This window comes from Lissotriton vulgaris, chromosome 5, assembly GCF_964263255.1.
Source record: "Lissotriton vulgaris chromosome 5, aLisVul1.2, whole genome shotgun sequence".
NCBI classification, from domain to species: domain Eukaryota; kingdom Metazoa; phylum Chordata; class Amphibia; order Caudata; family Salamandridae; genus Lissotriton; species Lissotriton vulgaris.
The window spans coordinates 219,725,671-219,869,849 of record NC_141693.1 but is presented as its reverse complement, the minus strand read 5'-3'; the positions used below and the strand labels follow the sequence as shown (position 1 = coordinate 219,869,849).

At 45.2% G+C, this 144,179-nt stretch overlaps 1 protein-coding gene across 1 annotated transcript; it reads left to right on the top strand.

Moving 5' to 3' along the window:
• The first annotated feature begins 30,310 nt into the window (after positions 1–30,310).
• RNF183 (ring finger protein 183) lies at positions 30,311–143,683 on the top strand. Its single transcript, XM_086920020.1, has 2 exons — positions 30,311–30,421; positions 142,869–143,683. The coding sequence occupies exon 2, from the start codon at positions 142,985–142,987 to the stop codon at positions 143,555–143,557; it is 573 nt and encodes a 190-aa protein (XP_086776146.1). The 5' UTR covers positions 30,311–30,421; positions 142,869–142,984; the 3' UTR covers positions 143,558–143,683.
• Positions 143,684–144,179: the final 496 nt, after the last annotated feature.

The following is a 144,179-nucleotide window of genomic DNA, read 5'->3' as shown; positions in this document are numbered from 1 at the left end:
GCCCTGAATTGAGATCGTGATTGGTCATTTTTTACACCTAATGTTATTCCTACTGTCCCCCATCTGAATGCAGATTTTGCATTTAGTAATCGCAAGATATCTCATTCTGCATGGGCAAGTGATCATATTAATAACATTTTCCAAATTACAGTTTACCTGTTTATTCAGTAAGAAGCTGTTTGTTGGCCCAAGTCTATAGATTTAATGATTTTTTAAAAGGACATACAACACATCTACCATATGAGTAGTGGCCCATGACAGGGGGATAGACCCTACAAATGGCCTCTAAGTCAGAATTATATCCATTAGGACTTGAGTGTACCAGTATGTCATGTAGGTTGGCACTCCTTTTAAAAGTAAACATAGGTTTCTTAGATTTAGTTTGTTGGTAACCAGTATCCACCAATGCTTGTAAATATTTTTTCAACCCTGCTGGATGCGTGTATATATATATATATATATATATATATATATATATATATATATATATATATATATATATATATATATTCTCGGCATAGAACGTCGGCAGCAGCATGCAGCAGCGGCAAAGTAGACGAAGCAAACCCAAATCTGTGAATGTGGTAAGTTTATTTCAGTAAATCGCTCATCACCACTCCGCCATGACGCGTTTCGGTGCCAACAGCACCTTGATCACATGACAGTCGCTACAAGGCGGGCGTGCTCATTTTAAATTACTTGGAGCCAATCAAAGTAACGTCATAGACATAAAAGACGTATATTGCACAAAATTACTGCATAAATGCAAAGCTGTATATGTACACATAAGTAGGGCAATGTTGATACTCATATATTTTTACACAATAGAAATAATAATAGGATTGGTAAAATTGATGATATATGTGCAAAATCATGCTGTGCAAATGAATTTAAAATTCAATAAATAAATGTATAAATACATATAAATATATACTCATAAAATGTTTTCAGAATTCATGTATATACATTCACACATAATTGATTAATTCTCATTAACAGTAGTAGGTTAAAAATAAATATAAATAACCAATTTGCTAAAAGCTTAAAACCCTTTGTTAAAAGAATTCTATACTGCCTGAGAAAGTGCATGATACGCGAGCGGTCGTTGCATAATGCATATGCTGCTCCTACTATGTACCCATTGTTACCTACTTACATATACAGTGCAAAAGAAATATTATATCACTTAACTACTCCAAGCTAATTGTGCAACCCCGTGAATATTAAAGAAAATGTGATATTAAAATGTGATATTTGGTCTGAGGCAGATACTATGTTCTTGAAATAAAGATATGCTAGAGTTAAATATAGAATATAGAATGATTGGAGTTACAAATAGGTGTAGCAGTCCTCCCCTGCATTGAGTCCATTTGGGCTCTTAGTGTCGAGTAAGATGATATGTCTTGTTTCCAATTTGCGCAGTAATAGATCACGGACCCCACCCCTTCTCTGGGGAGGGACTGTGTCTATCACGAAATGCATTAACTCAAAATGTCTTGCTACCGGATACGTTGTGTCTCCATTTGTGATGGCCCTAAGGTGTTGGAGTATCCGTTTATGTACTTGTGGCCTTGTACTTCCCACATAATGTAAGCCACAAGGGCACTCCAACACGTACACAGCATATTCGGTACGACACGTCAACTTATACCTGATGGTAGTCGGTATTTTGTTGAAAGGCGTAGTGTATTCCTTCTTACTCACTCCATTCTTGCATGCCTTGCAAGTTGGACAGCGTAAGAACCCTTTACTCTTGTCCATCCATGGAATCTCGACTCGGGTTTCAGGACTGCTAGAAACCAGACAACTGCCCAAAGATCTTGCCCGCTTATAGGCAATCAAGGGAGCCCCCTTAAAATGATTACCTATAACTGGACCACTAGAAATTAGTGACCAGTTGCGTTTAATAATATTTCTGATGGTACGGTGCTGGTTACAGTAAGTTAGAATCAATCTAGTTATATTCTCCTCCTGTGGTTTAGTTGTCTGTAAAGCAGTGGAACTTGTTGGAGTGGTTGTATTAGGGGCAGTGGCAGTGATGGCTAATAATGAGGCTCTTGGTTGTGAATTAGCATGATTCATAGCCCTCATTATTATCTTCTGACTATACCCTCTTTCTTTAAATCTAGCCGCACATTCATGCTGTGCTTACAAACAACCTTCTTCCGTACTACAAATCCGCCTGATGCGGAGCATCTCGCCGTAGGGTATACTGTTGATTAAGTGGACAGGGTGGTGGCTGCTGGAATGGAGGATACTATTACCAGCTGTTGCCTTTCTAAATAGCTTGGTTTCCAGTTTTCCTCCATTTACAATAATTTCCACGTCAAGAAAACTAATGGAAGTATCACTGATTTGGCTGGTAAAATGAAGATTCATATTGTTTACATTTAGACTATCAATGAACCCCTTAGCTTCCTGTAGACTTCCATCCCAAATTACAAAAAGGTCGTCTATATACCTTAACCAGGAAATAACTTTGGTAGCCATGATTTCCGAGTAGTTAACCGATAGGACCTGCTCCTCCCAGTACCCCATGTGCAAACAGGCATAACTGGGAGAGAAGCAGGCCCCCATCGCTACTCCTCTAGTCTGCTGGAAATATTGCTTCCCAAATAGAAAAAAGTTATTTTCCAAACACAAGGTGATCATATCCATGATCATACGTGTATGAGTTTTACAGTGATCTGGCCTGGCACTGAGATAGTGCTGCACAGCTCTAAGGCCATCCCTGTGGTGTATGCTGGTGTATAATGCAGACACATCTAATGCTATCAGCAGGTAGCTTGATTTCCATTGCACATCATACACTTTTCTAAGAAAGTCACTTGTGTCGAGTACATAAGATGGTAAAGATTTTACAAAGTTTTGGAGAAAATAGTCCACATATTTGCTTGTGTTTTCCAGTATACCATTGCACGCAGAAATGATTGGATGCCCTGGTGGCACAGTATTGTTTTTATGTATCTTAGGGATGAAATATATGACAGGAGTGATAGGGTTGTCATTTTTCATGAATTTAAATTCATCCGTCGTGATTACTCCAGCACTTCTCCATGCCATAAGTTTGGAATGTATTAGATTTTTTGACATCAATACCTCATTGTGATCTGCCCTTCGATAACATGTGCGATCATTCAATTGACCCATCGCCTCATCTAGATACATTTGTAAGGGCCACAAAACAACATTACCACCTTTGTCGGATTGTCCTATTACCACCTTTGTGTTGCTCTTCAATTTCTTGACACATTGGTGGTAGGCAAAGTCTTGATACTTGTGTTTATTAGTCAGCTCATTACGTTTGAGATAAAGTTCCCTTATTTCTTGTGCAACCTTATCATGAAATTGGTCCAGATTGTCCTTAATCATTAGTGGGCAAAATTTCGATTTTGGCTTAAAGTTAGTAGCCGTGAAAAATTGTTCATGACCCGGGCCCGGGTCTGACTGCAAATACATAGGAACCAATTGCATATCACTTATTGTAGTTAAAAGGCTCTCATCCAGCATGGGGATAGGTTGTGAAATCACAACGGCTGTAGTGGGCAATGTCACCGGTTTGCGTCTCATATTATATTTGCGTAACTTTAATTTGCGGACATATTTAAACAATTCTATTTTGGTGTACGCATAGTCAAAGTTTGCTCTTGCGCTGTATGATAAGCCCAAAGATAGCGTTTCTACTTCCTTTGTTGTCAGGGCTAAGTCTGTAAGGTTAACAACAGTTGGAGATTCAGTTATACTATTATTATTGCCAGCAGATGAGAAAGAAGAAGAAACCAGCGCCGATTCCATTGATTGCGCTTTGGCTGCTTTCTTTGCGGTTTCTTTTGCGCGCTTGCGTTTGTTGTGCTTTCTCCTTGCTGCGCGTTTGGTGTTTGTATTTTGCTTCTTACAGCATTTTGCGCACCAGATCGTAGGGTCTGCTTCCTGTCCTGTTGAACGACCTCCAGTTCTTGTGCTGGAGTATATTTGCGAAACCCCACCCGCTGGATTCTGCTTTGCTCATTGTCAGACCCACTTTCAATGCTTGATATCGCTTCAACGGATGATGGGCTCACAGATCTATCTGGCCTTGATGATGTAGTAGCTTGTGAGAGTATACTTGCATTGTTAGGCTGTGCTTTCTTGATGCTATCGTATTTTTTGGCGAAAGTAAATATTTGTCCGTTTTCATAATCTAGCCCATCTCTTTGAAATTTATAGGCTTTTCGACGTTTGATTATGTCCTCCTCTCGCCTTAGTCTCTCTAGCATATCCTCTCGGTATTTAGCAATTAATGGGGTATTTGGCAGTTTATCTATCTCCCCATTTATTCTTTCCATTTCAGCCACCAGCTTGACCCTATCACTTTCAGCATATTGTACTAAAATGATCATAAGTCTTTTGGATGAGTCAAGATTGCATTCAGCCCAGTCTGTGAGCATTTTAGGGTCAGGGTTATCGTAAGATGGTGCCAGAAAGATCCTTAGCCCACGCGGGACTCTCCCAACCTCCAGATATCCAGTAAGAGAAGTGTGTTCCCACCACTTCGACTGTTCAGCCTTCGATACCTTTTCTAAGGCTTTAAACAAGTCTCTCGCATCATTAGGGACCTCTTGCGGTACGCTTGATGTTGACACTGTTAATATTTCCCCAGCCGGAGAGTCCCAGAACATAGTTTTAGCCGCCTCAGACCGTCCTTGCAACGTGTCGGCGGACATGGTGTGAGCACTAATTGTTACAGTCCTCCCGATATGCGTATTACAATATTTGTTTTACCTGGAATTGACGCAATAAGCGGGATTCGTCACACTCCACTCGGGACTTCCTCAAGCTTCCCGTCCTCGTATTGAGTACTCGTCAGTGCACCTCCCGTCCAGTTCACAAACAGCGACCCGCCGGACGACTCCAGCAGGCGTCCGCTGCAAACCGGAACCACTTCTGACTACCTTCCTCGAGTTGACTCCGGAACTGCTTATTCTCCCGGGGCGTAGAGGTTACTCCTCACAGAGTGAATCCAAACGAAAACTCCTGAAACAGGAATCACAGCTTCAATCCTCTTGGCCCAAGCGTGGAGGGGTTTGCCAAATCCAGAGAAGCAATCCTGGAATATAGTTTCGGCATAGAACGTCGGCAGCAGCATGCAGCAGCGGCAAAGTAGACGAAGCAAACCCAAATCTGTGAATGTGGTAAGTTTATTTCAGTAAATCGCTCATCACCACTCCGCCATGACGCATTTCGGTGCCAACAGCACCTTGATCACATGACAGTCGCTACAAGGCGGGCGTGCTCATTTTAAATTACTTGGAGCCAATCAAAGTAACGTCATAGACATAAAAGACGTATATTGCACAAAATTACTATATATATATATATATATTATATATATATATATATATATATATATATATATATATATATATATATATATATATATATATATATATATGTGTGTGTAGTTACACAAATCAGTCTGTCTTCTGTTTTAAAGTGTGTGTCCAATAACATTTCACAATTGTTGTTCCTAGTCCATTTTCTGGCCATTTTAACAATGTTCAAATGATAGTGGTGATTCTGTAAATGCTCTGACAAGTTATCAGCCTGGTAGTTGTAATCCATTAATGAAGTACAAATTGGAGTAGCCTTACAAACAGGTTGAAAGGGAGATTCTCCTATAATGTTCGAGGATGAAAGCTGTCAATAAGTAAGGGATTATTTCTGTCTATAGGTTTATGGACAACCTGTGTGAAAGGAATCCCAACCCCCGCAATGATCTTTCGATACCAGAGAGCCAACTCGATGTTGGTGATAGTGTGTTTGATATTGAAAACTGATTTTGGATATTGATTTGGTCCATGATTTCCTATGCTTGCTCTCAATCGCCATGCTAAATAATGAAAGCATCCTCCATATCCTGGTGTCACAATTTTAAATGGGATGTGAAAGGATCAAAGTATCTGAAAAAAATATCCTACTGTAAATTGATGTGCATACAAACAAACCGAGCTAGGGCCAAAGGCACTGCCCATCGAGCTTCTGTGTGCTTTGATGGTAAAGAAAACACTTTAATTTTTAAATGCATTCTTGGTTAACACAATGGGCCAGATGTATCAGCCTATGCTTAAGCGAAATGGCATGATGCGCAGAGCCTGGCTGTTTGAGAATGCATAAAGGCGTTTTGGTATCTATTAATCCCAAATTACGATTTGGCAACACATTACTGAATTGCTATTTGAGACTGCAAATACATGCCGATTCTGCGTTTGTAAGGGGAGTGTTTAGGGGATCCTTCCAAATACCGAATCTGAATGGTATGTATTAATGTTTTGCAACCGAATTGCATTTGCAAAATATTGTAATTGTATTTATATTGAGCTTACTACCCCTGACAAGGCGAACAAAGCATTTTTCAGGGAGTAGCACACTACTCCGGAAACCAAAGGATTAGTGGTGGATTAATACAGGGAAATATAAGCTGTTGATTTGAGTGGGGGACATGGGAGTATGTTAGTTTGATTGAATAGGATACAGGAGGGATAGAGGAGGGAAGAGTCTAGATAGTGTTATTTTGGAGTTCAATTAGTCTGATGCCGTTCAGGATGAGTCAAAGGTGGGATAGAGGAGGGTAGAGTATATTTAAAGGATTTGGTACTTGGACTCAAGAAGTGTAAACAGTCAACAGAAATATCATTAGGCATTAAATAGAGGGTCACATTAAGCAAAAGCCAACAGTGCTTAAATAGTGGTTGAGCATCATCATAGAACTTGCGTGAACATCCTCCCTGCAGGCCTGTTTTAAGGGTTATCAAAAAGAAAGCAAGTTAATTCTACTTCAGCAGGACCACACTGAAACACATTATTACAGCACTACAAAGCCCCAACCTTTGTACTTTTACTCTTTAAAAACATTTGACTGTCATCATCAAATAAAAAAGCAAGCACTTAGAATTTTGACTTCCCGCTAAAGTACGAGGAAGCTTCTGTGTAGTCATCCATGGCCATTTTTCAAGGATTTGCGCAAGCCCAAACACAACCCTCGTTTACTTACATTTTAAGAAGACCTGAGTGCTACCTTAGAGGACAGCCTGACCAATAATTGTTCTCCTCCAAAGAATTTCGCTATGGAAAATGTCTGCGTGACATGCTGCCATGCAGGTGGAGAACAATAATGCATGTAGTCTGCAATTCCCACCTATGGTGTCAACAACAAGGTGACCTCTCTGTAAGGTGCCTTGCACATTAATACTTTACTGACTACAGAAGTGTAGTGGCAATGCATTCTCAAATGGGCAGAGATCCCCAAGGGACCCCTTATCCTTTGAAAATATATAGGAACATGTTTGTTTAACCTCTCCCATGCTCATGACGGAGCGGCTCCGTCATGAGCATCGGCTGAGCTGTGCTCATGACGGAGCGGTTCCGTGATGGCCCTGCCGCCGCGCCTGCGCGGCGCTGATTTCGCACCTGCGCTGCGCGTTCTATTGACAGGGCGGGGCCATGACGGAACCGCTCCGTAACGAGCACAGCTCAACTGCGGCTCGTGACGGAGCGGCTCCGTCACGAGCATGCGGCCGCCGCTCGCCCCCCTCCCCCCCTAGCGCTGCGGCGGAATTGCCGCCGCAGTGAAGGGGTTAAGAGGAGGCACTGCTTCTTAAACAAACAAAAGAAAAAGAACGACACTTTTCTTTTTAAACGTGGTCCTGTATCCTGTAAGGGAAAAGGGCTGCATAAAAAAAGTGTGCTTTATAAAAAAGCAATCACAGACATGGTGGTCTGCTGATGCCATCAGGCCACATCCCTGTGAAGGTTCAGATTCCGGGCGTGTCGCCAATTGCTGCGTACCTCATTATTATTCATGAGGTAGGTTGGTTTGTGACCCACTTGGAATCACTATTTTAAAAATACCTCCGACATTAGGAATTGCTTTTTACAAATTACAATTCAGTAAGAAGAATGGCAATTTAAAAATCGCAATTCCTAATGTTGATACATCTGGCCCAATATGAGCAATATCGATTATGAAATGTTTGGATGTGATATAGTCCCAATGATGTAAATGTTGTTCTATGACTCTGAGAAATGTGTCTTGTGGGGAAATCATATAAAGGGATTCTAGGTCCAAGCAATCAGAAGTTCATTATTACGGTCAATCCTTAGTGCCCGTCATATACCAGGGTGTCCTGACCTCTAAAGGACGGAGCAACTAGTCAGACTCCTGGGAGGAACCCAAGAACAGACATCCCGGCAATGGTCTGGTGGGCTTGTGCGTTTTGGGTTACATATAAAAATACTTTGGTTATGTACCTTTGCCCATAGTGATGACGTATGATTGCATCTTAACCCTTTCGATGCTGATGACGAGCTCAGCTCGTCATCAGCCACGGGTGGCGTGTGCTGATGACGAGCTGAGCTCGTCATGTAACGCGGCTTTTATAAAAAAAGCCGCACAGCGCAAAAATCGCCGCAGCAGCGATGCGGTTAATGGCCTAATGGTTCATTCCAGTGCAAAATGCCCACGTCCAAATAACATATTGGCATTTCCTATCACAATCCTGGACTATGGTTGAACATCAAACCGTTTCCTGGGCAGTTTGTAGGTTTAGGTGCGCATACCTCCTTTTCAATCTCAAAGGAAAACATGTTCTCACTGTCATGCTGACAATTGGCTGAGTTTCCCAGAGCTTGCTCTTGTAAGAAAAAGCAAACCATGCTATCAACACGCCAACAAGAGACAACAGAGTTCATGAAAAAGATGTAAGTAAACCAGCATTGTTTGTAGCATTTATTGTCTGATCAAGCTAATATGTGTGGGTAAGTGACTCTTTGACTTCATCAGAAATAAAAAATAAATAACATGATTGAATAGATTGATCAAAAGAGGTACAGTGCTGTATAAATGACTAATGATGTGTCAACATATAATCCTCGCTGCCAATTTTCCGAGGTCAATGCATGATGTGCTGCTTCAATCCAGGTTTTACCTTTATATTCTGGGACACGTAGTCCTGTTTTGTAATGTAATAAACAAGACTACAAGTCCCAAGAGTGGATGAAAAATCTTAGACTGGAGCAGCAGATCAGGCCTGGACCTGGCCAACTTGGCACCGCTGCGAAATATGGGCCGTTTAAGGTCTAAAACTGATGACAATTTTCAGGTCAAAGTGTAGTCAGTTGCCGGGCCCTGGCAGAGTGGTATCCCCATGTGTTGTTCGGTAGTGTAGTTCCTTCCTCGTGGAAGTGGAGTTCTTCTTCTCTCCAGGAGCACAAATACGAGATGTTGGAGCTCAGCTTGCAGCTCATTTTCTTTATAACAGGCGTGCAGTACTGACTCTGCCTTTCATCTATTCCTTCATTCAGTTGTTACTCTGCCCAGGTCCCAGACTGGTCTGATGAAGCTGGACCAAAAAATCAATAGATCAGTGCATACAGGGAACTGTTGATTTATTATTCTTAACTCCACACAGTGGCGTGGTGAGCCCCCCCCCCACCACCGCATTTGCAGCTTAAGCAGATGTGGTGTTGAAATTCACAGTTATTTATTAGCCTTTCTTGTCTGCAGTTCTTTAGACAAAAGCTCTTAAATATATAAAAATACAGGACATCCATAACAGAGATCAGGGAAGGAAATTTAATTTCAACAAAAAAAGAAAGAGGGCCGGAAGGAAGAGTTCAATGAAGGGCTTATGAAACAAGGAAGAAACTGTGACGGGAAGGAAAGATACCAAGCATTTGCAATGCAAGGGGGGCGTGGCTTGGATGCCGAGGAGATAGGCAGCGTGAGCCCGGAGCTCCGCGCCCGATCCCAGATATTATCCTGATAATCCACGCGAATTCCAACAAAAATTGGAAAACTCATTGGCTGCAGGTGCACGGAGGCAACAGCGTTCTAGGTTTGCAGACTACAGTCGCTTATCTTCCGGAAAACCGAACTTAGCAAGTGCTGCAGGAACGGTCAGCTTCGATCTAAGATGGCGTCCTGAGGTCTGAGCTGGTGACGCAGAGGGCGGAGGAGACTTGCGGTCCTGCACTTCTGGAGTTCCAGTACCAGTGGTGATTGCTAGATTGGAGGGTTTCCCCCAGCTTTGTGAGGTGGCACGGGAGACCTCCCTCGCACCTTGGTGGAGCTACGACGGTGGAACGGGGGAGCAGGAGAGCCCGCCGAGGAAGACCTAAAATGGCGGCAGCCCTGTGAGGCGACCAATCCACTCTCCACGTACAGACCGGGGTTTCGGGAACCCCGTCACCGGCGCCTTGAATCCGGGAGACAATTGACCTCGTAAGAGGGGCCTGGACGGTGTTCGGTGTACTACGTGTGTTCCGGATATCCAGCCCTATTTCTCCAGGGAACTCTCCGGGGACAAGGTCCTGAACTGCTGACGGACTGCACGGAGATTGGACGATAACCGAACATAGCGGCAGATCGGGCGGCCGAGGCCAACGATTGCTGTCGCCGAGATGGGGAAGCCGAAAGGGAAGGGGGACGGAGCGGCTGAACCAGAAACGATAGACGGAGCGGACCATGGCCACCCCGCTCTCCAGCGCATGCAGGACCGCATATTGGAGGCTATCGCAGCCACAAAGGATACTCTGCAGCAGGACATTGCCCAGGTAGTGACAGGCCTAGGTCTCCTGAAAGCGGAGCATGATAAACTTAACACCTTGGCTGCTAAGGCAATTCCCATCCTGTGCTGGAAATTGCTATTCTTCTTTATTCATGACGAGCTCAGCTCGTCATAAGCACAGCTCCAGTGTGCCTCATGACGAGCTGAGCTCGTCATGAGCAGGGAAGGGGTTAAAGACAGGGTCAAGAGCGTGGAGATATCCCTGCAAGAGTTGGCTCCAGAACCTAAAACACTGGGGGGCCAGATGGCAGATGCTCTGGACAGACTAAAAGTCTTGGAGAGGAGAGCGGAGGACACTGAAAATAGAAGTAGGCGCAATAACGTTCGTCTGGTAGGCCTTCCGGAAAAAACCGAGGGAGACGACATGGTAGGCTACCTCGACCATTGGCTACGCACTGAAGTGGCACCGGAGGGGCTCTCTGCCTTCTTCTCGCTGGAACGGGCCCACAGAGTCCCGACCCGACTGCCAGCTCCTGGTCTGCCCCCTTGTCCGGTAGTGCTTAAGCTGCTACATTATAAGGACCGGGACTGGTTACTGCAGTGGGCCAGGGAGGCGGGGCCCTTCCAGGTTGGCAACAACAGGGTCACCCTGTTCCCGGATTACACGTTTGAGACTCAGAGACTCAGGGCCAGTTTCCTGTCGCTTAGGCGTGAACTCTGTGTAGAGGGCATCAAATACTCCCTCCTCTTCCCAGCGAAGCTAAGGGTTGTGGTGGACGATAAATCGCTTTTCTTTACCACTTCGGCGGACGCTTGGGCATGGTGGGACACTTATAAGGCCGGGACAGACGGGGCCAGAATCAGGGCAGAAGAGGCACAGAGGAAACAACCGACCAGGAAATTGCAACGGATTCGTAAGAATCTGCACAGATCTGGGAAACCATCAGTGTCGCAGACCGAGGAGGAGCGAAAGGCGGCTTTGCAGGCGGTGGTGGATCTCTCAGGAACGGTGCGGAGCCAGTCCAAGAAGGGCACAGACTCAGAGGAGCAGGGCACGGGGTCGGAAACAGACATTTCAGAATTTGGTGGCGCCAAGGACCCTATTGTGACGCCACAAACATCGGGAGAGATCGTCGAGGCCTGAGAAACTTGCTTTGGAGAACGGTTTGATGGTCTGACACTGGGATGCCGTGCCCGTGGATGCAGATTAACATTGTTGTGGAACTTCGTGAGTGATCATGAGGGGATCACGGGGCGGGATATGCGGGACTAATCTGGTTTGACGAACTCCTTCGGTATCGGACCGCGCCCTACTGGCCCTTAAGGTCATCGCAGTGGAGACTGCGAATTGTAGTGTGTCTCTTTGGGGAAAATTTACCTAGTTGCAATAGTTTGGATGGGTTCTCTTCTGATCGAGGCGGGGCCTGTCCTGGGGGGGTGGGAACCGAGAGTAGTTGGGGAAGCTCAGGTTGGGGTTGGAAGGGTGTGGGGTTCAGTTGTTTGGAGAGGGTGGGGGGTTCAGTATTGTGTTGGCATAAGCGCATGGTTGGAAACTGTCATTGTTGTGTCCGGGGATGCAGGGGGGTATGGCTAATACGGGGGCGTTAAAATGTGTGACCTGGAATGTGCGGGGTCTACATACCATGGTGCGCAGTCACAAGGTCCACGCTTATCTGACACGAAGGGGAGTACATATAGCCTTTCTTCAGGAGACGCACCTCACGAGACAAGAAGGAGTGGCGCTGCAGAGGAGATGGAGGGGGCAGATGTTTAATACAACGTATTCGGCCTTTGCAAGGGGAGCCATGATTTGGATACGTGCTGGGGTTACCTTTCAGGTCACCAAACAAGTGGTAGATCCAGAAGGCAGGTTCGTGGCTGTAGAAGGGAGACTAAGGGGGCGAATAGTGTCATTGTGTAGTGTGTATGCTCCGAATGTGGATTTGCCTGCCTTCCTGACGACACTCTCGGGCAAGTTGGCGAGCTATTTGGCGGACCCAATGATCATGGGAGGGGATCTTAACTCAGTAGTGGACACCACATTGGATAGGTCCCACCCCCCATTACACTCATCACCAGTACATAGGTTAACGAAACGGAGATTGGATTGGCAGGAGAGTTGGGATCTGGGAGATGCTTGGAGGACGCTGCACCCCATGACGAGGGATTACTCATTTCATTCTAGTATACACGACCTACATGTCAGGCTGGATGTGTTTTTGTGCTCTTCTCCCGTGCTCGCAGCAGTAGGAAGTGCGGAATACCTGGCCCGCACATTGTCTGACCATAATCCTTTGTTGCTATCCCTGAATTGGATGGTGGATGTCTTTTGTGTCCCAACTTGGCGACTACAGCCTGATACCCTGGATGACTTGTTATTTAGGGAAGCCTTGGGGGAGCGAGTGACCCGTTACTTTGAGGAGAACAGTGGCACCACGTCCACCAGGGCTGCGGAGTGGGATGCTTTTAAGGTGGTGGTTCGAGGACACTGTATTGGGGCCACTGCGGGTGCCCGCAAGACGCTGTTGGATGACCTCGAACGTGCGGAGCGGGAGTTGCGGAAGCTGGAACGGGAGCGCTCGAACCATCCCGAGCTTCAGGAGGGGGTTAGTAAAGCCAGAGAAGCAGTGGCGGTGGAGTTGGAGCGACTGCGCAGTTTCGATCACAAGGTCTACCTGACTAGGGCGCATGCGGAGGGCGATAAGGTGGGGACTATGTTGGCCTGGCTTGCCAACCCGCTTCGGCGGGGTACTCCAATTGTGTCCATCGAGGTGGAGGGAGGCGGGCTTTGCCACACCCAGGCCAGGATCCTGGATAGGTTCAGGATGTATTATGAGGGCCTGTATGAGAGTGGGCCGGTGGGCGGGGAGGAGGAGCTTGACGCCTTTCTTGGGGGGCTGCAGTTGCCACAGCTAGAACAAACGGAGGCGGAGGAGCTGGGCCGCGATATAACGATTGGGGAAATAGGATGCGCAGTGAAGCAGATGGCTAGAAATAAAACCCCGGGGCTTGACGGCCTGCCGATTGAGTTCTACAGTAAATATATGGAGTACTTAGCCCCGCGATTGCAATCGGTTTACAATGAGGCGAAGTCGAGAGGGAGACTACCACACTCCATGTGTGAGGCTCTTATGGTTCCTCTGTTGAAGCCTGGTAGAGCGAGTGGCGACCTCTCCTCCTATCGCCCATTATCCATGCTCACGACGGACTATAAGATTCTGAGCAAAATCTTGGCTAATAGATTGCTAACCCACATGACAGGCCTGATTCATAAAGACCAGTCCGGTTTCATTCCTACGCGGAACACCACCCACAACATCCGTAGGCTGACTCGGCTGCTGGGAGCTCGGTTGTCGGAGGAGACCACTCCCCTAGTATTCTCCATAGATATCGAGAAAGCGTTCGACAGTCTTGAATGGGGTTATCTGTATGGAGTGATGAGGCGTTTTGGTCTAGGGGAGGGCTACATCGGCTGGACCAAAGTGCTATACACGGAAGCCACGGCGAGGGTTCGAGTGGGTTCGCTGATCTCGGGACAATATCCGGTGCGACGCGGCACTAGGCAGGGATGCTCACTTTCCCCCTTTTATTCGCGTTGGCGATAGAACCTTTTGCAGCGGAAGCCAGTTCGGGACGCTACTATAGGGGACTGGACTATAGGGCCAGGCCGCACGCTATCTCGCTGTACGCGGACGACCTGCTGATGTTTTTGGCTAATGCAGATGAGGAACTGGTGGGTGCGAGGCGCCTACTTGAATTGTTCGGGAGGTTATCGGGCCTGAAGGTCAATTGGACCAAGTCTTGCCTATTCCCGTTGCGACGGGGAGAGCCGTGCCCTCTCACCACTCAGGAACTTAGATGGGAGCCTCATTGCCTGCACTATTTGGGGGTTTATGTATATCATACACCTGCAGATATGCTGGAAGGTAATATCACCCGTTGCATTAACGCCTTGAAAGGGAATATGGACTTCTGGGCCACCCTACCACTCTCAATGACGGGTCGTGTCTCCTTGCTGAAGATGGTGGCGCTCCCTAGGCTATTATATTACTTCCGAACCCTGCCGGTCTGGATACCCGGCTCCGTCTTCCGTCGTTTGAGATCACTGATTATAGCGTTTATCTGGGGTACGGGTAGGCGACGAATAGCGCTAGATACCCTCTTGCGGCCCAAGGTGAGGGAGGTATTGCAGTTCCTGATTTTGAGTGCTATTACCTGGCGGCACAGCTGCAAACCTTTACCCAGGAGGTCGCGAGGGTTTACCGAGGCCCAGAACACGGCAGAGACGAGGGCACCCCGCGTCATGTGCTTGCGTATATTACCGTTCATCAGAGACTGCTCGTCAGGGACCTGACGGTGGAGGAACAGACGTTTCGGCTTTGCTGGAACCGGGCGCGTAAACGGGCGGGACTCCGTCGCATGTATGCACCGGAGATCCCGCTGAGCATGATCACGGCCCTACCTCATGGTGGGGATTGGTCGAGACTGCTGGGTTGGGAAGAGGCTGGGCTACAGATGTTGGGCGATCTCTATGAGGATGGAGCATTTCTTCCGTTCCAGGATCTACAGGAGCGATTTGACTTGCCCAGGGGAGATTATCTCTTGCACGCGGCAGTGACTGGCGCCATGCAGGAGCACTGGGGCGAAGGGCTGCAGGAACCTGCTACTTCTATGGCTTGCCAATACACGATGATGGCAGCGGGAACTTTTAAGGCAGTGACCTGTCTGTATTCCCGAATGTTACGGGAAACCCTGCAGCCGCTCACTGCCCTGAAAGCTAAATGGGAACTGGACCTCCAAACGGAGATCCCCGATGCCACCTGGGGTCAACTGCTGCGGAGGGCGCGAAAGAGCACGAGAAACGCCAGATTCCAACTTATACATTTCTACATTCTTCATAGGGCATATCTTACTCCAGGGAAACTGAAGCAGTATTTTGGGGTGGAACAGGCGGCCTGCCCTAGGTGCAACACACTGGAGGCAGACTTGGGTCATATGCTCTGGGACTGCCCCCAGTTGAGGGATTATTGGCAGGAGATTGGGAGAGCACTGAACATCGCCACGGATAGAGAGATACAATACACTAAAGCGATGGGAGTACTGCACTGGTTTCCTCACACGCCTAAAAATAAGACGACCAGCAGGTTTATAGATATAGGATTGATATTGGCGAAGAGGGAAATCACCAGGAATTGGAAATCAAAACAAGGGCCCACGTTTAAGCGTTGGCACAATGAATGTCTAAAGTGGGCGGCGTGCGAAAGTACTTTGAGATATCAGCTGGCTAGAAGGGCTGAGGATGAGAAAGCCTTGGAGAGGGCGTCAGCATGGGAGACTATAGTGCAGGCACTCCGGGATGGTACTGGGGAGGAGGAGGGAGAAGACACGGACTCTGATGTAGTTGACCCCACCAACACGCCAGGAGCACACCCTTAGCGAATGTTACATTCCTTCTTGCACAAACCGGAACTTACGTTTTCTAGGATTCCACTATAGCGCAGCCATGGGGGGGGGGGGGGGGGGGGGGGGGGGGGGTTTGGGGAGTTCGGGGGGGGGTTGTTGGGAGGGGGAGGGGCGAAAATTTAAAAGGGGTCCACGTCCTCCTGTGGTTTCAAGAAATGGGTATCGAGAGAAGATGCAGGAGATGGACATACTGTCGCCGCAGCCCGGCCCTCTGGATGGGGACACACGGGCTGTGTAATAATGGTCGTCGAACAACTGTGCACCATCACACTGTACTGATTTAATATTCATCTTTGTACTGTGTATGTAAAATTTTGGTACTGCAATAAAAATGATGTTACAAAAAAAAAAAAAGCATTTGCAATGCAATAGGTCTCGCATTAAGAAAGTGTGAGCTATTGGTATTGTAGATGACAATTTTTTTTATATGTGTTGGCTTTGAAAATATCTAAATTAATAGCATTGTTATTCACAAAGCCAATAGCTTACACTTCCCTAATGCGAGTCCTATTGGCTATGGCATTGCTTGTTGGTAGCAAGCAGGGACAGTGCTGTTGTGGTGCTGAGTGATGATGTGGTTGGGCTGAGTTATGTGGTGGTGCCCATGAGTGATGTGGTGGTGCCCCTGAGTGATGTGGTGGTGCCCCTGAGTGATGTGGTGGTGCCCCCGAGTGATGTGGTGGTGCCTCTGAGTGATGTGGTGGTGCCCCTGAGCGATGTGGTGGTGCCCCTGAGCGATGTGGTGGTGCCCCTGAGCGATGTGGTGGTGTCCCCCAGTGATATGGTGTTGTCCCCGAGTGATGTGGTGGTGTCCCCGAGTGATGTGGTGGTGTCCCCGAGTGATGTGGTGGTGCCCCCGAGTGATGTGGTGGTGTCCCTGAGTAATGTGGTGGTGTCCCCGAGTGATGTGGTGGTGTCCCCTAGTGATGTGGAGGTGTCCCGAAGTGATGTGGAGGTGTCCCCGAGTGATGTGATGGTGTCCCCGAGTGGTGTGAGGTTGTGAGAGTGAGGGTGAGTGAGGGTGAGGGTGAGGGGGTGTGAAGGTGACGGGGGTGAGGGTGTGTGAGGGTGTGTGAGGGTGTGTGAGGGTGAGCGGGTTGTGAGGGTGAGGGAGTGAGTGTGAGGGTGAGTGAGGGTGGGTGAGGGTGAGTGGGTGCGTGAGGGTGAGGAGGTGTGAGGGTGAGGGTCTGAAGTAAATGGTGGCAGGGCAGACATCATAAGACAGAGAGAAGAGACTGCGTGGTGACTGTCTTGGTCAGTTTCAGAATCAGGAGGGGCAGAGTCAGCACAGTCTGCGAGGGATCAACGTGTCTAGAGGCAAAGCATAGCGGATGTAGCACTGCAGCTAGCAAGTCGAGTGTTTTCAAGCTGAGTGCCCCTAGAGAGATGGCAACACAGCAACAGGATTTGGGGAGCAAGGCTACTGTAAACAAGCATTGTAGGTTTTCACTTTCGTCCAGAAACAAGCTCTCGGCATTGCTGTGGCGGGGGGCGGGGAGTGGCAGCCTTTGAATTCTGATGCCGAGGCAGAGACAAATGGTGGTGCGCGATGTGCACGCGGGGGAGCGGCAGCCTTTGAAGTCTGATGGCGAGGCACAGACAAATGGTGGTGTGTTATGTGGCTGGCGATGGTGTGCACGTGCATAGATCACATGAACTGTATGCGATCCGGAGCCTTTTTGGTAGACTTTTCTTTTCCACTTACTATAATCTCGCCGGAGCAATGCCCAAGCGCATTGGCTCAGGCGAGACCTAAAAGAAGGGATTAATGGGCGAATGGATTAATGGGTGATGGTTGTAAGGATAAAACAATATTTGCATGAATAAGAGAAATAAAGTGTCTGAAATGATAAAAGTATGGATGAATGGTCGCCTGGATGGAGGTCTGGATGGATGGATTGCTGGATTGATAAAAGGAGGGTGAATTGGTGGATGGATAAAGATGGATGGGTGAGTAAAAGAATGTATGAATGTTTAGAAGTGTGAGTGGAAGCATGGATGGATGGAAAACTAACAATGAAGGGGTGGATAGATCGAATGGTGAAAAGATGGATGAAAGATAGATAGATGTATGTATGTATGAAAGACTTAAAGATGAACAGAAGGCTTTAATAAGGGGACTCATCTAGAATGGGTAGGGCTTACTCTCTTCGCTCACCCAATGGCATTTATGGATCAAAGTGGGGGTATTATAATTTGCTGGCTACTCCCTTGACTCCACATCTATGTACCTTGAAGATATATCCTCAAGGAACATAGATGTGGCATTAGGTATAGAAAATCTATACATATACACCTTCTGATATTTTTGTCTAGTACCCGGTTTATGAGCAGCATGCCAAACTCATGTAGAAAATTCGCTAGGAGATTTGCAACACCAGCCTCCTGCACAAGAAACGATATCGCGAATGAAAGAATAATGCAATGAAGAAAAGCGTGTCATAAGAATGTACAGCACCAGGGACTTTCAATTCTACGTGTAATCTTTACTGTGACACACACATGTTTCGCTCAGAGGAATAATGTAACTTATTGTGCAGATTGCTTAAGGCTTTTTTTCATGCATGTATGTTTTCAGGTAATGGCTGTCATTTCATTTATGTTAAATTTATTTTTAAGAAAAGTTGGCAAGAGTGAATGTTTTTCCTCATCACCTCACTGCTAAAAGCTAATAACTAACATAAAAACCATGGAGTCTAATGTTACTTCTAACATCAATTTAATGTAAATGTATGCTCTCAATGTGTGGCACAAAGGTAGATGTCAAACAATTCAATGCATAGAAACTATTTTTTTTAACTTTTATTCGACGTGTTAAATACTCCTGCGTTTTCCATTTACATGGACCAAGACCTTTTCCCATCAAAGTCACTTGATGACTGACATCCAGCGGCATAGACACTAAGGAGTGGCCCTGGATGCCTTTCAGAGCTGCATAAAATATCAAAACCATAATGCAAATGTTTCAGCAAATTGTAAATGTACGATGTTTAGTTAGGCAATTGGCCTATAAGGGATGCGGTAAAGTACTAGTGAAGAATCATAGCCGCCTAAACCAGACTCCTCCACTCCATATAAAGGTATCCTGCCTTGCTGGTCAATGGGGAACCGAGATACTGGACCAACAACGCCAAAGCAGTATCTCATGTAATTATTACCTCGAAATCTGGGCACAACACACGTCCAAAAACTACAGAGCAATGACACTTCACAAGCATTACGCTGAACAACAAAAATAGTAATTACACAGAAATCACTTAAAATCTAAATAGGGCTCTAGGTCGAAAATATCATTGCTCTAATGGAATCATCTCTCTGAGGGTCTAATCGTCCTTTTACTATTTCAGTCAGGGAATGTCAAGCTTAGTCCTGTCTGTGGCATCCCCAAAAATTCAAGTCATTTCAATCAGTGGAAAGTTCAAAACTGTCCTTTCATGGGGCCCTAGATTCAACTTTGATAGATTGAATATAAATGCTGCAAAGTTTCTTGGTGCTTTCTTGGACAGAGAGCACACCACGTCATTGTTGGCCTAATTTAAATATAAGAAATAGTGTTTTAGGAATTTTCAGAAACCTATTCCACATTATATATTACACCTGCGTAAAGTCATCACTGGTGTGAACATTACCACTGGTGGTAGCAACGCAGACAAAGATTCTGTTTGGGATTTCCAACAGGGGCAAGAAGCCTGCAGCTATCAGTGCTTGTCTAATTATATTGGTGACAGAAGCAGAGAGCAAAAGGGATGTGGCTAAAAGTTATGCCCTGTGACATACATGCGCACTGCCTTGTATTTTAATTGATTGCTGAATAATTCTAATTGCTCATTGATATCAATTACGTTGTCTGAAAACCTATTTTGATTTTATTTCTCATGTATTCATTTGAAATGATGCTTTCCTTATTATTACTAAGAGCTGTGCTCAAATCTTATAACAAATGTAGAGCTGATCGTGCATTCTGTGTTTCAGCTGGGATGCAGGTGTAGATTCACTTGGATGCTAGAAGGCTGATCTACAGACCCCAGGCAAGAGAAGACCCTACCATGGACTCTCAGGAAAGCGAGGACCCTGATCTGGAGTGTGCCATCTGCTTCAGCCAGTTCAATAATGTCTTCCGGGCACCTAAGATGCTCCAGTGCCGTCACACCTTCTGCCTGGAGTGCCTTGCCCGCATCAATGTCAAGTCATCGCTACCTGAGACCATTCAGTGCCCAATGTGTCGCAACAAGACCAGCCTTCCGGCTGCGGGGTTGACCAAGCTCGATAACAACCCCACTATCCTCTCCTGCTTCCCAGAGAGCATGAAGAGAATGTACAGCATCCGCTTCAGCCGTGGAAAAGGTCAGCTCTGTGTGAAGCATCTGCCCAGGTCTCCGTCTAATGCCCTCATGCCTCAGCTCTGTGTTCGAACCATCAGCCAAAGCTTGGACGTTCGCCACCCGCCATCGAGCAGCGAATACGAGGAGCTGCCAGGCCTCTGGGGCTTTCAGAACCATCGGTGCTGCTACACCATCCTGGCAGTGGTGGGGGTGATCGCTGCTGCCCTCCTCATCAGTGCTGTCCTACTCTTTGTGGCACCACATCTGGGGGGCAGCCATGCTGCCTATCAGAACCTATCCACCGCCGCTGTGACTCCCAAAAGAACTGTGTCTGGAGGATGAAAAGGGTGGCTGGAATCAAAGCAAGTGATGGAAATAGAATGACTGCACCAAAGACCAGACATCTCAAAAGTGATGTGATATTTGTTTAAAAAAAAAACAATTTATATATAATGAATTACAAATGCATACATTACAATGAATACAATCAGGAAATTCTGGATCCCTTCATTTTAGTATATGATAAATGAGATTGGTTGTGTAGGTAAATCAAACATATCCACGCGTATCTGGAGCTCTGTGCTTCAACTGGTTACATTACTTGTCCGAATGATCTATATTCACGGATAGGAACGGCAGAACCATTTTTTGACCATGGAGATGAATCAATGGTTCTGTCAACTACCATCTCAATGTGGTGTGGTGATCCTGCATGAAGGTACAAATGAATTAGGCGAGGGTGTCTTCAAGGGCTGTAAAGCTTATAGTTAATGTGGATTGTAATCAGGGTTGTTCATTGGCAAATCTGTGATTCAGCAAGGATCAGGCATCTCTATACATCTCGTAGGCAGACATTAGTGACTCATTATCATACGCTGAATACTCAAGATGTCAATAAATTGTGTTCGATAACCCTCTGGGTCTAATCCTAGTGACTGGAAAGGGTTCTGCTGAAAAGCTGAAAGTTTAGAAAACTATGAGATTAGATAACTGAGAGATCTAGATCTCTTTAGAACAGATCGACCTTTCTATTACTAGATGTCTCAGATGTATTCATTACTAGAAGCCTGTGATTTATTCAACTCATTTACAAAGGACCAACCTATTTGAAAAAAGGCAATTTCATCACTTGATAACAATGTAAGGAAAAGAAAGTATACATACATTCTTCCTTGTTCAAAGACATCGGATTGGTTGGTATAGTTTTCATTGCCATTGGCTGGGACTCTGAGCTCTGCTCAAGATTCTGACAGACAGAAGGTGTCTGTCTATGTCAAGTTCTGGATCTAAAAGTAGCAAGCCAAAGGCGGATTCATTTGCAAACTGACTCTCTTGTCACAAGTCTGCTGGAAATCCTGATTTGGACTGAAAAGTAAATGTCTACCAAAACAGGGATAGTGAGTTATGCGGTGAAACCCATACCTTAATCTTTTTTCCATGGACATATTTCACAGGTCAAAACATGGCAGAATTTTTCTGGGAAAAAGTTCTGGAATTTTCTAAAAACCTGTGGAAATTATTGCATAGACACAGATTCATGCAGTTGTTACCCATGCTATGAAATGTGTAATGTTGAGGAATACCATCGATGGTAAGTACTGTACCATGCAATATTGATAATTCAGGGTGATATATTCTGTATTGATTTTCATCAATAACTCATAATGAGGGATACGCAGCCTAAGACAAGAATCGCGCTTTAAGCCAGTGCTATGCTAAGACCAACGTCTAAGGCTGAGCCAGAATTCCAGGCAGACATGGGAACACAGCAGAGATGCAGAAAGCAGAGGAAGGGTCTCAAGGAGTGGTTGGCATAGTATGGGGTAGTATCGGAGTAGTATCGCATATAGGAGCTTGTTCCGCAAAGAGATGGCTTGATTGTTAGCAATTAAGGTGTGATTCTTGAAGCTGATAGTGACCATCATATTATTTATTCATTAATGAATTTATTTATTCTTGTGTTTAGTGTATTTCCTACAAGTTTCCATTTTCTCTGGACCAGTCTGTATCACCTTATCTGTTTTGTGTAGCCCTCGTTTCCCTACTGTTATTAAAAAACAGGATGACAGAATGTGGCCATAGTGAACGATGGTTTGGTAAAATGTAACCTTTTGTAATACTTTGTCAAAAAAAAACAATCATGTTCCTCATAGAGATCCATTGTGGGCCTTATAAGCTGCCAGTTCTCTCCCTGTATTCTGTTCTTGTACTTATAACCCTCCTATTGTTTCAAACTCCAAGAGGTGAATGCCTGATTTTGTAGGGATACTAGATGCTGCAAAAGTGGAATGGTTCCTTCCCAGCACGGTTCTAGGAATTTGTTGTCCTGGTTGAGCTCTTAAATCCCTCCTGGTTGTCTGTCAAAATATACAGTACAAAAATAGTGACTACTACAATATTGTGATGGAAAGTATGTATGAAGAAATAGAGATTTCCTATTCCTCACTCCACTTCTACATTCTTAACTCAACATCAGTGTACATGGATGATAGATATGTATTTAACGTGCGTAGATGTGGAGTTAGGGATAGTGGATCTATGCTTATCTACATATACATACGTTGAGAATATTGCAGTAGTCTATAATCTGGCTACAACGTTTTTGCAGGATGACCTTCTAGTAGAATACCATCCCAGAGTATGTATTATTCTCTTACACCCAGGATTTATCATGCTCAGAGGGCACTGAATTGCTTGTATGTGTTTAGAACTAACAGTTTATGGCTTAGGGCACTGGGAATATTCAAAAACTGAACTAGAACACTTACCAGTGAAAACCCAATGATTTACTCTTGTGGAATCTGCCTGTGTACAATGTCTAGGGATACAGCAGCAGTGTCATGGCACTGACTCTTCATAATTCTATACTGCGGTGTAGTCTGTGGGTCATATTCTGATTTAGTTCCTAAGACACATTCTAAATGTCCAAGTGCCAGTAGCTCGGCCTCACAAAATGCAAAGACATTCATTACCTCCATGCAGTCTTTTTGCACTAGTGAAGCAAGGATCAGAATCACAATTATCACAATAAAATAACATTGATGAGTATAGCCCTGAGTGTAATAATGGAGCGGACTTTTTGATTTTCTGTAATAAGGCAGATGGTTGTATATGATTCTATGTTAATTGTTTAGTGTCTGTGTGATGTCATCAGCCAGCGATGGTTCTTTACTGGCTTAACCAGTTTATTATACACGGGAGCCAATGGAGGGCACTGCATAGACCAGTTTCAAGCCTGCAAGGCTGAGGAACCCGAGTTATCTCCAAACCACCTATTAGCATACCGGAACCTAGAGAAGCTCATTTCTCCCCGATTCCATTTCCAGAGGGGCCTTGGGTGATGAACTATTAACTGTGGCCGCACACACTGGCTTTCGGGACCCTCTGAATAGTTCTTCAAGTGTCAAGATACAGCCATGATGTTTAATGTTGCTGTTTGTTCTTGGCCATCCACCCCTATTGGTTGAACCTGTGTTTAGTGTGGGACTTGATCCTGTGTATGTTCCCATTGACCCTTAATCTTTTAGAACCCCTGTAACAGTTCTTGTTGTGGGTTTGGCAGATAATTGTTTTAGTAATAGTTTTTGGAAACTAAGGCACGTGGTCTCAAAAGTCACTGAATGTTGCATGTTTTCATCCAGGGCAGTATGGAAATTGAGCTGAGGACAGTGTTTAAACAAATCTGTATATGTGCCAATCAAAATGTGAAAGGGCGTATTAACAAATGAAAAACCAAGTATTTGAGAACCACAGATTTGGCTAACTTAAGGGTCCCTCAGAAACCATGAATTAAGGGAGTATCCCTATACAAAGGCAAGACACAAATATATAGGATTTCACATACAAGTTTCAATGGAAGTGCGATAATGTTGTAAAACAAAGGCAGCACGTAGGCACTGCTTTCAAATGTAACAAAAACACAAAATGTTTTAGCCGACCAAACTAATAAACACTTTCTTATCTCAGGACCAAAATGTGAAATGCAGGTTCAAAACGTCCTAGATGGACCCTTACTCTAGCATGGTTGGCAAAGGCAAGAAACTAAAAAATATAGCGGTTATGGTTACAATTATTATAACATGCATATATATTTTCTGTTTTATTTGCCGTCCATCCATCTTGCACTGCTTTATACACTCAGCCTAAGACGTCTCAATGTTCATCAATCTATTCATTTCCTGATCCATGTCATTACCATATACGATCAGGGAAGCATAATCATATTTGCGATCCTCCAGTGACTTGGGGCAGTATCTTTGCATCTAGTAAAGTTTGAGATGGATGCAAAATAAACTTAAACCAGGATATAAATCGGCAAAAGGTCAATACAAATTACAAAATAAACTCAAGAATCTCAATGTTTCAATTTCCAAAACAGTCTTTAACTGTGACCAAATACTTTCAGAGACTGTAGCTTCAGCAAAAGTAAGCAATCCCTTTATGCTTTATGTATGTGAGCAATCTGTTTCTGGATGTTTAAAGAGAAATTTGGGATAAACGTGCAACATTCTGTACCTATAATTGCACAAACTCCACCTTTGACAGCATGTACAAAATGAAGAGCTATCCTGTAACAGTTCGATTGGCCTTCGTTTAGCTGGGAATGAAGTCCAGGGCAAATACAATTCATTGAGTCTGCCACCTCCTCCAAGGTTCTAACAGCTTGTTGTATCTCAGAGGGACAGTGCCATTCATGACTTAGGAAACATGATATATATAACTTCATAGGCTTGTAAAAGGTCTCTATACTTATGTTGAGGAGTGAGCGGTTAATAGGACACAGACTATTGTCTGGGTAGCCAGGCTCAGATGAGTTTTCCACATATGAAGAAATCATTAGGACCATGGGTAGGCTTCAATCCATCCAGAAAGCATATACACAAGACCTAAAATGTAAACATAAGAACATCATGAAGGCGTTTGAATATAGTCAATTTGAATGTGGACTAAGTGGCTCTATGGAGGCCGGCGGGAAGTGTGGGTAGTTTAGTTTGACACCCTCCACAATGTTGTGGATTTGGCTGGTGTCACAGTAATGACAATACAGTTCGGCAAGGAATAGGAAGAAAGGGGCAAACAAGTGAATACTTGCAGCCTGGATCATGCCACCCCAGCTTACATGGATTACATCGCGATAAAGTCAGTGCAACCGAGCTTCCTTCCTTGTCCGTTCAGATTCCATTTATGTTCCCTTTTACAGTCCTGTTTCAGCATTGGAGCACATTCTTGTAATTCAGCATGGTCCTCTGAAGAGGGCATGAGGGATTCAGTACACATACATAGTGGTTTTAGAACTGCTAGACAAAGCAGTCCTTTTAGCGGCTTGATCAGCAAAGGCATTCCCTCTAGACTCTTCATCTTGTGCAGACTTATGAGAAGCGCATTTAACAATAACAGTTGTAGATGTCAGCTGAACCAAGTGAAGCAAGCCTTTTATTTATTTATTTATTTATTTATTGACATTTGTAGAGCGTGGCGAATACCCGTGGGCGTCTCGGCGCTAGTTAAGGGATGGATCAGCAACTGGGTAAAGAAGATATACAAGGCTATTGGTCAAATAACCACGTCTTTAGCTGTTTGCGGAATGTGAACAGGGAGGGACTTGCTCGGATATGTGCAGGAAGGGTGTTCCAGAGTCTAGGGGCGGCAACCAGGAAACGCCTGTCGCCCCAGGTGACTGTTCTAGTGCAAGGCACAGCCAAGAAGTTCTGAATAGAGGAACGAAGAGATCGGGTTGGGACATGATGGAGAAGATTCTGTTTGAGAAAGTGGGGACCTTGATTATTGAGTGACTTGTAAACAATACACAGCGATTTGAATTTGATACGGCTGCGTATCGGGAGCCAATGGAGATCCCTAATGATGTTTGTAACTGGTGCGAACTTGGGGATCCCAGCCAGCATTCGTGCGGCTGCATTTTGGATTGACTGCATCTTATTTGTCACTCGGACTTGGGCATTTAAGAATAGAGCATTACAATAGTCCAAGGAGGACAGGACTAGTGAGCTGACCAGTGTTTTCCCGGCCGTGTTCGGTAGGAAAGGTAGTATTTTCCTAATCATTCTCAATTTCATATGAGCTGAAGCCGCAGTTTTATTCGCATGTGCCATAAAATTGAGGCCAGCATCGAAGATGACGCCTAGATTTCTCACTTTGCTAGCTGGACTCGGCGGGGGACCGAAAGATGGTGGCCACCAGACAGGTGACCAGCCCGGGGAGAGGTGACCGAAGATGACCACTTCAGTTTTTTCTGAATTGAGTTTCAGACAATTCGTGGCCATCCAGTCACCTATTGCCATCATTCCTCTCGTGAATCGATTGGCCACTTCCTCCCCGTCCCCTTTGATAGCCAGTACCAATTGGGTGTCATCGGCGTAGGAGGTCAGGCTCATCCCAAATGCTTTGATGACATTTGCAAGGTCCGACACGTAGATATTAAATAGTGTCGGACTCAGGGATGAGCCTTGAGGGACCCCACACGGCAGAGACACCTTCGATGATTGGTAGGGTCCTAGAGATACTGCTTGTGATCTATTGGCCAGAAACGATACAAGCAGGTCCAGAGCAGTTTTCTGGACCCCCAGTCGTTCGACACGGTCGACTAAGATCTTGTGGTCGACCGTGTCGAAGGCCGCCGAAAGATCCAGCAGTACCAGGAGTGCTGTCCCCCCCTGGTCTCGTATGGCTCTGATGTCATCCGCAGCCTTTAGAAGGGCAGTTTCCGTGCCATGACATTTGCGGAATCCGAACTGGGTGTTATCGAGCAACTGGTGCTGCTCCACAAATTCCGACAGTTGCTGATTCATGGCTTTTTCTATTACCTTAGCCAGGAAAGGAATGAGGACCAGTTTTTCATCGGGCTTGAAACAGAGGTAAAGGCTCCTTCATGCATCCAGAGAAGCCCCAAAGAGCTATCTCAAAGGTATACTTGAAACCAGTGAATATTATTTTATAGATTTCCGGTAGCTAAAATGCACACGTGTGAGAGCAATTAATTCAGCCACTTGACCAGAGTGAATATTAGACAAAGAACAACTTTCAATAATGTCCTATATGGTGCATACAACATAACCTACACCTAATGTTCCTTTGTAATTTCTAAGACATCATCCATCACTCATGAGATCACTGTTTGTCAAAAGTGCATCTATGAGATTGATGTGTGGTTTTGATCTGTTGTGAGCTCACAATCATCATCATTGTTTTCCTTAAAGTAAATTATTGTGTTAAGATTTTTTTTTAACTTTTTTCTGTTTCTTTGAGAGTTAACCGGGGACCAGTGAACAACAGCCTGATGAATGAAAAACATTTTTTTAACATTCAAAAAGGTGAAGGAGTCCGAAGAGGCTAATAAATGGGTTTCCACCTTCTTTGAGGAGTCAGTAATTTTTCAATGTCATAGAACTGGGTTTTAGTAACAAACGTTGATATTCCACCATACCAATTCGGCGTTTGGAAGGGATGCCTACAATCATCCACTTCCAAATACCAATTAGGTATCCATTTCGAAAACAGATTTAGCGCGTCAGAAACAATTTTCCGAATTATTAAATGTGTTTAGTACATAGGAAAAGGGTTTAAGTATTTGCAAACTCTTGCTGTTATTGCTTCAGATTTATTGTGAATGCTAATACCCTTCATGCAATACAACCATATTGATCTATTTTGATGTGAAATATTAACTGAGGGCAATGTTAAACAGCTGCATCCCCTAGATTTCCACCAAAAGGCCTTCCTTGCACAATGCCCCCAGGCTGTCTCCTGACACTACCCCCCCCCCCCCTTTCAGACTATTTGGTGCCTCCTAAGACTCTGGCTTCAGTATATTTGAAATATCTTTAAATTAGCTAGATTTATCTTGATAGACTTTCAAACGATATTCTAGCGAGGCAGGGTATTCTTCTCAAAAGCAGATGCTCTGGACCACAGGACAGATGAATGAACGATGTGCTAGGGTCTTAGTCTTGCAGCTAAGAATGAAGGAGCCCAAACCTAATGCATGAGATGCAAAAAGATACTGGTGGATACTCCAACAGTTGCATGTGGTTTCTGTTTGATCCAAATCAGGCATAAAGGTTTGGGGGCTATGTACTATATAGTAGAGGTGGGCGAGCCACTGAAATGTCAAGCCAGGCTCAAGCCTGAAGCCTGGCTCTGGCCCAGTTCAAGGTCCTCTCGGAACCTCTAGGCCATTACGAGCTGGGCTATCATGCGGCTTCTGAACAGCTGCCTCCCTCTACTCAGGATGGGGCATTATGGCGAGAGCTGTCGACTTTGAAAACTGGGAACCATTTGCAGAATGTGTGCAAGGCATGCAATGGCATGGAATAAGACACAGTTAAACTTTCTGTACATTCACTCTGCCTTACTTATCAGGCTCCTGAAGTGTAGCGGGGTAGTCTAACCATTCCGGGGCCTCCATTGAGCCCATTCTGCAGTAGGCCCCATCATTTTGTGTTAAGCCACTGCTCAGCATCCAGTGATTCTGGGCAAAATCACTTAATCTCCCCATGCCTCTAAACAAAGTATGTGACCTGGTGTAATGTAGCTAGTGCTCATGTAAAGAGCACCAACACCTTCTGGTCGAGATCGCGCTATGTAAAACTGCAGAAAAATGCACAATGAAGTAAAAACAAAGCATTAATATAATGAAAGACAAATTGATAACTGTTTACTGGCTGATTTGTACAAAGTGAAACCAAAAACATTGGATTAAATCATGGCTTTCCTGATTAAATTGTATGATCTTTGGCAAATATTATATTTCAGGCTCTTCATTTTTTTATTTCAGAAGCTTTATCATATTTTACGTGGTGTTTGTTGTATAATTTACACAGCAAACATTTTTAGGACCCGCCTCATGCACAGGCTTTAAGATCCGTGCCTAGGCTCGGCTCTCCTTGTTAATTAGCTGGCTTGCCCACCTCTACTATATAGCGCCTCCATGCCAACGGTGATGCTATCCTTGCTTTTTAGCCAATAGCATTTTGCGTTCTATGATTTGTAGTTTTCCTTTACAAGTGTAGTTATACGCTTTTCAATTCCAGCATGCCATGTGCTATTTATTGCTTGTTGGCTAGAAAGCCTGGACCGGCCAGGGAAGACACAAACGATGGGAGGACCACATGGCGGCTATGCATGTGCTTAGTAACAAGTTAGGCTTTAGTGATTAATTAAAAGGACCAGCTGGATCAAAATGGCACCATTAGAAGCCAAAACTGGAAAAATCTCCAAGGCAGGTGATGACGTATTAACACAAACTACGAGTCAACTGGAAACTTTTTTAATTGGTGAACTGGAATATCAACCCGTGGATGCTGTCTAGGTACAAAAAACTGCCAAGGTCACAAACCATGGCGCATAACCGCCTCTGGCAAAGAGAGCAAAAAACATACACTCTAAATTCAGAGAAAGGCCAGGCAGCAAAACGCCCACATGCACTAGGTTTTCTTCGAAACACAGAGAGGCCTTCTTCTCAGACATGCAGTTCTCGACTGGCCCGGGGACTTTAGTTTTCCCTTTTTGCAGCATTACGGAAGCCTGTTGGCTGAGGTCCAACTTCCCTCCTCGCGCTCAGGTGCCAGGTGCGTGCATGGTGCGTCTACCTGTACACAACAGGAGCAGCCAGACAGGAGCTGCCGTCTCCCGGTTACCATGGAAACACCGAGCGGCACCTGCAGGTCTCCCGGAGGACAAAGTCCTGAAGAGGCACCTGTGTACAAAGCGGGCGGAAGGGGCGGGGCTCCAACTTTCATCAGGATGGCGGGTCCGCTGCACAAGTGACAGCAGACATCTGTAACAAGGATGCGACTTTGGCAAAACCATACAGGGCTGTGCTGTGCGTGAGTGCGAAACAGATATTGCGGGCACCGCCTAGTCCGACCTTCGTGGACATGGGTGGCCACGTATGGTCAGTTTTTGTAACCCTGCTCTTTCGTGAATGATATGGCTGCTCCTCATTTTCTCTTTCGTCCTCCATCTGTGCATTTTAAGCTCTCTTCTGGGCAGCTCAAAACGCCTGGACAGAAGGAGTGTGTTTACCCGGGTCGAAGACACTCCGATGAAGAAGAGAATTTGAGTAATGGAACGAAGGTGAGTTCGGCATGTGCCTTAACTTTTTTACTTGATGTATTCCTTAGTTTTCAACAGAAGTCTTTTACTGTAAAACCTAAACACATTACTTACCGGAGCAGAAGACTTTCAAAGTATCTGAGGCTCCCACATTTAGGGCAAGGGTGGCAGAGTTTGATGGGGCCGACTGGGCTTAGATTTTTCTGCAGGCTGCCGCTGAGTGCTTAAAATAGGAGGGTTTTCAGGTACTTTCTGAACACGTGCTAATTAGGTTTTGTTACAAATAAATACATTATGTTCTTCACTGTAGTTCTCGTGCATGGGAGTTATTTTGAATAGCCCTTTTCTGGTTGCATCCATTTCCCAGATCCTTGTAGACTAACTGGAACTAGTTAATTGTAGTATAACATATTTAATCTTTCACAGGGTAAAAAAAATCCCAGATTCTTGAGAAATCTGAAACCAATTTATATTTATATACATAATTTCTTCTTTGAAAAGGGTTTTAAAAAAAAAGTAATGTCTTTCTTCCATTTATTATGATTATCATGGGGTTATTTTATGGTATTCTTATTGCCACCCAGAGAATCTCTCATTCAAATAATCCCTTCAAGTAATACAGTCCCATTATGGAAATAGATTACGTATGTTACACTGATCTTGTCCTTTGGATAAATTGTAACTGACTCACAAAAGCATTTTAGGATAAGGAGTACTTGAGCAATCTTTTATGTATTTTTGCATGCCATCGTGAATCTGCCCCGAAACGTCCAACTCCCTGTTAGTAAAAGTTCACAGGGCACAGTCCTTTCTATTTGCACAAATTGTATATTAATATTCCCATTTTATTCACGTTGCAGATCTTTTGGGTCCAATTCCCAAAGGCATGGAATGGTGCATAAAGCAGTAGCATACTAGTTCTAGGCCTCTTACAGCCATTTACTCCACGCTCCTTGCCTGAAGTCTAATTCAAGTTGCCATTTAAGAACTCTTTCCTTCTCTTGCCCACATTCATCATTCTTCACTTACCACTACTGATAGAGGCCATTTCCTAAGATAGTATGAGTTGTTAGGATACCCTGCTGCAGGCGTCTCCGACAGGGCAATGGCGAGCTACCAGTGGCTCTCTGGCTGCCTCTGAGCAGCTCACAAATCTGAACTGCCTGCCTGCCAGTCCACTTGGGTGAAGCAGGTGCCCTGATGTTAAGGCGCCACTTTATGAACATATGTTTTAGGTTCTATGAGGCTGGGCAAGCTAACCGTGCAGGCCTGTTCAGCACCGGCTTTAGTGAAGACTTATCCCACATTAGCTTCTTCATTCATAGTAGCAGCTAGAACTGAGCCTGCACTAAGGATGCTGATGTGAAATACGTTCAGATTGTCTGGATTGTTGTCAATCAATTCAATCTTTATTCGGATACAAATATCCATAAAAGCACAGTTCAATACCCACCAAACAAAAATACAGCTGTTGTTTAAGATTCTCATATGAATTCGCATTTAGAACAATCTTTTATAAATCTGTGGTGTGGGGTTAAAAAACACATACATTTGATAAAAGAAATTGCAACAATGTACAGTGTATGAAAAAGCACAATATACGACAGCAATGCCATATTAGCAATTTGCAGATAAATAAACCAATAAAATACCTTTTAAAAACAGTTGGACGAGCGTATAAAAGCAACATCATATTATAATAAAGTGCGATGAATGTAACCAACATTAACAACACAGTACAAATATAATTAGAATAAGGTCCGGTTTAGTTGTAAACAATGTTAGCAGCATCTTAGATAAAATTAATTATATTTGAGCTTTCATGCCTGCAAAAGTATGCAAAATGATTAGGCAGGCATTTAGCAGCAGTATCGTATTATAATAAGGTGCAATTTAGTTGTAAACAGTGTTCGCAGCATGGTGCAGAAGTAATTGGTTTTATTTAAGCTTGCACACGTGCAAGGGGGCGCCTTAGATAATATTCAACTAAAAGGTGAAAATGACTATGTACGCCTGAACATTATTAGGCACTCTTATCACGTTAAAAATCGCTCATGGAGGCACATGAGCGTACTGCCGCTGGTGGGAACGAGCTTACACGCAAAATCAGGCCATCACTTCCGAGTCGTAAGATCTCGAGATACGCTGTTTTGTGATCAATAATGGCTGATGCCTTAAAATACGGGATCCAATATTGTTTTGTATATTTTCCATAGAAGTTGCAGAACAATAGAAAGTGTACCACAGTTTAGTTGCTACCAATACTACAAGGGCAAGGCATCTGCTCAAGATTGTTATTAAATCCCAAAGGAAACAAAGTGAATATTTTATAGTGCCATCCCTGAGACGAAAAAGTAGGCTCCTCTTCCATTGCCCAATGCTCTTCAAAAGATATTTAGGTAGCATGTGGTGATGAGAGCCGAATGCCTCCAGGAGGGGCGTGTTCCTGGCAACCGATGGTTCGAGGCGCTCAATGGTGTATCTTTCATTCTTGTACAATTCATACAATGCCCCCATGAGTACTCTTTTGTTCATGCCCTCAAGTGCTAAAGGATGTAAAAAAATATGTTTGATGTTCACACTGGTTAGACTTTTTCTGACTGCGGAGAGCCAGGGTATGAACCCACCCTTATCGCACTTGAGGCAGTCTGCAATAATCTCTCTTGTTAAAATTGCTGCCGGGTTCTGCCATATTTGTAACCAGAATATAGCTGGACGCGACCTGATAAAATCTTCTATGTAACACATATTTAATTCCCTGTGGCATACATAGGTCGGTGAAGAGATTTGAGCCACCAAGATTTTTCTGCAAAATCAGTTTTCTTCCCTTTGGATCCCGCTGCAGTTTGTGAATCCCCAGACTTCCGTGCCATATGTGGCCGTCGGAATGCACTGCAATTTATAAATCTTCATTAAAGGTGAAACCACCTCTGCCTGCTTTGGCTGCCGAAGACTCTAAATAGAATTAGTCGCTTTTAATAATATACTTCTACTATGAGCAGCATGAGCTTGCCAGGATCCTGTCTCGGAAAAAACTAGACCCAAATAAGGGAAAGTCCAAGTGCGTAATAGGGATTCGCTACCAGAGGTTATTGAATTGATACAATGTTTTTTCGGCCCGCAAGTCAATATATATGATTTCTTAAAATTGGTACAGAGCTCCAGATTAGTCATAAAGGCCATAAAGCCCTTAACTAAAATATGCAGTGAGTTGGGGGGCGGCCCATAAGGACTGCATCATCTGCGTATAAAAGCGCGGGGAGTACATTGCCATTATTTTTGGCACGTCATTGGTCAGTTTTGACAGGGTGTTATGTAATTCAGTTATATAGAGAATAAAAAGTAGAGGGGCGAGTACACATCCCTGTCTGACCCCTCTACCGATGACAATATCCCCTGAGACCTCCCCATTATTACTAATCCTCACCCGCGCCTTCAAATCCCTGTGCAAATGTCCCAAAAAATAAACCAAAGCCTCGTCCAACCCATAATTTAAAAGGACCGACCACAAGCGTGACCTGTTGACAAAATCAAACGCTGATGTGAGGTCCATAAAACCCAAATACATAGGTGATTATTATGCTATCGTATATTTACCCAAGATAAGATTTAAGTTCAAACACTGTTCAATTGTTCACAGTTTGCTTCTAAAGCCCAATTGGCACTGATTTAAAATTTGGTCCTTTTCGGCCCAGAACCTAATTTTGTTGAAAACGACCCTGCCTAAGATTTTTAAGGTGCTATCTATCAAAGAGATTGGTCTGTAACAACTAGGATTAGATCGATCTCCTTTTTTGAAAATGGGCACGATGATGCTGGTGGACCAAGTGCTCGGAATGGCTGTATTAGTCAAATTGTTAAAAACATTACATAAAAGAGGTGCCCAAAATCCGGTTCGTATTTAATAAGATCAATGGAAAACCCGTCAGGTCCTGGGGCGTTGTTCCCTATGCTTTGGTGTATGGCATCCTCAACTTCTGTCGCTGATATAAGTGCCTTAGTGACAGGAGAGCTAATTGCTGATATTCAAGGTCATTGATGGTGCTGTGTAGATCCTAGCAAAATGCGCCTCCCATGATATATATACGTTATATTACAATTTATGGGAGTAATAGTTAGACCCATAGATCCCAATAGCTTTAACTGCTGCCCAAAATCCATTTCCATTAAATTTAATGGGGTGGCCCAGTGACCCTCAGAACCTGGTTTCTAAGATATATACAAAAACAATGGTTCTGTTGGGAATACACAAATCTCTTTGTCAGAATCAATTATTCATATACAGTCCTTTGTATGTATTTCACAATATCATTCTTGGAAATATGATTATTTCATACCTGATTTTCGAAATAAGAAAACTTTTTTGCGAAAATCAAAACTTTGGTGTGTATGTTTTTTCCAAAAAGGTTATGTGGTTTTTCCCTTTCCAAAAAATAAAAAAAAAATATTTCCAAGAATGATATTGCAAAATCGATTTCCGTCATTAAGTGTATCGGCACAGGCAAGATTAACCCAATGTTTTTTTTAAATCTCATCTGTTCGCAACCTGGTCGCTTTCTTATAGCAAGATCGTAGCGATCTGACAAGGATTGTGTCCCTGGGTGAAGCCGCTAATGCTGCACACAGTTTTCTATTTGCCCGCGAGCAGGTGCCGTCAAACCTTTTGGGTTTCTTGCTGGTGTTTAAGGCTGGTCTTGAGATCATGTGTTTAATGCCGGCGCATAAACTGCTGAACGCCTCAATGATCTCTGCATCAAAAACACTGCATAACAAGCAAGTTTCGATAAGCAAAGGGTACAATTTTATCATATTAGCAAATAAAACTTTGTTGTCTATGCCCTTCCAAATTACTCTTAGGGCTTGATTAGGATCGCGGTTTTCCCGCATCCTCCGGGCCGGCGGAAGCCACCGCCCGCCCGGAGGATGCGGGAAAACCGCTGCGGAGGCACAGAAGACCCACTGCCAAATTAGGATGGCGGTGGGTCTCAAAATCCGTCCACTGCTTTTCCGCCGCGGTCGCCTTCCGACCACGGCAGAAAAGCTCTAACATGGCTGGCGGTGTCTGTCAGACACCGCCAGCCATATTAGGATAGCGGAAAAGATATGCTTTTCCACGGCGGCTTTTCTGCCGTGGAAAAGCATACGGAGATTGCCTTCGGGGGTCTGTTGCGGGCCGCCTTGGTGACAGAGGGGTGGGGAGTGCACATGGGGGGTACCTGTGGTACCCCCCTGCATTTGCGTGGACAAAGCGGCGGGCACCGCAAGGTGCCTGCTGCTTTGTGCACGCAAATGCCGTGCATGCTTTTTTAACATTGCGGCGGGTGCAGCTTGAAGCTGCACCCGCCGCAATGTTAAAGATTGAGGATGTGACCGCCACCCTGGCGGTCACATCCTAATCTACACAGAGGGACTTCCGCAGCCCCTGCGGGCGGTCCCTCCTACTCTATGGTGGCGGACAGACTCAGGTCGGTCCGCCTTCATAATCGGCCCCTAAGTTTGTCAGTAGATGCCACTACGTTTTTTGCCCCAGGTTATGTAAATGTAAATGTACAGGAATTTATATAGCGCAAATCACCAACCGGTTTCTAAGCGCTTGCTTAGGGAACCCGTCCTGGTATTCCCCTGTGAGATAACCCCGGCAGGGTATCCGCAAGGTGAAAGCCAGGCATCCCGCCGCGAGGGGACGTTGTGGAGATTAAGCAAGCTATTGCACAGAGCCGCAGAGTGTGAACCCGTGAATTGAGTAGGCACCGGAGCGAGAATTGTCGAGTCCATGGACAATTTAGGACTCAAGACCCCGCCGAGCCGGGAATTGAACCCTGGTCCCGGGCTGACCTCTGCTTCCAGGTCTGCCTCCTCTAACCAGTGTATTTAACAACAAGGGGTGGTGATGGACAGAGTCTCTGAATTAAGCAGAATACTCTCACCCAGTCAAGAGATCAGGGCTAGATCCAACACCGTTTTTTAGCTCACTGCACCATCCCAGCTCAGAACCTGGCTATATGCAAATTAGTCTGTTCCTGTCCCAGTGCATGATGGGAACAGGGCAAACCAAACTACCAAGCCAATTCTTACACTGGGAAGGAAACAAGCTACCGGGGACCGGTTTCTGGCTTTTCAGCCATCGTCGGCCCGGCTTGCTTGAATCCTGATGGTGCAATGAGCAAGGGACTCACATGTGAGTATACCCTTCCACGCTTAGGGTGGACAAAATATTTAACAACAAGGGGTGGTGATGGACAGAGTCTCTGAATTAAGCAGAATACTCTCACCCAGTCAAGAGATCAGGGCTAGATCCAACACCGTTTTTAGCTCACTGCACCATCCCAGCTCAGAACCTGGCTATATGCAAATTAGTCTGTTCCTGTCCCAGTGCATGATGGGCACAGGGCAAACCAAACTACCAAGCCAATTCTTACACTGGGAAGGAAACAAGCTACCGGGGACCGGTTTCTGGCATTTCAGCCGTCGTCGGCCCGGCTTGCTTGAATCCTGATGGTGCAATGAGCAAGGTACTCACATCTGAGTATACCCTTCCACGCTTAGGGTAGACAAAATATTTAACAACAAGGGGTGGTGATGGACAGAGTCTCTGAATTAAGCAGAATACTCTCACCCAGTCAAGAGATCAGGGCTAGAACCAACACCGTTTTTTAGCTCACTGCACCATCCCAGCTCAGAACCTGGCTATATGCAAATTAGTCTGTTCCTGTCCCAGTGCATGATGGGAACAAGGCAAACCAAACTACCAAGCCAATTCTTACACTGGGAAGGAAACAAGCTACCGGGGACCGATTTCTGGCTTTTCAGCCGTCGTCGGCCCGGCTTGCTTGAATCCTGATGGTGCAATGAGCAAGGGACTCACATCTGAGTATACCCTTCAACGCTTAGGGTAGACAAAATATTTAACAACAAGGGGTGGTGATGGACATAGTCTCTGAATTAAGCAGAATACTCTCACCCAGTCAAGAGATCAGGGCTAGATCCAACACCGTTTTTGAGCTCACTGCACCATCCCAGCTCAGAACCTGGCTATATGCAAATTAGTCTGTTTCTGTCCCAGTGCATGATGAGAACAGGGCAAACCAAACTACCAAGCCAATTCTCACACTGGGAAGGAAACAAGCTACCGGGGACCGATTTCTGGCATTTCAGCCGTCGTCGGCCCGGCTTGCTTGAATCCTGATGGTGCAATGAGCAAGGGACTCACATCTGAGTATACCCTTCCACGCTTAGGGTGGACAAAATATTTAACAACAAGGGGTGGTGATGGATAGAGTCTCTGAATTAAGCAGAATACTCTCACCCAGTCAAGAGATCAGGGCTAGATCCAACACCGTTTTTTAGCTCACTGCACCATCCCAGCTCAGAACCTGGCTATATGCAAATTAGTCTGTTTCTGTCCCAGTGCATGATGGGAACAGGGCAAACCAAACTACCAAGCCAATTCTTACACTGGGAAGGAAACAAGCTACCGGGGACCGGTTTCTGGCATTTCAGCCGTCGTCGGCCCGGCTTGCTTGAATCCTGATGGTGCAATGAGCAAGGGACTCACATCTGAGTATACCCTTCCACGCTTAGGGTGGAGGTCTAACCAGTGAGCCACCCTTCTCCACTTTCTTTCACGGGGCTAGGTTTAGGGGAAAATCTAATGGTTGTTGAGATTGGATTGTAGTCACCCAGCATGGTACATAAAACCTTTGCCTTTACTAAGAGGTTCTCCAATGAAGCCAATATAAAAACATAATCAATTCTAGAAGAGCAACCACGACCCCTGTAAGTAGGTATTAAACAATTCTTATTTTGATGTACGTCAGCTTTGTCCATTACATTAATTAGATTACAGATGGATAAGTGGTCCACTAAATCCATAGCCGAGCGGATGGCAGTTGGGCAAGTATCCATAGGAAGTCTTGCGTTAAAATCACCACCTAAGCAAATTCCAACCAGTTTGTCATACACATTCTGATTTTGTAAGTTAACTATAAATTCCCAAAAATTAATCAAATTCATATTTGGTAGTGTTGTGAAGTCATTATTATAAACGTTGATAAAACAGATCGAGGGCCTCCGTGTATAGATCATTGCTTGAAAGTTATCATTATTTGTCACAAGAGGTTTTATACTCCCCCCTGCTGAGATATTTATCCAAGTCGAAAGACCGCCGGATGGGCGACCTGCTTCAGGACTGGGTACAATGCTATAATTACACACAAACCTTCTAAAAATAATTCCTTTGTACACCATGTTTCCTGAAACATTAAAATGTCATATTTTTGCACTAAATCAACCCACTCCGTAGAATGTAGCTTGGAGGCTAGTCCTGCAACATTCCAACTAAGCACATCTAAATTTAAATTGGACAGTTCAGGGCCAACAACAACAGAGGGGTCTATTGAAACTCCATTAGCCACAGTTACAACAGGTGATGGGCAGGTCGATAGTCAGTCTAGACTCTCTAGACCGGACAAAACAAGAACCGATTATGCAGGGTGTGTTTAGGGATAGCAAAGTTATGTAAGTCCAGGGATGGTTTATAAAAATAACCCAAAGGCAATGACCAAATGAGGGTTGAAAAATTATTATTAAATATCTGTGCTGACAATAACCCCAGTGGTGGACGTCTAAAATTGACAACAATGCAATCCCCTTTAATATTCTTTTGAGGGGATCCAATCCAGCCCACCCTGCGCACCATTAGTATTTCACTGACATTTGTAATTCTTAAGCCTTTATGTTTGGCTAGCCAGTCGGCACTCTTATTTCGAAGTTGCTCCCATGACTCAGTTTGATCTTTCTTTAGGGGAGGTACGCCTGCTAGGACTAAAACATAAGGACATGCTTCAGGGGGTAAATTAAGAAAGTCTGCGGACTGCTTAATGTCATAATTATCTGAAATGGGAGTGGCGCTTAAAATGTTAGGGATATTTGGTGGTATAGGAACCGGGATTGTGTGGTTAGCCAACACAAGGTTGCAAGGCAGACTGTTGCTATTACTGTTGATATTTGATATTTGATATTTATTGGTTTGTATAGCGCTGAATCACCCATGAGGGTATCTCGGCGCTGGGGACGGCGGAACATCAGAACAGGAGGGAAGAAATTTAGAAGAGGTGGGTTTTTAACATCTTTCTAAATTGAATCAGATTATTTCCTGAGCGTAACTGAGGAGGCAGGCTATTCCAGAATCGGGGGGCAAGATAAGAAAATGCCTTGCCACCACTGCAAGCCTTTTTGATTCTGGGAATGGTGAGCAAATGTTCGGTGCTAGACCTGAAAGTTTGTGACGGGATATAGGAGGAGAGCTTTTTGGTGAGATACATGGGGCCCTTGCCATTACGGGCTTTGTGAATAATACAACCTATTTTGAACTTTACCCTTTTCTTTATGGGGAGACAGTGAAGTTGATTGAGTAGGGGTCCAGAGGGTGTTCTAGATGGGGCATTGTTGGTGAGTCGGGCAGGAGTATTCTGCACTACCTGGATTTTATTAATGGCACTTTCGTTGGCCGAAAAAAGGAGGGCATTACAATAGTCAAGCCTGCTCAATATTAGGGCCTGCATGAGTGTTTTTTTTGTAGAGGAGGGTAAAAGTGGAAAAATCCTACGCAAAAGGCCAAGAATATACTAGCAGGAACCTGCGGTGGTATTGGCATGTGCGTTATGTGTGAGTTTGTGGTCAATCTTGACACCTAGGTTCTTAACCACTTCTTTGGGAGTGGGGGAGGTTCCCAGCTCTTCTGGCCACCAAGTAGGTGACCAGAGAGTGGTAGCTCCTCCAAACAACATGATTTCTTATTTGACCCCGTTGAGTTGTAAAAAAGTGTTACGCATCCAGGCAGCGATAGATTTCATGCCTTCGGAGAACAATAGGTCAGTGTTTTTTTTTGTTTTTTTCCTCATTCTACAATAGAGTGTACCTGAAGTTATCAGGGAACCGCTTCTCAGCTGTCCGAACCTTTACCACACCTGGAGTTGGGGAGTCTCGCTGTGTGTACTTACAAAGTCGGGTCCCCTTATGTTCATGACACTTTCAATACTTTTATTTCGAAGTGGGGGAGCTGGCCACCTTGGCCACTCTCACAAGCATCATGCTTGTGGACATATTGCAATTGCATAATCATTGGAGATGAATAGGGCTTAGCATGTCAGTGTGTTCAATCACCCAAATAGTTTGCAAACTGTGAATCCTCCCAAATCTCCCAATAGTTGTATTTCCTACTGGGTTTCCCTTTCCTATCCCACTTATTTACTCTGTTTATGGAAGCCACACATTCTAAGTGCGTAGGGGAGACTGGTCTTATCCACTTAATGCAGAGTTCCCTTCGCGCAAGCAGAATCAACATAAACAACAAGTTCTCTTCTTTCCTTGTTAAGGGTGTTACTCCCTCTTGCCGGCAGACCCCAAAAATAACACTTTAATAGATTGGGAGTCTCTATGTACAAGTACAAATGCATCCCTTTCAAAATTCAAGTTTTATCAACTTTCTGGATGTGTAAAAACTCTGAAGAGAAGTGCAGTGGAAACAAAATCCTAGAAGCCTCAATGTTGCAGAATTCCCCAAAGAGAAAAGAAATTGCATTATGGTATTGGGCACTGATCGGAGCCAAGGAGGAGGACCTGCTGATTACGGAGAATACCTGGGGAAAAGTTCTGCTATCGTTGGACCTTCAACATTTGTGGCAAGTATCTATGAGCAAATGTTGGTCCATTGTGAAATCTGCTTCTCTAAGGAGAAATCACCTATTTACTTCCCACAGAGCCTACTGGACGCCGAAGCGTTTATCCAAATTCAGTGGCAGTAACACGAAATCCTGCCCTAAATGTGGTCTACCAAGGGCGAACGATGTGCACATGTTCTGGCAGTGCCCCCAGCTCGGTGGCTTCTGGCAGGAAGTGAGTAAAATCCTAGAAGCAGTACTGAGAAGAACACTCATAGTAAGTATGGATCTTGTTATTTTTGGGGTCTGCCGGCAATAGGCCAGTGTTAGGTGTATTTTGATCAAATGTTAGAAAGAGCTGGGTGTCATCTGCGTATGAGATTGGAGTGAACCCCAAGGATCTCATGAGTCTGGCCAGGGGGGTGACATATATATTGAAAAGGGTAGGGCTTAGGCAGGATCCCTGTGGGACCCCCTTGCTCACTTTGGTAGTGGCAGATGTAAAAGATCCCATGGTAACTGTTTGAGTTCTATCTGTAAGAAAGTTGGTGATCCACCCCAGTGCTAGCCCCTGAATGCCTATGTCTTGGAGCCTATTAGGCACTATACGTGTTGAAGGGGTCTCACTAGAGGTTGATTTGGAGAGTGAGCTAATTTTATGATTACCACACGTTACACAAGTAATATTAGAAGGAGGAGGCGTGGGATCAACAATCTTCTGAGGCGTGTTTGGGTTGACCGTTCTCGGCGACTTTGTGTGCTGGGCCCCCCCCAGTTTTACCTGTAACATTAGATGTGCCTCTATGTGTATCAGGTTTCTATATCAAATTCTCAAGCCGGTCTAAACATTTCAAAAGAGTATGAAAAGAATTTTCAACCAAGTTATTCATACGTTCATAGACCGAGTCCACTATAGTGTCAATTAAAATGTCACCAGGCCTAATACGAGTAGTTGGAGCTATTGAGTGCTCAGTTTGGGTATGACTAGAATGGACTGGTGCTTCTGATGTGGTCAGATAAACAGTGATATCAGTTGTAGTGATAATGGGCCCCGTAGACACAGCAGCTGTGCCTTGTATCCAAGAGCTCAAGGCTGAAGATTGTGGTTTAAAGCGGGGTGGCTGTTTTCTCTTGGTGCTTGTAGGTTTAACCGCAGTTCTTTTCCTTTTAGCCCCTGTTACTTTGGGGTCTGAAACAGCTTTTTGGGCAGTGTCTTTGACATGAGTCGGGCATTGACAGTCCATAAAGTCCTCATTGATCTCATTACCCTCCGTAATCGCAGACTCAGGACCATCTGGCTGTATTTGTGAGTGACCAACAGTACTCACTATTACATTAGGTATTAAAGGAGGGTCACTACAGTTACCCCAGTCTTCTCCTTCCAGGAAAGTAGGTTGGGGTGTGCGTAATCCCAAAGATAATCTCCTCTCTGTAAATTCAATCTCTGTTGAGACGATGCTAACTGCTCTTTCGAACATACTGTCTATGGTGGTAGTGGGCCGGAAACCTGGTGTAGCTGTGCGTCTCCCCATGCTTCGATCACCAGTTTGCCACTCACCTTACTTAAGGTGTACCTCTCAGGGGGGTGGCCCAGCCCAGCCCAGCCTCCTCCGGCCTCTGACGGGCACGGCCCCCTTTTCAGCGCCTTCTGGTGCTCAAGCAGCGGTACGCAGCATGCACGCCGCACGGGCTGATGGGAGCTGTAGTTTCCCCCACTGATGCAGGCAAATGGCATGGCTCAAGACCAAACAGCGGTGTCTCCGATGTCCCCAGCAAGTTTGCAGCACAGGCCGGTAAGTGAGACAGTTAAAACAAGTTTAAATGAATTTAAATTAGTTGTTTATCCAGCTCTAAATCTCAGGTTCCCATTGCTCAGCCAATCCCACTGCCAGTTTCCACAATTCCACAGTTCAGCTCACCACTTTTCCTCCAGGCTCCAGGCACCAAACTGCCGCCCTACCTCACAACAGCTGCCGGGCGACTCAACTCAATTTGGTCTCCTACCAACACCCGGCTCCCAAAGTCAGTATCTATGTCTTCACTCGATAATTTTTATTTCTCCAACCTTCAATTTTGCCGTCTGCCTTGCCCTGCGCCGATACAAATTCCAACCTCGGCGAGCTACCAGCCACCAGGAACACGAAGCGCAGAGGGGAAATCTTCCTGAACACCGGCCGCATTCCACTTACGGGACCCGACTCAACCTCAGGTTCCTGTTCAGCCTCCAGCGTGCTACATTACTGGGGGAGGAGCTGTAAAGATCTCCATTCTTACTTAAATTAATGGATTGTTTTCAGTGCACCTGCACGCAGAGCTGTGGCTGCATTTATTTCCCTTTTATCTAGCTCTTCTTTCCTTCTGTTAGTTCTCTACTTTTTCTCCTTTCTCTCCTCTCTCCTTTTCAACAGTCTTTTCACCACTCTTCTTCCTTTTCTCTTTTCCTTCTAATCTCTTTTCACTAGTTTGCTTCTTGCAGTTCCTTTTTTCCTTCTCTTCGACTTTTTCACATGTCTTTCTCTTTCCTTCTCAACTATTCACAATTTCCTCTTTTATGTCTTCCCTCCTTTTTTATTTCCTGCTACCCTTTATTCTCCCTCTCTTTTCCCCTCTCCTTTTTTCCTGTTTTTCTGCTCTCCTTTGTTTCTTTTTTCTTTCTCTTCCCCCTTTCCTTAATTTAGTTTTTCTGTTTCTCTTCTCCTTTTGTGCCATTTCTCTTTCTCCCTTCTTCTTTACTTCTCAATCATGCCCTCCTTTCTTGTTTCCTTCACTCAATTTCTTATTTCCTGCTCTCCTTCTTTTCTGCTCTCCTTTTATCTTCATTCTGTTTTTCACCATTCCTTATATTTCATTCCTTTCTCTTTTCTTCTTATTTTCTCTTCTTCACCTCATTTCCTTCACTCTTTTCATTCTGTTTCTTTTCTTACTGCTTCTCCATTTTCTTCCTTCTTCTTTTCTTTTTTTAATTCTTTCCATCCCTTCTCACCTTTTCTACTCGGTGTTTCCTTTTATTTTATCTCACCAGATGTTCTCATCTTTTCCTTCATTAATATTTCTCTAACTCTTCTTCTCCAATGGCCTGTTTGTCCCCTTTTTTCCCTTTCCCTCATTTATTTTTTTATTTTAAATGTTTTATATAGCGCTAGCTTGACCCGTACGTATCAGAGCGCTTTACATACAAACAGTAAACAGCAGAAGGATATTACATTACATAGTAAGCCGGCAGTAAGGAAGCAGACCACAGAAAAAAATACAGCATGGGAAATAAATATGCAGTGACGCGGAGGGGGAGGGAGCAATAAGAGAAAAGGCGAGAGTGACATAGTCCGGTCACCCACTCTTCTTGAATGTCCAGAGAGAGGAGACAACTCGGGTAAAGAAGACTAGGTTGGTTGATGTTGGTCATGAAAGTATTTGTTTAGGAGATGGAGTTTCAGGTCCCTTTTGAAACAATCGGTATTGGGTGGTTTTCTTTTTCAATTTCGGAGGAATAAGAAGGAGTGAGTTGGAGCTTCTTAGTGTTCTGGATTGACCTACTCTACTCAGTTTGTTATTTATGTAGTTGGGGTCAGGAGAGTGAAGGGTTTTGTGTGTGATGCAGGCCAATGTATAAATACATATCCCTTCCATGGGAAGCCAATTGAGGCACTTGAGATCTGGAGTGATGTGTTCAAATCTTTTAACTCCAGATACGAGTCGAGAAGACATGTTCAGCACTGCTCTTAGAGGGGCTAGGTGAGCTTTTGGAGTCCCTGTAAGGATGGCGTTCCCGTCCTCGATTTTAGAGAGAACTAGGGTTTGGACTTCTATCTTGAGGTCATCGTGGGATAGAAAAGGTTTCAGTTTCTTGAGGTGTTTTAGAGAGAAGAGAGCATTTTTTGCAGAGTTTTTGATGTGAGCCTCCTGTTACATTCTCATCTTATGTATATACTTCCTCTGTATCTTTAAATGCTCTTGTATGTTTTTGTATCTAGGAGTTCCATTTAGAACTCCATGCAGCTGCTAGGTTTCAGGATCAGTTTGATGGTCCTGATTGCATGGTGGTTGCTGTTTCTGTTGCTGTGCCGCAATAAATATTACCTTTCATCTCAACAAGTGTTCCTGCTTGATTTCCAACAAATTTTGGCGACGAGGGAAAGAACTAATTCAGCGGCACAGGTGTGGAGTTTTTACAATCATTTGGAAGATATTTTCATATTCGAGATTTCTGGATTTATTTGGAGCAAGACTGATCTGCACATTTATTGCAGGAGCTACGTTTGCCCTATCTCTCGAAAATCCCGATGATCTAACTCCTACCAACAGTGAGTGAGGCATTTTTGATCATTTCGATTAAATTCAGCCTTGTGTATGTTCAATTTCACCTTACCGGCAGCTGTGGTGGCGCGTGCACAAAGACTTGTGTATTTTCGCATTATCAGCGTCTGGAACGCCGAGGTGATTGCATCTCTTTCTTTGGAAGCGTGGAGACTGGAGCGAGCTTACTGACGTCGCAGCAGTGTTTCCAGTGACGTGAGGTCGTCCAGCGTCATCACGTTAAAACGTAACGTGACGGCCATTTTGTTGATATTCTCAGTTTCCATAGTAACGTTTACCGATCATGAGGTTTTCTTTACAAAAAGAAATTATACGATCAAGGAAACCTTCGTTTTATTTCCTTTTGGAAGCGTACTTTTACTTGCTGCCATCTACATCTTAAGAGGTACTTTAATTTATCCTGGAAATCCCATCCTCGTCGCCAAAATTTGTTGGAAATCAAGCAGGAACACTTGTTGAGATGAAAGATAATATTTATTGCGGCACAGCAACAGAAACAGCAACCACCATGCAATCAGGACCATCAAACTGATCCTGAAACCTAGCAGCTGCATGGAATTCTAAATGGAACTCCTAGATACAAAAACATACAAGAGCATTTAAAGATACAGAGGAAGTATATACATAAGATGAGAATGTAACACCTCCATTGGTAAGTTCTTGTCAAGAGTGATGCCTAGAGACTTATCTGAGTCGGATAGGGTAAGAGGGTAGTTTAGGGCAACCAGATTTTTGAGCCACTCTTGGATTGGACGATGTTTACTTTTTGGAGAGAATAGGATTAGTTCAGTTTTGTCTAGGTTGAGCTTTAGGTGGTTAACGTAGAACCAAGTTTGTATCTCGGTTAGGGAGGTATTGAGGAGTTGGATGTCGCTGGGAGACTTGATACTGAAATAGATTTGGGTGTCATCCACGTAAAGGTGGTAATTCTCTCCGGCTTTTTTCAATATTATTGTGAGGGGCTCCATGAAGAGATTGAAGAGGGACGGGGAGAGGATCGAGCCTTGCGGGACCCCAAGTGTGACTTTAGTTGGCTTTGAGAGACAGGAGTTAATTTTAATTTGTTGCGAGCGGTGTTAAAGGAAGGAGGTGAACCATTTTAGTACTGTGCCATTAATGCATGACCGTTTTGACAGGGTCTCTAAAAGGGCTGGATGGTTTACTGTGTCAAATGCCGCAGATAGGTCAATAAAGATGAGTAGGCAGGCATCACCTTCGTCTAGGGCCATGTGAATGTCGTCGGCGACGTTGAGCATAGCTGTTTCCGTGCTACAGCCTTTTCTGAAACCAGATTGAAAGGCATCAAGGAGGTTGAACTTATCAATATGATTATTGAGTTGGAGGAGAACACATTTCCCCAATGTTTTTGCAAGGAATGGGAGGTTAGAGATAGTTCTGAGGTTGTTAAGATCATTAGGGTCAGCCCCAGGTTTCTTGAGAATGGGTGTGATTTGTTCTAGTTGAACCGAGTCTGGGACACAGCCTGAGGTGAGAGAGGCGTTGATGATTTCTGTCCAGAAAGGGGAAATAGTGTGGTTGAGTTCTTTTATGATTGTGGAAGGGAGGGGGTCCATGGTGTGGGAGGAAGGTTTTAGATTGGAAATTATCTTGAAGACCTCGTTTACCGACATTTGCTCAAAGTCAGACAAATGCACATTGTTTTTTAGCTGGAGGTAGGTCAGATTGTCCTTGTTAAGAGCTCTTTCTGAGTGGACCAGAGAGGTTGAAGGGGGTGCAGGTTAGGGGGGGAAGGGGGGTTAGCAGTTTGTATGAAGGATTGATCAATTTTAGAGACTTTATTGGTGAAGAAGGTGGCAATTTCTTCACAACGCTCATTGGTGGCTTCGATTTCTTGAGAGGGAGTGCAGTTAGTTTGGCTTTTAACAATGTTGAAGAGTTCTCGTGGTCTATTTTTCACCCGGTCTAGTTGGCTGCAGAAAATAGATGCCTTTTCGCTAAAGATGTGTTTTTTGTGTGACCGTCGAGCAGCTCTCGTTTGTGATTCTAGACTTTATGTTTCTTTTTCTCTTTTCTCTTTTCATTTTCCATATTTCCCATTTGTTCTTTGATTCTCTTTCTCATTTTGACCTTCGCCCCTCTCCTTTCGCCATAAGTTTTCCTATCCTTCCTGCCATTTTTTCAAGTACTGATTTTTGTTTCATGATTGATGGCATGTATATCCAAGATCATGGAGGTGGCTGTAGTAATGTCTACTTGTAGAGAGCTATGAAGACTGCATCTGCCACAAACATATATTTTTGCTGGTGGTTGCAGTTAAGGGTGCAAAAATATTGTTCTGGGACTTTTCATTAGCTCCACAAAGGAACAGAGACTGGCACCTGAGATAGAGGAGAATTGGAGCCTAGATTGTCAGCATTACATTGTATTTGAAGTATATGAGAACTAAAGCAGCCACACAATGTGCTTAACAAACCAAATCACAGGTTTTGTGATGACTTCCTGCATTGTGCTCACTATTGTCCACTGATTGCATTAGACCAGGTCAGCTAAACTACCAATGCAATGTGCAAGCTTAAGTCACTATTTATTTCTAGGACAACTGCCACATCAAATCATTTTAGCAGTTTTATTACGTTATCAATATATTATTGTAATCCATTCATTTTCTTGCCCCTTACAGATTGAAATATTTTGTGTATCGCACTGGTTATTACAGTAAGAATGTTTTAGCTAATAAAAATAAGAAGGTGGCCTGGTTCAAAACATTGGAATTAAGGTGCTCAAAAAGGAATTTGTAATTCTAAATTTCACGTTATGACTCTCGGAATATGGACACGCGGAATTGCAAAAACAAGTGCAAAACTGATGTGCATTGCCACCTGGTACCGGTCCCCAAAATGCCTACTAGACAAAGTCTAGGACTTAGCCCTCACAGACCTTTGTAGACAAAATTATCACAAGGAGAGCGATTACACACACACTATCCTCGTGTATACCAGAGTTATAAGAGACATCTTTTTCATTTAACCAAATTCTGTCCTGTCCTCTGAAATGGGCTATAATCTATAATGCCCTGGTCATGACTGCACTAGACTCTCCTCTGTGATCTAACCTTTTACTGACAATATCTACTAATTGCTATCCGACCCAACCTTGAGTCTTAATATTGTAGAAGCAACAAAAAATACTTTTCGCTCAGTGATCCACGTGTTACATCATGGACAATTCTATGGGAAGTATTGAAGGCTGTTATAAGTAGCAAGTGCTTGATGCTTTCCTCAGCCCTTTTGATGCCCACCTTCTCCAGGTGGCAGGCCTTAGAGGAACAGCTCTATTAGCTAGAATGTAAGCAAGAAGAGAACCAATGCACACCTCCCTTCACTGCGAAACCTACAAGATGTCAAGGTCAATTTAGTAGCTCTTAATACTGAAAATAAGGAATGTTTTGTTCTAAATACTAATCAAAGGTACTGTGTAACAATGGCATCAGACTATAAAAACTGTAAAATACAAACCTGGAACTACATCAGCATGTCCTGCGATTTTGTGCCTAATTTGCTCACCTGGGAGATTGGGATGAAGATTGCTTTCAAGAACTTCTATAGATCCTAATTTGCCACATGGAGCCTAGTACACCAGTATCGGGCCACCTATTTCGATATGGTGCACTTCCAAAATATTCGCACAGACAATCCCACCTGACGAAGTGCCCTTATTGTGTTCCTGCTTCATTTTATGAGGTGTTCTTAAGAATTGTAGATCCCCCCCCAGCTTTACCAAATAATCTAGGGTGTAATGCAGGCACGTGCAACGCAGAGGGCCCCCAATCATCTAGGTGGCCCGCCTTGAATCCAAGACCAACGAATATATGTGGGATGTGGGCAGCTCGGGGGCCCCTCTTCACATTCTGCAGGGAGTGGGGTAATTTGTGTTATACCACTGTGTGTAATTCCTTTCTTATCACGGGCATGGTCACCCCAAATTTGCTCGAGTTCAGTCACTTTGTTACAAAAACTGGTAAAAAACGCCATCATAAGCAGCAACTATGAGCTAGTCTCTATAATAAATTATGATACCAAAGTATTCTCTGGAATTCTAACCTCCCAGATGGAGAACCAGTTCTCCTCCTAATGAATTCAGTTCAAACACATTTTTATCAAGGCCCAAGGATCTTCAGACCACATCAGAAGAGCCATGAATGTAACATACTTCGCAAATCGAGCCCTACCGCTCTTCTCTGGATGCAGAAAGAGTGTATGGTAACTGGTGCTATGAACATGGGTACCTCTTTAACTTCAGCTTTAGTACCAATTTAATTAGGATGCCATTTGCAAAGTAGTGTAAACCTGCAACTTGTATATGAGTGCAAACATTTGTCAGCCAAGATTCACCTGTCATCTCGCCTCTCACTTTCCCATTGTCTTATGCTGTTTTAGTCAAGTCTATACACGAGAACCTTCACATTCAAGGCCAGTCACTAACTAGCTCACAAGTGAAACTGGCCTTATATGCAGATGACATGATTTGTCTCATGAGTCGTCCAGACTCTGCTTTTCGACACATTGTTGTTGAAGGTAAGGTATCTGAAATATATCTGGATTCAAAGTGAATCTTGAAAAGTCCAAGGCTTTGAATGTTCTTCAATTGAAGTGCCGCCTACAAAGCTGTTCAAAACTGTGCCAAAGGCAAAAATACAATATCTTGAAGTATTTTAGACAAAGCCACACCAAACATTCTATAGACATGAGGCCCACGCTCTTTTGAACGCTTTTTTCAAAGACTTTTATAGATGGGGGAAGCTTGAAATGGTATGAACTGAGTGCGTTAAAGTTGTGAAGGTCATATTCACTCCAATGTACTTTAACTTGGCAAAGCCTCTTCCTACACTGCTTTTACCCTCTATTTTGAGGCAAATGTTAACATGCATTGCCATCTTATTAGGGGACAGTAAACATCCAAGGCTCACTTGACAGGTACTCATGAGAGAGGGCTTGGGAGATGGCTTGTTAGTGACTAAACTTGGTAGGTAAACTTTGGTACCGCAATTGAAGACGATATTGGAATAGTCTCCATGGAATAATATTTCCCCCTTCATTCTCTCTCCAGTCTGATAGAAAGGCACAAGCCTCATCCCTTTTTGCTATTATTTATTTATTTTATAATTTATTGGGCTTTCTACCCCTTATAACCAGGTATTGAAGAAACAGAATATCACAATTGCCAAACATGTATAGCATTCCTCACAAATGGATTTCATTCCCTTAACATGTTTGATTCACCGTTAAAAAAGATTACAACATTACTCGGAAATGTCCTACTGGTGTGGAAGGATCTTCTAGGGAAAATAGAAAATGAGTAGGTGTTAGTGTCTGACAAATGCCATTTTTCGGTAAAACAACAGTACATGGGTACAACCTTCTTAAATTGTCAAATAAGGAACATGAGAAATTAATGGGATAGATTGCTTTTTAAATCAAATTCACAGTTGCATAGTCGCTTACAATCCTCTTGACATGGCAGTGTGTTTGTGATTTGTTCAGTGCTCTGCCCAATCTTGTTTTCAGGAACTTTGCTTAACAGTCGATCCTCCTCTGTAGTCCAGTTTCGGTCGGGCACGTAAAGCAAGATGATGTACATAAGGCAAAATAGTGACGAGGTTGTTTTGCTTTAGGAGGAAAACATCCCCGTATCTGCAAAAAAGTTGACAGATCAGATAAAAAAAATAAAGAGAACAATAAAGCAGTGGGTGCATGTCCCTGAGTAAGTCCTTTGCAAATTTCAGTTATTCTTGACAGTGAGCGATACAAGCCACGTTAGATATTTTTTCTCACTTTCCTAGTCAAAATATACTACTTGCAGCCCTATACTTTATTTCCCACCACTCTGCTCTTCTCGTCATTAACACATTACTTCGTGCCCTCTAATAGCTCTTACATATCTTCCCTAAATATCTTGAAGCTAGAAGACAAGCCTTACACTCCCATCTCTCCCCCATCCTCTTACTGCTGCTCCACCACGGCCCCTCCAGCCCGCTTACCACCCTCACCCCTGTACCTCTCCTTGACTTGCCACTACAAATTTCATCAGCAACACACCTGAAAATAACTTTTTTCATATCAAATGTTATTGTTCTTTTCCCCAAAACAAAACCATACACACAATGGCATAGTTATATAGCATCCCCTTTTTACATACTTACTTATGCCTACTACCTCTAGGCCATCAATCCAAACTCTCCAGCCATCTCTGTCCTGGGCTTTTCTTTGAATCTGACTCCAGGTGTAATCCATCGCCTTGCAGTCACCCTTGAGGCCTCGGAACCAGAGGTGTGTCTTGGCCTCCCTCTTTTCCTTTTGCCCTGAGGGTTCCTGGTCATGGTTTGCTTGGTGGTGTTTGATGTGGGCTTGCAGAGGGTGTGACCTGTCCAGCACCAGTGTCGTTTCATGATTTCTTCATGAGCAGGGAGTTGGAAAGTCTACTGCCATAGGTCGTTGTTGCTGATGGTGTTTGGGAAGCAGATTTGGAGGATTTTCCTCAGACAAGTGTTGATAAAGTCTGGACTTTGTTAGTGTGGCCACTGTTACCCTTCAAGTTTCTACTCCATACAAATGGAACAATTTTACATTTGTGTTAAAAAGCCTGGTCTTTGCAGCATTAGGTCCCTGGGGCTCCAAATCTTCCTTTGCTGGATGGAGGCAGCTCTTGCTTTTCCGACCTTGAAGTCAACGTCGGTGCCGCTCTGCTTTTCTGTGACACTGCCCAGGTAATTGAAGCCCTCAACTTCTTCCAGTGCTTCGCCTGCAAGAGTGACTGCAGTTGTGCTGGCCGTATTAGCCTTCAGGATCTTAGTTTTCCCCCTGTGGATTTTGAGGCCATGTTGTGCTAACGTGGCTGTCACATTGCTGGTCTTCTCTTGCACCTGCACATGGTTATGGAAGAGTAGGGCCAGGAAATCTGCAAAGTTCAGGGCATTGAGCTGCATCCATGGTGTCCACTGGATCCCATCTCTTCTCCTTGCTTTGGACATCTTCATTGTACAGTCTGATGGCAGGAGATAGAGAAAAAGCAAACAACTCTGGCAGACTCCTGTCCTCACTTGGAAGACTTCCATGAGTTGTCCTCCTTGGACTGCCTTGCAGGTCATTCCCTTGCAAGAGTTCTTGATGATTCTTACAAGTTTATCTGGCACACCGTAGTGGCTGAGGAGTTTCCAAAGAGTCTCTCTGCCCACGCTGTTGAGTGCCTTCTCATAGTCGATGAAGGTGACATAAAGGGGGAGTTCCAGTCCAACGACTGCTTAATGATGATGCGTAGAGGTGCAATTTGGTCTGTGCAGGATCTATGTTTGCTGAAGCCAGGTTGCTGGTCTGAAAGTCGACTTGTTCCTTCATTCTGCTCAGGATGACTCTGTTGAACACTTTGCCTGGGGTTGATAAAAGAGTTATCACTCTGCTGTTTGTGCAGTTACTCAGGTCTCCTTTCTTGGGTATCTTGATGAGTTACCCCTCCTTCCAGTCGGATGGCACCTTGTACTCTTCCCAGGTTCTTCCAGACGGGGTCCCCAGGGCCGAATTCAGCCCAGGGGGGTCAGGCATGCCCCCTACCCCTATATTTAAGAGTGGCCCAGGGGTATAGGGGTCCCGGTTCTGATACGGCTCGGGAGGCACTCTTGTTAAAGCATGAATTGCCAATTCTTGTTGCTGCTTCCTTGCGTGGTGGGCGCAAAGCGTGGGAGCAGTACCCTGTTATTTGTTTTCTGTGGCCCTTTAACCCCCCAAGCAGTGCTCCGTGCCTGGCCACCCTGCTCTTGGATCCGTGCCCCCTCATGGTCAAGATCCAGCAGATTACACCTCTTGTCTTAGAGCGGGGATCTCTTTCATTGTTTTAACAGTGGAATGCCGTAAAATGCACCTAGAATGGACTGTCTGCCATTGTTGGGTGTTGTGCACTGTATCTCCTCACTTCTTGGGTGTCACCGAGTGCTCGTTAATCATTTACCTACTCTTGCTTTTGCACCTTTTCCAACCTACTCCGTGACTGGATTTATGTTGGGATTTTAAGCCCTAAAGAAACCAGCCATGCAGCCTTACAATTGCCTAATGGTGTTAAACATTTGTTCAGTGTTTTGAAAATTATTATCTGCACACATTCCTGGTGCACATAGATTTGTGTGCTGCCACACTGCTTGTTTTGCTGTCTGCGGTAGGGCCCGAGATTTGTCTCCATGTAACATGGATTTGCGTTCCTTTGCAGGGGATATTTTTCATTTTCAGCAGAGCAGCGGAGATTGCTGGAAAGCGGTTACTATGAAGCTTGGGGACACCAGGCTACCCGGTTCGCTTTTTTATTAGCGCTTTCTAGTTCTTCAAAGATGGGCCTTCAGTTCCAAATTTTCTTCAAACAAACCTTGCATCAGTACCGCTTATAGTGGGTATGCTAAAACTGTAGAGAAGCTAGAGGTAATTTACAAAAGTATAGCTGGAAAATAAAGGGACGAGGGTGAGGGTTGTTGGATGGACCAGAGCTGCTAATTAAAAAGGGCCATGGATTAGGGGAGGTGATTTGCCCATTCACTTTGCTGCCCCAGAAGCTGGACCTTTCAAAGTGTTCTTGGCTTATTAAAAAAAGAAAACAGTGTGGCTTGAGCGCTTTCAGTTGGGGACTGATCAAATATATTCTATAACCCTTTAGCTAGTGGTTTACTTTGTGTTAGGCTAACTTTCCAATCGGCCAGGGTTCTCCCAAGCAACCCTTTCTAAATTCGACCCTCTGACCAGTCAGCCAAGCATTCCTGAAGGTATATTGGAAAGACGCGTATTTTCTTAACTGACAGCAACTCTTTCCCTGTTTTTTTAAAATTCCTTTTTCCATTGGTGGCATTTATTTTCCACCTCTCCTTCTTCCTAACCTATTGCTCATTTTCTGGTTCTCCAGCACTACAAATGGCAATAGCACCAATAGCTCAAACTTTCACAAGACCGAGACCAATCACATTGCAAATGCTTGTTACTTATGCAGAAAAGAGTTCTAATCTGTCCTCATTCATTTTAGGGAAGTTTTATATGGTTTCCATATTCTTTTGCTGTTTAGCTCCTCTGCTATTAAGAAGCACCTGGGAATGCTCTCATGTTTTGAATTTTGTTACAGAAATAGTTATTAAGTTCATCATGGAATTCCTGAGAGATGGTCGCTTGCTGTTTCACTGGAGGAATGTTCTTTGAGTATTTTAAAGGTTTCTCCCTGTTTATTTTTAGGCTTCCATAATCCTGCTGTTGTTGTACTTTGATCTACCTAAAGTTAACAATCTTTTATATTTTGCCAATTCGTCCGTATATTGTACCTCAAATTCTTCCTCATATTTGATACGCCACTGGCGCTCTAACTGTCCTAGTTTGAGTCTGGACACCTTAAGCTTATTTGTGAACCAGGGGGCTAGTTTGGTCCTCATAGATGTACATTGCCTATGTATAGGGGCGTAGGAGACACTTAATTTCTGGGGGGGACAGGGACAACCTTTTGGACTTTCCAGTGTCCCGATACAAATCGCCCATTGTCTGGAACCGTACACTCCGTTAAAAGAATGCAATTGCATCGTTTTGTAGTGAAACATTGATAAAGGCAGGCATGTAGTCACAGTTTGAAAGTATTCTTCGATTCACAAAATAATTAGACCAAATGAAGATTACTCTAAGGCCCAAGAGAAAGGTGGGGAGAAATCTAAAGAAAAGAGTCTTCTGAAGGTCCTCAAAAATCTTTCTCTGGGGGTAGGTCCCATTCCGTTTCCTACTCTAACAAGAACCTTGGTGCTATTTGTGTAAGGAAAAACGTAAAAGGACAAAGGATGCTAATTGCTCTAAGTCTAGCACCAATACTGCTACTACTACTCCTAAACCTCCTAGTGCCACTAGCAATAGCAATGGTTGTAGTAGGGCCCCCTAGAGTTTAGCTGGGTTAACCTTGTGTACTAAAGTGGGTTCTGGCCTAGTCAGGACACCCACTCAGGCTGTTTTAGTCTGTGATGGTGGCACTGAGCTCCCAACCCTTATTCTAAGTCCCACTAACTTGGGCAAATACAGACAACGGCCTCTCATCAATGGTCAGGAAGCTGTGGCATACAGGGGCCTGTGTCACTGTGGTGACAGAAAAACTTGTGTTTACCAAGCAGATTCTACTTAGACAGATTTACCAAGTGACCAATGCTAACAATACCAGGACAGATGATTCCATGGTAGATGTCTTTCACAGCTGGGGACGGGTAACTGACCCAAAGAGAGTTGTGGCATCCCCCAACCTACCTGTGGACTGTCTACTGGGCAATCATTTGGAAACATCAGACTGGTCTGAAGTGGAGTTCAGGACTCATGTAGAAATGATGGGAATTTCAGCCAGTGTCTTTGCTGTCTCTAGGGCTGAGGCCAAGAAGTTAGGCACTGAAGGTGCCCTGGATCCTGAAGAAATGGACCAACCAGCTCCCAAGAGAAGGAGCAAGAAGGATACAGATGTATCCTCCTCTCAGACTTACAATGAGAATCAGCCTCCTCAGGGAGATGATCTCAGTACTTGTGAAGGAGCTGTCAATAAAGCGCCGGGACACTCTTGTGAGTAGCCGAGCGCTATAAAAGACACAAATAACATAACATAACATAACTAGAGGAGCTTGGGCCTGACAAGGCAGAGCAACTAGGGTCAGGGGTCCTTCGAGCAAAGACTTACGTCTGGAGAAGAAGGCCTGCCCCTCTCTTGAACAATTCAGACATCAAGCTGCCGCTGAGGAAGCAGGACATTTCAGTAGGTCCCACAGGACTTATCAGGAAGAAGGGCTCCTATTTTCTGAAAGTAGAGACCCAAGCCTGGTGCTACCAGGAGGTTTGGGCATAACTATGAAGTCCAGGGGGTTCTTACTGACCCTGGCACACAACATTCCCCTTGCAGAAAACCTTGGGCAAAGCAAGACTTGGTACAGGCTTGTCCCCTACTTTCATTGGCCCCACATGTCTGAGGACACCAGGGAGTTTTGTCAGTCCTGTGTCACCTGCCAAGCCAGTGGTAAGTTAGGTGGCACTACAAAGGCCCCCTTAATCCCTCTGCCAGTGGTTAGGGTTCCCTTTGAGAGGGTAGGGATATACGTTGCAGGTCCCTTAAACCCTCCAACAGCATCTGGACATAGTTTTATCTTAGTGGTGGTAGACCATGCCACTAGATATCAAGAGGCTAGTCCCCTTAGGACCACTACAGCTCCTGTAGTGGCCAGGGCACTCCTGGGAATCTTTTTCAGAATTGGGTTCCCTAAGGAGGTATTGTCAGACAGAAGTACTAACTCCATGTCTAGCTACATCACTGCTATGTTGAAAGAGTGTGGTGTGAACTATGTTTGCCACACCCTACCATCCACAGGGCAATGGGGTTGTTGAAAGGTTCAACAAGACCCTCAAAGGTATGATCATGGAACTCCTAAAAAAGCTGATGGGAAAATGGAATGTCTTACTAACGTGCCTTCTCTTTCCCTACCGAGAGGTTCCTCCAAAGGGGTGGGCTACATCCCATTTGAACTTCTGTTTGGACATACAGTTAGGGGTGGGAGCAACCTCTCAAGCCTCCTAAACAGGACAAAGCAGACTATGTTCTGGGCCTGCGTTCTCACATGGCTGAGCATATGAGGGCGGCCAGCAAAAACCTTGAGGCCAGCCAGGAGCTTCAGAAAGCTTGACATGACCAAAAGGCTGCACTTACTGTTTACTGGCCAGCCCCTAGAGGCCTGAACTGTCATCTCTGCAATTTTGAGGACAGTATATCTCATCGAAGCTGCTGGGACCACTCATGTGCACTGCGATGAATTGCTGTTGCCAAGGCTTGTTGGCTCTGCACTCCAGGGTGGGTTACAAGACCCTTCAGAACCTCATCCCTCAAATATCAGCATCCTCACTGCATCCTCTGCACTGTGGGCCTCCATCTTTTGTGAGCTGCCTGAAGTCCTCTTGTGACTCCTGTGCCTTTGGCATGTGGGTCCTCTTGAGGGTCTTCCTTTGCTTCAGTGGGCTCCCCTGCTTGCTCCGATCCTGCTCTGACTCTCCTGCACTTGGTGAGTCGCTTGGATCTTACTGGTCCCAATGTTTGCATCTGTTTGCTTTCCATGCCATTTGCGGCAACCAAGGCTTGTTGGTCCTCCTGCTTGACACCAACCACCTGAACACCGACACCCAATATGGGACAGCTCGTGCATGCCTCCTGGTCTGCCTCAGCATCTCCTGGTCCTCGCAGCTGCAGCAGCACGGTCACGTCTTCACTTTTGAACCTCCCAACATCGGTGGGGAATGTGCTTCTGTGCCTCCTGGTCACTTCAGAGTGGGATAGACTCTATTCCCTCTGCTTGCAGGTTCTTTTCTTCAAGAATCCATTCTTGGATTCCACTGGACACCTTCACATGCTTCTTCAGAGGCATCTTCTTTGAAGTAATAATAATAATAATCCACATTTGTAAAGCGCACAATCACCCGTAAGGGTCTCTAGGCGCTGGGGGCCGTCGGGAAGATTAAGCAAGCTATTGCCCAGAGTGACATGGTGCTGGGCTAATCTGCCACCGGCGCCGGGGATCGAACCGGGATCCCCAGATTCCGGAGTCAGTCACCCTGGCCGCGGCGCCACACCTCTCTCCTCTCTTCCTTTGTCATCTATGGTAGGTTCCGACGTCAATTCACCCCATGCACCCGGCTTCCCTGGTGAAGTTAACCTGGTTCCTGGGGCATCCATGGGTGGGATTACTTCTAAAGTGTTTTTTCGGGTCCTCTGGGAAGGGTCCTTCTTCTGTAAAACTGCAACCGCAACTTCTCCATTGGCGTCCATCAAGCATGTGGCTGCACACAGCTCCTTGGGGTTCCTGGGTACTTACATTGGGTAGTTCCTTGTGTTCCCATCTCCTATGAGTTTTCTGGTCCAGGTCCTGTTCTCCTTGAAGTTTGCATTGCACTTTCTTCGCATATGGTTTGGTCTTCCCCTGGACACCAGTGTATATTTGTGCTACTTACCTAATCATTTTGAAGTATTCTTGTGTGTATTGTTGATATCTCTGGGTAGAAGATATACCAATGTGTTTGTGATTGTGTTGCCTATTAACCCCTTAAGTGCTGCCTCAGTGCATTGGCCGACGGCAGCACTACCTCCCCAGTGCTGCGCACGACCATTGGACGTCCATTCAGCACTAGTTCCAATGGACAGCGCAGCACTGGGGAGAGATGTTTAATAGCATCTATGAGGATAAAAAGCCTTTGTTTATAAACATTGTGTGGTACTTTTTAATCTTTTCTACACTCTTGATTAAATGTGGCAAAACAAGCTGCTTTACACTCCTTCAAGATAAGCCTGAAGGCTTCTCTCCACAGCTACCATTTTGAGAGCTTTATATGGTTATCAAAGACCACTAAAATCACCATACGGGTTGCCTGTATTAGTGCAAGGTGCCTCACTCCAGAGAATGTGCAATGTGCACCATATCCTAAGCCAGCCTCCCACAACCGCCAACATCACTTCTCTAATATACTTCTCCCAAAAGGGCACAAGTCCTAAAAAAAAAAAGAAGTGGGGCACTGACCAAGCTAGGCAGTATGTAAGTGACATCACAGTGCATGACATCGCATGTGACATCACAACACATGACCTCACTGGAAATGATATCACAAAAAAATCACATCAGATTCTAGGACCTCGCATATGTTAAGCAGGTCTATCATGAGTACATTTGAGCGCATTACAATATTTAACAAATTAGAGTTTGCGTCGAAGTTGTGCCAAAAAGTGATGCAACCCCTGTGCAAGGACTAGGCCTTCACTTATACATTTATGTATTAAAACTCTGCCAGAAAGAAATTGGCAATAAGGAGAAACATGGCTGTATATCTGTTTTGCTTCATTGGTTAGAAATTCAGCATTTTAAAATATCTTATGGGGTTAAGGCACCTGGTGCAGTGCTCTTTACGTACCCAGTAAATCTCAAGAAATAATGATAATAATGGTAAGATAACTCTGGAGGTGAATGCTCTTGCTGGAGAGACAGTTGTTTTGTCTAGTCCCAGTTTTGAATCAATGTAGCATAGAAGGTTAATATGTCTCACGCAAAGCACATAATGTGATATACAGATGGTTAATATTTGTTTTATGGGTTATTATTTTTAACACAGATATCCTTTATTTACGTGCAGTTCATGAATTGTAATCCTTATAATATAGCAAAACGAATTATAAAGGAAAGGACATGTGACTCCTACACCTTGTAACCCTCACTATCTTATGTAACACATCCTGTAAATTGATTTACACACATATGGTTTATTGTGAATGTATAATGTGGATGTGTGATTTAAAGCGCTCCAACAGCCTGGATTGGGTTGAGTAGCGCTATAAAAGAAATAAGACAAAATAGTGGTATTTAAATAGTTATTTGTGTAAATATTAGGACAGACCAGCACATTGACACAACATAATGCAAGATAGCTTAGACTATGTTTGATGCCAATTGTTCTCATGTTCCAGGGAAAGGTTCAACTGCTCAAAATAAACATTTCAACAAAACATTAGGCTTTGAGTGGCTGAATTGCACAGTGTGAAACAGTCAAATGAGGTAGGGTCTGGGCTGAGGAGGGACAGTATGCAGTCAGGCAGGGCCGACTTTAGGGTGGTGCGACCGGTGCCACTGCACCAGGCACCAAGCTCAGGGGGTGTCATTTGCCTCTGACCAAAATGCATGCACTGTCCTCTTCCATTTCCACAACATTGTGAAAATAGAAGATGGACAAATGCGCTCACGTGGTTGCAGATGGATGCACACGGACAATAAGTATGTCCCTCTGAAGATGCCTCCTCTGCTGCTGCACATGCAGCAAGCGCTGCTGCTGGGCCTCGAGTCCACCACTGTACCAGTGCTTGTGCTGTGCAACAACAGCTAGTCTAAGCAGCCGTGCACCCTCGGGCTTCTGACAACAAGCCCAAGGGCCCTTGCAGGAGCAACCCTCAGATACAGGAGAGGAACAGCACTGGCCTTCACTCGAGCGTCCATCACAGGAAATTGAGGCAAAGCACTGTGGCTGAAAACACAGCTCCTGTCTTTTGGTATGTACAAGCCTTCCTTGTCTCGCCGTTTTTCATGCCTTTATGTTTTATTGTGAACAGTCTGCTTGTCAATGTTTTTACTTTACAGCCTGCCCCCTTTACACTGCTGTTCGGATCCACACTGTCTTACTTTACAGCGGTGGACAGTCTGCTTCTGTCTATTTACACTGCTCTCCTGCTACCAGAGGCCTACCAGTGTGTCATGGACCCCAGTGCAAGAAAGAAAATGGGCCCTTCAGGCCAGTGGGTCCCAGTGACCCTGTGTGCTGTGTACAGTATGCCCTCATCTCTCTTTACGCTACTCTTCTGGTGTATAGCCTACTTGTGTGTCTAAACTGCTGTCCCTTATATGCAGTCTATTTTTTTACCTTCTTTACACTGCTGTGGCTTGTGCTGCTCTGGTGTGTACAGTCTGCCCGGTACCAGTTTTCCGCTTCTGTCATGGTGTGTACAGTCTGGTATGGACTGTTTTTTACACCGCTTTCGAGGCATACACAGTCTGCCATCCGACGAATTGAAGTGGCTAGGATACCAGATGTGGCCTAAAGCATAGAGCTTCTGACTTTGCAACTGGGCACTTAGGCTAAAGTCCCGGCGTTGGCTCACTATGCTGTGACTCTGGGCAAAGCATTTAATTTCCCCATACCTGGAAAAAACATGAATCTGACTTGTGTACTATAATCTGGTGTTCACATAAAGCACTGTGATCCCATTCGGCCAAGTTTGCACAATATGAAAACTGCAAAAGTGGATAAAATGGTGGGTGGACACCCTGGCCTAACCTACTAATACTTTTTCTTTGTGTCTTATAGAGCATCAGATGTCAATTTTTTGCATTTCATTTTAGAAGTCTCATTGGTTTAAGCACCTTACAGTAGCTGTGCTTCACGTAGCCTTGCACCTGTCACTGTGTGTGCCGCACAATGCCTTTCAGCAGTGTGTGCCTATTGCATTTTAGGCACTTCTTTCTATTCCTTTACTTTGTGTGGCTCTAGTCCAAATACCTTTATTGTTTTCAGGAAATTAATAAATAGCACATTTACTTCTCATGTGCTCAGAGCGCCGTAAATCTGAGTCCCTTAACAAACATTACACCAGCATTGTTTTCCCGCATAACTTAAAATTTAAAAGTTTGTTGGGGCGCCCACAGAGATGGTCGCACTGGGCGCCACCAACTCTACAGCCGGCCCTGCACTCAGCAATCAACAAACTACCTCATCCTTGATCTGGAAATGAAATGCAGTCTGCAGGCAGTGGGTGCGGCGAGGGAGAGGTGTGAAAACATTCCTTAGCTTTGCAGCAGAACAAAAGGGAAGGTCACAGGTCAAGTACAGGGCCATTAGCACGTCAAAGCACTGGCGCTTTGACATACCAATGGCCCTGCCACAGACAGAAGAGAGAGAGGAAAAACGTTTGTCCCCTCGTCCCCCCCATCCTTGTCCCCCGCGTCCCCCCCACTACAAAATCTGGGGGGGATATGTCCCCCGTGTCCCCCACAGTTCCTACGCCCATGCCTATGTATAGGCGCATGGAGGTCGGAAGCTACCTGTTGTGTATAAGGCCCTAGGCCCACATGCAGTAGAAAGAATGACACAGGACCATGATTGTAGTGACTGGAACTGGCCAGGAGCATGTGCACTCAGGCCCTTTTAGTAACAGGCTCACGTCACTCCTGTGTAGGATGCGTGTGGCCAATCCCACAGGGGAGTGGCAACTAAACCAGTGCCTGTCGAGACACTAGAACGTGTCTCACAGGACACGACATTCCTCCAAAATTTTAATGAAAATAAAAGTTCTCTAGTTCAACCTGTAGGGATAAACATTAATGAAATATACACCACAGGTTCCATCAGTTTCTTGGGTCCGGCATCAGGAAGACGGCAGACAAGGACTGGTGAATTCGATTGAGGGAGGACACTCATAGCAGGTATTTATCATTTAACCTGATTGGCTCAGGATACGAACGCTTGCTTGAAGATGTCATCTGCGCACTACGAACGTACCAGTGTAAGCATGTCCTTTAGTCCCAAGTAACTTCTGTCCGCTGACCTGGATGATAGTATGTGGTGGGTAACAACAGTTCATTAACTGGGTGCATCAAGATCATGGTGGGAGTCCATGGTGAAAGTTCACTGGATTATTACTGTATTGCCTGAAGTCTCTATTAGGCTGTCTTGCGGTATCCGGTGACCTGTCGGTGGGGCAATGTCTCTTTCTGCTCTTCCGCATGGGAAGGCCCTTCGTCGGGCTTGCCACGGGACTGTTGGTAGGTTGCGATGGGGCTGCGTGTGTGCCAGCTGGGGGCATTTGCAAACCACAGAGGAGCCAGTCACCAGTCTCTCGTACAAACCTCAAGGGTGTATGGGTCTTGGTCAGGACATGCTCTCTCTGCCGCAGTTCAGGTGCAGACCAGGTTAGCAGGTAGCCTCTGAGTTTTCTTGTTGGCTAGTTTGGCAATATTGTAGGACTCCACTCAATATGTATTCAAGATGATGTCAATAGACGCACTTGATGATGCCTGGTGTGATAGCATTGCCAGCCGTGTGGTGAATTAGGGCAACGGCGAGTGATGACTTGCGTTGATGGATGCAGGCGTCTAGTCTGGAGTCAATCACTTGAGGCAGGGAGTGGCCAGGTACCTCCATGTTCTCTGGGGAGGCACTTGCATTCATGTACTTGCACTTTTTGGACCGTTGGGACTTAGATGATGGAGGAGTGATGAACACGCTGAGAAGCGCAAGGCTTGATACTCGGTTTGCGCAGGCTGTGCGGCTTACTCTCGGACTCCCGCTGTGCGGCTGCCAGTTCGTTCTTGGGTTATCCCCCTCTTCCCTTTCTGTCGCTGTGTCAGGACTCACTCCTGTTGTAACTTGGGTTTTCTTCATCATCCGGCCCTGCCATTCACGACTTCCCCTTTTGACCTCAGCAGGTTGTCCGATTCTCAGTGTAGACCCTGCGTTCACACTGCAACATATATTGCTAAGTGTGGTGTCACCTACATGGCACTGATGACGTAGCTGCCATTGGGCCTGGACATCAAGTGGCAATGATGAACTAGGAGAGGAGGTTTCTGGATGAACGTCGTAGCCACTTGACTGCCTCTTCAGGATCTTCTCTTGCACCTCTGACATTTGCGGTCCGGGGCAGGGATGCCACTCGACTCCAACTGCCGACCGCGGGCTGGACGGTCTCACTGTGAAGCGATGGGAGCAATGCGGTTCGCGCTTGCTGCGGCTTACGTGTGGTTCTCCCTTGGTGCTGTCGCCAGGGCCGTCGGTCCACCTTGGTGGCTGTCTGATGTCTTTGGAGGTGTTCTTGGCTTGTGGTGCTACGAGTCCTCATGCTTCTCCTCTCGTTGTTTTTGACACACCTGCGTTTGTCCAGCTCTTCTGGGTGACACGATTTCCACTCTTCTTCTGCTTCTCCTCCAGGTGCAGTGACATGCACCATGTCCTGACAACAAACGCCTAGGTAAGACGGACAGTGTTGTAGACAGAGTAGTCGTCCATTACCTGGTATCGAGCAGTCGAGTAAGCACAGTGTTAAGCCAAAAGGCATCGGCAAGGCTGGGTTCATCCGCCTGATTAGGCTGGGTGTAAAGTTTTTTCCTTCCTACCTCAACGGTGGTAGGAGGTCCGGAGTGCCTCCAGTTGTACTCCCACCACGAGGAATGGTGAGGTGGCTGCTACCTCGCACACGGGATAAGACCCGCTCGTCGCCCTAGGCCCACATGCAGTAGAAAGACGCAGGACCATGATTGTAGTGACTGGAACTGGCCACAAGCATGTGCACTCAGGCACTTTTATTAAAAGGCTCACGTCACTCGTGACGCCTGTGAGGGGTGCAAGTGTGCCCACTCCCATAGGGTAGTGGCTACTAAACCAGTGCCTGTCAAGACACTAGAACGTGTCTCACAGGACACAACACTACCATCGACTATTTTGTGAATTCATTTGGCGTCTCTAAGGCAGTCACTTTCGTCGGGTTTATTCTGCAGAAGCATCAGCTCCACGTTGCTTTTGATTACTGACTGCCACTCACGTGCAAGCTTGGTACTTACGTACTACTATGGTTCATCTCTTGGTTCGCCTATTGCGGGAGCCATGCCATGTTTTATCTTACAGACTCCTTGTCCGTCATGCGCTCTTCATTTCCAAGACCTAAAAGCATGGAAGTGTATTTACTGCTTGCCCTGACACATTCAATCTATGGTTCTAGATCAAGCATGTTTATTAAATATTTACAGGAGTCAAAGATGAGATGTTGACAGTGCTTCAGGAACAGCATCCCTTCCTTTTGGTAGCTAGTCTGTTTGCCATGGCCACTCCCCTGCACTTCCAATGGGCACTTTCCAGAGCATGCACAGAGTGTCGACCCTTGTGCAATGGTCTTTTGAGGTCTAGCTTAGCCAAGACCTTTTGATTTTACAGTCTGCCTTTGGCCATGGCTTTTTGATGTTTCTAAAACTTTATGTATACAATATGCTTAATTAACTGGTCTTTCATCCACCAATCTTCATCCATTGGTCTGTTGTTGTCATTCACATTTTGGGCCCGCCCACTGCAGCATAAGGCATGGGGGAATGGGTCAGCGTACCTAAGGGACTGGTTAACTTCACTTTGAATGAACCGCATTTTGCCCTTTCACAATGAGGACATCCACACACTAGGCAGTTCCCCTCACTGTCAGTGTTTTTGTTTTTATTTTATAATTACTTTAGTGTTTCCCTTGTGTTTAGAGTCTGAAGTTGATAGCAGGATGCTATCTACCAGAAGAGAGCACAGGCCGCATTCCAGCTTTATCGTTTCCTGTCTCCTGCCAATGCTGTTGTAAATTTCTTTTGAGGAGCCCTTTGTTTATCTGACTGCTAGAATTCCAAGTCCATTTGAAACTGTTTTCTATTTAGTTATTCTCTATTTTTACTACGCATACAGTACTCAAACCGAAATTTTCAATATTATACATGTGAATTCATAAGTGGGCAATTCTTGAAAACACATTTATTCTTGTCTCAATTTCACCAAGGGTTTTTTGAGAAAATTCAGTGAGGAAGAAAATCAGCCTTTATCTTGTTTAATTTGCAACACTTTTCCGACTTTCATTATTGCCTTCTTGCTTTCCTTCTTTCTCCAATCCAAGAGGACGGCTGCCAATGGCAGAACCATTGGCTTTTTTAAAGTCTGTGTAAGCCAAGACCATTTGTATTTACTAAAATTAAGTGTATAACATAATTATATATCAGAGTTTTCAGCCACACTAAATCCATCAATCTGTTGTTGTGTCATTCCCATTTTTCTCCAACCCACGCAAGCGTGCTTCATGGGGCTATTGGCTTACTTTACTGAGTTATGCCATGCTGCCCATTGTCAATGAGCACATTCATACACAACATAGTTGCCTTTAGTGTCAGGGAGTACTCTAGTAATGTGTGCTTTTTTGAGACCAAAAACTATTGTAGTCTTTAGTAAATCTTTTTAGCTTGATGAACACCCAGCAGCTTCCCAAACAATAAAGTTTTGCAAAAACCATGATAAAACAAGAATTGCCAAAAGGTTGGCGGTCAACACCAGAAAATTGGCTTTGCTAATGCTTTATGGGGGTGGGGAAAATTTATCAAGCAAACTCTGTCCCAGGGCATTGGAGTGGTTTTCATGGCCACCAAATTACCAAATTGTATTTCACAAACTCAGATTCAATTTTTTAGGTATTGGGAGATTAAACGTTTTTCCTAGAATCGCAGGTTGTTGAGCCGATGCTTGGACTCAAAATTGGTTCCCCTGTTCCAGAGATGGTAATTTTGTCACCATGTTTGCCTGGGTCTCCCAAAATGGAACCCAGGCCCCTCCATGTATTGCACCACTCACAGGCACACATAACCCAGTGCATAAGTACAGTATACATTCACTGCACAGTACTGTAACCTACATGTACTGCAACATTCAGAAGCATACATACATCTACCACTTGCATTTAGCATGTGTGCACTGTATAGTGCAGCATTGTCCCTGTATTGTACCCTTCCCAGGCACACACACATCCAGCGCAGCACTTCACATCAGTCTGATGTAGGCAAGGGTGAATTAAGCACACAAAAGCAGAACTTTAACAGATGAGTGAGCCTGTAGGGCTCACTCCAGTGACACAGGTTGAAAAGGGAAGTGTTCACTCCTACGGGTTGCTACACAAGATGCTGCCACCACTGCGCTCATGCTGCTTAACTCCTGGTGAAGGCAGTAGCCTTCCATCACTTTGACAGTAAACCTTTGGGTGTCCCTCCTGGTCCAACAAGACTGCAATCCATGAGATAGGCCCATGTCATGTTGCACAGGCATGATCTGTGTTTGCCTACGACAAAAAATCAGCTTTAGGGATCCCGAAATCAGTACAGTTGTACACTCAGGGCAGGGGTCACTCCCATTACCATGCAGTAATAAAACAATGAAACAGAGGAGTGGCGCAAAGGGAAAGCTCTTTGTAAGCTACAGTCTACCTGGAAGTTCCCTTCTTTTTCCACCACATCATCAATGTAATTGCTCACCCATATCGAGCCTACAATATTGCAGGAGCCACATCAGTCACGAGTGACCGTAGGAGTCACCCAGCAAAGGGAACAACAGTTTCCCTATCTGCACTACTCGGCTGAGGGGCAAACCTGTTTCAGCCTCCACCTTTGCTGAACCAGTCAGAAATGTAAGAATGGACTGAGTCACTATCCAGCCATTCTTTCAGAGGTGACTCTGCTCCAGCCGTTCGGCCCTCCCAGAATCAGTCTGCATTCACCAAGTGGGACCTCCCATCTTCAGTGGAAAGCCATTTGCTTATCCACCATCCTGCAACAGAGATCAATATCCTTCCCAAACCTCCCAACAGCAAAAGCAGGGATGGCTTTTGTGCAAACTGTGCCCAAATCCAAACCCAAGTTTGGACTCTCTGTTTCCCCCATGCTTCACAGAAATAAATATTCCTCACACCCTTTGCTCGGTTTGAAGGCGAGACTGTCGTACAACTTTCTTACTCTTCGAATCTTGAGTGTAGAGCTGCAGGATGAACACATGTGGCAGACTTCCTAGAGAAACAGTATTTAAACACAATTTTCTTTCCAGCTAGATGGTAGAGAGACTGCTGCATGACCTGTATGCAGGCAGACGCATGCCCCACTTTATATGTCGGCATCCTAGGCCCTTCTCGCTCATGCTGAAGGCCGGCTGTAACCAGAAGCCAGGTTATAGCAATTCTTCAGGATTGTTGTAAGTGGCAGGACTTGAAAGGGTGTGGGTCCTTCTATTACTCAGACACAAAGTATACAAAAAGTGCTGAATTGAATGCTTGAATTAATCTCAGGCATTGGTAATAACTCGAGCTGCATTCCAGTCCATTGTTCTTGGGCACACCATGCCACCTCAGTTTGGACCCAGCTGTATGCAAATCAGTCTTGACCCTGCTCCAGTTGGAACAGTCCAGCCCGAAATGCCAATCCAGACCCTCACTGAACCGGAACACAAGCAACCCAGGACCAGTTTCGCCTTAGTTAGGGCTCATCAGCCAGCTGTGGCTTGTTTCCAGTGACAGTGTGCATGTGACCCACGTCTGGGCATACTCATCCCACTTAGGGCGACATACTTGTATAATGCTCAGACCCAGCAGTATATAAAGATTTACTTTCAAACAGATCCATACCGGCCCTTTTATTCATGGCATTCTCTTTATAGACAAAAACACAGTGGTGGATGCCCCAGATGAATACCGGTGATACGAGCGGAGGGGGGGGGCTGCCCCGGCTGAAAGGGTGTGGGGTGAACACGCAGCAGGGAGTTTAATAATACATTTTTTTTAAAACATTTACTTGGTGCTGCTGGCTGCCTCACGCTCCTCTGCTGCCAGTTCCTGGTCCCAGCAGTCCCTTGGACAACATCATGACTCCCCATCCAATCCCCGTGCAGTTCTCAAGGAGGAGAGCAGTGTGGGGATTGGCCTGAGCAGGCTGGATTAACACTCACTCAGGCACAGGGAGTCTGTCCTGTTTCTCCAACCCGCCTGTGCAATGCAGCTGGGTTGGAGAAGCCTAAGTGCACCTAACTTTTAAGAGCTCATGTCAATTTGGCCGGCGGTCTTAGGCCGGCCAAACTGACATGCGCACTTAAAAGTGCATATATACACTTCTCCTCCTCCCCCTTCCATGTCCTGGCCCCAGCCCTCCCGGCACACGCTGGCTCAGCCAGCAGCTGGAAAAAAAACAATATTAAAATATTGTTCGATTTTTCAGCAATTACTGCAAAACACCTTTAGATAATCCATGTCTGTGATGCAATGCTTGTTTACAGTGCACATATTTTATTCCATCATACATTCCCCGAAGCGTGTTTGCTTTTTCCAGATGTTATATTTCTGTAATTTTATTGCAACATTTGAGCCTTATGTAGCATGTAGTGTGAAGTAAGTCACCTCTAGATGTCTAAGTGACGTCTGGGTGGGTGTTTATGACTAGCTACATTTGAGAGCCCTGTAGTACGGACTGAAGATAGTGCAAGTTTCTCACAGAGCTTGTCAATGTGTGATGAATGTAAGTACTAAATAACTTTCATTTACGTGAAAGTGTGTGAAGGAGGTTCACACTGTGTTGAAATGCTGACAGCGCCAGGGAAAAAGCGAATGAATCCCGAGCGGCACCTTGTATTGCGAAGTGGCAGGGCGGGGGTTGGGGGGACACAAACAAACAAACAAAAAGAATTATAAAGAAAGAAAGAAAAACGTACTTACCTGCTCTGACGGCTGCCACCTTCCTCCTGATCCTCACGGCCCGGACGTCCAGGAACTTCTGCACACGACGCAGGCTCTCAGCTCCCAATCCAAATGCTGCTCACATCCTGGGAAAACTATTTCCAGCATGTGAGCAGTGCTGGGCTTGGTCTGAGCGCCTCGGTATGGCGCTCAGACAATGACTTGGAGCCCGTGTTGGTTTCTCCACCCAGTTGTACAACGCAGCTAGGGGAGAAAGGCCAGGGGGCTTCCTTGCGCCACCAGTGCATCACTTTTAATATGGGAAAAAGTGGCGTACCGGCAGCGCAAGCGCCTTGTATATAAGCCCACAGGTGCGCATGACGGTTTCGCTGGCCCCAGAGGGCGGCCAAACCATCATCAGGAGTTGGCAGTGCGCCCTCCTCCCCCCTCCTCCCTGGTGTTGTAACTTCAGTATTGGTGTAGGTGGCAGTGCCACTCTCTCGGCTCGCTGTTCCAGCTGGCAGGACAAAAAATGTTCTGATAATACATTTTTTATTATCATTTTATTTGTGTCCTATGCCTATGCTGTCTTTCAGCGGGGAGGGGGTGAGAAGCTCCTCCGCCCTAACGGAATGGCATGTTTACAGATGAAGAGAGGGTGTATTGCTCTGTGAGAGGGAGGGCACGATGAAGCGGAGGTGCACCATTAGTATATGCATGAGGACAGTAAAAAAAGGCAGGAAGAGAAAGGAGACTACGTGATATATGCGGCTGAAAATACATACTTGTCTTACAGAGTGAGAGGTTGTAAAGTGGTGTGAGGGGGAACAGAAATATTATTGGCACTCTGAAGACCACTACCCCTTCCCTTGAGACCAGGTTTATTTTCTTTCTAAATAACGTGTGTTATTTTTTGTTGGTAAAGTTTTGAACACCAAATCCGTTTTTTGTACCTGTGGAACTTTATTCCTAGAACGTATACAATGGTGCACCTCTGTAGGACTTTGTTTATCATTTGGAAGATGTGACTCACTTCGGTAATTCTCTTAATAAAGTTCAGTATCCTTTTATGTTCACTGTCTCTCCAGGGCTAGGTATTTTGAAAGCTTGGATTTCACCCATTTAAAAAAAACTTAGCTGGTTACTTTTCTTTCTAGGTAATTGTAATTGTATTTATGTAGTGCTTACTACCAGTGACAAGGAGTCGAAGCACTTATTGGCATGTAGAACACTAGTCCGGAACCCAATAAGGAATAGTGGTGACTTAGTATAGGGAAATATGAATTAATTTGAGCGGTGGACATGTGACTCTGTTGGTTGGATGGAAAAGGAGAATGGAGGGACAGAAGAGTTTATTGGGAGATCATAGTAGTAGTTGGAGGTTTGGGATGAGAAAAGGAGAAACGGAGGAGGGAAGAGTCTCTAGAAATGGATTAGTGAGATCCTAGTAGTAGAATGATATGTCGGATGAGTCTAAGGAGAGATACATGAGGGTTGTTTGGGTGATCTTACTAGCAAAATGAGATTTTGGAAGAAGCAGGGAGGGATAGAGGAGGGAGGAGTCTAGACAGGGTTATTTTGGAGATCGTAGTAGTAGAATGAGGTTTGGGATGAGCAGACTGGAGGTAGAGGATATATTGAGTACGGTTTAGGGTGAAACATAGGGTAGTACATTGGGGAGACACAAATGTGTTTCTTTTATTATTTCTTTTTACAGTAGGAGTAAAGTATTAAATATATAGATATATAAGTACATGGAAGGTGCACATGTGTAAGGAAAGTAATATATTAAGATTTAAGTTGTATTTAATAAACTCAGATTTTCAAGTGTTGCTGTACTTTAAGGTAATTTATTTGTGTTATTTTTATCCTTTTTGATAATTCAATAGGGAAGCAATTGTAGATAGTTATGATAAGGTTTACATATTGTGATAGATAAATAAATGGAGAACCATAAGCATCTAATCAAATAACATATATGAAAACTATAATGAGGCCTATATGCAGGTTAAGCATAGAACACTATAACCACACATAATATGTACATTTATTAAGCAGACATAAAGAATATCTATATATATATCCATACTAATAATATAAAGAGAGAGCCCAAACCTTTGAGGCGGGTAATCTCAGGAACCACAGCACCAATCACAACACCCAATACAGCGTTGGAAAGGGCAGTTGCAGCAGAAGGACATAGGCTATACAGACGCCCACCATATACATTTAAAAGGTAAAAGAACCGTGCCAGCAAAGTAGTCCCTTGTGGGCGTGTCTGCGTTGTGCTGTGGGCGTGTGCTGTGGGCGTGTGCTGGGGGCGTGACAAACACTGGGGGCGTGTGGTACGTTCCACCCTTCATGCCATGCCTCATGCTGTGTGCTAATCCCACCCTGCTCCCTTTAAATACACCTGCACCCCATGATCATAACCCACCCTTACTCCTTAAAATACCCCAACACCCTTAAATACTAACCCATCTTAACCCTATAAATATACCCTGTACCCCAAAATCCAAACCTATCCCTAAACCCTAAATATACCCCAAAACCCAAACCTAACCCATAACCCTATAAATACCCCTGTACCTCAAAACCCAAACCTACCCCTGAACCCTAAAAATACCCCTGCACCCCAAAACCCAAACCTAGCCCTGAACCCTAAAAATACCACTGTACCCCAAAACCCAAACCTAACCCTGAACCCTAAGATACCCCTGTACCCCAAAACACAAACCTAGCCCTGAACCCTTAAAATACCCCTGTACCCCAAAACCCAAACCTATCCCTGAACCCTAAAATACCTCTGTACCCCAAAACACAAACCTAGCCCTGAACCCTAAAAATACCCCTGTACCCCAAAACCCAAACCTACCTCTGAACCCTAAAAATACCCCTGTACCCCAAAACTCAAACCTACCCCTGAACCCTAAAAATACCCCTGTACCCCAAAACACAAACCTAGCCCTGAACCCTAAAAATAACCCTGTACCCGAATCCCAAACCTACCCCTGAACCCTAAAATACCCCTGTACCCCAAAACCCAAACCTAGCCCTGAACTCTAAAAATACCCCTGTACCCCAAAACCCAAACCTAGCCCTGAACCCTTAAAATACCCCTGTACCCCAAAACCCAAACCTACCCCTTGAACCCTAAAATACCCCAAAACCCAAACCCATCCCTAAACCCTAAAAATACCCCTGTACCCCAAAACCCAAACCTACCCCTGAACCCTAAAATACCTCTGTACCCCAAAACACAAACCTAGCCCTGAACCCTAAAAATACCCCTGTACTCCAAAACCCAAACCTACCTCTGAACCCTAAAAATACCCCTGTACCCTAAAACCCAAACCTAGCCCTAAACCCTAAAAATACCCCTATACCCCAAAACCCAAACCTAGCCCTGAACCCTATAAATACTCCTGTACCTCAAAACCCAAACCTACCCCTGAACCCTAAAAATACCCCTGTAACTCAAACCCAAACCTAGTGCTGAACCCTAAAATACCACTGTACCCCAAAACCCAAACCTACCCCTGAACCCTAAAATACCCCTGTACCCCAAAACACAAACCTAGCCCTGAAACCTTAAAATACCCCTGTACCCCAAAACGCAAACCTACCCCTGAACCCTAAAAATACCCCTGTACCCCAAAACCCAAACCTAGCCCTGAACCCTAAAAATACCCCTGCACCTCAAAACCCAAACCTACCCCTACCCCTGAACCCTAAAATACCTCTGTACCCCAAAACCCAAACCTAGCCCTTAACCCTAAAAATACCCCTGTACCCCAAACCCAAACCTATCCCTAAACCCTAAAAATACCCCTGTACCCCAAAACCCAAACCTACCCCTGAACCCTAAAATACCTCTGTACCCCAATACACAAACCTAGCCCTGAACCCTAAAAATACCCCTGTACCCCAAAACCCAAACCTACCTCTGAACCCTAAAAATACCCCTATACCCCAAAACCCAAACCTAGCCCTGAACCCTATAAATACCCCTGTACCTCAAAACCCAAACCTACCCCTGAACCCTATAAATACCCCTGTACCTCAAAACCCAAACCTACCCCTGAACCCTAAAAATACCCCTGTACCTCAAAACCCAAACCTAGCGCTGAACCCTAAAAATACCACTGTACCCCAAAACCCAAACCTACCCCTGAACCCTAAAATACCCCTGTACCCCAAAACACAAACCTAGCCCTGAAACCTTAAAATACCTGTGTACCCCAAAACCCAAACCTACCCCTGAACCCTAAAAATACCCCTGTACCCCAAAACCCAAACCTAGCCCTGAACCCTAAAAATACCCCTGTACCCCAAAACCCAAACCTACCCGTACCCCTGAACCCTAAAATACCTCTGTACCCCAAAACCCAAACCTAGCCCTTAACCCTAAAAATACCCCTGTACCCCAAACCTAGCCCTGAACCCTTAAAATACCCCTGTACCCCTGTACCCCAAAACCCAAACCTACCCCTGAACCCTAAAAATACCCTTATACCCCAAAACCCAAAACTATATCTGAACCCTTAAAATACCCCTGTACCCCAAAACCCAAATCTAGCCCTGAATCCTAAAAATACCCCTGTACCCCAAAACCCAACCCTAGCCCTGAACCCTTAAAATACCCCCATACCCCAAAACCCAAACCTACCCCATAACCCTAAAAATACCCCTAACCCCAAACCTCAAACCTAGCCCTGAACCCTAAAAATACCCCTGTACCCCAAAACCCATACCTATCCCCTAAAACTACCCCTATACCCCAAAACCCAAACCTAGCCCTGAACCCTAAAAATACCCCTGTACCCCAAAACCCATACCTATCCCTAAACCCTAAAACTACCCCTGTACCCCATAACCCAAAACTATATCTGAACCCTTAAAATACCCAAACACCCCAAAACATATACCTCAGTACCCCAAAACATATACCCCTATACCCATACTTACCTTATCCAAACATTAAAAAAAAATGCTTTTACCATTCATGCATTTACAACGAATTTCGTTGTTTTTGTATGCGTAGTAAAAGCATATAAAATGTAATGCCATGCGTTATAATGGCATTGCGGAGTCATGGTACTTTCGTAATGAAAGTATGCGGAGTGATGGTATGCAGAAAGAAAGTTGCGGAATAATCGGTGTTTACCCTCCCCGGTAAGTACATTGGTGGCACGGCGGCCCACATCTCCAGCAACATACTCATATTTTTTCACCACCCATTTGAAAAATGCACAGGTCTCTCTCATTGATGGCCAGCACCAACATACACTTTTAGACACACCTCCCGCCACAAGTTCTAGAATTGCGAACTTTAGAGCTGGGGAGCTACGTTAGAATCTCGGCATCAGCTCAACATCCTGTGATTCCAGGCAAATCGCTTTGTCTCCCTGTGCCTACCACTAATGAATGTGTTCTTCTGTAATGTAAATTGTGCTCATGCCATGTTGTCGAGTTTGCGCTATATAATATTGCAAAGAAATATAAAGTAGGGAAACTCGAGTTCACACACTACTGAACGCGCACTCTTAAGTGCATCAGCAGTGCCCTGTGAATCGGAGCGTTTCACAGGCCTGTCACAGATAAGAAATGCTATCAAAACGAAATCCTACAAAACAATATACTACTGGCCGGCAACAATTCATACCCGGACAACGTCGGCACGGGCTGCTATCAACAATGAAATCATAAACCAAGGACTTATAGAAATTGAAGACTCACTGTATCTATTAAGCGAGAAGTCCTTACAAGATTTCAGCCTGCCGCCAGCGGTCCGAACTAACCTAACTGGATACCACAATATCGCTACCGCACACAATATTCCAGAGCTAAATAACTACCTTGCTCAACACTTCCCTAACTTAGTTCCCGATCAACAACTCGCCTACAACACCATAGTTGATAGTGTTGAAAAGAAGCAAGGCAAACTATTGTTCATAGACGCCCCTGGTGGCACAGGAAAGACTTACCTAATCAACCTCATACTTGCCAAAGTTCGATCTTCTGGGAATTTGGCTCTAGCTGTTGCTTCATCTGGAATAGCTGCCACTTTGCTAACAGCTGGGAAAACAGCACATTCTACCTTTGAACTGCCTCTAACAGTTTCACTTGAAAGGGATTCAATATGCTCTATTCCGAAAAACTGACCTTTGGGGACACTGCTTCAAAATGTGTCTCTTATCATGTGGGACGAATGTACAATGACACTAAAACCATTGCTGCCTAGCCTTTTTTTTACCCGGACAACGTCGGGACGGGCCGCTAGTATATATATATTTTCGAGCAATTTCAAAAAGACACCACACTCTTCTCGGATGTTTTCAAGCTTCTTTAATCCATCTTAAGAAAAACTTCCTCACCTACGCGTTTCGAACAAAAGACTGTTCTTGATCACGGTAGTAACAAGTCCGTTTTTACTTTTCAATATTTATACCCTACTGCCCACTTAGCAATTAGGATGCATTGTGGGAGGGGTAGTTTTTCGGTTGTTGTACAACCGATGTCAGTTTCCTTTTCCTAGTTTACAAGCCACATATTTCATGACAATGTAATGGTCGATTGTTTTTGGGCTTAGTGCCTTTTGATTTAGAAGAATGAATTCCTCTAAGGCAAGTTGAGTATCTAAACTCACTTGCGAGGTTATGTATGGTTATATACATAATCTGGGGTGATAGCTGAGTGCTATATCCCAAAGTCAGTGGCTTGTGCTTTGGTCCAGGAACTTGACATGACTTAAAACAACGAACAGTGCAAACAACAAACTTAAATTTCTTATTTTGTTCTAATCTGACCCCTTCTACATTTCAAAAATCTAAACAAAATGTACTATAAAAAGCTACCAAGACGCCAGGTTTCAGCTTAAAGTAACATGTCTCAAATATTTCAACTGTTAATCCTCTCATTGCATAGTTCGAATAAGCACTTGTCTTATGTGATAGATGTCATGATAACTGGATTACATTCATTTTATAATTGTCTCTGGATTGCTTGTGTAAGTCTTTCATAAATGTACATATAATTCTTCGTCCCCATTCAATCCTAGGGGAATCTTTGTCTTGAATCTTATTATTAGTCTAGATTCCAAACGTCTGAGTTTTTGCAGGCGAATTCCTCCTCTTTCATGTTCTGGCACCATGGCTATCCCCGAGTATCTTACATTTAGCCAGGTTTTGTTTTTATGAGTCATGAGGTGTTTGGCCATGGCGTACGTTTGGTCTTTGTTTTGAATTGCCCTGATGTGTTCTAACATTCTTTTGTTGAGGGCACATATTGTCGATCCAATGTATCTTGACCAGCCGCTCCTCCTCCAGTAAGGGACATTTGCTTTGAAAAAAAAAAATATATATATATATATATATATATATATATATATATATTCCAACAACTTCCCCCACCAGGGGAAAAACGGGTCGCACAACCAGTTGGAGTTTACAGCAATCTCCTTTTATTGCTTTAGTTACACAGGGCAATAGCGCAATTGATCTACGCGTTTTGGTGTGTCGCCATCTTGCTCATCGTGAGAAATACACATATGTAGCTACATACATATAATCCAATAAAATGCTTATATACACAGGGATATGCTGTGCATTTGATTTGAGTACGGTGGTTATATATGGAAAAGCCAACTCTTGAGTAGTCTTCTGAAGACAAGATACTTATCTGTGTATCTTATGTTTGGGGATAGTGAGTGCCATAGTTTGGCTGCTTGAACAGAGAAGGATGAGCTGCCTATGTTTTTTTTCTTCCATGGTGGGATTCTGAGGCTAGGTGCCAATCTGGAGTGAAGGTGATTTTTATTCCTGATAAACTCGGCCCTGTTTCATGTATTTGCTTTGTGGGCGATACAAAGCAGCTTGAATATGGATCTTCTGGTTACCTGTGACTGGTGTAGGGCCCTCAATGCAGGGGAGTTGTGAGCGTGTGGCTTATCATGTAGGAGTAGTCTGGCACTAGAGTTCTGAATCAGTTGTAGTCTTTTCATAGTATTACAGATGATCCGTGGTAGAGACCATTGACGTAATCAAGTTTAGACAGTACTACAGCGATAGTAGCCTGCATCTTTTGTGGAAATACCTACTCGGGGAAAATGTGTTGCAAAATGTTCATAATAATGAAGCTTGATCTTGCTAATTTGTCCACTTGGGCATTCATTTATAGCATGGAGTCCATGGTAATTCCAAGGTTTCTTACTTGCTTAGATACTTTAGAAAGTGGCCCCAGATTGTCAGGCCAGGAGGTGAGTGGGTCATAATTTTTTCGGACCACCACATGTCAGTATTTCCATTTTGGAAGCATTCAGTTATAGATGGCTCCATGTCATTCACTGATCAGCAGCTCTGAGGCAACTGCAAATTTGTGAGTTTCCAATGTCTTTGGGGCTTTCCAATTTAAGGAGTATTTATTTGTGTGTCATCTGCACAGTTATAGCATGGGAGCTGAAATTCCTTGATCAGTGCCGGTAATGATTTCAGGTAGATGTTGAAAAGCATGGATGAGATAATACAGCCATGAAGGACCACTGCTTTTGTGAAGTATGGTTTGAATGAGAAAGGTGAAGAATGGATGAGATTTGTTCTGTTTTGATGGTAGGATGTGATCCAGTCGAGAGCATTCTCCTCTATGCTGGCTTTGTATTAGAGTGTCCTGGTCAACTGTGTCAAAGGCAGCTGAGAGGTCCAAGGAAAGTAGTGCAGTGACTCTGTTCAAGTGTGCTGTATTTATAAGGTCTTCTCAGATGTCGATGAGAGTAGATTCTGTGCCTCCAGGTCGAAAAGTATGGAGTTATCTTCAATGAATTGTGACATCTGGGCAAATGCTGCTCTTCATTTCAATTTGCTCAGGAATTGGTGCAATTATAATCTGTCTGTAGTTGTTGGGTCAAGCAGGTCCATGTTAGTTTTCTTTAATTCTTTCGCTGCTAGGCTTTCCCCCCGCCCCGTGCTAAGCTTTTTTTTTGGCTATTTGGCTTAGACCCCTGTAACCTTTTCGCTACATAAGGTATCCACGCCAAATTTGCGTCCTTTTCTTCCAACATCATAGGGATTTTAAAGGTACACAGGGTTTGTGGATTCCCAGGAGGGGACCAAAAATAAGCAAAAATACAGCTACATTTTGTTTTTTGGGGGGAAAAGGTGCTGCTGAAGAAAGCATCTGTTATTTTCCCCTGCAAATGGTATCAACAAAGGGTTTATGGTGCTGAAATCATCATTTACCCAGCTTTCAGGAAAAAGCAGACTTTTGTCACAAAACCAAAATTGTTTACACAGTTTTGGCATTTTACTGGGGCATAGCCTATTTTTGCTTCTTTTTGTCCTTTAACCTCCTTCCAGTTAGTGGTAGAAATGAGTGTGAAAGCAAAAATGGATCCCGGTAAGCTATACATTTCTCAAAAGTAGACACAATTCTGAATTCAGTAAGGGGTCATTTGTGTAGATCCTTTAAGTTTTTTTTTATAGAAACTAATAGTTGAGAATAAGAAAAATTGAAAATGAGTTGAAGATAAAAAAACATTTGTGCCAACATTTTCACCTGTAACTTCTTCTAAGTATGACAGATGTTTGAAAGCAATATACCGGTACATTCGCTGGACCCTTCTGGTTGTGGGGATATATAGGAACCCAGAGCCAGTAACTGAGCAGTGCCTTGACGTGATTTTTCATTGTGTACCGGTATATACCAATTAATTTGGTAAAATATAAGGAGTGAAAAATAGGTATCAAAGTCACCTATGTATTATCGAAATGGGAACTAAGTATACAGTTTAGAAACAGCAGCTATGTGCACATCTCCAAAATTGTGGTTACCCGTACTAACACGTGAATTGTAGGACATTTTTCAAATTGACTTCTTTTTTACGCATTGTCTTAGATAGACAGAAATGCATAGAAAGTCAATAGGTAAAACAACAGTTGCTCTACAATTCTTAGTTCCCCTAAGTCTCCAGATAAAAATGGTACCTCACTTGTGTGGGTAGGCCTAGTGCCCGCAACAGGAAACGGCCCAAAACGCAACGTAGACACACCACATTTTTACAGTGAAAACTGACCCTTTTTTTACAATGTGCCTAGCTGTGGGTTTTTAACCCTAGCTCTGCCGGCACCTAGGGAAACCAAGCAAACCTATGCATTTTTGAAAACTATACCCACAGAGGAATCCAGGAGGGGTGGCTTTTGTGGCTCTCATCAGGTTCTGTTACCCAGAATACCTTGCAAACCTCAAACTTTGTTGCTTTATCTCTTTAAGTTCTGTATTTCTCATAGATACCGGTTTTCTTTTGTCCTGTTTTGTTGTTCTGAGTGTTATTGGGATATCAAAAGCTTTCTGTAGCCCCTCATAGTTTTTTAACTGAACTTTCTGTGTCTAGATCTGTGTTTGGATGTTAGTTGTGTTTCTAAGTATTCAAAATTGACATTGTTCCACGGTCGATGTAAGGTGGTTTTAGGTGTGCTGTTTTGTGGTGATTTATGTTGGAAAGCTAGCAAATGGTTGTCTGATCCAATTTATTTTTTACATATTTTTTTTTTATACCTGAAGATATTTTGTCTAACAATTCATACTTTGTAGCTACACTTCTCTAAACCAGTGTGGAGTTTACATTATTATTTATTAACATTAATAAAAAAGCCACAGCGAAGGAGGAATTCCCTAACGGGGAACACACTTTGAGATGTGCCTTGCTCTCCTCTATTTTAACTAGTGAGTCAGAAGGGCAGAAATTGATAGGTTATGTTTTCCATTACTGCAGCTTGACCCTCCACCAGTCGTTCCAGAGCCAACCAGTTCACAGACTCGCCTCAGTGGTATTAGTAAGTCCATAGAAGCTGCTTCCCATCATGTTAGTTATGTCTCTGACACCTCTGCACTGTAAAAGTGGTAGCTCTTTTTAGTCATCCGTAACATTTGCACTAAAACTTTCTATAAACATAGTATCAAGGCCACTGTTTGAAGTCAAGACAAAGTAATTTGATACACCTTGATCGCTTTATAATGAGAATTATATAATAATAACGTCCTTCATATGGGGCTTAATGGCACAATGTTTGCAGTGTCTTAAGCACTGTAAATAACTGGTGTTAATATTATCTATTTTAACTGTAGGAATTGTGTCAGGCTTGGAAGGAAGACGGACATAATTGTACTTGTGGTCACAACAAATGTCTGCAGTGAGTGTGTAACTCAATGAGCCTTACTGCTGTCACAGGACAGTATTGAAGCCATCATGTATCCTAAATGCATGTATGAGTAATTGACCTACTCCATCTTTGCATTCTGGTACAGATATGCCTGAATTTATAATGGGACTAGCGGCCCGTCCCGACGTTGTCCGGGTAAAAAAAAGGCTAGGCAGCAATGGTTTTAGTGTCATTGTACATTCGTCCCACATGATAAGAGACACATTTTGAAGCAGTGTCCCCAAAGGTCAGTTTTTCGGAATAGAGCATATTGAATCCCTTTCAAGTGAAACTGTTAGAGGCAGTTCAAAGGTAGAATGTGCTGTTTTCCCAGCTGTTAGCAAAGTGGCAGCTATTCCAGATGAAGCAACAGCTAGAGCCAAATTCCCAGAAGATCGAACTTTGGCAAGTATGAGGTTGATTAGGTAAGTCTTTCCTGTGCCACCAGGGGCGTCTATGAACAATAGTTTGCCTTGCTTCTTTTCAACACTATCAACTATGGTGTTGTAGGCGAGTTGTTGATCGGGAACTAAGTTAGGGAAGTGTTGAGCAAGGTAGTTATTTAGCTCTGGAATATTGTGTGCGGTAGCGATATTGTGGTATCCAGTTAGGTTAGTTCGGACCGCTGGCGGCAGGCTGAAATCTTGTAAGGACTTCTCGCTTAATAGATACAGTGAGTCTTCAATTTCTATAAGTCCTTGGTTTATGATTTCATTGTTGATAGCAGCCCGTGCCGACGTTGTCCGGGTATGAATTGTTGCCGGCCAGTAGTATATTGTTTTGTAGGATTTCGTTTTGATAGCATTTCTTATCTGTGACAGGCCTGTGAAACGCTCCGATTCACAGGGCACTGCTGATGCACTTAAGAGTGCGCGTTCAGTAGTGTGTGAACTCGAGTTTCCCTACTTTATATTTCTTTGCAATATTATATAGCGCAAACTCGACAACATGGCATGAGCACAATTTACATTACAGAAGAACACATTCATTAGTGGTAGGCACAGGGAGACAAAGCGATTTGCCTGGAATCACAGGATGTTGAGCTGATGCCGAGATTCTAACGTAGCTCCCCAGCTCTAAAGTTCGCAATTCTAGAACTTGTGGCGGGAGGTGTGTCTAAAAGTGTATGTTGGTGCTGGCCATCAATGAGAGAGACCTGTGCATTTTTCAAATGGGTGGTGAAAAAATATGAGTATGTTGCTGGAGATGTGGGCCGCCGTGCCACCAATGTACTTACCGGGGAGGGTAAACACCGATTATTCCGCAACTTTCTTTCTGCATACCATCATTCCGCATACTTTCATTACGAAAGTACCATGACTCCGCAATGCCATTATAACGCATGGCATTACATTTTATATGCTTTTACTACGCATACAAAAACAACGAAATTCGTTGTAAATGCATGAATGGTAAAAGCATTTTTTTTTAATGTTTGGATAAGGTAAGTATGGGTATATGTTTTGGGGTACTGAGGTATATGTTTTGGGGTGTTTGGGTATTTTAAGGGTTCAGATATAGTTTTGGGTTATGGGGTACAGGGGTAGTTTTAGGGTTTAGGGATAGGTATGGGTTTTGGGGTACAGGGGTATTTTTAGGGTTCAGGGCTAGGTTTGGGTTTTGGGGTATAGGGGTAGTTTTAGGGGATAGGTATGGGTTTTGGGGTACAGGGGTATTTTTAGGGTTCAGGGCTAGGTTTGGGGTTTGGGGTTAGGGGTATTTTTAGGGTTATGGGGTAGGTTTGGGTTTTGGGGTATGGGGGTATTTTAAGGGTTCAGGGCTAGGGTTGGGTTTTGGGGTACAGGGGTATTTTTAGGATTCAGGGCTAGATTTGGGTTTTGGGGTACAGGGGTATTTTAAGGGTTCAGATATAGTTTTGGGTTTTGGGGTATAAGGGTATTTTTAGGGTTCAGGGGTAGGTTTGGGTTTTGGGGTACAGGGGTACAGGGGTATTTTAAGGGTTCAGGGCTAGGTTTGGGGTACAGGGGTATTTTTAGGGTTAAGGGCTAGGTTTGGGTTTTGGGGTACAGAGGTATTGTAGGGTTCAGGGGTACGGGTAGGTTTGGGTTTTGGGGTACAGGGGTATTTTTAGGGTTCAGGGCTAGGTTTGGGTTTTGGGGTACAGGGGTATTTTTAGGGTTCAGGGGTAGGTTTGGGTTTTGGGGTACACAGGTATTTTAAGGTTTCAGGGCTAGGTTTGTGTTTTGGGGTACAGGGGTATTTTAGGGTTCAGGGGTAGGTTTGGGTTTTGGGGTACAGTGGTATTTTTAGGGTTCAGCGCTAGGTTTGGGTTTTGAGGTACAGGGGTATTTTTAGGGTTCAGGGGTAGGTTTGGGTTTTGAGGTACAGGGGTATTTATAGGGTTCAGGGGTAGGTTTGGGTTTTGAGGTACAGGGGTATTTATAGGGTTCAGGGCTAGGTTTGGGTTTTGGGGTATAGGGGTATTTTTAGGGTTCAGAGGTAGGTTTGGGTTTTGGGGTACAGGGGTATTTTTAGGGTTCAGGGCTAGGTTTGTGTATTGGGGTACAGAGGTATTTTAGGGTTCAGGGGTAGGTTTGGGTTTTGGGGTACAGGGGTATTTTTAGGGTTTAGGGATAGGTTTGGGTTTTGGGGTACAGGGGTATTTTTAGGGTTCAGGGCTAGGTTTGGGTTTTGGGGTTAGGGGTATTTTTAGGGTTATGGGGTAGGTTTGGGTTTTGGGGTATGGGGGTATTTTAAGGGTTCAGGGCTAGGTTTGGGTTTTGGGGTACAGGGGTATTTTTAGGATTCAGATATAGTTTTGGGTTTTGGGGTATAGGGGTATTTTTAGGGTTCAGGGGTAGGTTTGGGTTTTGGGGTACAGGAGTATTTTAAGGGTTCAGGGCTAGGTTTGGGTTTGGGGTACAGGGGTATTTTTAGGGTTAAGGGCTAGGTTTGGGTTTTGGGGTACAGAGGTATTTTAGGGTTCAGGGGTAGGGGTAGGTTTGGGTTTTGAGGTGCAGGGGTATTTTTAGGGTTCAGGGCTAGGTTTGGGTTTTGGGGTACAGGGGTATTTTTAGGGTTCAGGGGTAGGTTTGCGTTTTGGGGTACAGGGGTATTTTAAGGTTTCAGGGCTAGGTTTGTGTTTTGGGGTACAGGGGTATTTTAGGGTTCAGGGGTAGGTTTGGGTTTTGGGGTACAGTGGTATTTTAGGGTTCAGCACTAGGTTTGGGTTTGAGTTACAGGGGTATTTTTAGGGTTCAGGGGTAGGTTTGGGTTTTGAGGTACAGGAGTATTTATAGGGTTCAGGGCTAGGTTTGGGTTTTGGAGTATAGGGGTATTTTTAGGGTTTAGGGCTAGGTTTGGGTTTTAGGGTACAGGGGTATTTTTAGGGTTCAGAGGTAGGTTTGGGTTTTGGAGTACAGGGGTATTTTTAGGGTTCAGGGCTAGGTTTGTGTTTTGGGGTACAGAGGTATTTTAGGGTTCAGGGGTAGGTTTGGGTTTTGGGGTACAGGGGTATTTTTAGGGTTTAGGGATGGGTTTGGGTTTTGGGGTATTTTAGGGTTCAAGGGGTAGGTTTGGGTTTTGGGGTACAGGGGTATTTTAAGGGTTCAGGGCTAGGTTTGGGTTTTGGGGTACAGGGGTATTTTTAGAGTTCAGGGCTAGGTTTGGGTTTTGGGGTACAGGGGTATTTTAGGGTTCAGGGGTAGGTTTGGGATTCGGGTACAGGGTTATTTTTAGGGTTCAGGGCTAGGTTTGTGTTTTGGGGCACAGGGGTATTTTTAGGGTTCAGGGGTAGGTTTGAGTTTTGGGGTACAGGGGTATTTTTAGGGTTCAGAGGTAGGTTTGGGTTTTGGGGTACAGGGGTATTTTTAGGGTTCAGGGCTAGGTTTGTGTTTTGGGGTACAGAGGTATTTTAGGGTTCAGGGATAGGTTTGGGTTTTGGGGTACAGGGGTATTTTAAGGGTTCAGGGCTAGGTTTGGGTTTTGGGGTACAGGGGTATCTTAGGGTTCAGGGTTAGCTTTGGGTTTTGGGGTACAGTGGTATTTTTAGGGTTCAGGGCTAGGTTTGGGTTTTGGGGTGCAGGGGTATTTTTAGGGTTCAGGGGTAGGTTTGGGTTTTGAGGTACAGGGGTATTTATAGGGTTATGGGTTAGGTTTGGGTTTTGGGGTATATTTAGGGTTTAGGGATAGGTTTGGATTTTGGGGTACAGGGTATATTTATAGGGTTAAGATGGGTTAGTATTTAAGGGTGTTGGGGTATTTTAAGGAGTAAGGGTGGGTTATGATCATGGGGTGCAGGTGTATTTAAAGGGAGCAGGGTGGGATTAGCACACAGCATGAGGCATGGCATGAAGGGTGGAACGTACCACACGCCCCCAGTGTTTGTCACGCCCCCAGCACACGCCCACAGCACACGCCCACAGCACAACGCAGACACGCCCACAAGGGACTACTTTGCTGGCACGGTTCTTTTACCTTTTAAATGTATATGGTGGGCGTCTGTATAGCCTATGTCCTTCTGCTGCAACTGCCCTTTCCAACGCTGTATTGGGTGTTGTGATTGGTGCTGTGGTTCCTGAGATTACCCGCCTCAAAGGTTTGGGCTCTCTCTTTATATTATTAGTATGGATAAACTGGTGTACTAGTATTAGATTGTTGGATTAGATTAGACATTTGGCGTGTACAGGGGTTATTGCTCCCTGTATAATTGTATTTTTATGTCTTATGTGAGCAGCACACTCAGTCCTAGCTCTTATTGTACATTCCACTGATTGTAGTACATTTAAATAAAATACAAATCTATAGCTGATAAACACTAAACAAAACATTGGACTGAACATATGGCTGAGTGAGTTGGTCTGGAATGTGGGGAGATGCAGAAAGGCATTGGCTTTATTGAAACTGCCTGATGAACGTGGGGGGGGGGCTTGCTGCACCCGATTTTAAACACAATTATCTTGCTGCACAATTGCAATGGGCACTTCACTGACTTTTGTGACACTGACTGGAAGAGAAAATGAAGTCCAAAAGCTGGGGAAACAGGAACTGTCCCCACCAATTTTAACATCACATTTGTTGCGACATAAGGCCTAATTTTGGAACCTGAGAATTGACTAGGTAGTGGATGAATATAATTGTGCGGTGATCATATACTATAAAAAAAAGGGGGGAGGGGGACAAGGAGCTGGATATAGGTCCAGTGGCTTGTGCTCCTGAATAGTAGTTCCTTAGTGACGTGATCATATACTACTCTATTGTGTGCAGTGTTGTCCTTCTTAGAGCATTTGAATTTTGATGCACTCTCGCACTAAATACTGTTGTATCAAAAAAGATAATTATTTGAAGCTTCAAGATTGCTGCACATGACACTGCCCAAATTTCAAAACCGCTAGGTAATCTATGTGCACAGACGAACTGCCAACTAAAGCAAGTTACACTTGAAAATCTCCTAATCCAAGTTATGGCTTCGCTATTTAGGAAATCTTCTGGCACAGCAACTAAACATGAAGGCCAGGCTTAGTCAAGGAGCAAATAGTGCCTGTCCCAAACTGCACAAGAGAAAAAAGAGTACCCTGCAAGTTGAGAGCTAGAAAGAGGTAGAACATTGTTTGCTAGCAAATAACTAAAGCAATGTCTTTAAACCCCAAGTTATCTGACTCACAGAAACGTAAAAACCTACAGTATCAGGACCTACAAAATGTAAAGGTTGGAATAATGTGCAAAGAATATGCACAGCCATTTCTCTGCTGGTCCATGTTCTTCCTTTATGGAGACACAACGTGAAACTAGACCGATTCCTGGAGGACCAACACTAATGGACATCACTTGGGAGTAGTCAGTGGTCGCAGCTCTGACCTCTAACTTGCTCCCCACTCCTCCTGGCACTTCCTCTGCAGTTCAAAACCCCATCTTGACACCAGCATTGGTGGGCAAAATGATGTTAAGGATCTACTAATTCGTGATGAATGTGACTTTTCAGATCCAGTACAATGGCCTACAATCCTTATTGGTCCCTCGAACACGTTTTTTTTTTTTTTTTTAAATATATTTTTATTGCAGGAATCAGCTAAAATTACATGTTGGATCAGCAATACAATTACAGGAATAAAAGAATAGATACTTCCGATCCCCCTTCAGAAAATGTCGTGGATACACAGCCATTCAGCCCACAACCCAAGGGTCGGGCGGCATCTTCTTGTAGAGAACGTATGTGGGGATTTGGTAGAACATCGAAGCTGATCCGGATTATCCCACGAGCTGCATCTGCTTTTCTAAATCAACCTAACAGAAAAAACTCCCCCCCAACAACCCAGTGAAACAGGACCCTCCCCCCACCCAATCCCGCCATCAGTGTGTAGTGGTACGTGTAGAAAGAGCCTGTGGGAACCCCCAGATGACTGTAATTGTAGCCATGTCGTGGACGACTATCGGGAACCAGGTTGTGCTGCATCCTCACCCTCGGAATCGCTAGAAGCACAATAATCTCTAAGGGCCTGCACTAAGGTCTCCCATTCTAGGGCAGATTCCAGCGCTTTCTTGTTGTGCTGCCGCCCCGCTAGTTGGTATCGCAGAGTGCTCTCCCCCGCAGCCCATTTCAGAAGTTCGCTGTGCCATTTAGCTCCCGTGGGACCAACTCGTGCCTTCCAATTCCTTGTTATCTCTCGTTTAGCGAGGACAAGCCCCAAATCAATAAATTTACTCGAAAGTTTATTTTTAGAGGTATGCGGGAACCAGTGTAAGAGTCCCACCGCCGCGTCGACCGCCAAAGTTCTCCCCGTTACCCTATTTAGAGTGTCCTCTATCAAAAGCCAGTATGAGGACAGCGCTGGGCAGGACCACAACATATGAAGGAGGTCCGCCTCAGGTGCCCGGCACCTGGGGCAATCCGCTGAATTGGTGGCGAAGTACTGCTGAATCTTCTGGAGTTCTGGACTTTTTTGGTTCCGTCCAGAGGTGTCAGGGTACAACACCCGAAGACCCCGGAGTTCCACCTGCCTTGGTGCACAAATGAACAGAAACACGGGCTTCTCGATGGTGGCGTCAAAGACCAAAGGTTTATTACTGCAGGGACACAGAAGTCACAGAATCTACACACGGGCAGAATCTAGGAGACTGTTCGATTTGTACAAAGTGGGTTGCTCCTTATATACTAAAAATTGTGCTCTAGGCAAATATTTCACATGTCGGTACATTCCCAAACCTTTGTGTCTCTAAACAATAAATATTTGGCGTTACACAGGAACTGTCGATAATATCTGATACCAAACATCACGAAGAGGGGTTCCCACCAGTCCATCACAATCCCTTGTCAATATTGCATTCAAGACCCGGACCGCCTCATCGTAAAGTTCGTTACCTCCCCCTAATAAAGGCCCAGAAGGAAAGGAGCAGAGCCAGGTGCAGAAGATAGAAAAGCGGGATAAGAGATGTTTGTGGGTTGTAAATGGGCAAGGCTACCGGCTTCGGCCGCCTAATCATGATCAGGTACAATGGACAGGAAAACCAGTTCAGGTGGGCTGGCCTCGGGCAGAGGAGGCAGCCTTTGTCGAGTCATGCAGCTTCAGCGTGATCTGGTTTAAGGTGCACGTGTCATGTAAGAGGTGAATCTCCGGCTAAGGCTACGTGTCCTTAATCAAAGTGAAGTGAATGAAATGATCAGAGGCTATTGCATATGTGAGGGCAAGGAACCACAAAATGGCGGCCATGATCTTAAGATGGATGCCGTGTGTATATCAGAAATGTGTCAGTGGAAGGAGTGCTCTTGCTCGTAGCGTAGCGAAAACACTAGGATATACTAAATGGATCATTTGCGGTTCACTGATACCATTTTTATGTATTTCCGACAAACTTAAAAACACGGGTTCAAGTCGTCACGGAACCGTCACGGAACCTCAGACCCTCCTTTTGCCCTTACATAGGCAATTACTCAGTCTATGTCAGAATCTAGTTCTATACTCATCAGGTCAGTGACATGTTGTTGTATCATCATCCTTTCTCGTGTCTTTTCTCCAAACGCAGGTGGTTTTCTGAGACAAGTTGCAGCACAAAGACTACACAGAGCAGGACCACACTGGATAATCAGACAACATGAGAATAGGAATACTAGGATGACACCAATGACCATTAGAACCTTCCATCCCCACGCTGAGATCAGAGTCCAAAACCACTCCATGAAGGACCAGTTTCCCTTGTCTACATGTATGGAGTCCGAAATCTTGTGCAACTTAGAGATCGCCTCGTAAACTGTTGGAGCATTATTAGGAATAAAGACACAGCAGCTCGATTGGATCATTCTGCATACCCCACCTCGATCTGCAAGTATAACATCTAGAACCATACGGTTCTGCAATGTCATGAGCCTATCCGCCTGAAGCTCAGCTGTCAGATTGCTAAGGGCACCAGCAGTTTCGGTAATAGTAGATTCAACTACCCGTGTTAGCTGACGTATGTTTCTACTATTGGCCATAGGCCCCCAGAACGGAAGGAAGCCTTTGAAGAAGTCTCCAGCTTCCTGACCAGCTGTATCTTCCTTGCTGAAGACACCTCTCGCTACTCTTGTTCTGTGGTAATCAGGTGAAGCAGTGTATGTCGGAGGCAATAATCGAGCAATATAACATGATCCTGAGAAGTCGGCAGGCAACCATGTATAAGCTCTGTCTCGACAAATGAAATAGGTACCCCTAGCAGTAAGAAAGGCAGGGGAAGAGTTAGCCGGAAACACATAAGTCTCTACGCACTCACTCCTCCCTAGCTGAGCTCTCGGATTTCTCCCATTACCTTGCAAACAGACCTGACCTCGGTGAGGTACGACCCAGATTGGAGTTGAGCTTTTACGCTTGCTTTCTCCTAAACTAAGGCGATACTCTGAAGTATTCCAACTTAAATATACTCGCAATTCGTCTCTAGGGTATGATGGAGTATTATTGACGTCTTTGACCATGTCAATAATTCCCTGGACTAAAGCTTTGTTGGCAGAGTTATATTTAGTGGAACGTGGTGGACGTGGAGGATAGGTCTCAAGAGCATAAGCAAAGATGGTTTGAAGGGCCTGAAATGATCCATTGTAGCTGAAAGGCAAAACCAGATAGGGAATACCTTTATCCATAGTGTGGGGTATCAAGCCACACACCCAACAGTCTGTCGTGTTAACTACCAGTTGGTGTTGGTGCAAGAGCTGTACAAAAGTATTATTAATGAATTCTGAGCGTCGAGCTTGCTCATGTTCCGGAAACGAGTGAAAAGAGTGTATAGAAGAAACAGTAGAAATAGCAGGATCAAGGGGAGGTACTGTAGATACTGGCACAAAAATCAAATTTATGCTAAAGACAATTCCACCCACCAGTGTTGCTAAAACAATCAAAAATGTAATGGCACATTGCATCAAGAAACATTTGCTATGAAGAATTCTATTTAGTCTGTTTCTGCGAACGTAAATCACATTTTCTCGTTGCAGCGCAGGAAGTTCCATCTTCTACAATCCGCTCGCGACCACTGATGATGTGTACGTAGATGAAAATGCCTCTGTCAGCCCTGGGAGTTCCCAGTACTAACAGAAAGATCGACCTTGTGTCAGACCCCTGCAAATTCAAACTAGGCACACAGCCACGACCCTACGGCTACCCAGACGGCAAGGCAATTTTAAAAACAATAAACAATAACAAACTTCCTGGCTGAAGGCAAAAGTTCAAAAAATATATATATATATCAAAATCACAGTATGCAGTTGCCTGCTTTATTAGTCCTTTTTATGGCTTCTAAGGTTGTATTTCTGCTTCGCTGGTACTGTCTGATCGGAAAATAGTGTATCACTAGCAGCTGTTGCAGAGTTTACGTTCGCAGATGGCAAAGTTTCTTCTGGTGCTGGAGACAAATGTTCAATGTTCAAAGTAGTCTTTTCAGGAGGAGAGTCACGTTTCAAAGTGTCAGAAATCAAATCGGCATCGCTGAAAGGGACAAATTTCGGAGTTGTTTCAGCTTCGGAGGCACCAATTCCCTTCTTCACCCAGTCGTCGTAGGGCAGCGGCAGTGGAACACGCTTTACGTGAGAAGCGTGGATCCAGTTCTTCCGGCCAGCAACACGTACAGCTGTCCTCGTTGCCAGTAGGATTTGGAAGGGGCCGATGTAGCGAGGCTGAAGATTCTTTGTCCTCGCAAAATTTCTGACCACCACGTGGTCGCCGGGTTTCAGCTGATGCCCTGGACTCTCCGGAGGTTTTGGCAAAGCATCAAAGACCTGTTGATGAATAAGACTTAATTTAGCAGTCAAGTCGTAAAGGTAGTCTATCAACATAGGATATTCAATGGAGCAAAATTGTTTAGGCCTTGGCACACCCCAGACATTTGCCGGGCGGCCAAATACAATCTCATATGGAGAAAGCCCTATTCTAGAATGCACTGTTGCTCTCGTTGATAACAAGGCCAAAGGAAGTGCGTCTGGCCAAGCCAAACCTGTGGATGCTTGAATTTTGGCTATTTTAAGCTTGAGGGTGCCATTGTAACCCTCAACTAAACCAGCAGACTGGGGATGGTTCGCACTATGAAATTTTTGTTTCAATCCTAGACCAGCACACACACTCTGCATAACTTTCCCTATAAACTCACTTCCGTTATCTGACCATACAATCCGTGGCATTCCAAACCTAGGGAAAAATTCTTTGAGAAGAATTTTGGCAGTTGATAAAGCAGTGTTGTCCTTTAGTGGGTATGCTTCTATCCACCTGGAAAAAGCACAAACCACCACCAGGACGTATTTTAAATTGTTGCAGCGTTCCATGTGAATGAAGTCTAACTGTATTACTTCAAAGGGACAGGAAGGAGGAGCAAAATGACCAGCTGGAGTTGGAGTTCCCTTGCCAGGATTATGCATCAAGCACACCATACAATTTTTCACCACTCTCTCTGCACACTTACTGATTCCCTCATTCTTCCAGACCGGAGCTAACATCTTACATATCCCTTTAGAACTTATGTGCGCCACTCCATGCGCCATCGTCACTACTGCAAGCACATACGCATCAGGCAACATCCAACGCTGCTGTTCTGTCAAATCGATCCAACATCCATTCGAGTCCAATTTGCCCGTACTTTCTCTCCATACGCGTTTCTCTTCCTCAGTCGCTTCTTTCTGAATCTCTTTCACACTTTCCATTGTGTCCTCACACATTCCAGACTCAGCAATCCATCTTGCAGACGTAGCAACATACATTCTACTCATCATGTCTCTAGCTGTCTGTTTAGCGGTTTCATCAGCAAAGGCATTTCCCCGACCAACATCATCCGTGATTGCTTTATGAGCACTGCACTTCACAATCGCAACTTCAGTCGGTAAGGTTAGAGATTCTAACAAGTCGTTAACTAGCTGACCATGTTGGATCTTAGTCCCATGGGACGTAATGAAACCCCTTTCTCTCCACAACCGGCCAAAACTATGGGCCACGCCAAATGCGTACTGACTATCTGTAAACACATTCACTCTCTTTCCCTTAGCTAAAACACACGCTCTCGTAAGAGCTATTAACTCTGCAGCTTGGGCAGAATTCTGACTCACTCTTGCAGTCTCCACAATCGTCTTCAAAGTCGTTACCGCGTAGGCAGCAGTCACATCACCATTCTCCAATTTAAAACATGACCCGTCCACATACAGCGTACCATCTGGGTCGGATAGAGGAGTATCTCTCAAGTCGATACGACCTTTTGTCTCTTCCTCCGTTTTGAAATAACAGTCATGTGGCTCAGAATCACTCGACTCTTGATCAGTCGGCAACAATGTTGCTGGGTTCAATACATTGCATCTTTTGATCTGAATATGACTCGCTAATAACGTCAGCTCGTAACCAGATAATCTCGCACTAGTAAGGTGTTGTGTCTTCGTTCGGTTCATGAGTGTGTCCACTGCATGAGGAACCATGACCACTAGCATATTGTTCATCACCAAACCAGCAGATTGTCGAATGGAAGCTGCAGCTGCCGCTGTAGCCCTCAAACAACTAGGCAATGCTCTAGCTACCGGATCTAATGTTGATGAGAAATACGCACAAGGGCGTTGTTTATCACCAAACTTCTGTGTCAAGACACTCAACGCGCAACCTTCTCTTTCGTGAACGTAGAGCGTGAATGGCTTACTGTAATCAGGTGTGCCCAATACAGGAGCTGAACACAAAGCTTTTCGTAATTCAGCAAAACTCTCTTGACATTCATCAGACCATGGCACCGGACTCGGAACATTTTTCCCAGTCAAAGCTACCAACGGTTTTGCTAAAAGTGAAAAATTTGGAATCCACTGCCTACAGTAGGAGGTAATACCTAGAAAGGCACGTACTTCCCTCTGTGTGCGTGGAACACTCATCTGCGTAATTGCTTTTATTCTTTCTGGGGTCAACTTCCTTCCCTCCTTTGATAAGAGGTGACCTAAATAGGTTACTTCTTGGCAGCAATATTGCATTTTGGAAGGTGACACCTTATGATTCAAATTAGACAAATGATGCAATAGTGAAATTGTAGCTGTTTTGCAAGTTTCCTTGTCATCGGCAGCCACCAAAAGATCGTCTACGTACTGTACTAGGGCAGAGCCTGGAGGAAGGACAAAAGAATCTAGCTGACTTTTTAAAGCTTGACTGTAAATGGATGGACTTTCACAGTAGCCTTGTGGAGCGCGTTTAAATCTGAAACTGCGACCTCCTAAACAGAAGCCGAAAATATCCCTACTTTCTTCAGCTATCGGAATGCTGAAAAATGCATTCTTGAGATCTATAACTGAGAACCACATAGCTGTAGCAGGAATCAATGTTAACAAAGCAGTAATGTCTGGCACTACAGGAAACTGCGGAATTACAATCTTATTAACTTCTCTAAGGTCTATGACAAACCTATAAACTGGAGGCTTTGTAGGATCTGTTCGTTTCAAAATCGGCAATACAGGACTATTACAAACATTTCCTCGCGTTTCTTCAACCACACCTTTTTTAATCAAATCTTGCACAATCAATAAGAGTGCACGCTCACCTTCATTCGATATTTTATATTGGGGAATTCTTGGAAATTTCACATTCGCTTTCAAAGTTACTACATACGGTGGAATCTCTAGTAGACCTACATCATTGGGACCAGTCGCCCAAAGAGAATCAGGGAGTGAACGTAGCTCCGGCGGGAGTTTGTCCATTGACAAGTACATCGGAGAGGTGAGTCTTTTACCCAAAGTAAGCTGTACTCCTTCCGGAGAACAGTACAATGTCGCATATAGTCGTTTTAACAAATCTAAACCAAGCAGATTTTCATTACAACCTGTCGTCAAAATTAAGGGTGCTTTCAATTGACACGGTCCAACAGAAATAGACAAAGGACCAGATATCGGGTTGTACACAGGGGCGCCTGAAAAACCTACGGAAACATTTGTTGAGCCAGACAAAGGTGCGCCAGGGAGTTTCGCATGCATGATAGAACTTTTTGCGGCACCAGTATCCAACAGAAACGGTTCGACTACACCTGATGTTGCTACTGCGACATAAGGCCCACTCTGATCCACTGGAACTGATACTACTCCCTCTCTCTGTCCATGGCTGTCCTAGTACCCATTTTGTTGAAATCCCTCTTCAACTTCACAATAATCCTCAACAAGATATTGCTGAGATCTATTCTGTTGAGCTGACTGTACATTTTGTTGATCAAAGTGGTTAGAAGGACGATCATTCGTTTGTGGAGGCATAGCACCTCGTCCCCGACCTCTAGAATTCTGTGCAAAACCACCACGACCTCTCTGAGCTGCTGCCGCATTATTTTGCGCTAAAATCTGACAATCATTTTTATAGTGACCCTCTTTCTTACAGTACGCACACTGATTCCACTGGTATTGAGGCCTGGTCGAATTATAATCTGTCTTTTGATACGAATTCTGTTGCATATTAGTCTGATTCGTGCGAGGCGGATACGCCTGCTGTAAAAGAACTTTAGTCTTTAAATCTTTCGTTTTCTTCTCTGATTTCTCCTTTTCCTCTTTATCCCTATTTTCATAGTACTGTGCAGTCGCAAGTATTTGCGCTGTCGTAGATACAGCCCACGCACTTTCTGAGTCTTTCAATTTATTGCATAATTCGGGTAACAAATTATGCACAAATTTATCGACAAACAATCTCTGTCCTCCTTCAGTGCTCATATCCTGACCACTATGGTCTACAAAAGTCTCTTCGAACCTCGTGAAGAAGTCGGAGACACTTTCGTCTTTCTTCTGCTTGCATGCGGATAATTTATCCCAATTAACACGCAATGCTGGCATCAGAGTCTTCATTAAATCTATTATTCTGCCAGGAAGATTAGCAATTAGGGGTTCGGGTTTCGCACCACCTATTTGTTGAGCATCTGCTGCAGTGATAGCTGCCCAATCACCACCTAAAGCAGCCTGATGATCCTCTCTACGAATTTTAGCCCACACTGGTTGTGGAACTACATTACCAAACAACATATCAATGTCGGCTAAGTTCATTATACAAGCCTCAACTGTCTGTGTCAATTCCTTGTAATATCCGGCTGGATTCTTACGTGGATCTGGCAAGGCCTGTTTCACTGCTAACACTTCTGCTCGCTTCCACGGAATATGTATCCATACTCTTTGGAACTGTGCTGGAGCAGCTGCAATACCCGCATTATCATCACGTTGTACTGCTTCGCGCCAAATTGGAGGAACTTCCCTCATAGGATATTGGCGACTTAGCTTCATTCTACCTTTCTCTAAATCTCTCGGCGAACGAAGAGATGGATCATTCCTAAAACTCAAAATGAGTTCCATCGCTTCCTTTATATTATCGCCCACTATCATTCCAGCAGCAAACTCTTTTTGAATCTTAATTAAATCTTCCAAATCTGATTCGACATCGTCTTCTTCTATTTCCTCACGCAACAACGAGCACATCTCGTCGAAGACGTATCGCTGTGTTGGCTCTCCCCATTGCATAAATGTCTCTAACACATCTTTCGTACTATATCTTCTAACTTTTGTAATCCATCTGAGAGCTGTGGAGTCTAAAACTCCCCGTTCCTCAGTACTTGGAAGCTGACTCCGTCTCTGAACAGAGTCAGGAGTAGGAGTCTTAATCAAGGTTTTATATATAGGAGACAGCATATTAGTAACAGAATCAGTAATTCTTCGACGAACAGAAAGTGGAGTTAGTACACTCGCAGACATAGAGAACGCAGTAGAGGTAGGAATAGATGACGAAACAGTAGGAGTATCGAGGAAAATAGTTTGAGGACCAATAGGTACAGTGGTAGGTATAGGAGCGGGCAGTGCAGGAAGAGGAGGAGCTGTAGGAACATTTACATTCACCACAGGAGGTATAGGAACTTGATTCTGAGGAACAAGAACACCAGGTTGTCCAGCAACCGGCAATTGAACATTCGGGATGAGCGGAGCCGTAGCACCTTGTGCATACGGTGGAGGCGACCGTAACAGATAAGATAGCAGAGGATCGTTTTCGGAATCCTCCAGTATCTTAGCCATTTTCGATGGCAAGGCAGGATAGCACTTGTCAATCGCTAAGTTACGCTCTCTAATGGCTACATCTATGGCTTTCTCACACTCGTCAGCCTGCAACTGCTTAGTCGCTTGCTCTAGAGTTAACTCTTCTAGTTCTTTTTGCTCTTTTTTCAACCTTTTCATTTCTCTCTGTTTGGATTCTTTCCGCCAATAACGAAAAGAGTCAAACATTGCCGGCCGGGCTTTCTTCCTAAACAATTTCGCTTCTAAATTGTCGAGAATCTCTTGTTCAAAACTACCATGCAGTGGCCAACTAAGGACACCATCCTTCTTACAATAACGGACCCATATCTCATTATAAGTTATAGGACCCACACCATACTTACAATATAGGTCATATAGGGGAGTCCCAATCGGAGGAACCAGACAGGAATCCTCTAATTGTGAGTCACTGTTGCAACTAAAACAAGACAACATTTTCCGACTTACCATTCTCAGTCCGGAACACAAAACAAACAAAACACGAAACAAATTGTGCACTTGAACCAAGAACTTAGGCCTACCAAAACGAACTGATGTATCGATACCCAAAACTGAACCAAATAGATTATCGTAACCAGAACAACTAGTGATAATCTTACGAAACCAAACCAAACCAAGAACCGATCAAGGATTTTTAACAATCCTCACAAAAGTAACCAGCTAGCTATCACTAAATACTTAACTGAGGCACTGAAGACGTCACCAAGGAGAAACCCGTCACGTTTCGCCGTACTAAGGACTGCACCACTTCGGGTCCAAGACAGGGCGACGGTCAAGGCAACGGCCCACTGCAGCCGTCCTGAACGGGAACCCTCGTGGAAGAGAACTTCAGGGCCACTTTTGCGATATGCCGGGATCGATGAAGTGGGGCGCCTCCCTCAGGAATCTTCACACGAAGCTTCTCGAACTCTTCAGGCTTTTGGACCGGTACCGAATGACGTCGCCCCACGTTGGGCGCCAATTGGAGTTCTGGACTTTTTTTGGTTCCGTCCAGAGGTGTCAGGGTACAACACCCGAAGACCCCGGAGTTCCACCTGCCTTGGTGCACAAATGAACAGAAACACGGGCTTCTCGATGGTGGCGTCAAAGACCAAAGGTTTATTACTGCAGGGACACAGAAGTCACAGAATCTACACACGGGCAGAATCTAGGAGACTGTTCGATTTGTACAAAGTGGGTTGCTCCTTATATACTAAAAATTGTGCTCTAGGCAAATATTTCACATGTCGGTACATTCCCAAACCTTTGTGTCTCTAAACAATAAATATTTGGCGTTACACAGGAACTGTCGATAATATCTGATACCAAACATCACGAAGAGGGGTTCCCACCAGTCCATCACAATCCCTTGTCAATATTGCATTCAAGACCCGGACCGCCTCATCGTAAAGTTCGTTACCTCCCCCTAATAAAGGCCCAGAAGGAAAGGAGCAGAGCCAGGTGCAGAAGATAGAAAAGCGGGATAAGAGATGTTTGTGGGTTGTAAATGGGCAAGGCTACCGGCTTCGGCCGCCTAATCATGATCAGGTACAATGGACAGGAAAACCAGTTCAGGTGGGCTGGCCTCGGGCAGAGGAGGCAGCCTTTGTCGAGTCATGCAGCTTCAGCGTGATCTGGTTTAAGGTGCACGTGTCATGTAAGAGGTGAATCTCCGGCTAAGGCTACGTGTCCTTAATCAAAGTGAAGTGAATGAAATGATCAGAGGCTATTGCATATGTGAGGGCAAGGAACCACAAAATGGCGGCCATGATCTTAAGATGGATGCCGTGTGTATATCAGAAATGTGTCAGTGGAAGGAGTGCTCTTGCTCGTAGCGTAGCGAAAACACTAGGATATACTAAATGGATCATTTGCGGTTCACTGATACCATTTTTATGTATTTCCGACAAACTTAAAAACACGGGTTCAAGTCGTCACGGAACCGTCACGGAACCTCACTTCGCCGGGGTCAAGTAGGCTTTATGGAGTATATAAAAATGGACCAGTTGGAACCGGGCATGGCGTGCTCCTTTCCATGCTCGGCGCATGAGTTGTGACCAGGTCGTCTCCGGTATCTCTTTCCCTATGTCGGCCTCCCAACGATTCCGCAGAGTCGTCAGGGGGGCAAGCCCTCGGCAATCAATCTGTTGTAAAGGCATGTGACTGCCTTGACCGTCCCCGCGGACATCATTACATACTGGCATACCGGGGACGTAGGTGGTTCCTCCAGCCCACTTTTCCAGTGCGCCTGAATCGCTCGGACTAGAGCCGTGTGCAAGAGGAAGTCGCCTCGGGGAACATCGAAACGGTCCAGAATCTCCTGGAAGGGCAGTAACACCCCGTCTTCATAGAGGTCCCCTACCAATTGCAACCCCGCGTCTTCCCATTGTCCTAGACGTGACCAGTCTCCCCCGTGAGGCATGGCCGTCAGCATCCCCAGCGGTATTTCCGGTGCATACGGGAGCCTCAGTTGTCCTCGGGCATGGGCGCGGTTCCAACAAAGTCTAATGGTCTTTTCTTCGAGCGTTAGGTCCTGCAGGGACAAACGTTGGCGCAGTGCAATGAAGGAGATAACATGCCTAAGCATCCCCGTACCCCTCCCAATCTCCGGGCCACGAAACTCCCTCGCGACCTCCTGGGTGAAGGTCTGCAATTGCGCCGCCAGGTAATATTTCTCAAAATCTGGCACCGCAAGGCCTCCCTCCGACTTTGGTCTCATCAGGGTCTGAAGGGCTACTCTCCGGCGGCCAGAGCCCCAGAGGAACCCCACCACCATGGATCGCAATAGCCGAAAGGTGGCCGGCGGGATCCAAATTGGAAGCGCTCGAAAGTAGTAGAGCAAGCGGGGAAGTGCCACCATTTTCAGTAGGGCAATCCGCCCCGCCACCGAAAGCGGCAGGGTAGCCCAAAATTCCATATTACCACGCAACGCGCGAGTACAGCGGGCTATGTTGCCATCCAGGAGGTCGGTGGGATCGTGGTATATGTATACCCCCAGGTACTTGAGGCAGCTGGGTTCCCACCTAATTTCCCTGCCGATGTCAGGTCTGGGCGTTCCCCCGCGAACCGGGAACAGACAAGTCTTGGTCCAATTCACACGAAGGCCCGAGACCTCTCCGAAAGTCGTCAGTGCTGCAGCAGCCCCCTCTAGAGCGGCATTCGAGTCCTCGAGGAAGAGCAGCAGGTCATCAGCATACAGCGAGATATGATGCAGGCCAGAGAAGGTCCGCAAGCCGCCGAAAGAGACCCCGGATCGGATCAGCAGCGCCAGTGGCTCCACTGCTAGCGCGAAAAGCAATGGGGACAGGGAGCAACCCTGTCTCGTGCCTGGTTCTACTGGATATTGTTGGGAAATCAGCGGGCCCGCTCTCACCCTGGCCGATGCAGAGGCATAGAGTACCGTAGTCCACCTGACAAAGCCCTCCCCTAGACCAAAGCGTAGCAACACTCTGCGCAGGTAATCCCATTCCTAACTATCGAAGGCCTTTTCTAAGTCAACCGAGAGGACCACCGGGCATGGGGCCTCCGTGTGTGGTTCCCCCAGCAAGCGAAACAACCTGCGAATATTCATGGTCGTATTATGCTTGGGAATGAACCCTGCCTGATCCTCGTGCACTAAAGAGCTCATATGCCCCAGCAGCCTCGATGCCAGTATGCTGCTTAGGATTTTATAATCAACCGTCAACATTGACAATGGTCGGTAGGACGCCGGGTCAGTTGACTCTCTGCCGGGTTTGAGGAGGGGAACTACCAAGGCCTCACACATCGAGCCGGGAAGACGACCCAAGCGTTTCGCCTCTTTGTAGACTATCAACAGTCGGGGCGCCAACAGGTCCACGCAAGTGGAGTAGAATTCGACCGGAAGTCCATCCAGGCCCGGGGTTTTGTTCCTCGCCATCCTTTTAATGGCACTACGGATTTCTCCTAGTTCGATGTCAGAGCCCAGGGCCTTCGCCACCTCGGGCTCTAGGGATGGCATCTCTAATGGTTGCAAATACTCATCAATCAGGGCGGGGTCTCTGGCCGGGTTACTGCGATATAGCCGCTCATAGTAGCGCTGGTAGCAGCTTAAGATCTCCGGCTGGGTGTGCACCTCAAACCCGTCCGCCGTGCGCATGGACGTCGTCAAAGAGGTCCGGCGCGCGGGATTGGCCAACCAGGCTAGCAGCGCGCCTGATCTATCCCCCTCTGTGAGCGACCTAGTGGTGTAGGCCTTATAATCGAAGCAGCGCAGTCTTTCGACTGCCGCCGCCACCGCCTCCCTCGCCGCCGCCGTATGCTCCTGGAGTTCAGGATGCCCGGGGCGGCGAAGTTCCATCTCACGAAGCTTCCGATCAGCCGCGGTCAGGTCATCAAGGATGACCCTTCGCATGCCCACCTTTTTAGAGATACAATAGCCCCGAACCACCACCTTAAACGCGTCCCATTCCGATGCTCTCGAGCCAGCGGTGCCCCCATTGGTCGCAAAATAATCAGAGATTGTGCCCTCCAGGTCCGCCCTAAAGACTATGTCCTCTAAGATCTCCGGGCGCAACTTCCAGGTGGGTACACTAGGGACCCCGGGGAACCAACGGAAGTCCGCCAGAAGGGGGTTGTGGTCCGAGATGGTCCTAGTCAGGTATTCAGAGCGGACCGCTGCGGATACCAACTCCGCTGAGCCCAGAAACCCATCTAGTCGCACGTGCAATTCATGTAGGGAAGAAAAATAGGAATAGTCTCTAGAAATGGGGTGCTGCGCTCTCCAGATGTCCGTGAGCCCCCAGTGCGTCTGCCAGTCCTTCCTCCCTTTAGCCAGTCGGTGAATAGGAGAGTCCGGGAGGGGGGGGTGTGAGCGGTCGGCCTCCACGTCAACTACTGAATTAAAATCACCACCTAACAAAAGGGTTCCCGTGAGAAAGTGGGCCAATGAGCCTGATAACCCGGAGAGGAAGGCAAGCTGGTCCACATTAGGCGCATAGATACAACAAATATTCAGGTCCCTTCCCCCCAGTGTGCCCGAGACAGCTACATAGCGACCCTCCGGATCCACCACCGATTTTGTAACTTGAAACGGAACCCCAGCCCTGATCCATATTAGCGCCCCCCTCGCGTAAGCTGAGTATGAAGTGTAGAAGACCTGCCCTCTCCATCTATGCTGTCCCTTCCGCCTTGGTGAGATGAGTCTCTTGCAGCAGCGCAATCTGCACCCCTCTACGCACTAAATAAGCGTGAACCTTGTGACGTCTAGACATAGTGTGAAGCCCACGTACATTCCAAGTGATGCATTTCACATTAGCGGTTTCAGCCATTGTCCCACAATGTCCGTCCCTGACGTTCCCACCAAAGCTCAAACAGAAAACTATCATCAAGCAAGTCAACACTGATGGCGGCCATTTTCCCCAACAAAGACCCAACACCCGTCTGAAACAAACCCCTTCCCACCCACCCCAGAACAGGACCCAAATAGCACCATCCAGTTCCCATCCAAACCTCGTACCCAACAACCCCCTGATCCCCGACTAATCCTGCGGTCGCCACCGCAGGAAGGCCTTAAGGGCTGGGTGCGGGCTGGGCGCCAGTAATGGGCCTTCGAGTCTCGGACTACCGAGACTAAGTCGAGCCCTGAGTTAAGAGATCGGTAGCTCGATCGGGGTCCCCCGACCCCCTCATCGGATCATGGCAGCAATCACCTCCCCACGACCCCCGCCGCTAACCCCCACCCAAATGGAAGTGCCTCACCCAGTCATCCCTGTCCGTCCAGCATGCCCTCAGCCGAGTCTGGAGTGACCACTGGCAAGTGAACACTATCGGTCTCTGACTCCTCTGTGTCCGTTTGCGCCCCCTCGCTGCCGGGTTCCAGTTCTTCAACAATGGGGCCATTTTGTGAACCAGACAGATTAGATACCATCTCCAGCACTCCTCGTCGTTCCGCCATTGTCTCCACAGTTGAAGGCTTGCCTGGTTTGCCACGGCGGCTTCGGAGTGTCTTGGAACGACGTTGTTGTCCAGGTTCCAAAGCCAACTGGGATGACGAGCCAAACCCATCCTTGCCAGCCCTGTAGAGTTCGAGCCAGTTACAGGCTTCCTCCGGGGTATCAAAGAATTGAGTCTTATCGTCAATGATAATACGGAGCCTAGCAGGAAAGAGGAGTGAGTACTGGATACCCTCGCTCCAGAGCTCGCGCTTGACCGCCAGGAAAGAGGTCCGTTTTCGTTGGGTCTCGTACGTATAGTCCGGGAAAATGTTCACCTGGCTATTCTCCACCTGATAAGGGCCATTATGCCTGGCGGCGTTGAGGAGCAAGTCCCTGTCCCGAAAATGCAATAGACGCGCCACTACCGGGCGTGGGGCGCGACCCTGTTGCGGTGGCCTCGCCGGTACTCTATGTGCTCGTTCCAGGGTGTAGAAGGAGGACAGACCCTCTGGAGCTACCGTGTCCCGGAGCCAAGTTTCCAAGTAGGACACCATGTCGCCATCCTCGATCTTTTCCGGCAGGCCCACCACCCGAATATTGTTTCGTCTGTTACGCCCTTCAGCGTCCTCCGCCCGTTTTTCCAAGGCATCGATTCAGGACAGGGCATCCTTCATTGTCTCGGCCAGGGTCTTCTGCGCTGGTTCCAGAACCTTCACTGAGCTCTCCACCTCTTTAACTCTGTCCGAGAGCTTGCCGTGGTCAGCCCTAAGGAGGCCCAAGCTCGTCGCAACCTGGGCGATGTCTTGCTGTAGAGCTGATCGCGTACTTGCGATCGCCTCCAGGACCCGGTCGAATTGTTGTTGTAAGTGGGGACCTCCAGTGTTCTCTGGGTCAACTCGATCGTCCTTGTCCGGCGCCTCCGTGTCCGAGGCGGCCGGAGCGGTCCCTTTGGGCCCCCTTGGTTTCCCCATGACGGCCGATTCTCGTGGAGAAAAGTTCGGTAGAGTCACTACCAAGTGTGGGAGTCGATTACGGCACTCCTGGTACGTGGCCGTTGAGTAGAGGGCCGTCGATCGTAGTCGCCAAGATCTGCCACTTCTCCGACTCTTCGGGTCGTGCCACCGCCGTGTCACCGGAGGCCAGCGAGGGGCAGGCGGGGGAGATCGGCGCCAGTCTGAGTAGGTCCGCCGGGTCGAGGAGGACCTCGAATGAGAATCACCAGCGCTGCCGGAAACTCTGTGGCGCCAGGGCGCCGTGCTGCCCATGAAATGCTCGGGGCTCCGGCGAGTTCAGGCACGCAGAAGGGGGCCGCCGGGCGTTTCCCGTGGTCTCGTCGTACCTCTCAGGGCCTCCGGTCACCCACGAGCCGCTCTCGACCAACAGTCCATCTAGAGATGGCCACAGTGCCCAGATCCTTCCAAACCATCAATCGGACAGTCGGTTCTAGGAGGGATAGGATGCGGAGAAGGCACACATAGCTCTGCTAGGCGCCCACGGGTCTGGGGTCTCGGCAAAGCCATCGAGGAAGTCCGGGCGCCATCTTGGGCTCCGCTCCGTGTTCCTCGCAATTTCTCTTTGTCGTCGGAGCCACCGGTTTTCGAGTGTCTCTAGGCGTCCCAGTGTGTCCCCACTGAAACTTCGGTTTGTGGGGGTCGGGGTGCCTCACGGTCCTCGATCTACAGGATCAGTGCGGTCCAAGTCCCGGAGCCGAGCTCTCAGGCGACCATCGCCATCGGCGTCCAAGCCACGCCCTCCTCGTCCCTCGAACACGTTGACGTGCATTTTCCAAATTACGTCTTGGGTCCCCATTTTCTCAAACATTCACTTAAAAAGTAGGGCGTGGAAAGGGGAAGTTCTCAATCACCGATAGTTGGTTTACTCTGACAGTGTTTTGTTTCTGTTGCCAATTATTTGGTCTGATTAACATTAAGGGTAATCAAAAGGAAGGAGGGAGTAGGGACTGGAAGCTGATATCGCACATTCTCTCCCAAAGTGAGAATTCTGCTCATTTTGTACCATATATGTAATGACCTGAAACAAAAATGCGACTTCAGAAAAAGAAAACATTAGATGATGACAATCAGTGTAATATATTTGCAATGGCAAAGCAATGGCATCATGTCTTACAGCGCCTTCTTGGTATAGTACATTCCTTGCAAAGAGTAATTTGACCATCAGAGGGTCAAATTAACCGTACCAAAAAGGACATTGGAACTTTGTAGAACTTGCGCAATTATTTGCAACATTTGATTTTGTGATGCGGAACCATCTGCGACAAATACTGTCTAAGGAAGTGACGGATTATTATTGAGGGAAAACAATTCAAAATGAGATGCTAAATCTGATGGCAGGAGCTATTCTAAAACGTCCAAAAGTAGCAATGTATTTTTTTCTCAGTCTTTACTGCACTCCTAATGTCAGTCAAGAGATCAACTTTCCTCCACCTTAACATTTTGGGACATTAGTACATCCACCATTTGCATCAAAGAACACTTTCAAGGGTTCGAGCCAGTTGATGATGCCACTGGAGAAGAATGTACACATTTTTACTTAAAGAATTAAGAAACTGTAATCTGGATATTAATGATAACGGGGGACAAGGATACGATAATGGGGCAAATATCAAGGGAAAAGTAAAAGGAGCACAAAAGCGTATCCTGGATATTCATTTTAAGACTTTCTTTATGCCATGTGGTTGTCATTCTCTTAATCTGGTTCTAAGAAGTGCAGTCAAATCTACAAAATACTGGTGTGCGTTTTGGAATGTTACAGAGAATGTGTGTCCTGTTCTCTTATCCAGTATTGCATTGGAGCATTCCGACAAGAAATTTGAAATAGTCCAAAAATCACTTTGCGATACACATTGAGTACAAGATAGATGGTGTAAAAGCTGTTCAATATCAAATAGTAGGTGTCGGAAGTGCTCTTCCTGAACTTGAAGACGATAGAAAAGCTGATGCATTGCTTACTCATGAAGCAGGCACTCTAGTTGATCTTAAAACTAAATTATGAATTTCTCATTGCTTTGGTTGTGTGATATGAGATGCTGCTCAGAGTGAATTTACTAAGCATATCCATCCAGCCCAAGTCACTGAACCTTTTTCCTGCTGTCTGTCTGTTAGTCGTGTAACAAAGTGTTACTAAACTAAAGAGAAAAGGGATTCAACGAAGCTCGCGTAACAGCAAAAACTATGGCTACTGAGCTTGAAGTCAAAGCTGTCTTCAAAGACTGTGCAAGGAAGCAACATAAGAAAGCCTAATTTGATCATAAATATCAGAATGATGCACCCTCTGATCTAAAGATACATTTAGTGAAGACTTTTTCAATGATTTAGTAGCTACAGCAATAAACTCCATCCAAGAACGGTTCAAACAAATGAAGCAACATGACGCAATATGGGGTGTCTTGTATAACAAAAAGGAGCCTCTGATGGTGCCCACTTTTTGGACGAAACATTAGTGGTGGCATAACCTGTGCCAGGGATGCAGTGGGCCTCAAAGATGAGCTTGATGGTCTTAAGGTCATGCTTTCTTGAAGGCATTGAGAACAACTTGTTGTACTTCAATTCCTTCATTGCTGCAACCTGAAGGATGCTTTCCCCAGTCCCTGGGTTGTTTTACGAATTCTTCTGATTATACCAGTCTCGGTTGCAAGTGTCGAAATAAGCTTCCCCAGGTTGAAGCTAATTAAAACCTGTTTTGGCTCACACAGGAGCAGAGAGGGTTTGGTGTCAGTGGCAACACTCTCCATTGAAAATGACATCATGTAAGATATGAATATTTCCGTTCTGATGCTAACAAAAAAGGCCTGAAAATTAACATTTCAATGATGCATGTGCACTTCAGAGAAAAATGCCTGTACAAAATGATCATTCTCAGTAAGCGAACAGAGCGATTGACATACTTTTTTTGTAAAGTATATTATTTTATGTACGGTGTTTCTCTTGTCCCAAAATAAAAGCAATAAATAGTTCTTGAACATCTTTGCAGTTCTTATAGCTGTTTTTCCATGTGTATAGAAATATTTCGGTTTCAGAGCTTGCATTACAAAAGTAAAAGCCTGCCAGCATTTGACATGTTTTCATTAATAATTCTACGTACATTTGTGCAGTTAGGTGGAGTATTTTCCCACGAAAAATGGGGAGGGGGGAAGAGAGTGCATCATTTGATTCTACGCAGGGCGCACTCTATGCCAAGACCTGCCCTGCCAGCAACAACACCCCCTTTGACATCCTATCATCGGCTTCTTCTAAATCAGGTGCAGGATCACCGCTCTGCTGCTCTTCCTGGCTTATGCAGCATAACCCACCATGGATACTTGTGCAGACCCAGCAAGGGTCTGGAATTGCTCCACTGCACAACTCTTGGTGACTTCTGGGCAAACCAACATCCTTCTGCCTGAATTGTTTGCTATTTAGTTGATGGGGTTTGTAGCACCACTGTTCATGTGATGGGACAGTAGGGAGCATTAGTGTACGGCAGGGCAAAGGGTGCTGCCACATTGGTCCTCCAGCCAGCCTTCATCTTGAGCACTTGTTCCATTTTCAGTGGACTTTCATCGAGGAAGCGCCTACTGATTTTGAATCTCGCTCCTCCAGCTGTTCACGGACTGTGATCTGATGCTTTCTCCAGAGAGCCAGCAAACAGCCGCCCCTGAGACTTGTCCTCTTCAGCCATGTCAACACCTGCGCTGACAGCCTTCGATATCCTGTGTAAAGTGCACGATGTTGTCTCCTGCAGCCACGGCCCATTCAAACTTGGGTACCTTGACGATGAATACTGCTCTGTAATTGATAGACTATAATTTGTAAACAAATCGGCTAAAAACTCTTGGCGAACCTTCGTGTGATGGCTTCATACACCACAGGCACCTTTGGGCTATACATAAAGCAGGAAATAAGTTGTTTCTGAGGTGAAAGTGACTTTAAGATTGTGAATTAAGCAAAGTAACTAGCATAGCTATAAATAATAATAATTAATAAAACCGGGAGGCCTCAACACTAACCGGTATATATAATTTCGACGTGCAAACTCTTCTGGAGAGGTGATAATGTTCAGTGTTTTCTGGAACCAAGATATGGCAGCCATGCAGCCACAGATCTACCAGCATTTCTGGGCTGTTATTTCCTCTTAGTTTTACACAGAGTGCTCTTACAGCAGGTAGGTTTGTTGTTGCGAGGCTAACGTTTTGTGTGGCTTCATGCACTAGAAAGGCACAGGATTCGTGGTTACACTCGCAGTGGGCACTGAACACACAGAGGCGACCTGGCAATGACCCAAAGGCAGTGGAGAAAGGCCCTTTTGGCTCGGAGTGACGTGATCTCATTTCGTGCGACGTCATTTCTGGTTAATATTCGTCCTGCAAATTAGTCATTTTGAAACTAATAAAACCTACCACTGTTTGGTTACAACCTGTGATGTCATTATTGAGGGGAGAGGTCATAAGATGTGACGTCATTTCTGGTGGTATAAGTGTCCTGCACATGAGTCATTTTGAAACCTATAAAACCTATCACGTTTTGGCTACAACCAATCGATCCTGTGCTGTTGGGCATTTTAATGTCCGTATCAAACGCAGTCAAGGCCTTTATAAACCACATTTTGCCCGCACGCACGCTTAGAACAGGCTCCACGCCGTTCGCCTGCGGCCTACCTAACGCTGCGTGCTCATGGAGGTCTCGTGAGAGCGCGTGTAATCTCCCCTGTGCGTCGTGGCCACGCCCTCATTTACCTTCTCTTCAACAGTCTTGGCTGCTGCAGAATAAACACTTGGCAACAAGAAGCCTCAAACCGATTCGGAGTTAGTTGAACAAATACAAGTGTGTCCCAGAGGGATTCCTATTCCTAAAATGTTTTTAGAATATGAACGAGTCCGACACAGAATAATCTGATTTTATAAAAACAGAAGCTGTAAATAGCCTTATGCAGATAGATTGGTGTGGCTATTAACATGGATTCATTAACACCATAAGTGGCACAGTGACTAATCTGCTATCGAAAGGTAATATATATAGATTAGAGCTTGACCTAGGCATTTTGCTTAACTTTCTTAAGTGTCAAAATAAAATGACAGATCATGTAATTTTTTTTATGGATACTATGTACCAAGTGGTTTTGCTAAATGTAAATGCAAACCACAGAAAACCGAACGTGCAATGAACGAATTTGCCTGCCTCGAAGCTTGATCTTTTAAGCTACACCTCCACAAAAAAAGTGTTTTTTCTTGGGAGCTGTGTTAGTTAGTTATTGGACTTCATAATCTCCTCTCTGTTGCAGGAGGCCTCAACTACAGAAAGTAGTCGGCCATACACACGTGCCTGTTTGGAAACCTAAAAAAATAAGAACGTAATAGATTATATATACATAAAAAAAAAATGAAAATGTTAAAATGTTCTGTAAATGTGAAGGAATTTGAAGTGGGCGGTTAAAAAATAAGGCCCAGATTTATTGAAGACTTGTGTTGTCGCAAGGCAACACAAGTCCTTCAATGGAATTTACAAAGCCACTCAAGGGGCTGTTTGTGCTGCCTAGCGTGACTTTGTAAATAAATGCAACACATCAGTCTGTGCTACCTTACGCTGCGCTTCTTTGTGGTAGGAGTTCCATGGGTGGTAATAAACCTGGAATTGCACCGAAATGGTGCACCTACCACAGTGAGTCATAAGGAGGAGAAATATGTTTATATCTCCTTGTAACTTCCTCTTTCTATGCGTAATGCATTCTACATCAAGCATAGTAAGAGGAATTTGCCTCTTAGCATTGTTTTTAGACAGGAAGGTATACCTTCCTGAACAAAAACAATTCGGTCTGTAGCACAGGCTCCCTTGTAGCATGGAACAAGGAAGCCTATGTTAATGCGCGCCAGTGTAGGTAGAGCGCTGAGCTTAGCTCTCTCCCATTCAAGCAGGGCAGCAACTTTGCTTGGTGTCCTGTTGCATGAACTTTTAGTAAATATTCCCCCTAAATCGATATCCTTCTCCTGATTTTTGGGAACAGCGTAGGGGGAGCAAATATAATCTGGTATAGATGTTTAGGAGACTCAATTGAAGCACTATGTACGCTGACTAAAAAGGGCATGCATTAGGAACAAAAATTACAAAGTGATATGGCTAGAACATTGCTTCTTCTTTTAGAAATAAAACCACATTCAAAACCACTCCAACCTTCCTATTAAAATTTCAATTTTTGTATATTTTCTTGTTGCTGTATGTTTCTGTATTGTTTTGAGATTCAGATGGTAAAAGATGCTTAGGATGTGTTCCTTGGTTTCTAGTAACAAACATTTGCAATGCAATAGGTCTCGCATTGGTGAGCGTTTGAGCTATTGGCATTGTAAATACCAATGCCTTTTATTTATGCATTTTACAAACCCGCAAGAGGTGCATAAACACACACTTTGTACTTATAATTGTTGTTCACGAGAAGCAACGCTGGCAGTAACTATGCCAGCCTTGCTTTTCATAAGCAAGGACTATCAGTACTAAGAGCGTGTTTATGGCAGCGCTTGCACCTTTTCCAAACACATAAATGAAAGGTATTGTCATTTACAATGCAAATAGCTCAAACTCTATCAAATGCGAGACCTACTATATTGCAAATGCTTGTTATAACTGCTACAGAGCTCAGAAACTGCCCCTAAGTGGTGCCAAAAGGGCCAGTTTTCTCAAGCAGCCGGCGTAATTTATACTTCACCAATACAAGAAATGCAAGACACTAGGCAAATTATTTCACTCTCTAAACAAAACTGCCAATATGCAAAACAAGCATTTGCAATGCAATGGTCTCGGCATCATTAAAGGTAGAGCTATTGGCATTGCTCATGACATTTTTTTTCTTTAAATCAAAAATAAAACTCTGCCCTCACCACTCTGCACTCACCACTCTGCACTCACCACCACTCTGCACTCACCACCACTCTGCACTCACCACCACTCTGCACTCACCACTCTGCACTCACCACTCTGCACTCACCACTCTGCACTCACCACCACTCTGCACTCACCACCACTCTGCACTCACCACCACTCTGCACTCACCTGCACTCTGCACTCACCACTCTGCACTCACCACTCTGCACTCACCACTCTGCACTCACCACTCTCCACTCACCACTCTCCACTCACCACTCTCCACTCACCACTCACCACTCTGCACTCACCACTCACCACTCTGCACTCACCACTCTGCACCACTCACCACTCTGCACCACTCACCACTCTGCACCACTCACCACTCTGCCCTTGCAGAGCGGAGCAGCGTTGTTGCTAAAGGGAGCACTCCTGCCACGGGGTGCAATGCTGCAGGCAGTCTCGTGCCGTGAGGGAAACGGCCACACGGAACAGAGGAATATCGCCGCCGTGAGGGAAACGGCCAGGGGAAACTACATCCCCCAGAAGCCCCGGGAGGTCGCCGAGGGTGACGCGCTACAAGCGCCAGCCGCCGCCTACTTCTGCCGCGGGGCCCCACGCACCGCGGGACGCCCTTGCAGAGCGGAGCAGCGTTGTTGCTAAAGGGAGCACTCCTGCCACGGGGTGCATTGCTGCAGGCAGTCTCGTGCCGTGAGGGAAACGGCCACACGGAACAGAGGAAAATCGCCGCCGTGAGGGAAACGGCCAGGGGAAACTACATCCCCCAGAAGCCCCGGGAGGTCGCTGAGGGTGACGCGCTACAAGCGCCAGCCGCCGCCTACTTCTGCCGCGGGGCCCCACGCACCGCGGGACGCCCTTGCAGAGCGGAGCAGCGTTGTTGCTAAAGGGAGCACTCCTGCCACGGGGTGCATTGCTGCAGGCAGTCTCGTGCCGTGAGGGAAACGGCCACACGGAACAGAGGAATATCGCCGCCGTGAGGGAAACGGCCAGGGGAAACTACATCCCCCAGAAGCCCCGGGAGGTCGCCGAGGGTGACGCGCTACAAGCGCCAGCCGCCGCCTACTTCTGCCGCGGGGCCCCACGCACCGCGGGACGCCCTTGCAGAGCGGAGCAGCGTTGTTGCTAAAGGGAGCACTCCTGCCACGGGGTGCATTGCTGCAGGCAGTCTCGTGCCGTGAGGGAAACGGCCACACGGAACAGAGGAATATCGCCGCCGTGAGGGAAACGGCCAGGGGAAACTACATCCCCCAGAAGCCCCGGGAGGTCGCCGAGGGTGACGCGCTACAAGCGCCAGCCGCCGCCTACTTCTGCCGCGGGGCCCCACGCACCGCGGGACGCCCTTGCAGAGCGGAGCAGCGTTGTTGCTAAAGGGAGCACTCCTGCCACGGGGTGCATTGCTGCAGGCAGTCTCGTGCCGTGAGGGAAACGGCCACACGGAACAGAGGAAAATCGCCGCCGTGAGGGAAACGGCCAGGGGAAACTACATCCCCCAGAAGCCCCGGGAGGTCGCCGAGGGTGACGCGCTACAAGCGCCAGCCGCCGCCTACTTCTGCCGCGGGGCCCCACGCACCGCGGGACGCCCTTGCAGAGCGGAGCAGCGTTGTTGCTAAAGGGAGCACTCCTGCCACGGGGTGCATTGCTGCAGGCAGTCTCGTGCCGTGAGGGAAACGGCCACACGGAACAGAGGAAAATCGCCGCCGTGAGGGAAACGGCCAGGGGAAACTACATCCCCCAGAAGCCCCGGGAGGTCGCCGAGGGTGACGCGCTACAAGCGCCAGCCGCCGCCTACTTCTGCCGCGGGGCCCCACGCACCGCGGGACGCGCGCGGTCGGCGCCGGGAGAAGCCCGGGACAAGGGCGGGCAGTCTACGGCAGTCCACGGCAAGACCAGGCAGGGCTGGGCCACCCACCATACATCTCCTGCAAACATGGGTAAGCGGAAAAGCGGAGCTACCGCAGACGATGACGGGAAAAAGGCTAAAGTGGCTAAACAATCTGACTCCATCCTGTCCTACCTTACTTCTGCGGTGGGGGCTTTAACTAAAGAAATTGCCACAGCACAGCAAGAACTGGGTCTAATAGCTAAGTCCCCTTCCTCAGCTATATTACCCGAAGCACAAGCCATTCCTTTAGAGCCTGATGTCATCATAACAAAACCCATTACTGCTACTGTTTCCACTCTACCTCAAGCTTGCGCATCCCAAACTTTGCTCCCCACTGTGAGTCTGGACCCTTTGGGAATTTCAAAATCTTCCTCGAAAAAACGTAAGAAGAGGGAGGCCCCTCCTCGAGTCACTCATGGGACGGAGGAGTCCCTGAAGGACCTTATTGAGGCTCTTTTCGAGGAAAGGATTGAACCCCTTTTAGTGGGAATTGCAAAGGACATAGTAGACACTATGAACACATGTCTCGAAGGCTTGCTAAAAAAATGTGTCTTGATAGATGATATAGCAAAAAAACTTGATAGCTTGCATCTTGGCGATAAAAAGGTCGTAGATTGTCACAGAGCACAGCAGTTACCATTACCACTTCCTGAGGTCACTTCCGAGCCCATGGAATCAGACATAGTAGGCTTACAGGTTCCCCAACCACCCATACCTATTACCCGACAGGAGGTCCCCTCAACATCAGGGGGAACTAATTACTTGGGAAGCAAGATTCATCTAAATCTGCCCCCTGCGGTAGTACCCTATGTAGCTGTTTTTCTAGGGGTGACCCCGCTAAGGCAAGGCGAGGAGGAGTCAACTCCCGCACTTATAAGAAAAGCAAAAAAATGGTGCGATGATCTAAGTAGCGGTGACTCAAACACATCCTCTAGCATCATAGCCGCAAGAAGGGTAGGATGGGTGGGAAAACGGGCTAAAAATGTGAAAGGTGACTGTGTGGTGATAAACTTCAATAACGACCATTGCCCGAGTACTCTGTTCTGGGATGGATCATATATTAAGGAAAGCGACAGTCTCAGGGCAGTTCCATTAGGCTTTTTTTTACCCCCCACAGCCCCACTTTAATTCACACAGGATGCCCCCCCAAATATGGTCCCAGCAGCTAATGGGTGGCAAACTGTAACTAGGAAAGCGAGTCGAAATTCATCAACGTACCACAACACAGGCCCTATTATGGATCTGGTTAATCGTTTTAATCCTTTAAGTGATTTGAACACTAACGATTGACTACCCATACCCCTAACACCACCTATAATAGCCATGCCTGAGAGGGTAACTTCCCTACCATGTACATTTATGACCTGGAACGTTGCAGGAATAAGAGCTAAAAGATCGGACCCTACTTGGATACAATACATTTCTAAACATAAGGTCATAGCTCTGCAAGAAACGTGGAACACTTCACTTTCCTTTTCCCTAGATGGCTTCCTAAGTTTCATAATACCCGCTAGTACCAGTAACGCGGGGAGAGCAAAAGGGGGGCTTATTACATTTTTCTCTTTAGACCTAGCAGGAACTTTTAATCTACTGAATTCTGGTTCCCCAAACATTCTAGCAATAGAATGGACAGTCTCCCCAAGCTGTATCATACTAGTAATTAATTTTTACAACGCCTGGGGTGGACCAAATGAATTTGAACATGTGCATTGTTTGGAGAACTTGATAAATAAATACAGTCAAAATTCACATACTCCTTTCGATATTTTTTTAATGGGTGATTTTAATAGCCACAAATGTCAATTGCCCTGTCAATCACTAGATGCAGATTCTCCTGCCGGAGTCTGCATTCCTCACTTTGAACACACCAAAATGGGGGAGTCACTTGACCTATTGTGTGCAAATTTTAACATATACGAATCATACAAATCTGCTTCTAATGAGAAGGTCCCCACCTTTAAAGCTACAACTAAGGGGACGATAATTGATTACATATTTATGTCTGTAGGCTTAATCTCAAAGACAAGTGACTATAAAGTTACTGTCTCACCCCATAGTGACCATAACCCTCTGTCAACTGCAATACACTGGAGTGACTTATGGCGCAGACAGGTGGATCAGCCCCGGGTTTGCGCCTTGGCGGTGCCCAGTGATCAGGGCAGACGGCTCAGATGGGGTATGGCCATGGAGGAACGGTTTATGGAAACCTTACTTCCCAAAATTGAGGGACCGATAGAAACTTGTCTAGACCAAACTGCCTCGAACCTTCAGGTTGTCGCAGCTTTTAATTGTATCTGTGCACAAACCGTCAGGGATCTTACAAAACCCAAATCTAAGTACCCCACAAAGCCCCACAAATGGTTTGATAGCAAATGCTCAAGGGCACATAGAGAATTGAAACTGGCCCTTAAGGCCAAGGAAAGGGATAAAGAATTAATCTCTCATCTGAGACGGGCCTATAAAGCCAATGTGAGGGCAAGGAAAAATGAGATCAAGAACAATGCATGGAATGATCTACTCAATGTAGATGTTCTAAAAAATAGTAAACAGTTCTGGGAAATCATTAACCACTCCTTTTTTACAGGGGAGAACAATCTGAACACAGACTGTGTAATTCCCGACGAGAGATGGGTACAGCATTTTAGCAATATTTATGGGGGTGAACCATTAGTCTGCCCAAGTACTACTGAGGTGGCTCACTGTGCAGCCACAGTGGTTTTTACGGAAGAGCAGGTCCTTAAAGCCATTATGGATACCACAAAAAATAAGGCACCAGGCCCTGACGGTGTCCCGGCAGACTTTTTTAAATATTGCCCAGTACTCTGGAGTAAAGTACTGACCAGAGTGTTCAGAGCAGCAGCCGAAGGATCCCTACCTCAAACTTGGGCAACATCCATAATAGTTCCCATCTTTAAGAAGGGAAATCGGGAGGACCCCGGGTGTTATCGCCCAATTTCCCTTATCGACTCTACTTTTAAAATCTTAGGTAGAGTCCTTTTGGTCCAACTAAGGGAAAATTTAGAACTGAATGGGGGACTCTCGAACATTCAATACGGCTTTCGTGAGAATAGGGGGACATTGGAACAATGTTCCAATCTCCACCTTCTAGTCTCCAGGTACACGGTGGCCGGGGAGGGGTCAGTTTACTTGGCCTTTATGGACCTCTCCTCGGCCTTCGACCTGGTGAATAGGAGTAAGTTATGGACTATTCTACTAGAGCTAGGCATAGAGGAGCCCTTGGTGGCATTTATGGCAAGGTTACACCAAGATCTCAAGGCAAAAATAAGAGTCACCAGGGACGGAAGGTGCACGGAAAGTTTTAAATCTGAAAAAGGGGTCCGCCAGGGTTGCATCCTGGCCCCCCTTCTTTTTACTATTTATATAAATGGTCTGGGGAAACACCTAGAAACAGGATTGGCTGATGTTCCCCATGTAGGAGGTGCTCAGATCCCAGCCCTCCTATACGCGGACGACGCCGTCCTGATAGCACGAACAGGGATTAGCCTACAGATTCTTCTGGACCGCTTTGGTTCCTTTATGGAGAATCTAGACTTGAAAATCAACGTCCCCAAGTCCCACACTATGATTATTGGTCGTAAAGTAAATATGTTGCAGAAAAAATCTTTTATTTGCAAAGGGGAGATTCTTTCTAGGGTTCCAGTCTTTCCTTACCTGGGAGTCCTTTTTGATCAAAGAGGGTCCTGGGCCCCCCAGATCAAAGCAAAAAGTCTTAGCTTAGCACGATCCTCATCAGCCCTGCTGGCCTTTACAAAAAGATTGGGAGCCAAACCAATGGAGGCGGTGATTAAAATATACAACAGTAAGTGCGTTCCAATCGCTATGTATGGATCTGCGATTTGGGGTTATGCAGAGACGGCAAAAATACAGAGGGTAGAAAATGGTATCATTAGGAACATTTTATCTGTCCCTGACTCCACACCCACCTTCTCTATCCATGAGGAAATAGGTTTACCATACATCTCTGATAAACTAAAATTAGCCCCCCTCCTTTTCTGGGCCAAAACATAATTGAACCCCGAGCTGACGCTAAACCATGCCATCCTTAAGGACGTCATTGCAAGGGATAACGCCATGAGAATTCCCTGGCTAAAATATATTAAATCTACTTTACTAATGCTGGGGAGACCGGAACTTTTTAACGACCCATCCAACATCAGGAGGGAGGATGTCAGATTGATTAAGCAGATGTTTCTGGAGAGGGTTTGTATGGATAGAGAAGATTTGGAATTGAGGAAACCCATGGTGAGGGCACATATTGTTTTAACGACTTCGCCCACCATGGAACCCTATCTAAAAATCGTGACTAATCCTCTTCATAGACTCCTACTAACTAAATTCAGGATGAACTTAATCCATTACTCTCTAGGAAATTTTCCGGTGTGGTCAAAACCTGATGATGGTCCGCCATGCGGATGTGATCAATTTTCAGTTCAAGACACCCTTCATTTTATATTTTTTTGTGATTTTTATAGCAGTGAAAGGAAAAAATATCTATTCCCTGTCTTGAAAGCGGCGGGCTTTACTCAAATAAGGCCAGCCTTAATCTTCCTCCAAATGTTAGCAGATACTTACACCATGTTTAGTGTTGCTTGCTATCTAACCGCTGCATTTAGATCTAGGAAGAAAAGACTACCCCAGACAGACCTGTTTTAACTCAAATTTGTTTTTAAAGGAAACATTTTAATATTTGTAAATAGATTTGTACTTTTGTGTAACAATCTGATGAAATGTAATCATTAAGCAGAAAACTTTTTTGTAATGAGATCGAGTGATGTTTTAAAAAAAAAAAAATTGTATTTGTGTTTGCTTTATGTCTTTTATGATTTTAACAAAAATCGAATAAAGAGTATTTTGACTGACTGACTGACACTCACCACTCTGCACCACTCACCACTCTGCACCACTCACCACTCTGCACCACTCACCACTCTGCACCACTCACCACTCTGCACTCACCACTCTGCACCACTCACCACTCTGCACCACTCACCACTCTGCACCACTCACCACTCTGCACCACTCACCACTCACCACTCTGCACTCACCACTCTGCACTCACCACTCTGCACTCACCACTCTGCACTCACCACTCTGCACTCACCGCACTCACCACCACTCTGCACTCACCACCACTCTGCACTCACCACCACTCTGCACTCACCACCACTCTGCACTCACCACCACTCTGCACTCACCACCACTCTGCACTCACCACCACTCTGCACTCACCACCACTCTGCCCTCACCACTCTGCCCTCACCACTCTGCACTCACCACTCTGCACTCACCACTCTGCACTCACCACTCTGCACTCACCACTCTGCACTCACCACTCTGCACTCACCACTCTGCACCACTCACCACTCTGCACTCACCACTCTCACCACTCTGCACCACTCACCACTCTGCACTCACCCTCACCACTCTGCACTCACCCTCACCACTCTGCACTCACCCTCACCACTCTGCACTCACCACTCTGCACTCACCCTCACCACTCTGCACTCACCCTCACCACTCTGCACTCACCACTCTGCACTCACCACTCTGCACTCACCACTCTGCACTCACCACTATGCACTCACCCTCACCACTCTGCACTCACCACCACTCTGCACTCACCACTCTGCACTCACCACTCTGCACTCACCACTCTGCACTCACCACTCTGCACTCACCACTCTCACCACTCTGCACCACTCACCACTCTGCACTCACCACTCTCACCACTCTGCACCACTCACCACTCTGCACTCACCCTCACCACTCTGCACTCACCCTCACCACTCTGCACTCACCCTCACCACTCTGCACTCACCACTCTGCACTCACCACTCTGCACTCACCACTCTGCACTCACCACTCTGCACTCACCACTCTGCACTCACCACTCTGCACTCACCACTCTGCACCACTCTCACCACTCTGCACCACTCACCACTCTGCACTCACCCTCACCACTCTGCACTCACCCTCACCACTCTGCACTCACCCTCACCACTCTGCACTCACCCTCACCACTCTGCACTCACCACTCTGCACTCACCACTCTGCACTCACCACTGTGGATGAGTAAAACATCCCTTATGTTAGTGTGAAGAAACCCCACAGGAGGCACCGGCATGTGCGCAGCTCGGAGGGTATAGTTATTAGCTCCTGTGCACTATTTTGATATGGCCGCTAGCATTGTACTCTTATTAGTGTGATCACAACATATAGGCTGTACAATATACTTACAGTGTGAGCTTTAACCTTCAATGCGCACTCCCTCTGTGAGCTCAATTTGGGTGTGTACAACACAGTATCACTGTGTGAACGCAGTGAATAGTTCACGAATGAGGACAATTTTCAGTGTATGTGTACTACACGTGTGTAAATTATCACGAAGTACCTACACCCAGATTTCCTAACTTTTGTTTCTCCGTTGACTAGGGTGGCTAAACCTTTATAAATCAAAAGATGATATGGAGGGGGGGGGTGTATAGTTCACGAAGCATGCACACAAAGACCTGCACTAACACACACCCCAATGACAGAGTGATGATGTGAGCCAATGGCTTGGAGTGGACGGCGTCATCCTTTCCCGTCTGGTGACGAGTGTAGCACTTATAGAACATTTCCAAATCTCTGCTGTAATATTGTTTCCCAAGTTCATCAGTACAAAGCGACAAGAGCCGCAGCGCCTCATAGGAAGAGAGGGGCCAGGACTGCTGAGTCACATCCAGTGCTGGAATGGTATGAAAAACCATACACTGGGTTTCAGTGTGCAGCAGAGAAAAGCGCGTGGATTCTCGCGAGGCAGACTGGTGAAATCAGGGTCTGACAGTCTACAAATACATTTATTTAAAAGAAAATAAATTGGCTGTTCCAGCTTATTCGTTCCCAGAGAGGCTGCGTTTAAAATCTCTCACAGGGTTAAGACACTCGCGGCCGCCCCGGAAGTCAGGCACGGTCGCCTGTGACGGGGGCGGGGCCACGTTCACACCGGAAGAGGAGGCAGGCGGAGTCGTAGCGTCTCGCGGCCCGGGGCTCCTGTGAGCGGTGTAGAGCCCCAGGGCCGCGCCAGCAGGAGGTTGGGCGCCGCGTGCTGAGGTAAGGTAAGTTCCAAAAGGCTGGAGCGCGATTGGTGCACTTGTGTGTGTGTATGCTCGTGTGTGTGTGTGTATGTATGTGTGCGACGGTGACGGCGGGGGAGGGGGAGGGGGGGCCTCGGTGCACTTGTGTGTGTGCGCGCGTGTGTGTATGAGTCAGGGGTGGTGTCTCTGTATGTATGTATGTGCGTGCGTGCATGGGCGCGTGTGTGTGTGTATGCGCATGCGTGTGTGGTGCTTGCGCTTCCCAGGAGACAGGGCCTGGCCACAGCGCGCGTTCCAGTTACAAATCGCCTGGAAGGATGCGCGTGGCCAGGACTGTCTCCTGGGAATGATAGTCGCTGACAAAAGATCTCGGCGGAGACGCGCTTCCGCGCGTTGACGCCGAGACCTAAAAACACAGTACTGCCGATGAAATGTAACAGGATGGAAGACAACACAGGCTACCTTGGAACTGGATATTTAGGTGAGATTTTTACTTGCAACACTTGAAGAAATTACTCTGATTCTGGGGAAATTACTTTATCCCCCTACATACCAAATTGCAAATCTCTGAAATAAGTACTACCAGGATTCCATGGTTGCAATAGTTTAAACAGTGGTCATCTGGTATTGTACGACAAAAAAGCCTAGCATTGGAGTGCCCAGGACAGACAGTTAACACACATAATGGTTGTAAACAACTATGAAGTGAACATTAAAAACAAAGGCAACTAGAGGATGTGGCATAAGGTCCAGAGCTGCAGACTTCGAGTCTCGGCATCGACTTAATCATCATGTAATTTTAGGAAAATTACCTAATGCCCTGTGCCTACCAAAAATGAATGTGTACTTTGGTATTGTAACTGGTGCTTATGTAAAGTGTTCCAATACCTTCGGGTTGAGTTCCGCTATACAAAACTGTAAAAAAAAACTATTCTGGTAAAGCTCCTGGGAAGCTGACACAATTCTGCTAAAACCTATTTGCTCTTAAGGCTCATTTCTCCGACAGAGTCCATAGTTTTTGCAAAACAGACCCATCTTATTCAATCCAACACAACTCCCAGTCACCTGAGTACAGCTCTTGTACAGCTTGGCCTACCTGTCAGAAGGACGACACAGCACTAATGCTGATTGAATCAGTCTGCAGCATGCTGGCTCTGTTTTGTCCAGTTGCCTCCTAGAAGACAAACCCTGGAGTAATGTTTGCTTCACAGTTCCAAACAGGTTTGAAGCCTTTATTGAAGGGTTTGCACGGACGAGAGGAGTAAGATGGAGGCTGTGGGGGCAGAGAGCAAAGGAGCCAAGACGATTAGAAGCTAGAAGTGGGGAGAGAGAAACTGGGAGAGAAAATTGAGGAAGTGAGATAGAGAAAGAAGATGGGACTAAAATGAGGCAGCAAGGAGGGGAGAAAACAATCAAAGGAAAACTTGGTGGCAGAAAGGGCAGATGGATATACGAGGTGGTGAGGGATTTAGTGTATAAGAGGGAAAGGGCCAAATGAACCAGAAAGAGGAGGGAGGGAAGGAGAACTGATGAGCAGAGAACGGTGAGGAGCAGGCTGGACGAAGGCGGGATGCACGGTAACACGTTTTCAGTTGGATGAAGAGCACATCGCAACCAATTGTAGGGCAAAGGCTGTGATCAGCTGTTGGATGCACCCATAAAACATGTCGGCAGGACAGTGGGGCGCTGCAGCTGTACCACGGAGCAGCTGTGCCATTTCAAATCAAAGTTTAACAACAGAAAAACATTCTAGCTTAACAAACTCCATCCCGCTAAAACATAATGAAAAGAACAGAAAAATAAACCAGCAAGTGAAAGCGATTGAAAACGAGCAATGGGGCGAAAATACGGATGGGCTGGTCCCAGTCCGATAGCAGAGCCTAAAAATGAAAGAAGGATGAAAGTTGTCCACCTCATAGGGAGCGGTCTCTAAAAGAAAGGCCATTTTAAAATTCTGTACAAATGGAACGTGAGGTTTACAAGATAATAAATGATTTTCTTACAAAATACACAGACAGCATTCATGTTTGTAAACATCCCTTTAGGGATATTGACCTAATATTCCTATTGAGATACATTCTTCAACTTACAATTCATTTACGTAATACCAAATACGGTTTTAGGTGCAGTCCATTTTTAATGTTTAGGATCAAGGCGCATCTCCCAGGAGTTGTGGTGGTTTCCAGACTAGCTCTCCAGTGCTTGGGACGACCATGTCCTGACAGTCACCACCGCCCTAGGACTGGATCAATATGCTCAAGTCCTAGGGGACTGGTCACAAAGCATCGCATTAAGGACTAGAAGAAGACGGAGTGCTCTGAGACACATCGCATAAAGGGTCCGGGTAAGATAATTTGTCCCAAGGGAACCAGGGGAACTATGATGCCTTAACTTCCCATAGAAGGACGGCGAGTCAGAAAGCACACATCATCTTAAAGGACCAAAGAAAGAGGCAGCAGGTTGAAAGGTTCAAGAAAAATATTGCGCAGTTAGGGATCAATCAAATTCATGGGAATTCAAGGAAAAGAGTGCCTTGGAAGGTCAAAGCAACATCACTCTAAGGGGTATAGAATAAAGTACTACTAGCGACCCTGAAAAATAAGCAGCAGTGAAAGCAATCGCTATTGTAAAAACAACAAGCCAGCGAGTGGTGCAGGTGCCACAGCGAGACGTGTGCTTTGAATTATCGCACCCGTGTCTGGGCACGATAATTGAAACCACATGGCGGCGGTGCACGAAATAGACACCAATAGGCCATGGGCGGAGTAATGCGCCCGCCTTTGGCCAATTGCGTGCTGTCTTTGATAAAAAGACGCACGCAAAGGCCAATAGCGTGGGCCAAAAGGAAAAGCACACGCACAAGCGTGTGCGATTCCTAGGTCAGTTTTCAAACCCCCCTACATGAGGTCTCTCGCTGCGCGAGCAATGCTGTGCACTGCAATGCTAGGAGCGAGACCTAAAAAGCAGTAAACGGCAGTCCACAGAAGTCAAAAAATTAGGAACCGCTATTATACAATAATACCTAAATTAATTTAGAGAAGTCTTAACCCAGGTGATGATGACGCTCAGATTTTTTTTTTTTTTATGTAGTAAACCTGAGAAGGTGGAGGGGAAGGTAATACTCAATTTGCAACTGATTAACGTAGAATGCTCCTATTCCAAAAGAATAACTGCATTTATGCAACACTTCACCTAACCCAGAGAACCAAATATACTAGCATTTGCTCAACGCAATAAGACCACTTGCTGCATCAAATGGAGAGAGCAGGAGTGAGCTATATGTACTAAGATATGACTCATTCCTGCTCACTCTTTCTGCGCTGGTGTACATAGTGCAGCCTAGTGCCAATGAAGGCACCCTTGTGCCGCGTTGCAAAGGTTTGTGCGGTACAGACAAGATTGTTTTTGTGCCGGAAGATCACCTTCCTATACAAACACGATCCTGAGACATTTTCATCTTTCAGCGTGCAATGCAGAATGCAGAATACGAAAATAAAGGAAATAACAAGGAGAAATAAACATATTTCTCCTCACTGTGACTATGTTGGGATGACGTTACCTTTTGACGCATTCCCAGGTTTACTTTTCTTAGTAAGTCTGGGAATGGCCCAAAATCTGTGGGTGGATGCATGGGAAACCCCTTGCTTCTCCCATGAAACGCCTTCCCAGCACAGGGTAATGCAAGGCAGTGACTTGCGCTGTCTTGCGTTACCCTTGATTTACTAAGCCAGGCAGAGCCACACACGGTGGCTTTTCGGGACTTAGTAGATGTCACTGAAGCCCTTGCATTGCCTTGCGTGACACAATGACCATACAAGAGATTCATACATCTGTGCCCAAGTGTTGAGTGACTAATGCTTTGAGTGTGTGAGTACTGCACCAGTGTATACATTGTCCACACCCCACTGGCATTGAGATCTCGCTCACAGTTATTAAATGTTTCAGCTATCACCATGTAATTGTCTTCTAATCCCGGTACTGTAGAGTTCTCTGTTCTATTGTTTGTATGTTACCTGCCCCAGTGGAGTTGCCTTCCTTCTCCCTCTGTACCGTTCAATTCTTTTTAGCTTGTTCAGTTCTTCCTTGATCACGTCCAGGTCGCCCTATCATAGAAAGTGTTCATACTTACAACTTGCGAACAACATGCGGGTAACGCAGTATGTGAAGTGGTCATTTACTACTGGGTTACATAACAAACAAAAACTGAAGGATGAGCCACCAGGGTGAGCTCTTACCAATGGAGAAGTGAACGTTCCTTTTTCCTCTCAAACCTCGTGCCTGAAACCGTCTTTCCATCTGGACAAAGAAATGGAGTCCCAGCTGAGACCCTTGGAATTCCGAGTGGGATCTGGCCATCCGTGGTTTCTCCCTCTGCAGAGCAGGACCCTTGCAGTAGTGGGCTTTAACTAAAGGACAACACTGGCAGGAACTAGTAGTGTTTATTAATTATTGCAAGAAAAGACCAGCTCTGCCTCTGGTTCACAATGTGTGTGTTCTTCAGGTGTGTTTAGTAGGCAGATCTCCCAAACCCATCATAATGTCCATACTTTGAATGGAAGTCAGTCACTTTTTCTTCTCTTAAACAAGGAGTTTTGGCCCCAAAATTCCTTTGTGTTCTAGGCTAGAATCTGGGTGGTCTCTGTCTCTTCCAAGGGTAGGATAGCAGAATCTTTGACCTCGAGCAGATCTCTCATTGCTTAGACGGGTGAATTTGTTCAGTTGATTGACACAGGACAGAGAGAACGAGAACAGCCAGATGGGCCCTTGCAGGTAAAAGCGTTGGAGGGGTGGATTAAATAAATAATGAATTTTCCCTCGTTGTAGTCTGTCAAAATGCCCAGCCACCCCCCCCCCCCCCTAACCTGGCCCCACCCCCCACGCCACTCTTACCTGTACATGCCACGGCTGGCGAGTAGAGTGCTTTTCCTTGCAGACTTTATCTTTTGCTCTTTGACCGGTGTGACGGAGCATCATGGAGTGGAGGTAATGATTGCTGACCATGTCCTACAAATGGAAGGGTCATATACTGCTCATTTCCAATGGTGAATGAGGTTTACTTCTCACAGTAAGAGCTCAGACCCTCTGTGCACTGGTTGACTGAACAGCTAGAATATGTTTTTAGCCACTCTGAATGCACCATGAGAAATTTCAAAAAAGGCATTTATGTTGTTTTAATTAAAAAAGTTTCAGGGTCTTCACCTGTAAATTAGAAAATGTGATTTATTTCGTAGGTGTTGATCCTACTTGACCTTTGTTCTTTTATTTATTTATTTTTTAGTCCTCATTGCACAGTACCTAGGAGTATACTTGACAAGAAAACTCCAGCGCCAGAAGAGCCCGTTTTATCACTCTGTACCACCCCGCCCTTCCCCAACACACGTAATTTGGCTTGACTTCTGAAAGTGTGGGGGTATCCTATTGGCCATCGGGCATCCCCTGCGCACCTTGTCCACTCCTTCCTTGTTGGGAGTCGAAACCTGTACCAACATCTCCCATTTACTCATTTCTGTGGCACTTGATCATTGGACTTATTCAGGTCTTAAGTGCGCTATTACAACCCATACCCTGTCCAGTACTGTTCCCATATATCCCAGAATTCTAGCCTCTTACTTTGTGTACCAGCTATGTCTAGACCATTTAACCTCAGCACGGAGTTCAGCCATTCTTCCTCAGTAGGCGGCTTTTGATTAACCCATTTGATAAAAATCTCACACCTGGCCAATATTACCAATAAAAAAAGCAGATTTCTTTGCTTTTTACTTAAACTAGATCCTCCCCTTTCGCCCGTATCAACATCCACCCCAAACTAGCTGGACGCTTACCTGTATTTCTTGACAAAATACTTCTGAGAGGATCTTACCCACTCCTTCCCAGAAGACCTGTAGTCGGGGGCACTGCCAAATGGATGTCATCAGCTGCTTCCTCATCACATTTAGGGCACCGCTTCGCCTCTCCTCTTCTCAGTTTAGACTGCTTCTTTGGTGTCCAATAAGCTCAATGCAAGGTGAATAGATGGTTCTTTTTGAGAGGTGCAGATTTAATAACATACCCACAGGTAGCCACAGATACTTGCCATAATGATGGTACATCCAGCGACGGCAGAGATTTAACCCAGATTTCAGTAGGTAAGGTGAATTCCTCTCGTCCTTCGGAAATGAACAACCAATACCAGTATGACACCTCTTTCTTCAAAACTTCCCCCTGGAATTTCAACTCCAAGTCTGGATTTCCTAAGCCATCCTTCCCCAGGGACTTTGCCCAGCTTGTCAGTTGGTACAATTTAAACTTGGACAGAGCCCCGTTGGTCAATACGAGTAGAAGGTCCCAGCCAACAATTATAGACCCACTTAATAGCTGTCCGCATTCTACTATTCCGCCCTCTCTTAACAGGGCAGATAACACATCCTTTAAACACTCCGGCGTTCCTGGCGTATCCCAAATTGAGGCGTGTTCACAATAATAGGGGATCTTCCATAAACGCCTTAATTGAACCCACAGTCTGACTGCCAAAGCCAGATATTTTAATTTCTTAAATAATTTTGTGTGGCCAAATTTGTACAAAAAGTGACTTCCTTCTGGGCATGTCATAGCTTGCATATACCGTGGAAAAAGACAATAGTCCTTAAATAGCACTCTAAAGTTTTTCAAATGAAAGGCCCCATAATATTGGAACAGATCCGGACTTGCTATGCCTCCATGTTCTTTCTTCCTCCTTAATTTCTTCCAAGAGATTCTAACCCCTCTCGATGCCCAGATGAAACTACTGATATCTCCCTGAATTCTGTTAAACCATTCCTTTTTGAATTCTAGGGGAATTGATTAAAAAATATACCTGAATTTAGGTAGTATTACCATCTTAACTAAGTTGGAACGACCCAAGAGTGACTAAGGGAGGCTCCTCCATGCATTAAGGAGTTTTTTGGACTCTGTTAGAACTTTAATAACATTTATTTGGGGAATTTTATTGATTTCTCTCACAATCCGGATACCTAAATAGCTGATCTGCTGTTTTACCAAGGGGTCATTACACTGACTGTTCCAGACCATGATCTCCGTCTTCTGCTTATTTTTTTTTTTTTTTTTTTTTTTTGGTGTAAGAATTTTATTGCACTTTTTTTCATCACATACAAGACAAATCGATAATCACCTATAGCGTGCTCGCCTACAACCGCAATGGGCCGGCGTCCAGCAACTATGGTTATTGGCAACAGTGTTAGATGTACACAGCCCATCAGCCGACATCCAGCGGACCGGCGGCGAATTGTCAGATAGAGTCCAGTCGCACGTCAGTGCTACGTCCGCTGCCTGATACATCAATAATCTTACATTTTCACAGTTTTTTGTTCCTTTTAACTGAAATTTAACTTAACTGTACATTCCCCAACTTGTAGTTCTCTCCCTGCATCCTCCCCTCTGCATCACAGCATCCTCCCTCCTAGGTGCCAGCACTTTACATTTGTTCGTCCTGTGTTGTCACCATCAGAAGTCCATTTACATCGCTTCAGATTCTGAATCTGACGTACCATGCTCAAGTAGATAGTCACGTAGGTACCCCCAGTAGTCTTTGGGCCTGGAGCCAATTGGTAGTTCCTCCTCGTATGTGTTGAGTGTGTCTCGGCAATATACCATGTCTTCAATCCAGCGTTTCACCTCTGGCGCCCTTCTACTATTCCAATGGATTGACACCCTTCTTTTAGCTAACAGGAGGGCAACAGCACAGAATTTACGCTTCAAGGCTCTCAAGTGTGGAGTTATTCCCAATAAACAGATCTTTGCTTCGCACGGCATGATAACCCCTAACATTTCGTTCAATACCTGTACGACTTGTTCCCAATATCCCGCCACCTTTCTACAGTGCCACGCTAGATGCATGAAGTCAGCATCTGCTTGTCTACACCTGCAGCAGTTTGAATCTTCCCGTAAGCCATGCTTGTGTAGCCTCTGGGGGGTGTGGTAGACCTGATGCAAGTACTTGTAATGTATTATTTTCAAATTCCCGTTGGGTGTCAGCATACCCGTAAGCATGCATGCGGAGTCCCATTCTACTTCTGTCAGGGGTTCTGCTAGCACAGCGCTCCATCTATCCCTGGCCTTGTGTGTGTTGTTCCCCACCGCCCCTTGTGTACTCGCATAAAGCTTGGACACCATGTGAGATGCTTTGGGTGTAGTCAAGAGCAGCTGTAGAGGTACCAGGGCTGGCGGCTCCTCCGGATATGTTGGGTAGTGTTCTCGTAATGCTCTCTGTAGCCTGTAGAAGTTAAAATTAAACAGCGGAGATGGATTTGTGATGTAATGTAGTTTATCTAGTGTCTGGAATACCCCATCTTTGTATAGGTCCCCCAATGTGTCTATTCCGGCCTGCCGGAACAGATCCATGCCAACCTTTTCCTGTGTTACCGAGAGGGCTGGGTGATGTGCTAGTGGGAGTGCGGGTGCGTACAGTGGCAGGCAATGTGCTTCCTTGCCTATTAGTCGCCATGCCTCAGCGGTCGCGTTGACTGTGTTAATATCCCGGTCATGTAGTCTGGTACGTTTGTGCGTGAGTATATTGGCCAGTGGAATCGGGTCAGTGTCGCCTGCCTCCACCGCCACATGTGTCAGGAAGGGCACTTCATGATACCAAAAGTGTGCGTATTGTGCCTGCGCGCACAAGTAATATAGGTAGAAGTCTGGTACTTTGAAACCCCCCTGGCATACGGTAATGTCATGGTGCGCAGGTCCATCCTTGCCTGCTTGCCCGCCCACAGCAAGCTAAGTACTAGCGTCTTGATATTGCGGAAGACAGCAGCGGGGGGTTTTATTGGGATGTTGTTAAATAAATATAGAAATTTTGGCAAGAGCACCATTTTTATTATCGCTGCCCTGTCCGCCAACGAAAGAGGCAGTCTGTTCCATTTCTTTATTTTATCCTCCAGGGTTGCAATCGTCCTCCCATAGTTTGTCCTAATGACCACTTCAGGGTCTCTGTGGAACCATACACCCAAATATTTTGAGGGTTCTTCTTGCCACTCCAATGGATAGTCTAGTTTAGTTGGCTGTGTGCTGTCCGTTAGCGCCAGCACCAGAGATTTATCCCAGTTTATCTGTAAGCCGGCTTGGTGACCAAATTTTATATATTCCCTCAGTAGGGGATTCAGGTGTTGTTCCGGATGTTTAACATACAGCACCATGTCATCCGCGTACAGTGAGATGTGTATGGGTCGGGAGGGCATTTGAATCGCTGAGTGGTGATAATGCTGTCGGATTTTACAGGCTAGAGGCTCCAGCACTAAAGCGAAAAGCATCGGTGAGAGCGGGCACCCCTGTCTAGTACCTCTACAGATTTGTATGGGTTCTGATATGTATCTGTTCACTCTGATGCGTGCCTTCAGGTCTGTGTAGAGCATCGCTATCCAACCCTGAAATATCCAGGGGAACCCCATGCGCACCAGTACCGCATGAATAAAGGGCCAGCCTATTGTGTCGAATGCTTTAGCAGCGTCTAGGAGCACTGCCACAGCCTTCGTTTCCGGAGCCAGATAATGTGCTAATGCGAACAGTGTTCGGGTGTTGTGTGTGGTGGCCCTGTCTGGTATGAATCCCGACTGATCGGGTCTAATTAACATTGGCATAAGTGGCTTTAGCCTGTCTGCCAGCAGACTAGCTATGATTTTGGTATCTACATTTAACAAAGACAAAGGACGGTATGAATCGCATTTATCAGCGTCTTTACCCGGTTTTAGCAGCGTGATGAGCAGGGCTTCCCTCAGTGAAGCTGGCAGTTTCTGGGCCTCATGTGCCATCCCGTACATCCGTACTAAGTGCGGCGCAAGGAGGTCTACGTATGCCTTATAAAATTCCGCTACAAAGCCATCCGGTCCCGGTGCTTTGTTGTTTGGTAAGCGCCTGATGGTGTCCGAGACTTCCTCTATAGTTATGGGGCGTTCTAGGTATTTCCTATGTCCATCTGCTAACCACGCCATCTCAATATCCTCCATGTATTTTAATAGTTCAGGCTGTGACGGCGAAGGGTGTGCCTCGTATAGCGTGCCATATGTTTTCATAAATTCTCGCAGTATACCCTTTGTGTTCGTGACCATCCCCCCAGCGCTAGTTGTTATGGATGTGATAGTATGTGGAGTTTTGCCTGCGCATATTTTTGCGGCCAGCTCCCTGCCAGGTCTACCTCCTTCTCCATACCTCCTCGCAGTGGCTCGTTTAGTGACATATTTCAGCTCGTCCGTTGCAAATTTAGCATGCTCCGTCAATAGTGACTGGATATCCCCCAAAATTTTGGTGTCTCCCCTCTGCGTATAAGACTGTTCTAGTGCTTGAATGGCCTGTTCCCGAGTGTGTAATTGTTGTCTGATATCCTTTAGGATGCCCGAGGTCGTACTGAGGCAGACTCCCCGGATTGTAGCCTTGAAGGCCTCCCACAGCAAACCTGGGTCTTCCGTGGTTGGGCCGTTAAGGTCAAAGTAGTCCCCTATCGCCTTATGTATTGTGGAGGCGTACACTGGGTCGTTCAACGAGGCTGCGTTAAATCGCCAGGTGAAGGGTGGTGGGTCGTAGTGTGGGATATCCACTTCTAAAAGTACCGGACTGTGGTCTGACAGTGTACGTGGTAAGTGTGCAATATCCACCACCCATGTGAGTACTTCTTGTGTGCCCAGCCAGTAGTCTATCCTGGACCAACTGTTGTTCGCTGCGTTTATGTGCGTCGCTGTCGCCACCCCTGGGTTGCGAACCCGCCAGAAATCTACCAAACGTAGATCCTCCATCGCGTCTTTCACCATTGCCCTTGCATGACCATGCTGTTCCAAAGTGTGTGCTGCTCTATCTAGAGTGTCCTGTAATGTTACATTAAAATCTCCTCCCCACAGTACTTGAGGTGCCTGCATGTTTGTGATGTTGTGCCAGACTTTGCTAAAAAACCCCGGGTCATCCATATTTGGGCCATATGTGTTCACCAATAAAATCTGTTGTCGTCTGAGTCTGCCTGCTAGCATTATGCTCCGCCCGGCTGTGTCTCTTTGTACGTCTGTAATTTCGAAGCCCGTGCCCTTCCTGATTAATATGCTCACACCTCTTGAATATGTTGAGTAGCTAGAGTGAACCACTGTTTCAGCCCATCTCGCCCCCAGTGTGGAGGTGCCATCTCGGTCTAAGTGCGTTTCCTGCAAGAAAACAATGTTAATTCGCAATCTATCAAAATACGCAAATAGTCGCCTAATCTTCTTTGGGTTGCCTAGGCCCCTTACATTCCACGTGAGAATTTGCAGCGTGTTACTACGTGACATGAGTATGCATTTGGCGATGAACTGTACACTTCAGACGTCCAGTCTGCTTGTTATACCCTGCGTGTATGGCGCCATAGCGTACATTTTGCAATAGTGACAACGTCATTTGCTTATTACAAACATTATGTACATGCCAGCACAGTCCCAAGGAGTTTGCCATGCTTCTCAGACACAGAGGTTGCAGTCGGCTAGATTCTGATCCCCCCGCCCTCCCCCCACCCACTTTAGCGCCCAAACTTTGCCAAAGCCATCCCTGAGTCAACTTCAACTTTAACAGTAACTTCTGTGTCCAACTTAGTTCGGGGTACACCCTCCTGGGGGTGTCACCAGGTTCACACATCTCCACCCACATAGTGGATGTGGACAGTCGCAGGCGTGTGTTGTAGTGTATAGCTTGTTTGTGACATCCCCCAACCCCTGTCACCCACTAAACATAGTTAGCATCGCTGCAGTGATATATCTCAATTTCTCCAGACTCCCCCATGTCTCTAGTTCCAGTGCATATGTGGGCTATGCCATGCAATGTGTGTAATTTCCCCTGCTCAGAGATCAGTCGAGCAACCAGGCCGGTCAGGGCCACGGCTACGTGCTCGCTGCCTCACATTCTAGCAGTCGGCCTCCCCGCCTCTCCATGTTTACAACAACATTTCGTATACTCACAACCGAAACAGCACTTCCACGGCATCTCTGACACAGGAGCATCACTCACATTATGTCCGTAAGCGCCTTTCCAGTTCAGCCGCCGCCACCCGTGCGGCCATCATGGTCCATGTTATTGTCCGCAGGCCATAATGTGTATAGATAGCCGTAACTCAGTGGCGAAGTTCGTAATTCCGTTCTGCTGGTTAGTGTTCTTTCTCGCTCATTCCACGTCACTGGTTGGTTCATTCCTGTCTTGCTGTTTTCTCCTCTTGCCTTGTTGCTTGACATATTCCTGTGCCGCCTGCACCGTTGGTAGTATGACAGGTTTCCCGCCGGTGATGATTTTGAGTTTCGCCGGATATAGCATGGCGTATTCCAGGCCGAGTTCTCTGAGCTTCTTCTTGACAGGAGCGAATTCTTTCCGAGCTTGTTGCACCGCCATGGTGTGGTCCGGGTAAAACTCTAGCGTGTTCCCCTGGTGAGTTATTTTCCCCATCTCCCGTGCCAGCCTCAAGACCGTGTCTCTGTCCCTGTAATTTAGCATGCGGGCAATGACCATGCGCGGGGCAGCTCCGGGTTTCGGCACAGGCGCCAGTGATCGATGCGCGCGTTCCACCAGGAACACTGTAGACAGTTTGTCGGCACCAAAGATTTCTTTCAGCAGGGTTTCTACATAAGTCTCCATCTTCCCTGTGTTTGTGGATTCTGGCAGGCCCGAAATCCGTACGTTGTTTCGCCTGGACCTGGCTTCCTGGTCCTCCACCCTCGCTCGCAGGTGTTCCACTGTTTTTTCCAGGCCATCGCAGGTCTTGGTTGTGGTCTTCTGTTCATCCTCCAGCCTCGAGATTCGCTGCTCTGCCTCCGTGAGGCGTCCGTCGTGTTGTTCGATTTTCGCCGCCATGTTGTCGACCCTCTGTACCACGGTGTCGAGTTTTCCGTGCACCTCTTGCAAACTCTGCTGTATCGCCTTCAGAACCGACTCCATGCCTGTACCCTCTGCTGATTCCTGGCCCCCGTCCACCTCAGGGTCAGTTGTGTTGTTCTTACCCTGGTTCCGTTTTTCAAACTGGAGCTTAGTTTGATTCCGGTCAGGTTTCCCCATTTCAGGGTGCTGCTTGGACAAGTGCTGCTCTGCCGATGTTGGGCTGTTGCCCGAAGTTGTGCTGGCTGTGGAGATGGCACGAGGCGCCGTCACTGCAGCTCCCCCTCTGGCCGTTCGTGTGGTCATCTGTTGGCTACCTAGCGCCTGGACGTAGGTTTGCGCCCAACCAGGTCTCCTCCGTCAGGTACGGCAGGTGGTGTCGTGCACTGGGCCGTTGAGGCACTTCAAGGGCAGTATTACACAGTCTCACGTCACGCTGTGGTGGGGGGGGGGGCAGTCCCCGCGGTGGTGGTGGAGCCGGCGCTACGCTGATGGCTATGTGTGTATGCGTGTAAATTACAGGCGCCTTCGCAGCTGATACACTTTCGGCTCCCTACGTTGCCCAGCCATCAGCGCTCCGAGTGCCGGTCGATGCGAGGCACGCTCATTGGAAAGCGCCGGGAATCTCCCTCTGCTGCCGGTTTATATTTGCGTTCTTCTCAATCAGATATCTGGGGGGATTTGTCCGGCGGGAACGTCCGCCGCCGCCTCCAGCCTGGTGCCTGGTGCCATCTTGCCCACGGTGGAACGCACGCCGATTTTCTGTGTCGCTGTGTCCTGGGGTCACACTGGAGCCCCGCAAGTGTCGCGCTGGTGGTCAACAGCCACTTACCAGGTGGCGCCGGGTGTGTTCATGTGTCCCGCTGTGCTAGGAGCCTTGGGAAGCTCCGATCCGCCAGGAGTCCGGAGCGGCCATTTTGGCGATGTTCCAGCTGGGAGCCCGAGCTTCGGGCTGGATCTCTCCGTCCCCGCTCAGTATGCCTCTTATGTTCGACGTGGGATGTCGGCCTCACCTTCCGATGCCCATAATTATGATCGCCGCTTTTTTTCGTGGGGTTTTAAGGGGTTAAAGGCCGCTAAGCACGCGACCGTCCGGCGGAGCTGACAAGCTAGCCAGCCATTCCGCAGTGCGCCCTCTAGCGCCCCCTTCTGCTTATTTATTTGGTAGCCAAAAAGTTTGCCGAACTGTTCCAGCATCTCTGTTATTCTTGGAAGTGAACCAGTCAAGTCATTTGTAAATACCATAAAATCGTCTGCATAAAGTGCGACCTCCTTCTCCCAATTGCTAAAATGAAAGGGGCCTATGTGGAGGTTTGACCTTAAGGCATTAGCTAAGGGCTCTATGTATAGATTAAACAATAATGGAGGGAGAGGGCACCCCTGTCTGGTGCCCCTTCCGATATTTACCTTCTATGTAAGAGACCCATTAACTAACACACGCAACGAGGGGGATCTATATAGAATTCTTACTGCTCTTACAAAGGGCTTGACCTTTGTTCTGCATCAAACCTGATTCTTGAGTTTGGTAAAAAGGCCCTCTTGCAATTGAAGACATTTTCTCCTAAAGAGAGAGAGAACATTTTGTGCATTTATATTGTTTTTCGTCAACTAAAAATGATGGTGAGACCTCAACCGCATGTGTAACCATAGCATTGAGACGACTTTAATGAGGATATTATAGGCCTACATAATTCATCAATGTTTATAAGAAAATGTTGCAAATATTTGTTTAATAGGTTATGCTACTGCTGTTGATGTAGAACAAATTTCTTTGTTATTAAAGGTTGCCAATACTATGGCAATACTAGAGCTAATATGTTCACACATGCTGGTAGGAAGGAAGAATTTGCAAACTTTTTAAACACTAATGGTGAGTGTTTGATAATGTTAATTACAACTTCTTAGAACATAGATTGGAATAAATAGGGTTCAGGTCTAAATCCATAACTGGACCACTGGCCCCCTCTGATGTTGCCAGACTCAAATTTAAGTAAATTCTTAATATACTTTAAAATCCAGAGAGCTGGAAAACAAGGACACCCTTAATCACCAATAAGTTTATATATATCTATTGAGCTGCAAGCTCTAATTCTAAGAGAGTTAAAAAAATATAATGGATACCATATAAATAACATTTCATAAAATGCAGCTTTATGCTAATGATGTGATGATGATGCGTACAGATCCTGAAAAATGGTAATGCGTGGGCAATTGAAAACTTTGTGCAGGTGGCAGAATATAACGATAATTTGCACAAACTAGTTTGAGGGTCATTTCAAGGGGGGAGGATCTGTGATCTCCCAGAGTGAGAGAAAATACATATTACATACGTAGTGATTGATTTTACAAAAGAGGAGAATATGATCATAAGTAATTTAGATACAAACAGATAGAACACCTCAATGTTGAGTTTGTGGGCAAAGTTAAATGTGTGAAGGGCATGTTTCTGAGGGAAGGCAATAAAACTATATAATTATTTAATAGTTTGCAAACTCAACAGGTGGGTTTGGTCAACCTAAATGTAAGGCTGATCATGAAAGTTTTGTGTTGGTAAGTTCTACTAAATATTTGAGGCATTTTGGAAAGTGGTCCTCTGGTTGGGTGGAAATGGAGTGCTCTTCTTTGTATGGGGTCTCAGTAGATGAATTTTTCTTTTTTTCAACATGGCAGTAGGAAGTCTCTTTTCTCTGGAAATCGATCCTGTGATAGAAAAATGAACAACAATCTGATATAATCCTTTGCTTACACAAGGATGACAAATGTGCCTCTAAATGTTGGACTAAATAGGTTTCAGGCGGCAAGATGCAAAGGCTTAATATCTCTTTAGTTTCTTCAAATAAAAGCATGGCTTGGAAGACTCTGAAAACTCTCATCATGAAAAGCTTAGGTGATCAATGGAGAGTATTTCATCATCACTTAAGTAAGAATGTAAATCTACTCTGCATGTGAATTGGTATTTCAGAACAATAGATATGTATTATATCAACCTGAATGCATGTTCAAAAAAATCATTTAAAACTCTTGTTAGCTGACCTAGGCTGAAAATGTAAGTTTACAAAAGGGCCCACATTCATAGGATGAGTCAGTGTAAATGTGTTATGAATAATTCCATTTAGACTCAGGTTATGAGATTAGTAAAGACCCAGCTGGCTTGTTATTCAGTGATCTGTCATGCTATAGAAAGACAAAAAGTTATAATGTGATTCTGCATGTAAAGCTCAACAAATTAATTATTTGTGAATGGAATTCTACATTTAAATTTAATATAGATTATTTGTTAGCTAAAATCGCTAGACTAAGTACTGTGGACTGAGTTACCTTCAAGACCCAGGGCCAAGAAGTTATTTTAGAAAACTCTATGGGCTGATTGTTAAACATGTATAATTGAAAAGCTGTTCAATGTCTTAGAAAAGCTGGAATAATCTATATGATAACGCTTAATGTTGTGGTGGTCAAAGGCCTTAATTTGTTTACATTCTCTACACAGACGTAATTATCTATGGCATTCCAAAGTGTTCCTTTGTATTATATTATTTCTGTTTGTGTATTATAATACTTGACACATTTTTTAAAAAGCGTATAATTACACTTGTTTAATAATAATGTGTTAACACATAAAAAAAGGTGTATGTTAGGTGCCAGTAAAAACAGATACCACAGGAAAACGTTCTTGTAGGTATGCAGAGAAATGTGCTAGTTTTTGAGAACACTTTGGAGACATTGCTGCATATGGAAAAAAGCATAGGAAGGTTCCACCATTTGGAAGTAATGAAGAGGACCCATAAATAGATCCAGGGGTAGAGTCACGGGGACAAAAACTTCCGGCTAAAGGGTTAAAACATACTTTCCACACTGCAGTATGGCACACAGCACATAGCTGTGGGATAACGTGTGAGGGTTGTACGGTGAGATGTCTGGGCTCTGTGGATAGAATGCTTGTGTGACCGGTGCTGTTGAATGAAGTGAGAGTACAATGAGATTAACTATTGGTGCAATGGGTGGTATGGAGTGCCTTGCCTCAGGTCACCTAGGGTCATGTTAATATCCCCCCGGTACACTGGTTTACTAATTCCAGTAACTGAGGAATCACTGATGCCCTTGAGCTGGAGCCGTCCACACAGTGTTGAAGTTGCCCGTGTCCACTCTGAACTTGCTCTGTGATATTTACTTTTGGGTCATTGACCAGGCAGGTCAAAAAATAAATGCAGAAGAGCTAAACTGTGTGGCTTTGAATGGGAAGGATGGTCAGTCACTAAAAGAATAAAGTTTGTTTTTGGACTGGAGTGTGGGACTGCTTGTCTGAGATGTTGGGCTGGGACCTCCCTCGCACCCTCAAACTAGGGCTTCTTCACGTCCTAGAAGCCGTTGGTGGTAATATATATAAGCGACACTTACTCCTGCTGGGTCTTGCAGTCGCAAAGAGGGATGTGGCTCAGGCATGGAAAGACCCCCGGGCTCCCAAGGTGGTAGTGTGGAAAAAGGGCCTCGATTTTTGTATGGGATTAGAACGAACAGTTTTTGAGGCATGGGGCTGCCCCAGGAAACATTACAAAATATGGAAAATATGGGCAGACTACAGGGGACTCTGGCAGCATTGTTAAGAGATGCAGAAGGGCAGATGTGATTGGGACATGGGGGCGAAAAGATACACACTGCTATATGTATGTAATTCTTTTCACAGGAATAAAGAGATATTGTGAGGGGGGCCTGGGTTGAGGGCAGGGAGGTCTGGGGTGGGGGGGGTGGCGGTGGGTGGGGGGTTCAGGGTTTTTGTTATCAGAAGTTATATAGATCGCTGATTATATTGTGATATGTATGTGGCAGTTCCTCCAGGGTACGGAGTGCTGTGTCCTTTGTACGATCTATCAATAAAAAAGTTTTTTTAAAAAAAGAATAAAGTTTAAATCTCTGTGACGCTGTAGATCTGTTGTCAGATTAAAGCAGACTGAAGCCTGTATGAGGGAGGGTTTACTGTTGATTACAACAATGTCTTTAAAGTACAAACTCTCTCAGCACCAATACTACTTTGAGCCTCATGGTCACTGTACACTGAAGACTTTCCGAGAAGCACGCGAAGGAGAGTCCTTATTGTAAGGAAACACAGAGCTCAGATCATGAACAACAAATCCATTAGTTGCCACTTCCTGTCACTCAAAATGCCTCAGGTACCCTGGGGAAGGAAAACAATCCACCTGTATATCTCAGGATCCACATTTTCTTCCTGTCATTCTCAAATCATGACCTTAGTACAACTGATAAAGTGGCGCCGGCACCATTGCCAGGTGAGGTGATCTCTTTCAATTACAAGGGCATGAAGGCATATCCATGGTATGTAGCTCTCTCACTCAAAGAACCTTTGCATTCCTCAGATATCCCAGACTATCTGTGGTGTCTGTCATGTAAATTAAACAGACTAAAAGGTAGATGATTTGAGAGCCAGCTTTTATTAATTCCCCAGCCACAGGTAAAGCTCTCAATTGACAACTCGCAGTCTCTGTGTATTCCAGAATCTCACAAGAGATTGGAATTACAGAACCAAGTATTCTACAAGTTAAAGAAACAGTAAGCAAAATACATGAACACCATTACACATCTCCCCACTAAACAAAAGCATGTAATGACAAGTTTTACATAAAGAAGAAAAACAGAAGAAAGAATCACAATAAATAATCTCTTAAATAAACAGGAGGTCTACGTACTCTTTGGCTCCTAAAGGAAGAAGAGGAAAAGTTAGCATCATTAACAAAATGAGAAGTAGATGGATAATGCAACTCTTGGGAAGGAATTTTTGATCTAACTACAACTACTCTACTTCTATTCCATATTCTCCCATCTTCTGTTTTAATTGTATTTTTGAAATCTTTTATAACAGACCTCACATCAGTGTATTTCGACCATGGTCTACAACCAACCGGAGCTTTTATTCTCACAAGATCTCCCACTAATATCTTTTGCACATTCACACAATTTCTTTTATCAAAGTACTGCTTCCTCTCATCCAACTTTCTTTCTTCTTTGTAACGCCAATCACCAATCCTATTATCTATTAAACCCTTCTTAATTTTCACCCACCCAGGACATAAGCAAGTGTTGGGAGCTCTTCCTTTAAATAACTCAAAAGGAGTTCTTCCAGTTGTGGAATGTGGTGCGAAGCGATAAGCATGATTCTCTCTTTAAGAACAGACTTCCAGTTTAAACCTAATGATCTAGCTAACTGTATGGACTCCTTCAGGGTTTTATTTACCCTCTCAACTGCCCCATTTGATTCGGGATGGTACAGTGAGCAACGCTTATGTAATACACCACACTTACTCAAAAATTCCTCAAAAACTCTCGAACAAAATTGAGGCCCATTGTCGGAAAGAAGACTGTTAGGAAAGCTCTCTTTGCTAAAAAGAGTATCTAGAAACTTAATCACCTCTTCCGAGGTAATCTCTCTAACAGCAGAGACCTCTATCCACCTTGAATATAAGTCAATTAACACCAAAAGATAAGGAGTATCAGACACACCAGATAGCGGACCAACAATATCAATAGCTACCTCATCCCAAGGATGTTTTGGTAATGATCTTTTCACCATAGGCATCTGTTTTGTTTTTAAAATCTTATCACTTGCACAGCACTCAGGACAATCTCTCACCAATCTCTCAATTTCTAGGTCCATTCCAGGCCACCAAAATCGCATACGTAAAATCTCTTTAGTCTTTACAATACCAAGATGTCCTGAGTGTGCATGACTCAACAATTTCTTCCTAATACCTAAAGGGGGAACCATTTTTGTTCCACGAGTCAAAAATCCAGAGTTCATTGAAAGCTCATTAGAAACTAATGACCAAGGTTTTTCCAAGCGAGATCTATTACTCAGAGACATGACTTTTTTAATTTCTTGATCCTTCTCCAACTCATCTCTCCACTCTCTCTTCAATTGCTCCCTCTGTAATCTCACACACACTTATACTCTCTTCACATTCATCTAAATCATCTTCATCATCAAAATTCTCCTTAGCTACCATTCTTGACAAACAATCTGCTGATTTGTTTGAGATACCAGGGATGTAATCAACCACAAAGTCAAACTCTTGTAGAGAAACTATCCATCTTCTAATTCTTGACGAGATTGCATCTAAACCCTTTTTATCAAAAATCTCTTTCAATGGCTTATGATCAGAAAATATGAACACCTTCGTGCCCCAAATCAAATTCTTTAATTTTCTCAAAGCCCAGTAGATAGCCAGAGATTCCTTTTCTATAACAGAATAATTCAATTCCGATCCTCTTAAGCATCTTGATGAACAACATATTAGATGCTCTTTCCCTTGTCTCTTTTGTACCAGGACAGCTCCAAGGCCTTTCTCACTTGCATCTGTAAACAAAATTGTAGGTAAACCTGGAACAAATGCCTGAAGAGAGGGCGCCCTATTTAATTCAGATTTGATGCATTCAAATTCTTTTTTACATTCAACAGACCATTCAAACGGAACATTCCTAGAAGTTAATCTCCTCATACACTGAGTTTTATCAGCAAAGTTGCAAATACATTTTCCATAAAACTCTACCATTCCAAGGAAGGATACCAATTCCTCTTTGTTCTCAGGTTCTTTCACATTGTTAATGGTGTCTACTAGTTCCTTTTTTGGATAAATCCCATTCCCAGTTATTCTGTGTCCCAAGTAATTTACTTCCTGTACACCAAATTTACATTTGTTTCTCTTAAGTGTCATTCCTGCATCTTCTATGCACTTCAAAACCGCACATACTCTACTGTAGTGTTCATCAAAACTATTTCCATAAATTAGTAAGTCATCTTGATAACATCTCACACCAGTCAAACCCCTCAAAACCCTTGCCATTATCCTCTGAAATACAGAGGCCGCGGACACAAGACCAAAAGCCATTCTTTTATATTTATATGTGCCCATGGGGGTGATAAATGCTGTAAGATCTTGGGAAGACTCATTCAACTCCACCTGATGATAAGCGGAAGCTAGGTCAAGAGTGGTGAAAAACTTAGCACCCTCTAATGTGCTTACCATCTCATCAATATTTGGTAGTGGAAATCTATCCACCACTACTTCTTTATTTAATGATCTTAGATCAACACAAAGTCTAATCTCAGCAGTAGGTTTTTTAACAACAACTACTGGAGCTAACCATTCAGTGGCTTCCACCTGCTCAATCACACCGTTTTTTAACAACTTATCAATCTCTTCCTTCACCTTCTCTTGTTCCATCAGAGGTATCCTCCTTACTTTCGCTATTACCGGAACAGCATTTTCTCTTAATCTGATATGATGTTTATAACCCTTTAAACATCCCACACCTTCCTTCAATACTTTTGGAAATCTCTGTGCTAATTCTTCTCCTAGTTCAGCTTTGACTACTTCCTTTTCACTTATGTCTACTTGATGAATTTGTACTTGAGGATTAGCATTTGGATTTAAACTCACTCCGAGTTGACCTTGATGTACCCAACCCAATAATACATCACCTTTCTTTGCAACATAAATTTTACCAACAATAATCTTATTTCCAAGTTCTATTTCCGCCATAAAACAACCAACCATTTTAATTGGTTTATCTGAATATCCCAGAGGTCTTAAATCTGATCTCATCAGTTTCACTTTACCCTCAAAATGTTTTTTATACAGACTTTCATCAATCAAAGTTATTCGTGAACAAGAATCAAATTTAAAGTTTATCATTTCATTTTCCACCTTAACCAGATGTGATGGATGATCAGGCACTTCACATTTTATTTGAAAGGTTACTGTTCTTACTTGAGGTTGATTCCACCTTCTCCTTGTTACTTCAGGCCTAACTAATCTAGTTCTACAAAATTTTGCGTAATGACCTTTCTTTCCACATGAATTACATATAACTTTCAGAGCAGGACATATCGATGAATTGGCCAAGTGACCTATTTGACCACACCTAAAACAAGAAAATTTGTTATTTTGACCAGCAAATGAATTCTGACTTGTGGGAATTGAACCAGAATTTTCTTTCTCATTTGGAGACTCATTTTTCTTTACTAGACAAACCACTTCTTCTACTTTTGTTTCCTCTTTCTTTTCATTTAACACTCCTTTTTCTTTCTCCTTCTTTAATTCTCCAACATATTTAGTCATATGTTCTACCTGTTTTGCTATCACTAATACTTCTTCAAGAGCTGGTTCATCTTTTAACCAGAGTTCTTTTCTGATATCATCATGTGCACACCTCAATACAAATTGATCTCTGATTCGTTCATCTAAAGTCTGACCAAAGTTGCAGGAGGAGGCCAACTTCCTTAATGAGGACACATATTCTTCAACAGTCTCCTCCTTTTTTTGTTCTCTCAATCCAAAATGGTAACGTTCCATAATAGTGCTGACTCTTGGCAAATAATGTTTATCAAGTTGAGCAATAGCAATCTCATATTCATTCAAGTTTCGTTGTTCTGCAGCTGATAAGTCAGGTAGATGTTCCAATACATCTTGTCCTTCTCCCCCAAGACAATGAAGAAGAAGAGCTAATTTCCTCTCCGCACTCAAATTAGTTCCGCAGACTCTTGCATAGTTTGCAAAACATTTTTTTCCATTTTTTCCATTTTCCATTTGGTTCTCCAGGACTTGTCAGAAAGAAGGCTGGCTGAGTTACATTCTGCATATTTTAAATATATATATTAGTCTTTTCCCTTTATATATATATTTCAAATGAAAAATGTTGTCTCTTATTTACTTTTGTTCAATGAATAAACTGATCACTTTCTATAGCTGTGTTCTTCTTTTCTTTCTTTTTTTTTATTGTCCACTGAAAGAATTTTTATAGAAACACAGATCCTTATGACTTAATAATTTGTGTTCTGTTCCTTCATACACATTTTCCTTTTTCCAGCTTTATGATGTAATAATGCTTCTTTGCTTTCCAAGAGCGCGTTCTGAGTCTATCTTTGACTATATCAATAGAACACAAGACTTCAGGTTTCCTTTCTTATCCACGTTCTAATTCAGTCTTTGTTTATAGAGTGTTCATGGAACGTGAACGCGTCAGAGCGTTAGTTGCTCTTGAAATGCATGCGTCATGTTCTTGGAACGCAAATAAACACGTCTGAAACGCGCGGACGTGAAACTTTGTACTGAACGCGAGTGCCGAGTTCATAAGAGCTCGCGCGTGAAACCAACGTTTCACAATATCTTTTCCTTATATTTGTTCTTTTCCTCCCTTTTAATTAAATTAAACCGCCTTCCCACCAAACTCCTCACCGTACAATTTTCTGTCTTTGAAGAATAACAGCCACAGGGAAGACTTCGCTTCCTTTTATTTTTTTTTCCGCCGCTGGAGGAGCAGGTGATTTTCTTTTCAAGCCTGTGTTGGGGTAGAGGGTTCACCCGATTGTCGCCAATAAATGTGGTGTCTGTCATGTAAATTAAACAGACTAAAAGGTAGATGATTTGAGAGCCAGCTTTTATTAATTCCCCAGCCACAGGTAAAGCTCTCAACTGACAACTCGCAGTCTCTGTGTATTCCAGAATCTCACAAGAGATTGGAATCACAGAACCAAGTATTCTACAAGTTAAAGAAACAGTAAGCAAAATACATGAACACCATTACACTATCCATTCCTCAGATCTCCCAGACTGTTCATTAGTGTTCCAGGAACCTCATTTAGACTGTCCATTACTCGATCTACAATGGCTGTGAATCCCGCACTCATGGAGAGTTCGATCTGGAGCCTGGCCACAAGGGAGCAAAAGTCCTACCATCAAAGAAAATGAGTTCCAGGGGAGTGAGGGGTCTAGAAAAAGGGAGCAGAAATGGGGGATAAAGAGCCCTGGTCCAGTTCCTCTTCTGAACACGGTGGGATACAGCATACCCACCTTATGCGTGAAGCATTCCTTGAGGCCTACACATCAGAAAGAGGAATTCTATACCTTTCTTACACACACCTCAGACTTTTGTTTAAAGAAAATGTTTTCTGCAATTATGTATTAAGTAACCCTTATAATATTGAGGTCAGTAATATTAACCTTCTCATATACAAGCTCACAATACTCACTACTGCTATATCGTCAAGGAAAGCATTTATAGGGCAGAATTGATTTATTATTCTAATTCACATGTGAATACCTTGATATTATAAAGAGGAATTGTGAGAAGTCGATAAAAGTGCTGTTCAATAATAAAACTTCGATATTGTGGTACAGCATGGAATTGATGATGGCAGTGACATGGGAGTGCTGATGTGTTTCCAGTGATTATGCCAATGTTAGCAAGTGTCCTCCAGTGGCAGAATGTGGGAACTACAGCCAACCTTAGGGGTTTATGGGTGAAAATAGGTTTCTCATAACCTAACACTTGGGTAATACCTGATTACCATGTGGCTAGTTGTTTGATTTACATGCTTAAAACTCCTCAAGGTCAAGAGTTTATTAGTGAGACAGAACGCGTCACAGTCAGCAATACATTTATTAATCTGCTAACAACTCCTGTTTTCTTTTTGTTCTTCTAGGGATATGATATGGTCTATCATGGCAAGAGCTGATTTGTTTATTGACCCCCTGGAATATGGTGCTGTTATTCCTCAAAGTCCCTGACTCTCAGACTTGAGGACTGGTAACTTACACAATGGAAGAAGAAGTGACAATGAGGGAGCCGGAACTAGACTGCCCCGTCTGCTGGAACCCTTTCAACAACACTTTTCGTATTCCAAAACTACTCGACTGCCAACACTCCTTCTGCTTGGAATGCCTGGCCCGCTTAAGCCTATTATCACAATTCAGGAACCAATTGCAGTGCCCTCTATGCCGCCACCAGACCGTGCTCCAGCCGGACCAGCTCATCACTGACCTGCCCCACAACGAGACGGTCCTCAACCACTTGAGACTGGAGCCCAACCAGATAATCCTAGAAGGCCGGCAGCTCTGCTTCAAGGATGAGCGCAAATCCCGGTTCCATTCACGCCCGCCTACAGTGTATACACTCACACTAGGGATGGAACCAGGAAGCAGGGCAGAGACCCCCAACTACACGGAGCAACCCCAGATCCCCAGCATCCCCAGTGAGTCCTCGGACCACAACTGCTTTCACAACCCTCAGTTCCGCCTTTTTGCATACGTAATGGCAACAATCGTCAGTGTGACTCTTCTGCTCATTTTCTCCATCTTCTGGACTAGGAAGTTTTTATGGGGAGTGGGATGATTTTTTGCAACACTCTGGGCTGTCTTATCTCTCACAATCTCCTTTGCAAAACGTTGTTATTGTTACATTTTGTAGCTAAAAATAACAGAAAGAGAATAGCTGATAATAAAAAATATTTACAATTTTTACTTGAATCCAATCCGTGATAAAATTTAAAAACATATGAAGTGTCATTCCCAAGGTCATGTTGAGGCTTGTAAGACAATCCCACAATGTGCAATTAGTGGAATATTTACCAGAAAGAAATATTAGTATAGTTCAATTAATTAAAGAAACATTAATCATTAAGTTTAAAAATATGAAATTGCAAAACCTCAAAAGACCTGGAGAACACCTGTGAAGATACCTCCTAAACTATGTCAAACCCCTTCTCCACAACAGTGGGTCTGTGACAAATACCTGCTGTTTTACGGATGGGTGTGGTGTCCCTAAGGTGGTAGTTAAGTCGCTTCGATTGCTTAAAAATTGAATTTAATATTGTTTGTTTTAGAGACACCTGCTGCAATCTTGGTTACACGTATAGTATAGGCCAGGGAAATAATTGCTGATTAAGATGTGTAAAATAAGATAGTAAAATATCTAAAAAAATACTCATCAGAATTTGAGGTTTATGGTGCTTTTA

What these genes read in the sequence shown, in the direction of transcription:
- RNF183 (XM_086920020.1), top strand. Translation starts at nt 142,985, where the DNA reads ATGGAAGAAGAAGTGACAATGAGGGAGCCGGAACTAGACTGCCCCGTC.